This window comes from Apium graveolens, chromosome 4 (genome assembly GCF_009905375.1).
Source record: "Apium graveolens cultivar Ventura chromosome 4, ASM990537v1, whole genome shotgun sequence".
NCBI classification, from domain to species: Eukaryota; Viridiplantae; Streptophyta; class Magnoliopsida; order Apiales; family Apiaceae; genus Apium; species Apium graveolens.
In genome coordinates, this window is record NC_133650.1 from 181,459,387 (window position 1) to 181,599,767 (window position 140,381).

General features: G+C 36.5%; 3 protein-coding genes and 1 non-coding gene across 7 annotated transcripts; all 4 read left to right on the forward strand.

Annotated features, from left to right (window-relative positions):
• The first annotated feature begins 7,326 nt into the window (after positions 1 to 7,326).
• On the forward strand, positions 7,327 to 13,325 carry LOC141720461 (cytoplasmic tRNA 2-thiolation protein 2). Its single transcript, XM_074522891.1, has 7 exons — positions 7,327 to 7,736; positions 8,469 to 8,817; positions 8,900 to 8,986; positions 11,472 to 11,593; positions 11,857 to 11,935; positions 12,152 to 12,549; positions 12,942 to 13,325. Exons 1-7 carry the CDS (start codon positions 7,444 to 7,446, stop codon positions 12,988 to 12,990), a joined length of 1,377 nt encoding a protein of 458 aa, XP_074378992.1. The 5' UTR covers positions 7,327 to 7,443; the 3' UTR covers positions 12,991 to 13,325.
• A 2,405-nt stretch (positions 13,326 to 15,730) lies between these two features.
• LOC141716969 (uncharacterized) lies at positions 15,731 to 105,147 on the forward strand. 2 transcript variants are annotated; one of them, XR_012573470.1, is made up of 2 exons: positions 15,731 to 15,860; positions 104,904 to 105,147. XR_012573470.1 is itself a non-coding variant. In XM_074519108.1 (2 exons), the coding sequence occupies exon 2, from the start codon at positions 103,539 to 103,541 to the stop codon at positions 104,550 to 104,552; it is 1,014 nt and encodes a 337-aa protein (XP_074375209.1). In that variant the 5' UTR covers positions 15,731 to 15,860; positions 103,531 to 103,538; the 3' UTR covers positions 104,553 to 104,593. The 2 variants fall into 2 exon arrangements, 1 of the variants encoding a protein (XP_074375209.1); XM_074519108.1 differs by lacking the exon at positions 104,904 to 105,147 and adding an exon at positions 103,531 to 104,593.
• LOC141723037 (small nucleolar RNA R71) lies at positions 76,613 to 76,719 on the forward strand. Its single transcript, XR_012576030.1, has one exon. It is a non-coding gene; the product is annotated as a small nucleolar RNA R71 (small nucleolar RNA).
• Positions 79,685 to 96,939, forward strand: LOC141720462 (villin-3-like). 3 transcript variants are annotated; one of them, XM_074522894.1, is made up of 24 exons: positions 79,685 to 80,007; positions 80,931 to 81,067; positions 81,268 to 81,367; positions 81,462 to 81,530; positions 81,622 to 81,858; positions 81,943 to 82,120; positions 82,298 to 82,430; positions 83,260 to 83,419; positions 83,528 to 83,678; positions 83,770 to 83,882; positions 84,849 to 85,013; positions 85,548 to 85,616; positions 85,697 to 85,756; positions 85,914 to 86,051; positions 86,228 to 86,356; positions 86,934 to 87,081; positions 87,262 to 87,272; positions 87,364 to 87,504; positions 87,584 to 87,709; positions 88,583 to 88,645; positions 94,680 to 94,787; positions 95,420 to 95,675; positions 96,110 to 96,339; positions 96,419 to 96,939. In XM_074522894.1, the coding sequence occupies exons 2-24, from the start codon at positions 81,012 to 81,014 to the stop codon at positions 96,530 to 96,532; spliced, it is 2,955 nt and encodes a 984-aa protein (XP_074378995.1). In that variant the 5' UTR covers positions 79,685 to 80,007; positions 80,931 to 81,011; the 3' UTR covers positions 96,533 to 96,939. The 3 variants fall into 3 exon arrangements, with proteins under 3 accessions (XP_074378995.1, XP_074378994.1, XP_074378993.1); XM_074522893.1 differs by having other exon boundaries at positions 79,686 to 80,007; positions 80,919 to 81,067; positions 85,697 to 85,765; XM_074522892.1 differs by having other exon boundaries at positions 79,686 to 80,007; positions 85,697 to 85,765.
• Positions 105,148 to 140,381: the final 35,234 nt, after the last annotated feature.

Consider the following 140,381-nt stretch of genomic DNA (forward strand, 5'->3'; position numbering starts at 1 on the left):
AAGAACGAAAGTTAAGCGAACCGTATAACAGATCAGCGGTCATTAGCCAAGTAATTAGGAGTTAATCAAAGAGGTTAATGATGATGATGTCATCACACCAACAAGAAGAGGACAAGTGTGGGAGGATGACATGGGAAGATGACATAAGCATGACCAAAATAGAAGGAAGTGTTATTTGATTATAAACCACACAAATTTCACCATGGTTAAAAAGTAATTAATCAAAACAAAAGCAACCAACCAAGGCAAGGCAAAACAAATCACAAAAACACAATTTGACTCCCATTTTCTTCAAGAAGCTCTCGGCTTCTTTCTTAAGAAATGGGAAGTCCAAGCTCCTCCACTTGCTAATTTACAAGGTTATTATCCTAGCTTATCCTAGTCAAGTTACATACTTCCTAGGAATCTTAGCTTCAAATCCTTTCCTAGCATTTCCTATATATCATTCAAGAAGATGGTGAATAGTACTTTCTTGAATTTAATTTTTATGTTCTTGATTTCTTTGAAAGATCAAGCTTGTAGGAGGTTAGATCAAGGCTTCTTAAGGCTTCCTAGCTACTCTAATCACTCCAAGGAAGGTATAACCCCTCCAAACCCTAACTTTACTTTGAGTATTAGGTTTGGTTTTGTTTTTTATGGTTCATGAGATGCATGGTTATTGTGTATTTTGAGATTGGTTGGTTTTGTGATGTTTTTGGAATGGTAAATCTTGGTAATTAGTTAATGAACTTAAGTAAGCTTTTAGTTCATGATTGAGAAGTAGTATAAAGTGGAAACCTTGAGATGTTGGGGCTGTTGTAGTAGTATATGGATGAAGTTTGGTTGTAACAATGATTGTGGGTTGATTGTGGATTGATTTGGACTTGTACAAATTTGGTAATCGCGTAAATATAGCCGTCGTAATGTCCGATTTACCTTAGACTGCTTTTGTTCTTAACATCAGGACCCGTGAACTCACTGTTAGGTTTTAACCATTGCCATGAATAGATATTTCATGTTACGAGCTTCGTTTTGATATGTGGTACGCTTGAATCCGATGTACGGTTTAGGAGAAACGACCGTTTTAAGTAACGGCGTTTCGCAACTAAACCATTACCCCTCGCCTTACTTTGAAACCTTGGTTAAGGCCCTTAAATGACTAATTAGAGTATGAAACATTTATGTAAAGTGGATTAGGCAGTTGGTAGGGTATTCGCGAAATAATTGTCTTAAAATTCTTAATGGTTAATTTATTAAAAATGGTGGAGCCGAGGGTACTTGAGCGACTTAAGTGAATCATTAAGTGACCATAAGCGAACGTTAGAGTCTAATTGGTTAAAGCCTAGTTTCTTAAGCGACCGGGGTTTAATTCCGACTTATGTTGTTGTTCATAGGTTATCGGACCCACTCTAAGCTTAAGTCTATCCGGGAACACTCAGGTAAGTTTTCTACCCGTTATACTGTTGTTGTGATGTATATATGTATATGCATTATCTTGTGATAAGTGCATGATTATTATTAGCAAAGTCTTGCGATATATTGGAGAATGTGATATGATATTTATATGCATGCCTGTTTTGTAATCTTGATATCTAATTGTTGATTCAAAATCTTATAAGTTGCATTATACCTATGCTAGAGATAAGCAGTAGTTGCCTATACCCTTAGTATAGGGGACCCAAAGGTGAACATTTTCTAAACCGGGAGTCGATGTTCCCGAGTATATTATGTATATATTTATATATATATAGTTTTTAAAACTATTAATCGAACAAGGTTTATTCGATAACTTTATTTTAAATAATGAATATTAGTTGAATATTCATTCGAGGACTTATGACTCTGTTTATTTTATTTAATGAATATTATTAGTTGAATATTCATTCGAGGTCTTATGACTCCGTTTATTTTATTTAATGAATATTAGTTGAATATTCATTCGAGGACTTATGACTCCGTTTATTTTATTTAATAATATTATTAGTTGAATATTCATTTGAGGACTTATGACTCCATTTATTTTATTTAATGAATATTATTTTGAATATTCATTCGTGGACTTATGACTCCGTTTATTTATTAAATAATATTCTTTATTTTATTAAAGAATAATATTTCGATAATCAAACTTATTTTCAATTATTCAAATAAAGATCGTACTTTCGTATAAGTATATCTTTGGTTATTTATTATTCATTTTAAGTATGAGTTTAAAACTTCTACTTCAATTATTTTTATAAAGATCATCCTTATGGGAATATTATTTAAATAATAATATTCAGATATTTTCTAATATATCGGGACTGATTTATTTCATTAAATCAGCATTACTCCAAACATTCTTAAAAATGTTTGCGAGTCTTCAAAATGATTTTAAAAGTTGGAGCAGATCCCAAAAATCATTTTTATATTTAAGATCTTCCTTTAAAAGGGGATTTAAATATTCGCTCAAAACCTAAGGGATCCGGCTATGTGGTGTATTTTATATTCGCAACGAGGTTGCTGTTTTAGTAAATGAAATGATTACTTACCCAACGTTCGGGAAGTAATTCCATCTATTGAGTCGGCATAAGCAACATGGGCTCAGTGGGCGTCCATGAAAGTGTAAGTGGCTCAGTGGGAGTCCATCAAATGCGTAAGTGGCTGAGTGGCAGTCCAACATAAGGTCCTATTACGGCCAGGGTGATGACCAGTGGGGAATTCGTCCATCTACTAGTAGAAAAGGTTACTTATTGGTATCTTTGTCTGATCAGCAAGATATCAGGTTTATGCCAAGGTTTTCTCCTTTCCAAATTCATTGGATATTGCAACTCTGTTTATAATTTTCATAACAGAGATTTTCAAGGAGTGTATGAAATGTATATATATAGGTGTATATATATATCAGAACTTAATGAAGTATTTCGTAACTTCATTATTTATAATGATATTCAAAGATTGAGTCTATCCAAGTCTTTTCTTGTAGTCTCATCTATGTGATGAACTTTTGAAACTGATTATACCTTGAACGGTGGTAGTTCAAGTAGTATTCGGAAAAGATATAAGTATATTGGAGTGTCTTGTAACTTCATCTTTTCAACTTATATCTGGTTAATGATTATCTTATGCATGACAAAGATTTTCACAAAAACGTTGAGACAAGGTTAGATATATGAAATTACCTTGCAACGATATTTTTATACAGTTATAAACTGGAACTCTGTGTTTATTATGCGTGGAAGAGGACTTCCAAGATTTTGAAAAGTATATGTACATATATACTGAATATTTTGCGACTTGGTCGCGTTAAGATATCAAACTTGGTTCATTTCTTTTGACCAAGACTTTCATGAACACTATGAGAATGCTCATATATTGTTAATTATTATACATATTATTTTGGTGGGCTTGTTGCTCACCCTTGCTTTCTTCTTTCATCACACAACAACAGATAGACAAGATGAACTGGATCAAGCTCCCAATTCGCGAGCGGATAGGAAACGTTCCGCAGTTTCCTGTAGGCGTTGATGCCGACGTAGCTGAGGTAGGAACTACCAATAGGCTAGGATTTCAACTATTGATGAACCATACTTATGTATATTATGAATTATAATAATGGCAAAGAATATGTAAATTATTCAAAAACCCTTTTGAGGTGAAATTGTTTATAATTGTGGAATAAAATGACTTGTGTTATTTTTGGTTTTCATCTCTGAGACTATAACTTGTAGTGTGTGTGTGTATATTGTGGGGTCACAGTACGCAGCAATTGGTTGATTGTTAAGGTTAAGTATTATTAAGGGAAATGGAACTCGTGACAACCTGAATCCTCGACCCCGGATTTGGGGGTGTTACACCTCGAAAAGTCAATTACACTTATAGAGAACTCATAGATCTTGATAAGTCATTATATTTATCGAGATTTCAGTACTCAATAGAACAAACTGGATATCTCGACATGAAGCTCAAATACAATAATACTGACAAGTTAAATATTCAAGATTATCAATCAACAAATGATCTATTCACTTAGATTGGAAAGTCTACAAAAGCAGCTTGAAGATTGCAAGATCAAGGGTCAAGAATAACTGACAAAGGAAAGTCACAAGCTTACAAGATTGTGCATTTCTGATTTCGTGATGTACTTTCGTACTTGACTGACACTTGAATCTACGTTTGTCATTTTCATTTTCTGGATGGTGTAAAAGTATTTAAACTTTTATATTAAGGCAATTTGGATATCTGGATTTGAACAAATGTTTATAATATTGGAGTATGTTTTATTGCATGTGTTGGAAAAACATGTATTAAATATTAGGAAATGTATCGAAATAGGAATATATTTCAAATCTTGAAATTATTTTTAGCGACCGAATGCAGTTGCTAAAACCTACCTAAATTAATATTAAAATAACGACGTAAAGTGGTAGCTAAAAGTCTGTTGCTGGAATTTGCAACCAAATTCAGTAGCTGAAAACTGTCGCAAAAAATGCTCCATTTGCGACCATATATTAGTAGCTGAAAGGGGTCGCCTATATTAGCGACCGTAGGCGGTAGCCAAAAGAGTAGCAAGTTTTAGCGACAAAAAATAGTAGCAAAAAAATTGTTATTATTTTAGAGACCGATAGTGGTAGCCCTTATTAGTCGCAAACATTAGCTACTGATTTCCGTAGCAAACCCAGTCGTTATTTTTTGCGACAAAATCTAGTAGCTGATATCGGTCGCAGACTTTAGTGACAGAAAACGGTCTCTAAACTAGTTGCCGACTTTTGCGAGAGATATTCGTTGCTGATCCAATCGCCACCACTTCAGCATTGACATATTGGTGCTGACTTAGCTTAGCGACGGAGTCGGTCACTAAAGTATGTCGCCAATACACAGGTCGCTAAAAGGCGTTGCAGATGCACACTTTAACTACTAGTTTTTATGTGATGAATATCAGCAACGGGGAGCGGTCGCTGATAGCTTCTTGCTATAGTGTGCGGTCGCTGATACCCGGTCGCTGATGGACCTGTTTCTTGTAGTGACAAAAGCAGCTTGAAGAGTGCAAGATCATGGGTCAAGATTAACCGACAAAGGAAAGTCACATACTTACAAGATTGTGCAAAGATTTACTAAGCCTAATATAGAAAGATTCAGGAATTGCTTATAAAAGGGTTTAGTACTTCTTATTACATGTTGTGTAAACCAGTGTTGACTAATCTATAAAGTAAACACTGGTCCTTTATTTTTAAGAGTAACAAACATATCTAAATTTTCTTGTACTCTCTCAAAAAAGAAGCTGAGTTCTTTTAGTTCAAAGAAATTAGAATTTGTAGCAAGACAAACTTAATTAATATAAATTAAATGAGTTTTGAAATATTGTGTTTACTATGCTTGTTGTTTTTATTCTTCTAACATAATATCTTTACAAATTGTAAACTGCTTTGTTCACCATAACCAAATAAGATTGAAAAAGGCTTAAAAATCAAGAGAACGCATTCACCCCCTCTGTGTTGCACTTAATATCTAATACCAAACATATTTGGTTAGAGCGGGGTCCAGAGAGCGTAAGATGTACGCAGCCCTGTCTAGATCCTTAAATAGTGAAAGTGTTTCAGTGAATATCCTTAACTTAAGGCATATTATATACAATAGTGTGTAATAGTTTCGAGAAAATACCTTAGTCCGTGATTTTATTCACATGAGACTTAACGAAATGTATTTTCATCTATCTGAATATTCAAATTATTTCTGGATGACTAGTGAAACCCTAACTAGAAAGAAAAATAATGAAACCCTAACTAGAAAAAAATCGATATAATTGAACATAAAAACTAGAATTGGTTCTGACATGCGCAACACCATCCCCTGTCACATCCGAAACCTCCCTTACATATCAATAGAATTGCATGTCCTTCCCCATTGTACAATCTCAAACTTCGAGTCGCTTAGTTAAAAGGCTCATGACCAACAATTTTATAATCATTTTTGGATATATGTGCATACATTCCCTGTAATTTCATAATACATGTATAAGATGTGATTAAAGTTAAACATGTAATTTGATAATACATGTATAAAATGTGATTAAAGTTAAACATATGTTTATGAAATGAAAAATAAGTATGCCTGCCAACACAATCGTCCGAGAAAAAAGGTGACCGCTTTGTTCACTGAAAATTGATCAAGATTAATCTCCAATTTAATTCACGAAACTCTTGAAGATGCGGTGTTTGTTTGGACAGAAAAATAAAGTTCAAATAATTTTATAATTAAATATGACATGTTTTGTAACACAACATAATTACATCATCCGAAAAAATATTTATGATAAATCAACTAAATTTAAGATATCCCATAAACTAAATGTATATCTTTTTAAAATTAATGTAGACCTGGCAATTCGTTCGTGTCATATACTTTCGTGTCATGTATTTTCGTGTTTCGTGTACTTAAATGCTAAACACAAAACTGACATGTTTAGCGTTCGTGTACATTCGTGTTCGTGTATTTTCGTTTCGGCCCGTTTCGTGTCGTGTATGTCGTGTTAATTGAATATTAATATATATTAAATTTAATATTAATATTAATTAAAATATAATATTTTTAGGTAAAAAATTATAAAATATATGAAAATAGATCTCAATTCTAGACAATATAATGAAATCATATAATATTTTAAAAATAAATATGCATACATTTATTTAATTCTACATATATTTATAAAAATATTAAAATTTAATAAGAAAAATTTATTTATGTCGTATACTTCGTGTCGTGTCGTGTACTCGAAGGTTAAACACAAAATTGACACTAAATCTCGACCGTGTACTTTCGTGTCGTGTACTAAAAATGCAAACACAAACACTAAATTTTCGTGTCGTTTCGTGTCGTGTAAGTCGTGTCGTGTCTAGGGCTGAGCATTCAGGTGGTTCGGTCCAAAAACCGAAGTTTTATTTTTTTTGAAACCGAACCAACCAAATTTGTATTATGGACCGAACCAGAACCGAACCGTAATAATTCGGTCGGTTCGGTTCGGTTCTTAAGAACCGAATTTGTTTAAAAAAAATTATTCAACGACTTCGATCATTTTTAGCAATTTAATAATATTCGTAATTTATTATGTATTTTTAAGATATTATAATATATATATATATAATATGTCTAATTCGGTCGGTTCGATTCTACCCGAATTGTTTTGAAAATGAACCGAACCGAACCAAATTTAATTTTGGTTTGGACCTTTCGGACCGAACCAAACCAAAATTTAACTGTTCGGATCGGTTTTTCGATTCCAGTTCGGTACAACCCTAGTCGTGTCCAAAATTGCAAGGTTCGTGTGGAATCAATTAACAACGAAAAGGAGATTTTTAGAACTCCTTGTTAATCTATTTTACCAAGGCGAAAAACATTTGTTCAACACAGCCCAAACAACACCTTAAATACAAAACCCTAATAAAACCCCGACCCAAAATTAAATCCAACAGAAAACAGGAGCTAAAAATGGATTGCAATGGTACCGGTGGCTGCGAATCTGGTTGTTACAAAGAGGAAAATGAATCAACCAATGGTGCGTTGCCAAGTGTCACTAACAATCCCTTTTCTAACCTATGCTTAAAGTGCAAATCAAGCGAAATTATCGCCGGCGCCGTTAACGGTGGAAATAACATGAAGTTGTGTGGTGAATGCTTTCGTGGCAATTTATATGGTAAATTTAAGTTCGCTGTCACTGCTAATGCCATGATCTCGCCTTCCGATAATGTCCTTGTCGCCTTCTCCGGTGGCACTTCTTCCAGGTATCTTTTTTGTTTGATTTTATTTTTTAGAGCTATTTGTTGATTATATTACTTTTACGGATATAGAGTCTCGTTCCGATGAGAAAAAATTAAATGAGAAATGGTGATTTGTATAGCTGAAATTACCGGTGACTAGTTATCGTGGTCTCTTTATTATGTATGAGTTCACATGAGATCCGATTGATATATGTTTTTGTTAATATTTTAAATGAGGAATATATGACGTTTATCGTCTGTGTTAAAATAAGGATTGTATATGCGGTTAAAACTTGATAGAAGGATTATAATTGGCAGAGCAATTTTGAGCCAACAAAAGTTATTGTTTCATAATATTAGAAATGATACATTGATTATACAAAGTTCTTATTAGTCATGTGTTACTTTACCATCCTGACTTATGATTTAAGTTCCGAGAAAAACGTAACATGAATGTTTGAGAGATAATTTTGAGGGATATATAATTGTCGTCATTGGAAAGTTATACTTACATGATTTTGTTTGTGCGAGGTAAGGAGTAATATATTTAGAATAGCTATGTAATTTGTGGCCAATTTCAATAAGAATATTTTATTCTTATAAAACATAGAGGCTGTTTGACTTACCGTTTTGGTCTCTCAGTAAGAGGGAAAAATTCTAATTCAAATGCCACAATAATCTAAGAGAACGAAAATAGTCAACAGAAATTGCTGAAGTTGTTTAATTGATTTTTAAGCAAGTTTAAGTATATTTTAGGGTGGCTCTCCAGTTCGTGCATGAGATGCAAGTTAAATCACAGAAGAATTTTGATGCAAGTAGAGATAGATCTTTACCGGTATTTGGTGTTGGAGTTGCTTTTGTTAATGAAAGTGCCTTTCATCGATCTCCTTCCATTGAATTGGACAAAGAAATTGAAGCAATGAAACTTATCGTGGACGAACTATCTCCGCCAACAAAAGCTTTCCATGTTATTCCAATTGAAAGCATTTGCTCGTCCAATTCTAACAGTGCAAGAGACAATTTGAATGAGTTATTAAGTGTTGTTAGTGATAAAACTGGAAAAGAGGATCTGTTGATTCAGCTGCGCATGTTGTCATTGCAAAAGGTTTGGATTTATTCATTGTCTTTGTGGAAAACCGTTGAACCATGGAAGATATAGATGTATAATTATCATTGGTATCATGCAGACTGCTCTTGAAAATAGATACACCAAACTTGTTCTAGGATCATGTACGTCAAGGATTGCTTGTCACGTGATTGCATCAACAGTGAAGGTATCTCTCCATTGTTTTAAAAGGATCAGTTAATAATTAAATAAAGAGTTGTTCTTACTATTTTTTTTCTTACTATTTTTTTTTCATTTTTACTGAGTACTGTATTGTGAATTATGATTATACTACTTATAATGCAAAAGTGACCAGGATTAATTTTCTGAGGTACTGTAACAGTGTAACTTGCTTTGTTATCTCATGAAAAATAAGTCGTGTCACATTACATTACAAAGAAATAGTAAAATGGATAGTTACAGGTAGAGTTCTGTGCTGCACTAGTTTTCTGACTAGTATGTCCCGTGTGTCTTGTGACTCTAATGCTTATCTCCCTCATACATACAATCAGTTACATACTCGGATGTCATGTAAATCAAAGAAACGGAAGGAAAGCTCTTATTTGTAGGAGCAATACTTTTTTTGCTGGATACCTCATTAATGCTCATGCTTAAAGTTTACTTTTTTGTTTCGCATACTGTAATATATTCTATATAAGTTCAAGTGAACTGCGTGGAATGTGAATTTCGGGCACATATTTTATGTGATAAATTATAGAACTCATTATAGTTGTCATTATGATTGATCACCTAGCACCTGTTATATGAACTTCACATAACAACAGGGCTACTTGTAATATTAAATTAATTGCATCTGAAATCTCCTCCAAGTGTTTAAATTATAGAGTGATGATTTAATTTATAGATGTCTCTAAATGTCTATTTATTTGAGTTACATTCCATTTGGCGGGTTAGTGGATTTTCAGGAAACAGGTAACAACATTTTTATTAGTTATTGATAAATAAACTGTGTGTGCTGCCTGAAGCCCTGAAACAGCAACAGATTTCCGTAGCACTGCGTAAAAAAGCTTATAATAAAAAGCGGCATGCTTAGCAACGCCTACTCCAGGCCAGATTATATGCTTTTCTGCGCTTTTATGAAGAAAAATCAAAATTTTAAAAATAAAATAGGCTTTCATCAACTACAAGTTTTACTACCTGGTGTTTTACATTGAAACCCATGTAAGTGTCTTTTTATTTACAATTTGTAACAAATTAAGCAATATGTTTCACATCATATCCTTACTAAAGTATTTCATAATATTTTTTTCTAATTTAGAGAGACAGTTGCAATTATCAGAGATGCTGGAACTGCTAAATAGTATATTATTGTAAACATCAAGAGAGATACACTTTCACCACGTAATTAATTTACCTAGAGAAAACAGCGAACTATGACATCCCTGTTAAACTGTTTATCATAACATCAATGATGAAAATAAACCACATACACATAATCGACCATTTCTCATAAATAATAATTATAGAACTGCTCTTGTCTTCATGGTCAGATGGCTCTACTTGGGTTATTATCTCAGAATCAGGGATGTTGATCTTTAGGAAGAGCATACCAAGTTTTTAAAAGGCGGAGTCTTGCAAGCTCAAATAGGGTATAATTGTTTATTTGTTTAACATAATTATGTTCTTTATACAATATAACCACAACATAGCTCTTGTGCAATTAGCAGTGCTTTTAAGGGTATGGTTGCTTGATAGATAAAGAGGCAACTGTACCCTTTAAAGATGGACTATTTGCCCTGGCTCATGAACGAGTTATGGTGGCTATAATGTATCAAGTGCGAACTTATGTTACCCAAAGAAGTTATCATACCCATAGACTCTATATTAACTAGATAGGTTTTTTATTTTAAATTATATACAGACCTTAACAGTATTCTTGAGATAATTACCCAAGTCCAACGTGGCCATGAAGAGACATCATCACCCTATTATGTATTGATGATCTAGAATGGTAATGTTCTGATATTTTTTGTTAAAAATAAATAAATTGGTAGAGTACATGTACTCGGTTTATTATTTTCTTTGATGACAGTAGTTCATCTATGAAATGTGTTGTAAATAAAGCAAAATTTTTAAGAAAGAAAAAAGGCAGTACGAGTGAAAGAGATTGAAAGTTTTGCTCCTTTGGTTGTGGACAAAGCTTTGAGAAAATTTTATATCCAAAGATAAATCAAGGTGTAAATGTATGGTAACACGTACAGAAAGTTTTTTATTGGAAATTGCATGATGCATTTTTACATATTGAATATGGATTTACATTTACAAATGAGTACTGTCCATAAGTTTTAGAATATGTACAATTTGTGCTCTTTAAAACAATTTGATAGTCTGACGATGACCTATAAATTCACATTTCCCATGGTATAGCTTAGTAAATATGTGTTACACACCTAAGAAATATAAAATATTGTTCTCTTTTCACACCTATGATAAAAGCTACGTGTATTTTATCTCTTAAACTCAAGATGCATAAGTACTCGAAAGGACTAGGGAAAAAGATAAAATGGAGAAAACGGATGATTATAAATAAATAAAAAGGTTTCGGTTGAGTGTTAAATATTCTACCTTCATGTCAATGGCATTAATAGAAGGATATGGTGGCTAATGGTACTATTTTAATATTTTATCAACAGGGGCAGGGTTACTCTTTAGCTGCAGATATACAATATGTTGATGCCAGGTTGGAGATACCAGTGGTCTATCCTCTGCGCGATTGTACATTACAAGAGCTTAACATGCTATGTAAACTAGACAGGTCAGATAATATGAACCTCTTTTATTTGTTCGATTAAGTCAGTCATGTCTAGTTTTTCCCTTGGAGGCACTTTTCTTGTCTGAGAGGAAACATATTGGCAAGCCTTTACCCTATAACCAAATGTATATGAGAACATGAGAACTCAACTCATTATTGGATGCTATAAAATGATATGCAGATGCAGTTCAAATGTTTTTTTGAAATGAAAAGAATTTATTAACAATAATTTTTGCCAGTGGAACTAATATTTTACAGTATGTCAGTTTAAAGACTTTGGAACTTTATAATGGTTCTCGTGCTGGTATCAATGGCTTGATCTCCTCATTCGTCAAACTTCTGCAGGTAGAATGGACCCCGGGAAAATATTTGTGTGTGATATGTTTGTTCCTTACTTAATCGTCTATACTGGTATATCAACAATGTAATTTTGGTTACAATCCTTTTTTTGGAGTTTTAAAGTGAAATCATCTGCTGCAAATATTGGGATCAACCTATAAATCTCCCATATTGCTGTTTTAGTCTCCTTATTTAGCTTCTTATATGAATTCTATATTGCAGGAAGAGAATCCTTCTCGGGAATGCACAATTGTAAGGACAGCAGCAAAGCTAAGTCCATTTCATTTCAATAAGATTCCAGAAGAAGCGGATGACTGTAACTTGCAGTTGGCATCTCAACGACGCCGGAAGAAATTCAATCTGAAGTCTAATGAACTTCTTCCCCCAAAATCTTACTGTCCAATTTGCTCTAGCCCACTAGATAAGAATAGTATCTCTAGCTTCACTTTTGAGAACACACATACAAGTCATGAATCATTCGGGTCAAAATGCTGTTCCAGTTGCCAATTTCAGATACTCCCAAAGGAAACATTACAGATGGAGCATTTCTATTCTCTTTTACCACAATCCATAACTGATCGAGCTAAAGATGGTTACTGTCACAACCAGAGATCTATAAGGTATGAAATATATGTGCATCTTCTTTTTTTATTATTTATTATCCTTACAACTTAGCAATTTTTTGGAGAGAATCTGTTGAATCCAAACCTTGAACATGTACAAGGTCCTTTTTTAAGACACGCAACTTGTGATAGGACAAATTGTTTGAAAGGATGATTAGCAGCACCTTTTTGGATTTTGCAAGATTGTAAAGAAAATACATAAGTGTAGTAGCATGTGTCTAATTAATGACACACATACACACACACACACATATACACATATTTTTTTATAAAATATTTGTATCCCTGGTATTTTTTTTAGCTGTACAATCTTGTAAGATTTGCTTTGATGCAATTCTGAGTTTTCTTTTTTTTTCCCCCTCAAATCTTCTTTTCAATCATGCTTTTAGGGAGCAAATACAAGATTGCCTTCTTTCAGATAACGAAGATGGAACTTAATGCCTGAACATTGCTACCATGCCTTCTGCAAATTGCTTTGGTTTGGTTAGTAGTTTAGTCACGGGCCATTCTGAGATTCAGTCAAAATGGTTGAAGCCTAGCTGCAAGAACCTGATGAGTCGGAATACAAATTGAATTACTGAGCATAAGTGTCTATGATTGCATTAGTGCAATTGATAATTGTTGAATTAAGTTGTACGCAGAGCTACAATAAAAATTATAAATGCCATCTTTTTCATTTTGTGGGTTTTATGGATACTATTACTAGCTATTGCCAATTTGTACGCAGAGCTACAATAAAATCTGTAATCAATTAGTCATTTATATTTCTGATATCTGATTCTTCTGTATACATGGTCGAAGAAATATATAACCTATGGAACCTGTGGTTACTGTAAAAGTTCAACTTATTTTCTCCAGTTTTTGAGTAAGTTTTGATGCCAGATTTTAGTTGGCATGTATTCGATATTGTAAGAAATGATAGGATCATATTTCGCTGTTTGGTGCTTCCAGGTTCCTTTAATATTTTTCGTGTCCTTTCTGATGCCAAGGTGGGGAAATATTGGAGCATGCACAAATCTGAAGAATCAAACGAAGTCTGGGGATTGATATTACATCAAAAATACTCAATTGTCTGTACTGTTAAATTTGTTGCTTAAAGCATCCGAACTAATTGGTTGATGCTTTTAATTTTATCATCAAAAGAATGGGTTAAATATTAAATTAGTAGTGGGGCTAATATATCAATAGTTTCATTGCAATATTAAGCCGTTAATTTGACTACATGACCAGACGGAAAACATGAAGACGGAAAACATGAAACATGACGTTGACACCATCAGTTGGATCGAGTGGTAAAGCAACGGCTACCTCACTGACGTGGTTCGACGGCTCTTTTTATACATTCATATATCAATTATATCATTGTATATAAGAGTGGTTAGGGTTGTTGGAGTAAATAATTATTTAAATCCATACTACACCCATTATACTTCAATTCAATTTACACAACCCTTCTTAACAAAATGAATAATTAAAGCCCCATAGGTAAAGTATCAGTTAGTTCGTCATCTGTTTGCATTAAAAATTTGGAGCATAAGTATTGTTTGTGTGGAAGAAGAGTTAGGGTGAATATTCATTGGATTTTGAAAAATCCGGAAAGAAGATTCTTTATGTGTAAGGTACAATTAATATATTTTGTTTATAAAATTTGGTGAATTTGGAAGTTTTCAATTTTAATTTATTAACGTGTCTTTGTAGGATACTCTTGACTGCCATTTTTTTGAAAGGGGTGATGATGATTTTAGTGGAAGGGCAATGGATGTAATAACTCATTTTGGAGAATTTTTTGGAGGAAAAACTGAAACTTGTTGAAAAAAATTTGTTTATTGAAAGAAGAAGTGGAAAGTTTAGTAGAAGAACGAATTACAAACGAGACTGAAAATAATTTATTGCAGACGCAAATTTGCATGTATTTGTATATTGTTGTTGCATTGGTTGGCTTGGTGTTAATGTTAAAGTAGATGCAATGATGGCAAATTGAAGAAGATAGCTAGGTGGTTAGATGTACGGAATGAATGCATCATTTTGTGTAGTGGTAGCGGGATATAATGAATGAAATGAGGGTAAATGTATGTTGTATGCTCCTTTCCGGAATATGTATGAATGCACAATTAATTATAATCAAAGCTCTTGCAGTAGATATAAATTTCATAGCAAATATGTAATTTTATACCAAATTTGCTTACATAATTTGCAAATTACAACCAATAGCATAACCTAGCTTTCACCATAATGGCAACATTTAACCAAAATCATAATACCTCAACTATTTTACAAAACAGTACGCAAAAGTATGCCAAACTATAATAGTTACTTAATACCATAGCAAAAGTAGGTCTACCTTACTTAATATACCATAGTTAAATAGTGTTATATTACTTAAATTCTCGTAACAAAAGTAGAGATAAAATACTTAAAAGTCCACTGGATTATCTGGTATGTTAGTCCACCTAAAAACTCTCTTCTCTAGTGATAGGGCATAAGAGACCCGGGCAGGAGTCAACCTGGACTAAAGGGGTCAGGCTCAACCGACCTGCTAAGACCCCCCTCTCCCAGGCCAATCAAACATAGGAGCCCAGGCCCGGGTCTATCCTACTTCCCGGATCCGGATCCGCCTACATACCTGGATCCGGATCGGGGCCAAAACCACAGTGAGGGAGGTCTCAGCAGACACATCACATCCCACAACCCGCCAGAGAGGGGTACGTGGGCACGTGACTATGACAGCTATCAACAACCAACACCCCAGACAAGCACGGCGCGTGTTAGAGGCCGTTAGGACACTCTGGAGGTGGTCCTCCCCTGGACACGTGTAAGCAATCTGCCCAAGCCAGGCGTCCTTCGCTCCCAAGATCCAACGGCCCAGATTTAGAGGTAACTACCCCTAAACCCTACCTTGGGGCTATATATACCCCCAAGACTGAAGGGTTTAGGGGTTGGAAAATAATTTCTGTTGCACTCACACACTCTCATACACTCAAAACACACAGCAGCCATCACATATAGACACACATACACAGCAGCCTCTAAAATATATAAACATATATACCCTCATCTTCTCCAAAGCCTGTTCTTATTCTCACACCGGAGGCGCCGTGGGAGCCAAACCCCCTTCCGGTGTTTTTTTGCAGGCGCCCAACCAGCAGCTACACCTCACCCCCGCAAAGGTCCAGGAACGCCGTCGGACGGAGCCGCCCGCTCACCGGAGTTGTCATTTGGCGCTAGAAGGAGGGGCTCCATCCTTGGGTCTCGGTGCCCCTGGATTCATCTTCATCAGCAAACTCTTGAGAGAGTCCACTTTCAAACCTGTAAGAACATAAACAACCAAACCCTTTCTTGAATATGAGTTTTCATTTTAGCCACGTTTGTATGAGCTTCTTGCTTTAGGCCGTGTTTGTGTGAGCCCGCTCTTGTTTGTTAAGTTTTAGTTGTTTAGGGTTTGATAATCTTGGTAATCTCGAAGCCTGGGGTTTAATAGTCTTGGTGATTTAAAACCCAGAACTGTTTTAGCTTGCGTATTTTCTTTTGTGTTCAAGAGCCTGCTGTTCTTGTTTGGTATTATTTTTAGCAAAACCCAGAAAGTTTGCTTGCTGTTGTTCTGGAATTTTTTTGTAATATTCAAAAAAGCAACCTCAGATCCACATTTGTAGCCTCAAATCTTGGTCAGTTGTTTGTACAATTGTGGTAATGGCAAGAGCAGGAAAAAGTACAGCTGGTAGGCCCTCCGCCAGTACCCACATTCAGGATCAAGACCCCTCTCAAGTTCAAGAACCTGGGGGAGACAGGGAGACCTTCCAGGAGCAACCACTGACACAGCATACTCCAATCAGGGATGCTAGAAATGTCATAGAGCTAAATCAGTACAAGTACACCAATGTTCCAGTTGCAGAGGAGCATATGGCTAACTTAACAAGCCATGAACTTGCTGAAGCAATCAGGCTCTACAGAGATGAACAAGCCCGGGCTCAGATGGAATCTGAGCAAGATGATGAGCAAGAAGAGTCCGGGGACTCTCAGCAATCCAGGAGATCTGTCTTCGACCGAATTGGGGCTAAGGCAAAAAAGAATCAAAAAGAGCCTAATAAGAAGGAGACAGAAGCAGCCAGAAAGAAAAAGTTAGAAGAAATCAGAGAAAAGATAAGAAAAGAAGAGAAGGAAAAGATGGAGCAAAAAATTCAGAAAAGAATGCAGATGGAGGAGGAAAAGCTCCTAGCTAAAACAAAAGGAAAAAGAACTCGGAGGGACCCTACCCCCGAACTCATTTCCGATGACGAAGAGGAGGGTCAGAAAGACCTCAAGGAAATGATCTACGAGCTCCAGAGAAGAATGGAAAAAGAATCTGGGGTGGAAGTTGGGCAGACCCTCACGCCCTTCAGCCATTCCCTAGAAGCCATCCCCCGACAGAAAAATCTCAAACACTACAACTTCGATTCTTTCGATGGGCTGGGGGATCCGGAAGAGCACCTCAACTACTTCGAACAGATAGCTCAGATATACTATTACAATGACTTGACGAAATCCAGATTCTTCGCCTCGACCCTCAAAGGGGGGGCTCAAAGATGGTTTAGCAGAATCCCATCAAGAAGCGTCCACTCCTGGAAAGAATTCAGAGAAGCCTTCCTTAGAAGATTCAGAGCCAATAAAACACATGAAATGCACATGTGCCACCTGGAGACAATCCGCCAGTACGATAACGAAGCACTCTCAGCCTACATGCGGAGGTTCCAGGAAGCCATCAACAAAGTTTCGAATCTCGATGAAAGGGAGGCTCTAAGCATATTTCGAAGAAACCTGGATCCAGAACACAACGAGAGATATATTGTGGAATTGATAAACAAGGAACCCCAAAGCCTGGCCGCTGCTTATTCTATGGCAGCCCGGTTCATAAAAGAAACGGATGTTCTTCAGGCAATGAGAATGACTCGGAATGGAGGAAACAGGAACAAATCTTCTGATGACCGACCGAAAGGGGGTTACCATCAGGAGAAAAAGTTCAAACAAAGCAACCAAACCCAACAAACAAATGTTGTACAAAATACCCCAATATTCCAAAGATTGGGCCCTAAAACAGAGTCCAAAAGTGATCCCGGTCCCCCTAGGCAGTAAAGGGAGCCTAGGCAAGAGCCAGAGTGGACACAACTAAACAGGACCCGGGAAGAGATATTGAAGGAGATCAAGGGAAAGCCATTCTACTATCCTCCAAAGCCAATGCAGACTCCCCCAGAGAGCAGACCTTACAACAGACAGTGCGACTATCATGAAACCCATGGGCACAAGACTGAGAATTGTCTCTCTTTAAAATACTTCATCGAAGATCAAGTCAAGAAAGGCAACCTGAATCAATACATCTCAAGGGAGAAAAATCAGAGAGAGGAAAGGCAAAGAAAAGGTAAGAATATGGTAAATGTGGTCCTGGGAGGCTCACACTCTCCCCCTAGGAGCCCAGGCTCAGGAGATGAGGTATTCTCAATTCAATCCTACCTGGAGATGATGATCTCATTCAGCAGCAAAGATTATGAAGGGGTCAACCCAAATCACAACGAAGCCTTGGTGGTAACACTTGATATCTTTGACAACGAAGTGAGAAGGATGCTGATTGATAATGGATCTTCAGTAAACATACTCTTCAAGCATACTGTGGACTGGATGAAGCTAGGGAGCGTGCGCTCAAATAAATGCCGAGAGGACCTTCTGTATGGGTTCGGGAACAACTTGGTCCCGATCCAAGGAACTTTATACTTGCCAGTGATGTTTGGATCGGCCCCAAACCAAGTTACCCATGTGATTAAGTTCTACGTGATCAATACTCCCTCATCTTACAACGGCATAATCGGGCGCTCAGCCTTGACCAGGATCCAAGCAATCACCTCCATATCACATTTGAAAATCAAGTTCCCAACCCCAACCGGGGTAGGACAAATCAAGGGAGACTATGAGGTAGCTGAAAGATGTTATAGCCAGGCTCTGGTAATGGCTGAGACCCATCAAGACAACAAGAGAAAGGCAGTCGTGCTCCGGAAACAGCAAAGTATTAAGAAACATCGCAAACAATCAAGGGATGATGGGAGAAAAGAAGTTCAGGTCATAGAGACCCTCTCAGATCCAAAAGCAACCAAACAAGGCTCAAAAGAGCAAAAAAGCAATCAAGTCACAGAAGGGATTGGATTGGGCCTAGGCATTGACCAAGCCAACCCTACTGTGCAAGCAACCAACCCAGAAATGACTGAAGAAAGAAACAATAAAGAGATGACAACCCAGGCTCAGATTTATATGAAAACCAACACAGAGGCTCGGATCCAGAAGATGGTATCAGATACGGATCATTCCAAGATAGAGGCCGCTGTTGAAACAGAAACAATTCTGATCAGTACAAGCGACCCTTAGAAAAAGATAAAGATAGGATCCGGGCTCGAGGCTAATTTCAGAAAAGACTTGGTGTCACTACTCCAAGGGTACTCTGATATATTCGCTTGGACCCCGGAAGAAATGCCCGGGTTGGATGAATCCAGAGCGATGCATAGCTTGGACGTCAACCCAGAGAGGAAGCCAGTCAAGCAAAAGAGAAGAAATCGGAAAGGCAGAAAGCAATCGATGAAGAAATTGAGAAACTACTGAAAGCTGGAATAATATGCGAAGTCAAATACCCAGAATGGCTGGCAAATGTAGTAATGGTGAAAAAACCAAACGGAAAGTGGAGAATGTGTATCGATTACACAGACTTGAACAGTGCATGCCCCAAAGACCCCTACCCCTTGCCAAATATTGATCAATTGATCGATGCAACCTCTGGGCATGTGATGCTAAGTTTCATGGACGCCTACTCGGGGTACAACCAGATCAAGATGAATCCCAGAGACATTCTAAAGACAGCCTTCATCACCCACAGGGCGGTCTATGCCTATGTAATGCTGCCGTTCGGATTGACTAATGCGGGAACAACATATCAAAGGGCAATGAATAAAATCTTCAAGGACCAGATTGGAAGGAACCTAGAATCCTATATGGACGATATGATTGCAAAATCCACAAGCGTCCCCGGGCACATAGGAGACCTGAGAGAATGCTTCGACAACTTGAGAAAATACTCACTCAGGCTTAATCCAGAAAAATGCACATTTGGAGTAGGGGCAGGAAAATTCCTTGGATTCATGATAAGCAACCGAGGAATTAAAGCCAACCCAGAAAAGATAAAGGCAATTCAAGAGATGAAGGCTCCCAGAACACAAAAAGATGTGCAGAAGCTAGCAGGATCACTAGCAGCACTCAGAAGATTCATCTCCAAGCTAGCTGAGAGATGCCTACCCTTCTTTGACCTATTAAAAGGAGCAACCAACAAGAGAGAAGTTAATTGGAGCCCAGAATGCCAAAGCGCATTTGAAGAAATCAAAAGGTACCTTTCTCAACCCCCTGTGTTAACAAAAGCTCAACCCGGGGAACCACTATCCCTTTACCTGTCAGCAGGGGCCCTGGCAGTTGGAGCAGCCTTGATCAGGAAAGAGAATGGCAAACAACAACCAGTTTATTATGTGAGCCAAGTGCTAAAAGATGCAGAGAACCGGTACCCGAGGCTAGAAAAGTTTGCTTATGCCTTAGTCACAGCATCCAGGAAACTCAGACACTACTTCCAGGGAAGGGAGATACGAGTTGTAACAAATCAACCATTAAGGAAGATAATACACAAGCCAGATGTCTCAGGGAGGTTGGTAAATTGGTCAGTTGAGCTAAGTCAGTTCAATCTAAGTTTCATTCCTAGAACAGCAATCAAAGCCCATACTCTAGCTGATTTCATCATAGAATGCAATTTCCCAGAAGAAGAGCCCGTGCCCATGAGCATTGACCCTGAGAGAAACACAGATCAAGAAACAGAAGCCTGGGCTCTCAAAGTTGATGGTTCTTCAACAAATGAAAGATCGGGAGCTGGGCTCATTCTAAAGAGCCCAGAAGGGTTCACAATCAAAACAACAATCTCATTTGCATTCTCAGCAACAAACAACCAGGCAGAGTACGAGGCCTTGATTGCAGGATTGAAGCTAGCAAGAACACTCAGGATTCAGAATCTCAAAATCTACAGCGACTCCCAGATCGTCGTAAAGCAAACAAATGGCGAGTACGTAGCCAAGGATCCAGTTCTAGCCAAGTACTAGGCTCTGGTCCAAAGCTACCTAACCTCCATACCAAAAATCCAAGTCATCCAAATCAGCAGAGAGGAGAATTCAGAAGCTAATGCATTGTTTAAACTTGTTCAAAATTCGTCAGACCTGGATTGCTCCGTCTACTTCGAAGAATTGCAGAAACCAAGCACAGAATCTGAGGAAGTCATGGAGATAGAAAACAGTCCGAATTGGATGACTCCATTCATTAACTACTTGGAAAAGGGAGAACTCCCGGAGATAAAGGGAAGGCTCAAAGGTTAAAAGCAAAAGCTTCGAAATTCTTCATGGAAGAGGGAATACTCTATCGCCGGACCTTCTCCTCCCCAACCCTCAAGTGCATAGGCCCAGGAGAGGCACAATACTGCCTCATGGAAGTTCACGAAGGAATCTGCGGGGACCACATGTCCGCAAAAGCACTAGCTCACAAAATCATAAGGCAGGGGTACTACTGGCCTACTATCCACCAGGATTCAATAGACTTTGTGAAAAAATGCAAGGAATGCCAACTCTTCAGCAATGTGACACGGATGAGCCCAGTACTACCCTCCTCAGTCTTGTCACCAATCCCATTTGCAGTATGGGGAATTGATATCATGAGACCCTTTCCCAGAGCCAGAGGAGACCTCAGATACTTACTAGTCTCAATTGACTATATGACAAAGTGGGTAGAGGCAAAGGCAATGAGAACAATAAACCAACAAGACTGCATCAAGTTCATGGACAACATATTGATGAGGTTTGGGATCCCGAGAGTACTTGTCTCAGATAATGGTGCACAGTTCGTCGGTTCAGAATTTGAATCCTACCTTCAAGAAAGGGGCATCCGACACAAGAAGTCATCTGTAGCCTACCCTCAAGGAAATGGCCAAGTTGAGGTAACTAATCGAATACTTCTCAGGGGGATAGAGAAGAGACTCAGGGAAAGCAAAACCAAATGGCCAGAAGAATTGCCTAATGTACTCTGGGCATACAGAACAAGCCCTAGAACAAGCACATGAGAAACCCCCTTCAAGCTGGCTTATGGAACTGAAGCCATGCTACCAATTGAAGTAGGATCCCCCTCCCATCGAGCAATCAACTTTGATGAGATAGCAAATGAGGAGGGGCTCAGAATGAATATTGAGCTAATTGATGAAGTCCGAGATCAGACAGTGGCAAGAATGGAAAAATATAAGTAGAAAACAAGAGAGCACTTCAGCAAGAAGTCCCGGGTCAAAAACTTTCAAGTTGGAGACCTGGTACTTCGAGACACGGAAGCTTCAGACCCCACCAACACTGGAAAGCTAATGCCAAAGTGGGAAGGCCCATACAAAGTCAAGGAAGTTCTAAGGCCAGGGACATACAAGCTCATGAACATGGATGAGTCTGAAGTACCAAATACATGGCATGGACTCAGGCTTAGAAAGTTTTACCAGTAGAAAAAGCAACCAAAAGCAACCAGAACTTGTAGCCTATGGCAAGCAACCAATCTATGATCCTATATTTTGTATGAAAAATTTGCAGATCAATGAAAAGAAATTTCCTTTCTCAGAAAGTTATTACTTTTAAATTACCAATTATGGAAGCAAAAAACAACCCGGGTACCTTCTCATACCCGGGTTAGAACCAGAAAAAAAAACGAAAGCAACCACTATTCGCTTAGAAAAATTCTAAGTAAATGGAGCAATCACCAATCCGGGTTAGACATACCCGGATTGAAAGCAAATTTAAAAGCAAAAAACAACCCGGATTAGCATTCAAATCCGGGTTGCAAACAACCATTATGTACTTAAATTTTCCAAGTACATAAAGCAAAAAAGCAAACATCAACCCGGACACTGTCCCATACCCGGACCAAACCCGATATGAACCCAGTCCGGATTAGGGGCAATAACAAGGATCCGGATTGCTCAAAAAGGAAAAACAACAGGTAAAAGAAAAGCAAACATTTTCTACGACGGAAGAAAATTTCAAAGCAGGATCCGGATTGACATCAATCCGGAACAAATCCAAATATTACATATAGTTCAAATCAAAGTACGAAATCAAGGAATCCTAGAAATGAAATTACATGGGCTGGGCCCGAGAAGCTTTGCAAAGCTGGTCCGGATCTAGAGGAAGCTGGGGCTCGGACCATCATAGGGTTCCGGTTCCCCTTGACCCTGCTCAACCGCAGCCTTTGCAGCAAGGAACTCTTGAATAAAGCTCTCCCAGGAAGCGAAGGGGTCAGTCTTTATATGGCACTCGGCAACAATACAGGACCTGCGTACCTCGGGAACCCCGGCCTGAGCAACCTCGAAGTCATAAACATCGCTGGCCTTGAACTCGGCAATGATGGCCTCCTTGTTCAGATTCTCTTTAGCAGCAAGCTCGGCCTTGAGCCTCTCAACTTCCTGGGCCAGCCCCTCAGCCCGGGTCTCCGAATTCTTCAGTTTCTCTTTCAACCCGGCCTCCACAACCCGAAACCCCTCCCGGGCCTCCTCCAGCTCACCCCTCAAGGAATCAGAAAGCATCTTCTCAGCTTTAGTCCGGTTGTTAGCCTCCTTGAGCTCAGTGAAGGCAACATCGGAGCAGATAGATATCGCACTCCCGAGCTGAGAAACAAAAAAAAAGAGAACATTATTACAAGCAAAAAGTGGATTGGGGGGCATAATCCGGAACTATGGGCATAAAAATTCAGAAGTTACCTGCCCCCATTGACCTGTGACCCTCTTCAAGGCAGCAGTCATATTATAACCCTCAACCTCCTCGCAATCTTCCTCGGAGGGGATACTAGACATGAACCCGGCTAGGTCGATTAGAGTTTTGGTTCCTATCTTCACGGCCTCCCCATCCGGTCCCTTCCCCTCCGAGTCGCATATGACCCGGTCAGCAACAACAGTTTTTCCGCGAGGAGGCTTTCCCGGGGCGGATTTCCTCTTCTTCGAAGGAGGTTCCTCATCAGAGATTTCCTGGACATCAGGGTCCTTAGCCAGGGGAGCATTACCCGGATCAGCAACATTCCGGGGAGCAGAAGATTCGGCACCGCCTTCTATATTCGCAGATCCGGATCCGGTACCAGGCGCCCCCTTGGTTGTCTTGTATGCCAACCCCAACGAGTTAAAAGCTGCTGCATAAGCTGAAGAGGACATTATGGCCCAGGATGCAGGGTTGTAATGCGGCAAACCTGAAAAATGGAAAAGGAAAACTATAAGCACATGATTGATAAAAATACAAATATTACCAAATCCGGGAGTAAAATACTGCAGCATGCCCGGATCATGGGAAGACGATTTATGCAAATAAGCGACAAATAAAAAAGCAAAATATACGATGATCCGGATCATCAGGGAAAGCAGAGAGACCCGGATCAAATACCAAACAGTTCCCTAAAATAATCTAAAAGAAAGAGGAACGTAATCCGGATTTCTGAGTATGGACGGGAACCCGGATCACTAACAGAACAGATTAAAGAAAAACTTACAGCCAAGTTGGAACAGGAGTTTATGGTTCATAAACGTATCCCGGGTTGGCTTGAACCCGAGACTACTGCAAAATTTTCTAATTTGATCTACAGCCTCCCCCTCTAAGACCTCCGGGTTGAACTTCGTCTTAACCTCCCCAGCTGTGAAATATGGAAGATACTCCAAATCGTATCCCTTCAACATCAATATCTCCCCATTCCAATGTTTCAAAGAAGTCTGGTGCATAACCGGTTTGGACCTACCCGGGCCAAATCCGCACTCTGCTGCCCGAAATCTCAGCTCGTAAAAAGGTTTCTGGCTTGACCTAGAAAGATAGAATATCTGGTGGAGCAACTTGAAGGTTGGCATGAGCCCGGCCTTGTTGTAGCAAGCTATGAACCAAGTCATAGACTTTATTCCATTTGGGGTTATCTGCATGGGGATATCCTATAGACATACTTGCACAGGTGCTTGAGAAAAATATGGTAGCGTGGGCTCCACCCGGACCTTAAATGCTCCAGCCAGACCGGAACAAAACCATCCGCAGGACGATGGAAGATCCTCTCATACGGCTCGGGCCACCTCCAAGCGATATCGGGTGTCAATTGAAAAGCAGCCCGAATTGCCTTGTCCATATCACCCGGGTCAGCTTCAGCATAAAAATCCTTCAGCTGGTAATGATCCCGGCTGATCCCAAATGAAGCAAAAGCTGCCTCCAGTGCGCCCTGATCATAAACGCTCGGGTGGCCATCCTCGTGCCTCTCATATCTGACTCGGGTATAGTATATGCTATCTTCAAACCCGGGTGGCTTTCTAACAAAGTGATATTTAATATCGGACCAGCGGCCATCCGGGGTGAAAATAACAGAGTTTTCTGGAAGCCTCTTGAACCGGAAGCTCGTAATTGTTCCCACGGACCCGGACCCCTTTCTAACCATCTCGCCCCGGATCTGTTCTCTACCAGTCGAATCCGGATCACTCTCCTCGTCAGAAAAGTTGGGATAACAGTTGTATACTTTCCTAGCTCGCTCTTTGATCCGGACCATATACCTATTAAAATGAAGGTCAGTTAGTCTGGACCCTACAGATTTTATTTGTCTTACTAGGCGGTCCGGATCAGGTGCGTTATGTTAGTTTTACCATAACCTAATGATCCGGACCACCAATGCAAGTCCAACCCGGAAAAACATCAACGATCCAGATCATGTTAACTACAATCCACAAAAAGCAAACCACCATGGACCCGGATCTTGATGGCAAATACCCAGATCCGGATCCATAGCAACCAAAAACAGATCAAAAAACCTAAGTCATACAATCCTGCCATAAACCTCCCCCAAATCCGGATCCTACACACCCAACCCGGATCAAAATCAAAACCCTAACCCACAAACAGTGAAGCCAAGAATCAAACAGCGAAATTAGCACCTTTTACCTATACACACATATATTTCACCCAAGAACATGAAGAACAACGGTGGAAAAAACCCAGAAAAATCAAATGAAAAACCCATACAAATCAACAAAAATCGAGCCTAAAACACAGGGACACATACAGATCTACAAATAAACAAAAAACCAAGCAACAAAAAACAACCAAAAACCTCGATTTCCATTTCGAAGAAATATAACCGAATCTCAAGCATGCAAAATCAAAATTCGAAAAGCAAAATCGGAGAACAAATGGAAAAAACAAGAAAGAAGAAATCTTACAAGTCAATTGAAGATGGACGGAGAAACAAGCGACACGCGGCGGCAAGAATTAACCAAGAGCACGACACTTCGTACAAAAATGAGAGAAAATGAAGAAAAAACTAAATGACTGTTGATTTTCCTTTCGATGGTGAATAAAAAAGAAAAGAGGAAGAAAGGGGGTCGGCCTTTTATAGGCATAAATGAGGAAAACTACCCCTGCCACGTGGCAGGATCCTACTGGTTCCAGAAGCAGTTACAAAAATAAAATTAATACATATATATGTGTAATTACACACATATAAATGCAAATTAAACCCATAATGATTATGGGCCGAGTTTTTAGGAAAAAACTGCCCAAAAATTCAAATTCGTGGGAGGGAATAAACTGAAAGACGTTACAAATCCCAAACTTTTCAAATTCCACAGCCCAATACCCGGATCAATAGCAAAAATCCGGATCATTATCAACCAGGATTATTCTACTATTCTACCTTAATCCGGATTGGCATCCATTACACAAGATCCAGATTGGGGGCCAACCAGGAGCAGGAATTTTTCTAAGGCATCAACCATTCTACCTTAATCCGGATTGGCATCCATTACACAAGATCCGGATTGGGGGGCAACCAGGACCAGGAATTTTTCTGATAGAATAGTCTTAATCCGGATTGGCATCCATTACATCAGATCCGGATTGGGGGGCAACCAGGAGCAGGAATTTTTCTGAAGAAACTATTCTACCTTAATCCGGATTGGCATCCATTACATCAGATCCGGATTGGGGGGCAACCAGGAGCAGGAATTTTTCTGAAGCAACCTTTCTACCTTAATCCGGATTGGTATCCATTACATCAGATCCGGATTGGGGGGCAACCAGGAGCAGAAATTTTTCTGAAGCAACCATTCTACCTTAATCCGGATTGGTATCCATTACACCAGATCCGGATTGGGGGGCAACAGGAGCAGAAATTTTTGTTTACTAAGCCAAATATGCAACCCTACTCTACTCCCTCATCCAGAAAATCTGCATAAGGGAGTGGGGGGCAAATGATAGGGCATAAGAGACCCGGGCAGGAGTTAACCTGGACTGAAGGGGTCAGGCTCAACCGACCTGCTAAGACCCCCCTCTCCCAGGCCAATCAAACATAGGAGCCCAGGCCCGGGTCTATCCTACTTCCCGGATCCGGATCCGCCTGCATACCTGGATCCGGATCGGGGCCAAAACCACAGTGAGGGAGGTCTTAGCAGACACATAACATCCCACAACCCGCCAGGGGGGGTACGTGGGCACGTGACTATGACAGCTATCAACAACCAACACCCCAGACAAGCACGGCGCATGTCAGAGGCCGTTAGGACACTCTGGAGGTGGTCCTCCCCTGGACACGTGTAAGCAATCTGCCCAAGCCAGGCATCCTCCGCTCCCAAGATCCAACGGCCCAGATTTAGAGGTAACTACCCCTAAACTCTACCTTGGGGCTATATATACCCCTAAGACTGAAGGGTTTAGGGGTTGGAAAATAATTTCTCTTGCACTCACACACTCTCATACACTCAAAACACACAGCATCCATCACATATAGACACACATACACAGCAGCTTCTCCAAAGCCTGTTCTTATTCTCATACCGGAGGCGCCGTGGGAGCCAAACCCCCCTTCCGGTGTTGTTTTGCAGGGGCCCAACCAGCAGCTACACCTCACCCCCGCAAAGGTCCAGGAACGCCGTCGGACGGAGCCGCCCGTTCATCGGAGTTATCATCTAGTATTATGGTTGACCTCATGGGTTCCACCTGAGCTACCGGTTCTTCATTCCTTTGAATTGCTTGAGCTTGTACCACCTGAGTTACAGCTTTATTCCTTGCAACTTGAACTCCCGATGCAGAATTGCTACTCTGTTGTGTTGATACTTTGGCTCCTGCTTGTAGTGTGTTTACTGATGGTTTATTTCTTGGAGCCAAGAATGGAACAAATCTAGGTGTGGGCATGAAGATAGCTTTATAGCCAACTGGACCTCTTAAATTGTCTTCAAAGGTTTGAGATTCCTTCTTTTTTCTCCCAATTAATTCATCAGCTTCATTGACAAAGGGCATGTGCTTTCTTAGAACCCTGAAGCTCCTTGTACCACCTGCACCATCTAGTTCTTTATCATTGGCTTGGCTTTCAGTATCATGACCTTCAAAGTCATGGCCTTCACTATTATCATTCTCCTCATCTGCAAGATTTACAACCCTTTGTTTTTCAACATTTTCATGAGCATCTTCATAAAATCTAGCTTCCTTCCTACTAATTTGTAGTTTTTGTCTTTTTAATTCTTTTGGCCTTTTTTTGTTGGGAGGTCCTTCCTTTCTAGGATTAGCAGATCCAATAGCTTGTTGTTTATCATTTCCTTACTCTTGCCATTTGGTTGGGCAATCAGATTTTCAGTGATATGGCGACTTGCACAAGCTACAATGCATATATATCCTTTTACTAAACCTCTACAATACAGGTCCAGTAGTCTTCATTTGGGTAGATTGACTCATGTTGCCTCATTCTCAATCTTCCATCATCCTCGGCCTTTTTGGTCTTCCCCTAAATATTTTCGGGATATCTGGTGGTAGAAGCTCATCTGTGGACTGAATCTCTCAAAACTCTTCACCATTAACAGCCTCCGGTATATATTGATAAGAGGCCAAATACTTGGTTCTCTTATAGAAGTCCGATGTATAGTCTGCTACTTGGTGTCTCATATCATATATTGCTGCAATTGAATGCTCACATGAGATTCATGTGAGGTCATAAACTCTACAACTACAAGACTTTGCATCAAGGTCAATAGTGAATATCCTTGTCCCTTGTTTCACAACAAATTTCTTATCACCATCCCAGGAAGCATTCCAGTTTCTAGCTTCAATAACCAATAGCTTGTTGTTTATCATTTCCTTGCTCTTGCCCTATAGTTGGGCAGTCAGGTTTTCTGTGATATGGTGTGTTGGATATATTTGAGATGTCATGTTTAATATGTTTCATGTTTAGTTTTCAGATCTTAACTAACAGGAAATATCAGCTCTTACTGGAATCAGGACTTACTGGAAGTCAGGACTTAAGGATATCATGACTTAGATTATCAGAAGATAATATCAGAAGATGGATATCAGAACTTAAGTACTGGAGGACTAACAATTAAGGAAGGAAGCTGATTTACAGGAAAGAAGATCGAGACTAATACAAAAAGAAGATATGCATGGAAAGAGTTAGAGGACTAGAAGAATTATATAAGATATCTGATTGATATATTTTAGGAGACAAAATTATATTCCATATCAATTAGAAGTTATCTTGTAACTGTGTGTCTATATAAACACATACATAGGTTTACTCTATAAGAGTTACGATCATCGAGGAGATCATACATTGTAACCTAGCAGCTCTCGTGATATTTGTTCATCACTGAGAGAGAACAGTTCCATTGTAACAGAGTTTATTATATCGAATACATCTGTTTTCTGTTACTTGTGCTTTAAATCGATTTGATTATATTCTACACTGTATTCAACCCCCTTTTACAGTGTTGTGTGACCTAACAAGTGGTATCAGAGCTTATCTGTTAACACACATACAGTAAAGATCTAAAACAATCATGTCTGAAGAAGAAGAAAATCCAACCAAGCCCGCCAAAACTGAAGAAACTCCAAAGACTCAAACCCATAGTCGATATGAGACTATCAGGGTTCCCATGCTGAGACCTTCTAAGTATCCCATATGAAAAGTGAAGATGGCTATGTTTCTGGAAGCTATAGATCCAGAATACCTTGACAGAATTTATGAAGGACCGCATAAGCCAACCAAGCTCTCAGTTGTAGTTGCAGATCAGCCAGCAAAGACCATACCAAAGGAGAAAAGTGAATACACAGCTGAAGATATCTCATCTATTGCCAAGGATGCAAAGGTAAGGCATTTGCTGCATAGTGCCATTGATAATGTCATGTCAAATAGGGTAATTTAATGCAAGACTGTAAAGGAGATATGGGATGCTTTGAAGACAAGGTGTCAGGGAACTGATGCAATCAAGAAAAATAGGAGGACTATACTCACTCAAGAGTATGAGCACTTTGACTCAAAAAGTGATGAGTCATTAACTGACTTATATGACAGGTTTGTCAAACTCTTAAATGATCTGTCACTGGTGGACAAGGAATATGACATTGAAGATTCAAATTTAAAATTCCTTTTATCTCTTCCTGAAAGTTGGGATTTGAAAGCTACTATTATAAGAGACAACTATGCTCTTGATGAAACTACTCTTGATGAAATTTATGGAATGCTCAAGACTTATGAACTTGAGATGGATCAAAGAAGCAAGAGACATGGGAGAAAGTCAAGGATAGTTGCTCTTAATGTTGAGGAGGAATCCCCCAAAGTGGCTGTCTCAAAGAAAGGAAAAGGAAAGGCTCTCATCATAAAGTCTGATTCAGAAACTGAAAGTCTACCTGAAGTAGATGTTGATGAAGAGATGATGAAGCTGTGTGCTCTTATGGTGAAGGGTATCACAAAGATAGCCTACAGGAAATTCAGAAGGGGAAAGAAGTTTTCCAGGAAAGGTAGAAGTTCTGATAAGAAGGGCTTCAAAAAATCTGAAGGTAAAGGAGGAAAGTCTGACATAGGAGATTACTCAAATGTCAAATGCTACAACTATGATGAGAAAGGCCACATATCTCCTGACTTCAAGAAAGGAAAGAGTGATAAAGGCAAGGATCTTGTCACAAAGAAGAAAAGTTGGACAGACACTTCAGATTTTGAAGATGAGGATAACTATGCCTTGATGGCAAATGCTGATAGCAGTTCTGATGCTGCTAAGTTAAAGGTACCTTGAGGAACAACTTATGCCTTTTATACTGATGATATTACTGATTTGAGATTATATCTTAAAACCATGTTTATTAGCTATAGAGATCAAACTTTAACATGTGAAAGATTAACTTCTGAAAATCTTGCTTTTAAAAAGAGGAATGATTATTTAGAAAAAAAGTTAGTTATGTTCCATCACTCAGAAGGATAGAGATGATGTTTTCTATGTTAGAGATGAAGTGCTAAAAATGAATAAATCTCTAAAAACTGAGTTAGAAAAGGAGAGAGAGATTATCAGGACTTGGACTAACTCTGGCAGAACTACTCAGGATATACTAAGTAGTGGGAACTGGAAAGAGGGCTTAGGTTATGGAGATGAGAAAAGTGAAAAAGGAACCGAACAAGTTAAGCCAATTATTGTTAAACAGACTACTAAGCCAAAGGTAAATCCTGTTAAATTTGTAGCTAAAACTGTAAAGTCTGATTCTGAAAAGATGAAAGATATTGAGACATAAGTGATAGCAGAGTCAACTTCTGACAAATTAGAATAGGATAAACCAACTAAAGTTAACATAGGCTTAATGACAAAGAAGCAGCTTAAACATAAGCTGAAAGAGATTACCATTGTAAACAAGGTAAAGGTAGCTAGGAAAAATAGGAATGGAAAGGAAGGTGTGAATAAAAGCAACAATTATATGCCTGTTCCTAATGCTCCTAGAAAGAAATGCTATAACTGTGGAAACTCTAACCATCTGACTTCTTTTTGCAGGAAGAATAAGAATATAAACTCCTTACCCATCAAGTCTGAAGTTAAGAGTCAGTCTGTTAGGTTTAAACCGCAAAATCCTTGTTTTCATTGTGGTAGTATATGGCATTCCATTTATACTTTTAAGGAATATCATAGTTTGTACTATGATTATTATCAGATAAAACCTTCTTTGAAGAAAGTTGCTTTAATTCCTTCTTGTGTAAAGTATGATGCAAAGTCTGACATTATTAATACTGATATGAAAAATGTTAGCATAAACTCTAATGTTAAATCCGCTGCAAATGTTAACAAACTTAAAAAGGCCAAAGGATCCAAGCAAGTCTGGGTCCTTAAAACTAACCATTAGTGGTCTTAGTGATTGCAGGGCAACAGGAAGAACATCCTAGTTCTGGACAGTGGATGTTCAGGACATATGACTGGAAATAAAGCCCGGCTATCAGATTTTGTGGAGAAAGCTGGCCCAGGAGTTTCTTATAGAGATGACAATATTGGAAAAACTCTGGGATATGGCAAGATCAATCTTGGGAATGTCATCATTGATTCAATAGCTCTTGTCTCAGGACTTAAACACAATCTGTTGAGTATAAGTCAAATCTGTGACAACGGTTATCATGTGGATTTCTTTGAAGAACACTGTGAAGTTATAAGTAATTCTACATGCAAGGTGGTTCTGAAAGAAGACAGGCATGGTAACATTTATGAAGCCAGACTTTCAACAAATACTGATGGTTCTGCAATCTGTCTGTTGAGTAGAGCATCAATTGAAGAAAGCTGGAATTGGCATAAGAAACTCTCTCATTTAAATTTCAACAATATAAATGAACTTGTAAAGAAAGATCTTATGAGAGGACTGCCAAAAACTGTATTTGCTCCTGATGGCCTTTGTGATTCATGTCAGAAGGCAAAATAAAGAAAATCTTCTTTCAAGAGCAAAACTGAGTCATCAATTCTTGAGCCTTATCACCTACTGCATGTTGATCTATTTGGTCCAGTCAATGTCATGTCTATTGCAAAGAAGAAATATGCTATGGTTGTAGTGGATGAGTTCACAAGATACACTTGGGTGTATTTCTTGCACAAGAAGACTGAAACAACATCTACTCTAATTGATCATGTCAAACAGCTGGATAAATTGATCAAAGATTCTGTTAAAATAATAAGGAGTGATAATGGCACTGAATTCAAGAATTCAATCATGGAAGATTTCTGCAAAGATCATGCAATCAAACAAGAATTTTTTGCACCTGGAACTCCACAGCAACATGGAGTTGTAGAAAGAAAGAAAAGGACCCTCATTGAAGGTGCATGAACAATGCTTGATGAAGCAAAACTACCATCCTATTTTTGGGTTGAAGCTGTGCAGACTGCTTGTTTTACACAAAATGCTACACTTATAAACAAGCATGGAAAAACACCATATGTGATGGTGAAGAAAAAGAAGCCAAATCTGAAATACTTTCATGTATTTGGTTGCAAGTGTTTTGTTTTTAAGACTCATCCTGAGCTGCTATCAAAATTTGATCTAAATGCTGATGAATGAATTTTTGTTGGATATCCACTTTCCACAAAAGCCTTGAGAGTCTACAATTTAAGAACAAGAGTTGTCATGGAATCTATCAATGTCTCTTTTGATGATAAGAAAATTACTGGACTTGAAGATTTCGATGATCATGATCAGCTGAGATTTGAGAATGAAGATTTAAATTCCGATTCTGGAAATTCTGATGACTTAAATCCTGATCCTGTAAGACTTGATGGATTAGGTTCTGATGTCGTTGAAACTGTGGTAACAACTCCAAAGGAAAATGCACCTGTCCAAGGGGAGCAAGCTGAAGAACCTACCACATCTCAAGACTCTCGAGAAGCATCAGAACCTGTCACTGGCTCTTCAAGTTCTGATTCATCTAGTTCTGATGAGCCAAATTCTGATAATTCTGGAAGCTCTGATTCTTCACCTTCTGAAAAATCAAATTCAAATTCTGAAGTCTCAGAGAGCATAACTACAGGGAGAGTATCAGAAGATGCTGATGGAGACAGCATGGATCATGGGGGAGGATCCAGTTCTAGAGATCAACTTCCATCTGCAAGAAAGTAGACTAAAGCACACAAACCTGATTTAATCATTGGAGATCCTGAAGCAGGTGTTAGAACTAGAACTGCAACTTTAAATAAATATCTCTATCATTCCTTTCTATCTCAGACTGGACCAAAGAAAGTGGAAGAAGTTCTTCAAGATGCTGATTGGGTGCAAGCAATGCAGGAAGAGTTAAATGAATTTGAAAGAAATAAAGTCTGGACCCTAGTGCCAAGACTAAAGAACAAATCTGTTGTTGGTACAAAATGGGTGTTCAGAAACAAAACTGACAGTGATGACATAATTCCAAGGAATAAAGCAAGACTGGTTGCTAAAGGCTACTCTCAACATGAGGGTATTGATTATGATGAAACATTTGCACCATTTGCTAGATTAGAAGCCATAAGGATATTTTTGGCTTATGTTGCTCACAAGAAGTTTAAAGTATTTCAAATGGATGTGAAAAGTGCTTTTCTCAATGGAGAATTGGAAGAAGAGGTATATGTTGAACAACCTCCAGGCTTTGTAGATCCTAAATTTCCCAATCATGTCTACAGGCTTGACAAAGCACTTTATGGCCTTAAGCAAGCTCCAAGAGCATGGTATGAGACTTTAGCTCAATTTCTTCTGGAAAGTGGATTTCACAGAGGCACAATTGACAAGACTTTATTCTACCTCAACCATGGAAAGGACTTACTTTTGGTACAGATATATGTTGATGATATCATATTTGGTTCTACTAATTCCAAACTGTGTGAGAAGTTTGCAAACCTAATGCAGTCAAGATATCAAATGAGTATGATGGGAGAACTCAGCTATTTTCTGGGCCTTCAAGTCAAGCAAACTGAAGAAGGCACTTTTATCTGTCAATCCAAGGATACCAGAAATTTACTGAAGAAATTTGAAATACAAGATTGTTCAACTGCATCCACTCCCTTGGCCACTACAACCAAGTTAGATAAGGATACTGGTAAATCGGTAGATATTACTAACTACAGAGGTATGATTGACTCCTTACTCTATCTAACTGCAAGTAGACCTGATATCATGTATGATACTTGTCTTTGTACAAAATTTCAGGCTGATCCAAGAGAACCTCACTTATTAGTTGTGAAAATAATTTTCAAATACCTTAAGGGTACAGCTGATCTAGGATTGTGGTATCCTAGGGAATCAGATTTTAAGCTAATTGGTTACTCAGATGCAGATTTTGCAGGATGCAAAATAGACATGAAAAGCACTAGTGGAAGCTGCCAATTTCTTGGAGGCGGATTGGTTTCTTGGTTTAGCAAGAAATAAAAGTCAATTTCCACATCAACTGCAGAAACAGAATATATTGCTGCAGGAAGCTGTTGTGCACAGATTCTTTGAATGAAGAATCAGTTACTGGATTATGGGTTAGAATTTTCTAAAATCTCTATTTACTGTGATAATCAAAGTGCTATTTCTATGACAGGTAATCCAGTTCAACACTCAATGACAAAGCACATCAACATTAGGTACAATTTCATAAGGCAATATGTGGATGAAGGCACAGTGGAATTGCATTTTGTTCCAACAGATCAACAACCAGCATATATCTTCACAAAACCACTATGCGAAGCTACTTTTATAAGATTGGTAAATGAACTTGGAATGGTTTCAGGTTCTTTCTCTAAATCTGCCTAGTTTTTGTTCTCATGCATCAGACTTTATGATCAGTGTTTACAGATTGTATTATCTATATGTAATCTGTGCTTAATTTGAAAATTCATTAAATGCTGATTGTTATCTAATGTGGATTTATATACTCTTATAAGTGTTTTGAATGTTCTGTGACTATTCAATCCAATAAGGATAACTGTGCCAGATGCTGACCTAGTAGTCATTAATATACTAGAAATCCCATGTTTGAATTAGTTGTTTATGTGGAAACTCATTAACATAAGCAGATTCTGATATTGAGCTTAGTCAAATTTACTTTGTGTATCTTATTACTAAGTCACAAACTAGATTCTTGTTTCTTATCTGTCAAATTCCGATGTTAGTAAATCTTAAGAATGAACTAAGTGCTGATAAGCCTCACTTATCAAAAGAAAAGAAAAGAAAAGAATAAAAGTCAGGTACTCCTTTGAGATCTAGAGTAAAAATGTGGAAGGGAAGACCCAAGTGCATTGCTGGTATTAAGTAATATGCATTAGAAAAGCAAAAAAATTTCTTGGTGACTTTTCACACTCTATGATTACTGGAGAAATACTCTGATAACAGCATAAATTCTGATAAATAGTCGTGACTCACTTACACTGAGAAGCCACTGTAAAAAGGAATTTCAAAAGATACATAAAATGATCACAAACAGTTGAGGTGGATTATTGCATAAATTTGTTCTATAGTATGACTGATGACAGATTTTAAGCATTTTTATGAGTTATGCCTTATTTCTAAGATGTACTGAAGTTGATCAGACTTTAATCTTTATCTGATATTTTGCTGAATGTACACACTTTCACTCCATATGAATGATGAAAATTACTGTGGTGATTAAGTTGTTTTTGACAAACAGTTAAGTGTCATTTGCATAAATTCTGAGGACAAGTTCTGATGGAAGTTCTGATGATTAAACTCTGAAGAAAATAAGTCAGTATTTGTATGAAGAATCACAGAAAAAGATATTCACTTTTTTGAGTACAGAAGCCATGTTCTGATGACTGTTAAAATCTAATATAAGTTAAGTTCTGATATTAAATCATGATGGAATCTCTGATGCTTACGTGGCATTTTTCTTTACTTGACTTATTTGTAGCAAAATATGAAATAATTATATTTAAATCAAAATAAATTTTGGTGAGATAAAAATAGTCATAATCATTATGGGTTAGTGGTTAACGTGTATGTCTTGAAAAACTGCATGTGCACGGTAATTGTTAATTATTTTTCGTGCCCATTAACTCTTGCTTTAGATCTTTTACTGACTGTTATTATTACACATCGGTCTAGGGAGACGAGGCATCATTATTTTTACTTGTAATTGTTAAACAGTCCTCGCGTCCCTTGGTATTCTATTGGCTATTTAAACCGACTATTCATCCCAACCAAAACATTTTTTTCTCACAAACTCACTCTCTTTTTATTCTCATCAACAAAAATGGTTCGTTTCAACTTGTTCCCGAACTATGAAACTTTCAATATCGAGTTGAGTTGTGATGATTGGCAACAGGAGTGACATGTCACCGCCATTCCTAAAGAGCTCCGGAACTCAGTTCCACAAGAGGTTCACACAGACCTCTTATTCTTTTTGATGGACTAGCACCTCCATCTTGATCGTTTGGAAGAGGAAAGGAGAGAAGCTCTCCGTCAGCAAGAACGGATCATCCGTCTTGCAGTGCTCTTCGTCAACAGCAGAAGGAGCTAGTCGATAGGTTTTCTTAGACTAGGACTAAGGCTGTTGATGTTAAGAATCTTAGAATAGGACTATCTTGTAATTTTTGCATGTAATTGATAAATTTCATGAAATGTACTCATATGATATATTAATGAAATTTCCTTTAATTGCAAGATTTGGTCTTTGTTTCTCAAATTATGTGACTGTGCATGTTTTAATTGCAATTTGTTAATCTTTACTTCATCTATTTTTAACTCTATCCTGTGATGAATGTTTTGATTCAACAATGGTCAATAATAAATTTTGATGATTTGAGGAAATAATTGAAGCACGAGTTCATGCATCTGAACCTGTGATAGTTGAAGCTGAGAATGTTACTTCTCAGAAAGAGAAAGTAACTCAAAGTTCTGATACTTTGAAAAGGAAATCTGTAAATTCTGATGCTGCTGAAGCAACTCCTTCAAAGGCAAGGAGATTGAACAAAATGAAGGCTAGGAGGTATTTGGCTAAGGCTATATCAGAAGATACTGAAGAAGCTGAGGAAGGATTTTGGGAATCTCTGATCTCACAAGAACTAATTATCATTGAAGCCCTTCCAGCTCAAGCCAAAGACACTGCTAATGACACAGTTGTTACCCCTCCCGTCTCTCCTATTAAAGCTACAGATGATGCTAAAGAAAAAACTGATAATTCTGAAATAGATATTCATAATTTGAATATACCTGAAGTTCTTTATCTGGAAGCTTCATCTACATCAAAGACACCAGCTCTGGAGATAAATTCTGCTGATCAGAATTTAGATGATGTTATTCCTGAATCTCCAGTTGCTTCACACACTGTTGAGCTATCAGAACAAAATGAGTCTTCCTCAAGTTCTGATGAAAGTGTTTCTGTTGAGACTCCAGTACCTACTTTGGGCAAGGAAGAATTGGTGAAGAAATTTGTTGAAAAGGAAGCACCTATTCCTTGGGAGGATACTCACAGAAGTGTTGAGTGGACCAAGAAGTGGAATGAATCACATTTTATTCCATGTTCTAAAGTTCTGACAAAGCATATTGCAAAAGCTGATGAGTTGCTTACAAATGCTGATTTCAAGACACAACTCAAGATCACGTCTCTATCTACAAAACATCTTCAAGGTCTACATACTTCTAATCATGAAAAGGTTGATACACTCAGGGAACAAGCTGATAAGTTCAATCTACAGATCAAGCTTGACAAGAACATGTATATCAGACCTATTTCTGAAAAAGTTGTAGCCATTGAGAAAACTCAAGAGAAGCAACATGCCCAAATTGCTGAGGTTCTGGCTAATCAAGCTTCTCAGAAAGCTCAATTGGATCAAATCCAATCTTCAGTTGAACTTCTTCTTTCTCTCTTACTTCCTGATGATGCCAAAAAGGGGGAGAAGGTAGTTAAGTCCAAATGCTCACCTACTCAAGAACTAAAGAAAAAGGATGATAAAGGTGATGACCAGGGAAACTCTGAAAAGAGCAGAGGTCAAAAAAAAGTTCAAGGAAAATCTTCTATTCAGAACAAGTCAAGTTCTGATGCTGTGAATGCTCAAAGACTGAAGTCAAGTGGTGATAAGCAAAGTCTGATGTCAAGTTCTGATATTCTGATTCAGTCAGGATCTGAAGACTCTCAGAAGATTTTGCAAACTCTGAAGTTAAAGTGGAAGGAGACTATTGTTTATTACAAAGATCCTAAAATACAGACACTTGATGAGGAGATAACAAGAAGATTATTTCTGAAACACAATCCAGGAATGGATTTAGAAACTCTCAAGGAGGAAGAAGCTAGATTTGCTGCTGAGAAGACAAATTCTAAGTCTAAAACTTTTGATGCAAAGAAACCTCCAAGGCCTAAGGAAAAAGGCATTGTGATCAAGGAAAAGTCAAATTCTGAAACTTCAAAGTTCAGGACTAGATCACAGACTGTGAGTGATCCCAAAGACAAAGGGAAAGGAAAAATTTATGAACTAACCAAGTCACTGGACTTGAAAACTTCTCAAGATCTGATGAAACCAGTGTGTAAAATGGTTCAAGTAACTGATGATAATCTTGTTGAAGATGAAACTGTTCAAATTTTGAAAAGAAGAAAGATAAATGAAGATTCTAAAACAACCTCTGACACTGATCAAGTTATTTAGAATAAAGGACAGGAAGGTACAGAAGAAACAACAAATTCTGATCAAGCTGTCAAGACATCAACTACTGACAATGCTCAAGTTGATTTGTATAAAATGACAATTGCTAATAAGAAGAAGCTGTTATGGAAGAAAGCTACTCCAGTTGAACCAAAATCCAATCTCATGATTAATCAACTTGCTACATTTGAGTTAAAATCCAAGCAACCTAGAGATAGAGCTAGATTAGGTTCTGATGAAGAGAAGATTCAAACAGGAGTAGAGGTTACTCTAAGAGATCCTTTCATATTGACAGACAAACCATATGAACAAATCAAACAAAGGCACCTTGATAAGGTGTTGTCTGCTGAAGTTGTGATAGATGCTCATGATAAGGAGAATCTAAAAGAGAAATTGATCTTATTTCTCAATGATGGAAGGACTTATAGATTAGTTGATATTGATGTATTAAAGAAGTCTATCAGAGAACTTTAACATATTCACTATCTTCTGAAAGTAAAATATGATGTTACAAGAAGATGGTCAGAATACATTTTGAAGGCTATAAGAGATCTATTCAGAATCTCTGGTACAAAGACTTCTCATTACAGTCCAATGATTACTGAAGGTGATGGAAGAGAAATTCCTATGCTGAAGAATTCTGCTAAGGTGGAGGTTATTCTGAAAGGAAGATGCTTATGTTATAATGAAAACTCTTCACATCCTAAGGTTATCAGACTTGATGATGGACTTGAAAGAACATCCATTCAAGCTCTCTGAACAACCATTTATCAAATTGGTGATAGTAAAGAAGAAGAACTGATGCAGGTCAAAGCACAGTTAGCTGAAGTTCTGAAGAAAGCTGAAGATAATCTGATAAATGATTTTGTTAAGAATCATTATGGATTCAGATTGATTTAGTGATGTTGGTAAAGCTGGATGTTTTGTAAGTTGTAATCAATAGTCTTATTAAACTCTTATTGCATTTGAACTTAAATGTTTTTGACATCATCAAATCTATTAACTTGTACATTCTTGCATAATTTACAAGTTGGGGGAGATTGTTGGATATATTTGAGATGTCATGTCTGATATGTTTCATGTTTAGTTTTCAGATCTTAACTAACAGGAAATATCAGTTCTTACTGGAATCAAGACTTACTGGAAGTCAGGACTTAAGGATATCAGGACTTAGATTATCAGAAGATAATATCAGAAGATGGATATCAGAACTTAAGTACTGGAGGACTAACAGTTAAGGAAGGAAGCTGATTTACAGGAAAGAAGATCGAGACTAATACAAAAAAAGATATGCATGGAAAGAGTTAGAGGACTAGAAGAATTATATAAGATATCTGATTGATATATTTTAGGAGATATAATTATATTTCATATCAATTAGAAGTTATCTTGTAACTGTGTGTCTATATAAATACAGACATAGGTTTACTCTATAAGAGTTACGATCATCGAGGAGATCATACATTATAACCTAGTAGCTCTTGTGATATTTGTTCATCAGTGAGAGAGAACAGTTCCATTGTAACAGAGTTTATTATATCGAATACATCTGTTTTCTGTTACTTGTGCTTTAAATTGATTTGATTGTATTCTACACTGTATTCAACCCCATTCTACAGTGTTGTGTGACCTAACATGATGACTTGCATAAGTTACAATGCATCTTCCTCCTATTACTAAACCTCTGTAATACAGGTCCAGTAGTCTTCATTTGGATAAATTTACTCATGTTGCTTCCTTCCAAATTTTCCCTCCTCCTCCTCAGCCTTTTTGGTCTTCCCCTAAGTTTTTAGGGATATTTGGTGGTAGGAGCTCATATGTGGACTGAATCTCCCAAAAATTTTCACCATTAACAGCCTCCAATACATATTGATAAGAGGCCAAATACTTGGTTCTCTTATAGAAGTCTGACACATAGTCTGCTATTTGGTGCCTCCTATCATATATTGCTGCAGTTGTATGCTCACATGGGATTCCTGTGAGGTCATAAACTCTACAACTACAAGACTTTGCATCAAGGTCAACAGTGACTACCCTTGTCCCTTGTTTCACAACAAATTTCTTATCACCATCCCATGAAGCAGTCCATTTTCTAGCTTCAGTAACCAGCAAATCCAATCTCTTTTTGATCCTAAGGCAAATTAAGAGGTAATTTTTTAGCATTTCCTCTTTTTTCATCCTCATTCTTGTCATAATCTTGAAGTGTATCTCCTGTATCATGGTGAGTAAATCCATGTACCTCTATGGAAAATGATTATTCAAGCATTGAAACACTCATTCATATTATTCTCCACATGATCGGCTTTGCCGTGAGTGCATAAATATGCCTTACTCCATAATTTAGGATCAAATCTTAACATATAGTATATAAAAGATCATGAACAAATATCAATGTAAAATTCTAGGAAGACATATAGTTAAGGCAAATAGTATACCCTTTTCTGAAATTAGTATAAATATGTCAGCTGCAGAATCTATGTTCAACTATAGGTAACATTTTCTCAGAGCATTGCCAAGACCTTTTTGTTGATCACCGATGACAGTGAACCCTGCGCCATCCCCCAAGTTAAGATCTTCACTTAGATGCTCAGTAAACCAAATCCATGAATCTGTATTTTCACTTTCAACCATAACATATGTAATTGGGAATATTTGGTTGTTCCCATATCTTCCAATAACATATAGTAACTAACCCTCACATACTATTTTTAAGAAGCAACCACCCAACCCTATAATAGTTCTGCAGCCAGCCTTCCAACCTTCCTTCATAGCATGATAACACACATAGATTCTCTTGATTTTATTCGAGTCAGTCTCCTTCAACCTAGTTGTTCTAACAAGGAGTATATTTTTCGGGTTACTCTTCAGGATCTCATATGAAAAATCTCTCAATATGGAGTAATGCTCTTTAAGAGCTTCAGCTACACCATTTATAGCTCTTTTCCTTACTCTCAAGATCTTTATTATTGGCACTTGAAGCTCCAGTTTTTGCTTTATAGTCTCAGCCATATCCTTAACCTTCCACTGTGGATTTTTCCTGATCCTATGACCATACACCTGAGCAAGGTACTCCACACTAGCAAGCTTATTTGTGTATGGCTTTGTGCAGTTATACTCGGGAAATAAAGTTTGATAGTACAGTTGTCACGGTCTTTATCTTTACTACACCACATGTAAAACTTACAACCTGTCTCACATGACACTTGACATCTCTGAGCATCATTGGTAATAAACTGAATCCCCCTTCTTTCTTTAATTCTATAATCCTTAACAGTGTCCTTGAATTCTTTCATGCTAGCAAACTTCTGCCCAACTTGCCAAATGATACCCTTCTCCTGACCATATTTCAATCCTGCAGTTCTTCTTCTCCTTTTCTTAGGATTTGGAGGACCAATGTACCCGATTCTGCAATTCCCATCTTCACTGGAAGAATAGTCAGACCTCAATTCAGTTGAACCAAAATCTGACGCATCACTAACCAATACACCTGATGAGCCTATAAATTCCTGCCTGATATTCACACCCATATTCATGTCATTTAAAACTCTTCTTTCATTCTCCTTGTATGCTGCAAATTCCTCATCACTATCCCCAAAAATGTCATCATCACTAGCCTTCTCAGATTCTTCACTATCACTCTCAATTTCTACATCATAGTCTTGATAACTAAATTCATCATCATCTGACCCTCCATTCTCCACATTCCCACCCATTATTGTCTGGTGAGTTTATGACTTCATCACATGAATAATGATCAACATACAAATCAATCCTGCCAAATGGTTTGTGAACATCTACCATTTCCCTAACAATACTATCATAATACAACAGTTTTACACCATCTTCAATAGAAATCCCAATTCGAAAATAGACCATGTCGGATGGGTCATAATGATAATCTTAAGAAAAATCGTTTAAATCTCTAAAGGAGAAAATATCAATGTCGTACCCAGGAATGACATCTACTTTCCCCCCTTTGTAATGGATTTTTGGAAGATGTACCAAATCACCATGGTGGTGCACATAAATAGTTACAAATGATTCCATACTGTATCATTCAATTAACACATATATTAAACTTTAATCTAAACATATACAATCAAATCAAACGGTAAACATATATTACACATATATCCTCGATGAAATTACCTCGTATACCACACATATATATGTTATGGGGAAACACGCGCTAAAATTATACGCAAGTATACACGTTCGCAAGTCGTATAAGATATAAATCAAATTCATTCCCACAGAGACTGGTTTAGGTTAACTTCAATTTATGCACTTATGCAACAATGATATGGTTATCGTTCAATGCTAAGACAAATAAAAATTTGAGTTTTGATTAAATAAGAGATTATACTAACTAAATTTAACTAAGAGAATAAGAGGGTTGAATTACTTATACGAGACAAGCATGGGATTCTAACTTTATTAAATACTTCATTCAAGTCATTGTTCTTAACCTAAGCATACAATGGTGATGAAAACTAATCAGATAACACAAAACTAGTAAATGCCGACTTTCGTTGTACGAATACCCTACTACCAGACATCCACAAAAGAGATAGAAGCTGAATAGACACCAATTATATTGAGACCGTATATGTCTATAGAATTTGACAATATAACGGTTTAATGTGCAAGTTATCTATCGTGATTACATAGGGCAAGTAAAATGTTTAAAATTACCTATGAATCATGCATAACAAATACATGAACCTTTGCTAGCATGGCAAGTTCTAAACTCCTATATTCACTTTCGCTTCAATAGAGATTAACACGCTATCTTATAAGTTCGCGACGCTCATAACACGAATAAGCACAACCAATACTAGGATATCATACAATCACCACACACTAAGATATCAAAACAAATTAACTATTGAAATCCATAAGTAAATCCGCTAGAATCCCACGATAACGATTAGTTCATAAACGAACTCATCATCACCGTGGGTTCCGATGAAAGCATGGTATAATAAACTAATTCTTTAATAACTGAATAAATAATAAAAGTAGGTAATCAAGAGTAATAGGTTCAACAAATAAGAAAATAGGCATCCAAGATTACAGCAAAATTAAAGAATCACAAGTAAAAACAAGCTTTTCTTCTTCGTTGTATTTGTGCTCATAGGTCTTCTCGTCGTCTTCTCCTTAGTCTCCGTTATGAAAAACATCTTTAAGATGTCTTTAAATACCAGCCCAAAACAATCCAGAAGTTTAGCAGATCAAAATTCTAGTAGCAACAGGATTCTGAATAGCCGACCTGGCGCGGCCGCGCGTTGATAAACTGCAAACCGGGCATGACCTCTCTGTACTTGGGCGCGGCCGCCCTATGTCTCTGGAAAAAAATATTTTCGTAGCTTTCTTTTGATGGTATCTTCGCGCACTCGTCCGAGGCTCCTTCCCTATACTCTTCCAAGCATAAAAATATTGTAAAACCCTTTCTGCTTCCGACTATGCCCTGAAATGCAAAATACTACAAAAACACATCAAATACATAAATAACTCGAGTACAAAACACCAATTCAAGCCTTTATAAAGAGTTTTAAGTGGATATAAATACCATTTAACACACCGCCAAACTTGAATCAATGCTTTTCCTCAAGCATAAACAGACTCAAAGAACAAAAAATAAAAAATACATGAATACAACTAACATGAATGCAATGATCCCCTCAGAATAACTAAACCAATCAATGAACAACATCTCAACAAATGCAATTATTCACACAGAGATCAATCAAATTCCACAATTCAACTCATAAGCCAGAAACGTGCGTGTGTGAAATTGCTTAACAAATATACTCTCGCAACTAGATCAATAATCATGACTCACTACTCATCATGACAATTACAAGGTTATAAATAGAATAAATGCTAAACTCAAAATGACTGACAACACTTCAATTTTAGTGGAGTTATACAAGTATTTATACTTTTATTGATAACACATAAACAAACACAAATATGCTTATTTGATCGTGCAATGAGTGAGGTCCATAAAAGACTTATGTAATAATACCCATATAGCGAGCGTTAGGTTAGCGGATCCCAGACTATAAAAGACTTAGGTCATTAGGCACAAAGTCCCCTAGAACTTAATACCTCGAGTATTAAAGAGTCCACTCGTGATCAATTATGCATAACATATTTTTTTTTATTTTTTTTCTATTTTTTTCAACAATTTCTGAACGAGTGCGTTTCGCTCCATCTCGCTCAACCCTAGACTACTCATATAAATATGAGCCGGCTACTAGCCATAACAACTAGCAATGAAATCCAATGTTTTCTCCAATTTAAAAATAATCCATGATATTTTACCATTAAGAGAATATCATACATTCTAGACATAAACAAGTGATTAAACCTCAACAAACAACAAACCATGATCACGATCTAGCATGCAAGCACCTATAAGACCTAGTGAAAAATTCTTGCTTCTAGCTTGCAAATCAACTCGTTAAGACTTAACATCCCACTATACGACATCACTACACTCGCATCAATATCACAGATCAATCGGAACAGCAAACTTAAGGGATCATGATAAAATACACATGCAACTATATGCAATAAACTAACATGTAAAATAAAAAAACTACTTGACAAATATACAACTATATGAACTAAACTATTATGAATATGCAACTATAAGGACACACACACAAAAATATATTCCTTTCACTGTCCTCAGTGAAGGTAATAGCAAGGAATAAGGCATACCTGCTCGGAATCAGGATGGTCATCATCCTCCGCGGGTGGAGTGTCAGGAGGCGGGTACACAGAATCCTCACCAAAAACTGACCACTGAATGTCAACTCCCGTGGCTCTGAAAGCTGTACCCAATGCCTGGGTAAGATCCTGTGCAAACCTGCTATGAATGTCATGCATCGCATCCATCCGCCTCATCAAGCGTCTATACTGCGCTGAGCCTAAACCAGCACTGTCCTCTATATCCTGCTCCTGTTGTTGTGAAGAACCGGCCTCCCCCATCTGATGCCCCCTTGCTGCTCTGCGGGCCTGAGAAGAACCACCAGCATATGTCTGATTGGCTGGCTGGCCACCCGACAAGTGATAATATGAGTAACAGAGCCCCTTCTCATCATCCTTTTCACCGTACCACTCCTACATCACTAATATCATCAAACTGTCAATAGGGGCACTAGGTAGCTGAAGCTGCTCGTGTGCGGGTCAATGAACTTTGTTAGGTCACACACACACTGTAGAGGGGGTGAATACAGTGTATAATACACTCAAATCGAACTTTAAGAAATTAAGTAACAGGAAACAAACTTTATTGAAACAATAAACTCTGTTACAGTATGGAACTGTTACCTCTCAGTGATGAACAAATATCACGAGAGCTGCAAGGGTTACAATGAATAATCTTTTTTAATAATGATAACACTTTTAGTGTAAACCCTATGTCTGTGTTTATATACTACACAGTTACAAGATAATCGCTAATTGATATGGAATATAATTCTGCCTCCTAAAATATATCAATCAGATATCTTTTCTTCCAAGTATTCCATTCTTCATGAAATTCCTTCTTCATGCATATCTCTTCTTATGTTTATCTCGATCTTCTTTCCTTTAATCAGCTATTGTCCTTATCTGATTGTCCTTCAGCACTTAAGTTCTGATATCTATCTTCTGATGATTATCTCCTGATAATATAAGTACTGATATCCTTAAGTCATGACTTCCAGTATAAGTACTGATCAACAGTTAAGTACTGATTTATCCTGTTCACGTAAGATTCTGAAAGCTAAACATAAAACATATTAGCCATGACATTATCAAATATATCTAACAATCTCCCCCAACTTGTAAATTAACAAAATATACAAGTTTAACAGATATTTGATGATGTCAAAAACATTAAGTACAAATGCATGAGAAATAGACTAGATAACTACAACTTACAGTCCTTAAAGTTTTTACCAATTTCAACTTCTGATAACAACTCCAATCTGTATAAATATCAGAATTTAAGCAGTTGTAGATCTTCGACTTGGCTTCTTTATTTTCTGATCTCTCTGATGTCAGGAGTTGTTCTGAGATAGTTCTTCAACAAACATTTCTCAGCATATCTTAGTTCATCAATCATTCTCCTTTTAACATCTTTAAGCTCTGCAGTATCTTCACCAGTTTGAAAGATTGCAGCTCTGAGATCATTAATCTTTGCTTTTCTCAACTCCTGATCTAGTCTTATGACATAAGCTTTGTCAGACTCAAGATTGAATTCAAGTCCCTTAATACCAAGATACGTTCTGATCTGTGCAGTATTAGGCTTCATATCAACAATATCACCATTGTGATCTCTGTACTTTGGAACATATATGCTGTCAGACTTAACAGAATAAAGCCTTTTCTGTCTCTGAATCTGTTCTTTTAAGTAGTTTGCAACAGTCTCTGTTATTCTGTCATCCACTTGAAGTAAGAAAAGTACATGCTCCAATTCTTCAAAATACTTCAAAGGAATGGCATTTTGTCTTATATGATAAACCCTACCATCTGTCATGAAATACAACATGATGTATTCTTTCAAGTAGGTATGGTAAACCATCTGTACAGATTCCAGTTGATTCAATCTCTCAGGAGTTGCTCCAATACCTGGTTCACTCAAGGAAGTTGGATCATTGGTAGTGTTGTGTACTCTTCTTTCATCAGCACTTCCCAATCCAGTTTTATCTCTAGCTTCCTTTCCAGTAACTACTCTTGCTTCAAAACCACTTGTAGTAGTCTTCAAAGATTGAGTCTGTTTTGCTTTAGTGAATCCTGGTAGGAGTGTCTTTGATCTATTTTCTGATATCAAGTTAACTTGAGCTCTGTCAGAGGTTACTTGCTTCTTCTGTATATCAGAACTTACAATTTCTTGACTCTGAACAACTTGAGCCATGTCAGAGGTTGTTTTAAGAACTTTTCTTGAAGTCAGAGCAAGATCATCTTTTTCATCAGCAATTTCTTCTTCCTCAGGAGGTACATAACCCTTGATAGGTTCACCAACCTTTTATTTACCCTTGGATCTTGGATCTATCTGTGGTTGTGATCTAGCCAATGTTGCTTCAGTATGTATCCTTTCTTTGATCACAATGCCTTTAAGTTTTGGAAGTGACTTTTTACCAGAAGCTTCAGATTTAGATGTGACTTTCTCTGATTTAAGTCTGGCTTCTTCTTCCTTTAAACTTTCCAAGTCCATTCCTGGATTTTCTTGAAGAAATAACTGTCTTGACATTTCCTCATTAAGATCTAGAAGTTCATCAAAACTTATCCTTTTTACCAGCAGCAGAACTTATTCTTTTCCCAGTATCAGAACTTGTTCTGTGACTAGCTTGTCTTGATGTAAACCTTCTACCTTGACTATGACCGCTACCCATTCCAGAGTTTCCTTGGTCATCTTTTCCATCATCCTTTCCTTGCAGTGTCTTGTTGGTTTTGCATTTGGACTTAATTACCTTCTCCCCCTTTTTGGCATCAGCAGGTAGTAAAAGAGAGATAAGTAGTTCCACTGAGGTCTGGATTTCAGTAAGTTGCGATTGCTGAGAAGCTTGATTTGTCAGAATTTGATCAATCTGAGCTTGTTGTTTCTCTTGAGTTTTCTCAATATAAGCAATCCTGTCAATGGTAGGTTGAAAGAACTTTTTCTTATCAATTTTCCAAACTTGTTCCTGTTTGATAAAGTTCTCCTGAATCTTGTGTAACTCTGCATGAGTAGTTGAATGAAGACCTTGTAGATGTTTAGTACTCAATGCAGTGACTCTAAGCTGGGTTTTAAAATCATCAGAATTTCACATTTCATCAGCTTTAGTCAAGTGCTCAGCAAGATGTAAAGCATTTGGAACACATGAAACTGAGTTCCATTCCTTAGTCCACTCCTGACCTGCAGGAGTTTCACTCCAAGGCACTGGTGCATCCCTGATAACAAACTCTTTTACCAGTTCAGACTTAGGAAGAGTCGGTGGTGGAGTATGTCCTGAAGGACCTGCTTCATCAGCATCGACAGTTGGAGCAGCTTCACCAGTATCTCCAACATTTGCAGCATCAGACCTTAAAGAATCAGTATCTTCTGATAAGACAACAGTGTGAGTAGTAATGGAGGCTTCAGCATCCTCTAATTGCTGATCTGATACTAAGTTCTGATCAACAACCATATCCTGATGCTCACCTAAAATCTGATCATCAGCATCTTGATGCAGAGAAGGTATTGTTGATAACTCTGGAGTTTGAACATCATCAGTAACAGGTGTTGTGGAAGGATTATTTACTGTTGGAGCTTCTAAGAAAAGTATTTCAGGCACAACCAGGTTCTGAATATCAATTTCAGCACTTGTGCCGGGATCAACAAGAGACACAGATGGTGAGTTAGCCTTGTCAGATACAGCTTCCTGAGATGGAGTTGATGGAGAAGAAGTGACTGGAGCAAATTCCTTGTCTTGTGAGATCAGAGATTCCTGATCCCCTTCCTTAGCTGCTTCCTCCTCATCATCTGAAACTGGCCTTTGTGCCCTCTGTTTCTTATACTTCCTTGTTGATTTGGATTCCTTGGGAGTTTCAGGAACTACCATTCGTCTAAGCCTCTTGAGAAGCCTAGAACCCCCAATTTCAGAATCCTTCTGAGAAGTTGCTTTCTCAGCTTTATTCACTACAGGTTCTGAAGAAGGAATCTGTTCCTCAGAATCTGATTCATCTCTCAAAGTAATTCTCCTCCTCTTTTGAGGTGTTTGAGGAACAGTCTTTGTTCTCTTTGGCTTAGAGGATGTAGGCTTCACAGTAGGTGCTGAAGAAGAAGGTTGAGCAGTCTGTGAAGTGGAGAGATAGGATTTGAGATAAGTTCTAAGGGTAGGTTGAGTAGAATGAGTGGTAGGTGCTGAGGATGATGGTTTTTGGGTGTTTGTGGTTGGTTGGAAATCAAAGTAAACAGATCTATAAGTATCAGGATCAGCATTTACTAGGATCTGTTTTACAGACTGAGGAATCTGTAATGGTCTAACCACTTTTTTCTTTGTATCAGCATTTACCAAATCATTAAAGTATCGTTTTGTAACTCTAAAAGGTGGGGTTGAGGAACTGACTAATTGAGGCTCATCAGTACAAAAAGTATATAGAAGTTGACAGAATCTAGCAAAATAGACAATATTTCTATTCTCTGTCATCCTATCCCCAATAAAACCAATTATTCCAGTTGCAAAATCAAAATGAGTTTGATGAATAATGGCATACCCTATGTGCTGACTCAGAATTGGGATAGCATCAAAATTCGAACATTTGTTCCCAAAAGCTTTGGTGATGCAGTCAAAGAAGAAACTCCATTCTCTTCTGATATTAGCCCTTTTTAACTGCCCAAGCTTTGCCAAACTCTTTTCATATCCCAAATCAGCCATTAACTCCTGAAGTGCTGATTCCTATGGAGTTGAAAAAGTACAATTTTCTGGGAGATGTAGAGCTTTGCGTATTGTACCAGGAGTGACTACATAAGATGAATCACCCACTTCAAAAACAATACTGGGAGTGCCACGTTTACCACCATCATCAAAGTGCCCAGTCCGCCAAAACGTCAGAACTTGTTGACTCGAAAAGACTTCAGGCTGTGTTAATGCGTACCCAATCTCACTGTGTGCAAGAAGATCTTGCACAAAATGCAATTCAGATGGAGCTTCAGCATGATCAAGAATTGCAACATAGTTGTTTGGAACAAACTTGGCTCCATCAATGATTAAATCCTTTGGTGCCATGTGAAAAAAAAATAAGATTCAAGTATGCCTGCTAGGTGTTTGAGATAATATCTGTATGAAAAACCAAAGTGAGAAAGAAGAGAAGGAGAGTAAAAGTAAGGAGAGAGATAAAGTATAAAGAAAATAAAAGATTAAAGAAATCTTCTCTCTGTTGTACTTATACTCTGAACAAAAATGTTACCGTTGGACACCTGTCAGACATGCAGTAATAACGGACAGTTACTGGGCTCGAGAAAACAGGAATCATTACTTACCCAGTTGCCTAGTTTCAAGGAAAAACCGTTCCATTTATCAAGAGAAACAGTTTTAATTCAAAATTTAAACCGTTAGCACTGATTGAATTATTTTTCACTGCATCATTGAAATTCTGAAAATACATCACATGAAAATGACCAAGATAAATTAGATATGTAAGGGCTGAAAATGAATCAGAACTTAATATAAAACAAAATATATATGGTCATCAGAACATCAATCAGGATTTATCAACACAAGATGAAATAACTCAGAGACAAAATCTTGAAGTAAAAACAACTTTCATTAATATATCAAGACAATACATTTATGAAATAGAAATTACATCAATACTTATACAAGATTTTCCCTAAGCTTCTAATCCTAACATCAACAGCTTTAGTCCTAGCTAAGAAGCCTGACAAAGCTGAGGATGAAGAAGAACAGGAAGAAGACAAGATTAAGTCATCTTCCTCTTCCTATCTTCGACGAACAAGATGGCGAGTCGTATGATTCGCTCTTGCTGACGGATAGCTTCCCGCCTTTCCTCCTCCAATCGCTCCAGATGGCGATGGTAATCCATATAGAAGAATAGAAGGTGAGTCAGCACCTCCTGTGGGACAGAATCCCAGATCTCCTCAGGAATGGCTGTTACATGCCACTCCTGCTGCCACTCGGCACAACTTAGCTCCATATTGAAGGTTTGGTAGTTCAAAAACATGTTGTATCAGACCATTGTGTTTTTGACAGAAAAAGGAGGATAAGTGTGTGAGAAGAATATGATGGAAAGACTGATGTGAAGTGGTTGCTTATATAGGCAAGAAAATACTAAGAGACGCAAAGATATTTAATGCTGACAGGTAGAATTAATTCTACCTCGTCTCCCTAGACTTTGAAAAAGAATAACAGTCATTGGAAAGAGGAATCATGGTCTAGACCGCACAAGACACAAGAAATAGTGGACTGTTCAAGTACAAATACCATTAATCCTAATCATAGTGACTATTAATCTTCCACTTCAACATATTCTAGTTCGAACTGAGACTGTTATCAAATTTTATTCACAGATAAGCCAAGTAAAGGATTAGACTGAGAAATCAGAACTTAGACCTATACCAGAACTTAACAGTCATCAGAACATAATTTCTTAACTCGAAAAAGGAATGCCCATCTTAGTAAATACTCATACAAGTTCTGAGGTATGGACGTTGGAACTTAATCATCAGAACGTGTAACTTAGAACTTGTCCTCAGAATTTATGCAATAATGACACTATGACTGTTTATCTAAAATAACATAGACCACCACAGAAATTTTCATCATTCAGATGGAGTGATTAGTGTGTGCATTAAGCTAAAAACAGACAAAGAGTAAAGTCTGATTCACTTCAGTACATCTTAGAAATAAGGCATAACTAAAATTTTGCTAAAGATCTGTCATTGTCCTGAAACCTACTGATGAATGAGTTCATGCTTGAGTCCATCTTAACTGTTTTGTGCTAATTTTATGCATCTTTTGCAATTCTATTTTACAGTGGCTTCGCAGTGTAAGTGAGTCACGACTGTTTATCAGAATTTATGCTATTTTCAGAGTATTTCTCCAGTAATCATAGAGTGTGAAAAGTCACCAAGAAAATATTTTGCTTTTCTAATGCATATTTACTTAATACCAGCAATGCACTTGGGTCGTCCCTTCCACATTTTTACTCTAGATCTCAAAGAAGTACCTGATTTTATTCTTTGATCTTTTTGCTTTTTCTTTTGATAAGTGAGGTTTATCAGCACTAAGTACATTCAGCAGTTTTACTAGTATCAGAACTTAACAGATGAGTAGCATTATTCTAATTTGTAACTTAGTAATAAGATATACAAAGTAAACTTAACTAATCTCAATTATCAGAATTTGCTAGTGTCATAAGATTTCCACCGAAATAATTACTTCTTACATGGAATCATTTGTTTATTAAAGACTATTAGGTCAGTTATCTAGCACAGTTATCCTCATAGGATTGAATAGGTACTAGAACAAACATATCACTTATCAGAGTTTAGAAACATATATCAGACAACAGTCAGTACTTAAAGACATTTATCAATTAAGCACAGAACATACAATGAGATTAATTCTGTAAATACTGAGCATAAAGTCTGATAACATAGAACAAGTCTAAGCAGATTTAGAGAAAGAACCTGAAACCATTCCAAGTTCATTTACCAATCTTGTAAAAGTAGCTTCACATAATGGTTTTGTGAAGATATCTGCCAATTGTTGATCTGTGGGAACAAAATGCAATTCCACTGTACCTTCATCCACATGTTCCCTGATGAAGTGGTACCTGATGCTGATGTGCTTTGTCATTGAGTGTTGAACTGGATTACCTGTCATAGCAATAGCACTTTGATTATCACAGTAAATAGGGATTTTGAAATATGTTAACCCATAATCCAGTAACTGATTCTTCATCCAAAGAATCTGTGCACAACAGCTTCCTGCAGCAATATACTCTGCTTCTGCAGTTGATATGGAAATTGACTTTTGTTTCTTGCTGTACCAAGAAACCAATCTGCCTCCAAGAAATTGGCAGCTTCCACTTGTGCTTTTCCTGTCAATTTTGCAACCTGCAAAATCTGCATCTGAGTAACCTATTAGTTTAAAATCTGATTCTCTAGGATACCATAATCCCAGAGCAGCTGTTCATTTAAGATACTTAAAGATTCTTTTTACAGCTGTTAAGTGAGGTTCTCTTGGATCTGCTTGAAATCTTGCACAAAGACAGGTAGCATACATGATATCAGGTCTACTAGCAGTTAGATAGAGTAGAGAGCCAATCATACCTCTGTAGTTAGTAATATCTACTGATTTACCGGTATCCTTATCCAGTTTTGTCGCAGTGGCCATTGGAGTGGATGCACTTGAACAATCTTGCATTCCAAATTTCTTTAGCAAGTTTCTGGTGTACTTGGTTTGACAAATAAAAGTGCCTTCCTCATTCTGCTTGACTTGAAGGCCCAGAAAATAGCTAAGTTCCCCCATCATACTCATCTGATATCTTGACTGCATTAGTTTGGCAAACTTCTTGCAAAGTTTGTCATTTGTAGATCCAAAAATGATATCATCAACATAAATCTGGACCAGAAGTAAGTCCTTTCCATGGTTGAGGTAGAACAGTGTTTTGTCTATTGTCCCTCTGTTGAATCCACTTTCCAGAAGAAACTGAGCTAAAGTCTCATACCATGCTCTAGGAGCTTGCTTAAGTCCATAAAGTGCTTTATCAAGCCTGTAGACATAATCTGGATGTTTGGTATCTACAAAACCTGGAGGTTGTTCAACATATACCTCTTCCTCCAATTGTCCATTGAGAAAAGCACTTTTCACATCCATTTGAAAGACAGTAAACTTTTTGTGAGCAACATAAGCCAAAAATATCCTTATGGCTTCTAACCTAGCAACTGGTGCAAATGTTTCATCATAATCAGGTCCCTCCTGTTGAGAATATCCTTTTGCAACCAGCCTTGCCTTATTACTTGTAATTATGCCATCACTGTCAGTTTTGTTTCTGAATACCCACTTTGTACCAACAACAGATCTATTCTTTGGTCTTGGCACTAGGGTCCAGACTTTGTTTCTTTCAAATTCATTCAACTCTTCCTGCATTGCTTGCACCCAATCAGCATCTTGAAGAGCTTCTTCCACTTTCTTTGGCTCAGTCTGAGAGAGAAAAGAATTGTAAAGACACTCATTTGAAGTACCTGTTCTAGTTCTGACACCTGCATCAGGATTTCCAATTATCAAATCAGGTGTATGTGATTTTGTCCACTTCCTTGCAGATGGAAGGTTTTCTCTAGAACTGGAAGCTCCCCCATGATCCATGCTATCTTCATTTTCATTTTCTGATGCTCCCCCTGAAACTATGCTCTCTGAGTTGGATTCTTCAGTATTTAGATTTTCAGCACTATCAGAACTTGGCTTATCAGAACTTGACGAATCAGAACTTGAAGAGCCAGATGCATGTTCTGATGTTTCTTGAGATGTGGTAGGATCTTGAGTATGCTCCCCCTGCATAGGTGCATCTTCCTTTAACGTAGTCACCACAGTTTCAATAATATCAGAGTTTAATCCATCAGAGTTTGCAGTATCAGGACTTAGACTGTCAGGATTTTCAGTATCAGAATATGAGTCTTCATTTTCAAATCTCAGCTGATCATGGTCAATGAAATCTTTAAGACCAGTGATCTTCTTGTCATCAAAAGAGACATTGATAGATTCCATGACCACTTTTGTTCTCAAATTATAGACTCTGAAGGCTTTTGTGGAAAGTGGATATCCAACAAAGATTCCTTCATCAGCTTTTAGATCAAACTTTGATAGCTGTTCAGGATGAGTCTTGAGAACAAAACACTTGCATCCAAATACATGAAAATATTTCAGATTTGGCTTCTTTTTCTTCACCATCTCATATGGTGTTTTTCCATGCTTGTTAATGAGTGTTGCATTTTGAGTAAAACAAGCAGTCTGCACAGCTTCAGCCCAGAAATAGGTTGGAAGCTTTGCTTCTTCAAGCATTGTACGTGCAGCTTCAATGAGAGTTCTATTCTTCCTTTCAACAACTCCATTTTGCTGTGGAGTTCCAGGAGCAGAAAATTCCTGCTTTATTCCATGGCTTTTGCAGAACTCTTCCATTATCAAATTCTTGAACTCAGTGCCATTATCACTCCTTAAAATTTTCACAGAATCTTTGACCATTTTATCCAGCTGTTTGACATGATCAATCAAGATAGATGCAGTTTCACTTTTTGTGTGCAAGAAATACACCCATGTGTATCTAGTGAACTCATCCACTATGACCAACGCATACTTCTTCTTTACAATAGACATGACATTTACTGGACCAAATAGATCAACATGTATAAGATGATAAGGCTCAAGAATTGATGATTCAGTCTTGCTCTTGAATGAAGATTTCCTTTGTTTGGCTTTCTGACATGAATCACAAAGACCATCAGGAGCAAATACTGTGTTTGGAAATCCTCTCACAAGATCTTTCTTGACCAGTTCATTTATATTGTTGAAATTTAAATGAGAGAGTTTCTTATGCCAATTCCAGCTTTCTTCAATTGATGCTCTACTTAACAGACAAATTGCAGAACCATCAGTACTTGTTGAAAGCTTAGCTTCATAAATGTTACCACGTCTGTATCCTTTCAGAACAACTTTGCCTTTAGATTTACTCACAATTTCACAGTGTTCTTCAAAGAAATCAACATGATAACCTCTGTCACAGATTTGACTTATACTCAGTAGGTTGTGTTTAAGTCCTGAGACCAAAGCTACTTTTTTAATTATGACATTTCCAAGATTGATATTGCCATATCCCAATGTTTTTCCAATGTTGCCATCTCCATAAGAAACACTTGGGCCAGCTTTCTCCACAAAGTCTGATAGCAGGGCCTTATTTCCAGTCATATGTCCTGAACATCCACTGTCCAGAACTAGAATATTTTTCCTGTTGCCCTGCAATCACAAAGACCACTAATTATTAGTTTTAAGGACCCAGACTTGCTTGGATCCTTTGGCTTTATTAAGTTTGTTAACATTTGCAGCGGATTTAGCATCAGAGTTTATGTTAACATTTTTCTTATCAGAACTTACACTATCAGACTTTGAATCAGAATTTACACTAGAAGGAACAATGGAAACTTTCTTCAAAGAAGGTTTTATTTGATAATAATCATAGTACAAACTATGATATTCCTTACAAGTATAAATGGAATGCCATAAACTACCACAATGAAAACAAGGATTTTGTGGTTTGTATCTAACAGACTGACTCTTAACTCCTGATTTTGAAGGTAAGGAGTTAATATTCTTATTCTTCCTGCAAAAAGAAGCCAGATGGTTAGAACTTTGTTGGGTCCCAATTTGTTTGTAGAAGGGGGGGTTGAATACAAACAGTACCGAATAATCGAATTAAATGCGGAATAAAAAATGTGAAACAAAATTCAAGTTAAATAAAAATATTATTAAACTTGAAAGGTGTTACAATAACTGTATTGATTACAAGGTATTAATCTCAAATCAATTATCACAAATCTAGAATAAATTCGACATGAACTTTTTCTATTTTTGCAATAATTAGAATCAAATGCTAAACGCGATATGAGATTAAGTTCTAGGGATTTTGATCCGCTAGATTGTTACACAAGAACAAGATAAATAATTCTAGTGGTTTGGATTTAACATTAACAAACTAGAAATTGATCTTGAATTTCTGCAGAGAAGATGATTTTATATTTCAAGGCGGCTGCTCTTTTGTTCTTGACTTGTGTGTTGGATATTTTGAGATGCTGCTTCTCTGCTTCTATTTAATCAATCAGCTGAATAGAATTTAATTGGCATGACAATCCTATAGCTGGCAAGACTTTCGGTAGGACAATTGATTGAACTAGCAAGACAATCTGAATGAACTAGCATGACAATCAGAATGAACTAGCAAGACAATCATCCTCCTAGAGTAACTTTCGGTGAGACAATTGACAATGGCCTAGCATGACAATCGGTATGACAATCCTGATTGTCATGCTAGTTCATTTTCAATTGTCTTGCTGATTTAATGCTTGAATTTAATCCAATTAAACTTCTGAAAATTCTTAAAATTCCTAGAATTAATTCAGAATTAATTAATCAATTAATTCAATTAATAAATAAATTATTCTTCGCAGATATAATTTATTCTCTTAATTAAATTAGATGACTTAATTAATTAATAGAGAATTAATTCTAGTCTTGAGCAGCAACCATTCTTCTGCAAATCTTCTGAAAATCACTGAAAATTATGAATCAATTCCACCACTTCAACGCTGACACTCGATGTACTGTCTGGTTCATGAGTGACTAACTTCCGTGACGTTTCTTCATGTCTTGACTTTGACACTTTGATTTTCTTCAGATTAAATCCTTGTAATTTATTGATACCCTGACGAGATCTCTGTCACTTGATTAAATCCACGATCTTGATTTATATCACTGAGGCATGATCAACTTCTTGAACTTCTTCCAGTGAATTAACTCCTCAAGTCTGTAGATGAACATTGTCTCTGAATCCTTTGACAGATATTACTTTGCGAGATCTCTCTGACGGTAGATCCACTATTTACTTATTACATTCTTATTTGAGTTGAGTTGAATCCTCGAATATACAAATAGGCTATGACATATGACTTACAATCTCCCCCTATTTGTTTGTTAGACAATAACACACAAATACCTAGAGGATAACTCAACTAACAAATAAGAAAAAGATACAAAAAGAAATACAAAGTAAATAGTAGAAAAGTTTCTGGAATACATATAACATTTTCCAGCTTCCAAATAAGATGTTCCTCTAGACTGAACATATCTTCAAGTAGTTTCATCTTCTTTTGTACAACCACATTTCCTGTTGAGAAGCACATATCTCTCTTGCTTCTCCCCCTATGAGAATCAACTGATTAAAGAAGATCACCTTTGTTTTACCACCTCTCCCGTACAATAGGATCCGCAGATAAAAACCAATGGTACTCCCCTAACAGCTTCTTCCCTTACTAGGAAATCACCTTGTGTTTACCACCTCTCCCGTACAATAGGATCCGTAGTTACAAACAACAATGGTGTGGTGTAGTGTACATTTTTAGGATCTTTTTCTTTCTCCCTGCTATTTCTCCCCCTTAGTTGAGGAATCCTCCAAACTATTTCTTAAGCTTTTATCTCCCCCTTAATGAAGGAATGTATGCCGTCGTCTGAAGGAGTTCTCATATTTCACTTGGTTGGAAAAGAAATAACAAGTAGTTTCTCTTTCTACCTCACTGTGAGTGTGTGATTCTGTTTAGTGTACCTCACATGTGTTTCACTCTTCTCTCCACTCGTGTTTACACTTATTCTCACAAGTGTATCACTCCTCTCATAGCTCCATAATCCAGCTGTACCTGCAAGGAAAATCACCTTAGCCATCCTTAAAGGAGGTCACAGGTGGTGCAATGGGAGTTCACAAATCCCCATCCTTGTTAAACTCGTCAGATAAATCTGAGTCATAATCTACAAGTTGCTAGTTTCCCTTTTAGGGTTCCAGATTTGAATTCTGGGAAGGTAAACAATGATCCAACGATTTTAGCATAAAGATCAAGGTTCCCTTCTAATGTCTGTGAAGACATTTCCTTGTGACTCATCAGGTTATATCTGAATCATTGTCAACAAGTTGCCGATCTGCGCCTATGTCAGATCCACTATCCGCAGATGCATCCAGGGGATTTAAGCCTGGGGAGGTAGACACTGACCACTGACATATGGCTTTTGGATCAGTATCCTCTCCTAACACCTGTAAAGGCAATTGGTCCACTAACGAACCTTGAACAATTGAATCTGACCTTAAAATGGTCGAAACTCTTGTTTCCGTCAACTCATCCTTTATGTGTGTAACCTCTCCTTGTGCATCAAGAATTGATTATATTTGAAGTGGTGACACTACATCGGATACCTTGGCCGACAGGCAAAATTCAATAGACTCACCCTGTTGAGAGAATGAATCTAGTAACTGTTTTTGTGCCTTTTCAGCCATTACATCTTTTTGAGAAGATGTATGGGGGCTAGCAGTTGTCTCGGTTTAAATACTACTCATCTATGTATGAGACAGAGCTACTGGGTTGACTACAGAACCTTCCTTATGTGGTGCACTAAGGCACTATCTCCCTCACGCTCATTCATACTACATTTAGTGGTAAGAGAGTGTTGGTTGGTTCTGTTTTTGTGTTTGTCTTTACAGTCTGGGATAGACGTTGTGGGTTTTCAACCTCATGACTGTCAATGAAAGAAAGTCAATGGAGACTGAACCTGTATCATAGAACATATGGTAATAGAGAGAAAATGATTTACAATAGTGATTTCAAAAGATTTTACATGAAATAAGAAATCACTAATGTAGAAAGAAGTTTGATTTTGTTTTTCAATATGAATGAGTTTTTGATAAAACATTGATCACTTAGGGTAAAGTCTAAGTAATTCTCATTCATGTCAAAAGCTTACAAATATCTGCAACATAATGTTAACAAGATATCATTGACCGATACTTGTCAAGTACTTTAGATACTAATTGTTATGTTGCATAACTATGACGACTCTACTAGTTCATATAAAATTACAATTTCTGTTAGAGTGCCATACCATGTCCTTGACGATTGCTTGAGCAGTATACTAGTTCATACCAACCTGAAGTGAGATTGTGAAGAAGAAATTGCATAGTCCAATAGATCTGCAGCTGCAAAGTCCATGAACTGTGGTGCATTGACTTCCTCTTTTGACTTACCAACCAGGAGTACACTTGTACACATCTTACTAGAGTACAATTCCAAGTGTAATGTGCAGCAGGTGTCTGATATGTCGTAATATTCTCAAGTCTCGTCACTGGTGCTATATGTTAGATACTGCTTCCTGATAATAACCTAGCACAATATACAAAATTACAATGATAACATTCCCAGTTTGCAAACAGCCATATCCCTCGGATAAACCTTTGCTGTTATCTCCAAAGGTAACCAGGGGGCCAGCTTTCTCAATCCACATTTGATAGCAGGGCTCTATCTCCGGTCATATGTCTTGATGATCCACTGTCAAGAATCCACACTACCGGTTACACCTGTTTAATGCCCTGCACTTCAAATGGATTAGACCTTCTTCGGAACCCAAACTTGGTTGGGCCCGGCATACTTGTAGAACTGTCCTTTATCAGGCAAAACAACATTTTTAATTTTAATTGTCTCAACTTTCTCAATGACTGAACATTTGACCTTGTAAACAGCCTTAACAAATTTCTGTTTAAGCTTAGGCACAAATGTCTCCTTTCTAGCCTTAGAAGGACTAGCAGTCTTAGACCTATCATGCTTCTTGTTATTCACATGCTGACGAGGAGTAGTCTTATCATTAGACACATGCTTACCATTAAAATAAGCATACATCATATTAAAAGCACAAGACATACAATTAGCAACACCACATGCTTTATGAGAGTGATTAACAGCAGGCAATTTATGCATGGTAGACATGGCATTATTGTTATCCAACTCATGTGTGTCTGAGTTAGTCTCAGTTGCTTTCACAACTTTGACTGGAACTTTCGACTCACTTGACTTGGAAACAATCTTCTCATTAGCATGATCTTCAGCACGTATTTCTTCTTGAATAACAGAAGAGGTCGTATCAAATGGTTCAACAATTGATGCTTTATAGAGGGGTTCATCAACACCCTTAAGCACATGTGGTACTTCCCTCCCTTTAGCACAGACATGAGGAGGGGAGTTTATGCCTAATTCTCCAATAGCAGCATTGTAATCATATCCTATTCCAGATGTTTGATTAACAGCTTGCTTACTGTAGAACTCTTTAGCCTTCGAACAAGAATTGAAGTAGGCTCTAACCTTAGTCTCAAGACCGGTGATCTTGTCTTTGAGAATAGTTTCGAGTTTTCTATAACAGTCAACTCTATTCTCTAGAAAAGATACCTGTTCTTTTAATTTGTCTTGATTAATGTGCACAAGTCTTAATTCATTGACCTCTTTCTCAAGGTCTGTGATCTGTAAACTTAACAGTTCATTATCACGACGTGCACAATCTAAGTTACCTCTTAGATGATAAACCATTTCAGCATCAGAAAGTTTTACCTCTATTCTTGACGATGAAGCTTTTCCATCAATAGCCATAAGAGCAAGATTTCCTTCATCTTCATCTTCACTGTCAGTATCATCCCAGCTTCTTCCCTTTGCCAGATAAGCCCTTTCAGAGTTCTTTCTTACTTGCTTTGGCTTCCTACATTCTGTGGCAAAGTGTCCCAACTCATTGCAGTTATAGCATCTAATGGTGCTTCGATCAACCATCCCTGTTTTGTATCCACCACTGCTGGTGTTAGAGGATGAAGATCCACCTTTCTGGAATTTGTTGTAGTTGGACTTGTACTTAAGCTTGGGATTCCTCTTGAATCTGACATGGGAGAATCTCTTGACAATTTGGGCCATTGACTCGTCTTCCAATTGCTCCAGCTCTTCCAAGGAATAAAAATCATCACTTGATTGATTTGTAGTAGGAGGATCATATTCTGCTACTAACTCATTTTCCTCACCCTTGGAAAACTGTACCATTCTTTCTAACTGTTGAGATTGTTGTTGTTGTTGACCTTCAGCTACAAGTGCATTAGATGTGCTGACCATTCTATCCTTCCCGTAGACTTCCTTCTGTTGAATCTGCTCCAACTCATAAGTTTTTAACACTCCATAGAGCCTGTCAAAAGAAATCTCACTCAGATCTCTAGCTTCTCTAATGGCAGTGATTCTATGTTCAAGATGAGCTGGCAGTGTTAAAAGGAACTTTTTGTTGACCTCCCTGATTGAATAATACTTTCCATTGATGTTCAGGTTGTTGATCAACGCATTGTACCTCTCAAACACTTCAGTAATTCCTTCTCCTGGATTTGATTTGAAATGTTCATATTCAGAGGTTAGGATTTCCAACTTGTTCTCCCTAACTTCCTCTGTGCCTTCATTAATCACCTCAATAGTTTCCCACATGTGTTTGGAATTTTTACAGTTCATCACATGTCTGTTCATCAAGGGATCAAGGGAATCAATTAATATTAATTGAAGGCTGGCATCCAAGGAGGCTTCTTCCTTCTCAGCAGGAGTAAAATCTTCAGGCTCTTTTGGATAGGTTCTAGCTTCAGTAGTCACCACACCATCTATTATTACCTCCGGTTCAATAACTATCGGAGTTTTTATACCCTTCTTTAACAAGTTTGAATATTTGGGATTTGCAACTTGTAAGAATAATAGCATCTTCTTCTTCCACATGATATAATTCTCTTTATCAAATTGTGGAATTTTAACGGTTCCAACTTTATGTGAAGTCATTATGAATTTTTGAATAAATAAAAATTCAAGGAGTTAAAAAATCACAAAAGTCTAGGATCTTGATTTGTTCGTTAATCAGAAGGCTCTGATACCAATTGTTGGGTCCCAATTTGTTTGTAGAAGGGGGGGTTGAATACAAACAGTACCGAATAATCGAATTAAATGCGGAATAAAAAATGTGAAACAAAATTCAAGTTAAATAAAAATATTATTAAACTTGAAAGGTGTTACAACAACTGTATCGATTACAAGGTATTAATCTCAAATCAATTATCACAAATCTAGAATAAATTCGACATGAACTTTTTCTATTTTTGCAATAATTAGAATCAAATGCTAAACGCGATTTGAGATTAAGTTCTAGGGATTTTGATCCGCTAGATTGTTACACAAGAACAAGATAAATAATTCTAGTGGTTTGGATTTAACATTAACAAACTAGAAATTGATCTTGAATTTCTGCAGAGAAGATGATTTTATATTTCAAGGCGGCTGCTCTTTTGTTCTTGACTTGTGTGTTGGATATTTTGAGATGCTGCTTCTCTGCTTCTATTTAATCAATCAGCTGAATAGAATTTAATTGGCATGACAATCCTATAGCTGGCAAGACTTTCGGTAGGACAATTGATTGAACTAGCAAGACAATCTGAATGAACTAGCATGACAATCAGAATGAACTAGCAAGACAATCATCCTCCTAGAGTAACTTTCGGTGAGACAATTGACAATGGCCTAGCATGACAATCGGTATGACAATCCTGATTGTCATGCTAGTTCATTTTCAATTGTCTTGCTGATTTAATGCTTGAATTTAATCCAATTAAACTTCTGAAAATTCCTAAAATTCCTAGAATTAATTCAGAATTAATTAATCAATTAATTCAATTAATAAATAAATTATTCTTCGCAGATATAATTTATTCTCTTAATTAAATTAGATGACTTAATTAATTAATAGAGAATTAATTCTAGTCTTGAGCAGCAACCATTCTTCTGCAAATCTTCTGAAAATCACTGAAAATTATGAATCAATTCCACCACTTCAACGCTGACACTCGATGTACTGTCTGGTTCATGAGTGACTAACTTCCGTGACGTTTCTTCATGTCTTGACTTTGACACTTTGATTTTCTTCAGATTAAATCCTTGTAATTTATTGATACCCTGACGAGATCTCTGTCACTTGATTAAATCCACGATCTTGATTTATATCACTGAGGCATGATCAACTTCTTGAACTTCTTCCAGTGAATTAACTCCTCAAGTCTGTAGATGAACATTGTCTCTGAATCCTTTGACAGATATTACTTTGCGAGATCTCTCTGACGGTAGATCCACTATTTACTTATTACATTCTTATTTGAGTTGAGTTGAATCCTCGAATATACAAATAGGCTATGACATATGACTTACAAACTTCCACAGTTATGACATGTTTTCCTAGGAGCATCAGGAACAGGTTTATAATCATTGCTTTTATTCACACCTTCCTTTCCATTCCTATTTTTCCTAGGTGATTTTACCTTGTTTGCATTCTTGACATCTTTCAGCTTATGCTTAAGCTGCTTCTTTGTCATTAAGCCTATGTTCACTTCAGCTGTCTTTTCCTGTTTTAGTTTGTCTGAAGTTAATTCCTCTTTAACTTCTGATTTCTCATTTTCAGACTTTACAGTTACAAACTTAACAGGTTTAAACTTTGGCTTTTGCTTAACAACAGGCTTAATTTCTTCAGTTCCTTTATCATTCTTATCTTCTCCATAACCTAAGCCCTCTTTCCAGTTTCCACTACTTAGCAAATTTTGAGTTGTTTTGCCAGAGTTAGTCCAAGTCCTGATAATCTCTCTTTCCTTTTCTAACTCAGTTTTTAGAGATTCATTTAATTTTAGCACTTCATTCCTAACATAAAAAGCATCATCTCTATCCTTCTGAGTTTGATGGAACATGACTAACTCTTTTTCTAAGAAATCATTCCTTTTCTTAAATGCAAGATTTTCAGAAGTTAATCTTTCACATGTTAAAGTTTGATCTCTATAGCTAACAAACATGGTTTTAAGATATCTTCTCAACTCATTAATATCATCAGTATGAAAAGCATAAGTAGTCTGAGGTACCTTTGTTTCAGCAGCTTCAGAACTGCTCTCAGCACTTTCTTTATCAGCATTTGCCATCAATGCATAGTTCTCCTCACTTTCAGAGTCTGAGGTGTCTGTCCAGCTTTTCTGCTTTATGACAAGAGCCTTGCCTTTGTCACCCTTTACCTTCTTGCAGTCAGGAGATATGTGGCCTTTCTCACCACAGTTATAGCATTTAACATTGGTGTAATCTCCTCTGTCAGACTTTCCTCCTCTGCCTTCAGATCTTCTGAAATTCTTCTTATCAGAACTTATGCTTTTCCTGAAAAACTTCTTTCCCTTCCTGAACTTCCTGTATGCAATCTTTGTGATTCCTTTCACCATAAGAGCACACAGCTTCATCATCTCCTCATCAGCATCAGTCTCAGGCAAGCTTTCAGAATCTGAGTCATCATCACTCTCAGAACTTGATGACTCAGTATCAGACTTTATGAAAAGAGCTTTACCCTTGTCTTTCTTTGAGGAAGCTGCTTTGGGGAATTCTTCTTCAGCCTTAAGAGCAACTGTCCTTGACTTTCCTCCTTTCCTCTTGCTTCTTTGTTCCATCTCCAGCTCATGAGTCTTGAGCATTCCATAGATTTCGTCAAGAGTTGTTTCATCAAGATTGTAGTTGTCTCTTATTGTCGTTGCCTTCAAATCCCAGCATTCAGGAAGAGCTAACAGGAACTTAAGGTTTGAATCTTCAAGATCATACTCTTTATCAACCAATGACAAATCATTCAAAAGTTTGACAAATCTATCATATAAATCATTCAATGACTCATTAGTCTTTGAGTCAAAGTGTTCATACTCTTGAGTGAGTATTGTCTTCCTGTTCTTCTTAATTGTGTCAGTTCCCTGACACCTTGTTTCCAGAGCATCCCATATCTCCTTAGCAGTCTTGCAGATGATTACCCTGTTTGACATTACATTATCAATGGCACTATGCAGTAAGTATCGTACCTTAGCATCCTTAGTAATTGATGCTATGTCCTCAGCAGTATAATCACTCTTCTCCTTTGGTACGGTCTTTGCTGCTTCACCTGCAACTGCAACAGCGAGTTTGGTTGGTTTGTGAGGACCTTCCTTGATTCTATCAAGGTATTCTGGATCTGTTGCTTCCAGGAACATGGTCATCTTTACCTTCCATATGGGATATTCAGATGGTCTCAGTATGGGGACTCTGATGGTCTCATACCGACTCTGAATTTGTGTCTTTGGTGGTTCCTCAGTTGTGTTAGGCTTAGTTGGAGTTTCTGTGTCCGACATGACTGTGTTTGGATCTTTAACTGTATGTATGTTAACAGATAAGCTCTGATACCAATTGTTAGGTCACACACACACTGTAGAGGGGGTGAATACAGTGTATAGTACACTCAAATCGAACTTTAAGAAATTAAGTAACAGAAAACAAACTTTATTGAAACAATAAACTCTGTTACAGTATGGAACTGTTACCTCTCAGTGATGAACAAATATCACGAGAGCTGCAAGGGTTACAATGAATAATCTTTTTTAATAATGATAACACTTTTAGTGTAAACCCTATGTCTGTGTTTATATACTACACAGTTACAAGATAATCGCTAATTGATATGGAATATAATTCTGCTTCTTAAAATATATCAATCAGATATCTTTTCTTCTAAGTATTCCATTCTTCACAGAATTCCTTCTTCATGCATATCTCTTCTTATGTTTATCTCGATCTTCTTTCCTTTAATCAGCTACTGTCCTTATCTGATTGTCCTTCAGCACTTAAGTTCTGATATCTATCTTCTGATGATTATCTCCTGATAATATAAGTACTGATATCCTTAAATCCTGACTTCCAGTATAAGTACTGATCAACAGTTAAGTACTGATTTATCCTGTTCACGTAAGATTCTGAAAGCTAAACATAAAACATATTAGCCATGACATTATCAAATATATCTAACAAACTTCAACTGCCATATAGAGCTTCGTCACAATCGATTCATAGGGAATGGAACCCGTAGTGCTCCCACGCAGAAACCTCAGAATACCCTGATAAATAATGGAGCCAAGATCCACGTAATGCCCCTGCAATATGCCCCACAACAACCTTGCACGATCCATAGTAACATCATGCACATGTGAAGAAGGCATGATGTTCGCACAGATAAAAGAGTTCCATGCACGAGCGAACCTGTTCATGCAAGAGGCAGGGAAAGTGGCATACTCATTCAAGCCCTTCTTGAACTTCCAGTGAGTGTTTGGGACACACAGCGTAACAACAATCATGTCCAAGTCAAAATCCTCCCCGATCTTCATCACCCAATCCTCCTGACCCGGCTATCTCTCGGGCTGGTTAATCACCCGACGAAGAGCCTCCACAGTATAGTCCACAGTCAACCCCGAACCACTGAGTACCCGTTCTTATCCACCTTCACGTTCACGTAAAACTCATGAACAACGCTCATGGGCACAGCAGCGGGTGTCTCGAAAAAAGATACCCAACCCATCTCTAGAATCATCTCCAAAAGCTTACCATCCCTCTCTAATGGTAGAAAACCCCTCTCCTTCGCTATGGGCTTCGATAGCAGCCTCGTATACTCCGCTTCAGCCTCCGGAGTAGCAAACCTAGGCCTCACACCTCCAACACTTGAAGAATCAGTGGTGATGCTGCTAACTTGAGTCCTTTGTCTCTTGGGTGCCATTGAATTCGAGTAAGTTCAGAAAAGAGAAGTGTATAAGAGAGATTTAGGGTTTTGAGAATAGAAAAGTATGGTGGAGATGATTGTGTATAAGTGTATGTATATATAGAGATTGAGAATTACTTTTGGAATAGAAGTGAGAATTGATTATGGGAATAGTGGGAGTAATGGGGTGATTGGAATTGATTTGGAGGAGGAATTATGGTAGTGGAAGGAGGGAATTTCGGCTGGGTGTAATGTTTTGTTTTGAATTTTCAATTTCTGATTTTTTCCAGGGGGTCAGCGCGGCCGCCCCTCCAGGAAGCGCGGGCGCGCGGTATGTCTGTCAAACCAGCGCGGCCTCCCCGCTTCCCAGCGCGGGCATGCCGTGCTTCTGTACTTTCAGCGTGGCCACCCCGCCAGGTAGCGCGGGCGCGCCGTGCTTCTGTCAAAATACCCTGCTTTTTCTATTTTTCGGATTTTTTTATGTTTTCTCCTGCTTCTTTCTTCCTTCTAACTTCTTTTCTTCCTACTAATGTACAACAAGCTTGGGTTGCCTCCCATGAAGTGCTTGGTTTACGTCGCTAGCTTGACGTAGAATCCTGAGATCAAGTGGACAATAAAACGACACTAACCACCTCGCGGTTTGCCGTATTTCCTTAGTAGTGCTTCAGACGCTGTCCATTTACCTTGAACGATTGGCCTGGATCATTCTCAAAAATTTCCACCGCTCCATGTGGAAACACAGTTTTGATAACAAACGGTCCTGACCACCTCGACTTTAATTTTCCAGGAAAAAGACGGAGATGAGAGTTGAACAAAAGAACTTGTTGCCCCGGCACAAATGATTTGAGCACTAGACCCCTATTGTTCCACCTCTTGACTTTCTCCTTATACATTTTGTTGTTCTCATACGCTTGAAGTTGAAACTTGTCAAGTTCATTCAATTGAAGCATCCTTTTCTTACCAGCTGCATCTATATCCAGGTTCAATTTCTTCAGAGCCCAATACGCTTTCTGCTCTAGCTCCATAGGTGTAACACCTCCAGATCCGGGGTCGGGGATCCGGGGTCGGGGATCCGGGTCGTCACGGTCTTTCTTTCCATAAAAATCACTTAAATTAATTAAAAATAAATAACCTCGTGTTGTGACCCCACAATAACACACACCCCAACCCATTATAGTCTCAGAGATGAAATTGAAATAAGTACAAGTCCCTGAATCCACAATTTAAAAGTTATTACAACCCAAAATGATTACTTAATAAGTTTACAGTTAATTGCCATTATCTGCCACAAGTTATAATTATACATAATTGATTCCCAAAAGTAGAGTGCCTGGTCTATAGATAGATCTACCTCTACAGCTATAGCAGCTATGATATCAATGGGAAGACACGAGACGCTCCCCACGGTCTTGCGCTGGGTCTGCTTGAGTCTGGCCATCCTTCCTAACTATTGTTGTGTGATGAAGAAATGAAGCAAGAGTGAGCATTACAACTCGCAAGATAATATATAGTTTAATCAATAATGCAAGTATCTAAATAGATAACTTACTGGAAACCTTTATCAAGTGTAAGATAAATACTTACTGGATACAAGCTAAAAGGGAGATGAAGTTACCAAATACTTCACTATACTTATATCATTTTAGAAAACTACTTGAACTACCACTGCTCAAATTATAATAAGTTTTTGAAGTTCGTCACATAGATGAGACTACAAGATAAGACTTGAATGGATCCAGTCTTTGAAATATCAGTTGAAAGAATGAAGTTACGAGATAATTCATTAGTCCCGATATATATATATATATATATATATATATATATACATCTCATACACTCTTCTTCTATTAAAAGTATAAGCATAGTTGCCATTCCCAAGAATTTTGGAAAGAAGATACTTTGGCATAAACCTGATATCTTGCTGATCAGGCAAAGTTACCAAAAAGTAACCTTTTCTACTAGTAGATGGACGAATTCCCCACTGGTCATCACCCTGGTCGCATTAGGACCTATGCTGGACTGCCACTCAGCCACTTACGTATTGATGGACTTCCACTGAGCCACTTACACTTTCATGGACGCCCACTGTGCCCATATTGCTTATGCCGACTCAAATAGATGGACTTACTTCCCGAATGTTGGGTAAGTAATCAAAATGTTTTCTCAAAACAGCAACCTCGTTGCGAATATAAAATACACCACAGAGTCGGATCTCTCAGGTTTTGAGCGAGTATTTAAATCTCATTCGAAAGAAAGATCTTAAATCTAAAAATGAGTTTTGGGATCCACTCTAACTTTTAAAATCATGTTGAAGACTCGAAAATATTTTAAAGAATGTTTAGAGTAATGATGATTTAATAAAATAAATCAATCCCGATATATTAGAAAATATCTGTATATTATTATTTAAATAATATTCCCATAAGGATATACTTATACGAAAGTACGATCTTTATTTAAAAGTACGATCTTTATTTGAATAATCGAAAATAAGTTTGATTATTATTCAAACTATCGAATATACCTTATTCGATTAATAGTTATAAAAAATTATATATATATTATACTCGGGAACATCGACTCCCGGTTTAGAAAAATGTTCACCTTCGGGTCCCCTATACTAAGGGTATACGCAACTACTGCTTATCTCTAGCATAGGTAATATGCAGCTTATAAGCATTTGAATTGATAATAGAATATCAAGATTACGAAACAGGCATGCATATATATCATATCAACATGCTCCAATATATCGCAAGAATTTCTAATAACAATCATGCACTTATCACACGATAATGCATATACACATATACATCACAACAACAGTTATACGGGTAGAAACTTTCCTGAGCGACTGGGGGTGGTAAAAGGCCGGGGGTGAGTCTGGTAACCTATAAACAACATATAAGTTGGAATTAAACCACGGTCGCTTAAGAAACTACTCTTTAACCAATTAGACTCTAACGTTCGCTTTTGCGTTTAACGATTCACATAAGTCGCTCGTGCACCCTCGGCTCCACCATTTTTAATAATTTAACCGTTACGAATTTTTAGGCGACTCTTTTGTGAATACCCTACCAACTGACCTATTAACCTTACATAATTGTTTCATACTCCAATTAGTCATTTAAGGACCTTAACCAAGGTTTCAAAGTAAGGCGAGGGGAAATGGTTCGTTCGCGAAACGCCGTTACTTAAAACTGTCATTTCTCCTAAACCGTACATCGGATTAAAGCGAACCACATATCAAAACGAAGCTTACGACATAATCTAGCTAAACATGGAAAATTAACAGATTCAACAGTTAGCTCTCTGTCCCGAACACTAAGAACAAGCAGTTGTACGAAAATGGGCATTACGACGGCGATGTTTACGCGATTACCAAGTTTTAAACCACTCCAAACAACCATAATTTCACTCACAACCAACAATACAACAAACCCTCATCCAAACCTTACTACATCAGTCCCCAAACCTCAAGATTTTCCAATTCATTCAACTCCAAACATGAGCTACTAACTATACTTAAGTTTTATTAACTATAAACAAGGTTTCATCATCCAAATCACAACATATCCAATCCAAACTCTAAACACACAAGCATCATGCTTCTCATTTACTATAACAATCAAAACCATTTCTAATACTCAAAGTAAAGTTAGGGTTTGGAGGTGTTATACCTTCCTTGGAGTGATTAGAGTAGCTAGGAAGCCTTAAGAAGCCTTGAGATAGCTTAGGAATGCTTGGATCTTAAAGGAAAAACAAAGAAAACAAAGTTAGTAACTTGAAAACACTATTCATCATCTTCTTCCTTGATTAATTGAAAGAGATTGTGAAGGAATTTGGAGCTTAAACTCCTAGGGTAGCCATAACTAATCATAAGGGACCTTGGATAATTACCTTGTAATTTAACAAAGCTTGGATCTTGATTTTTGGAATTTTTCTTCTTGAAAAATGAAGAAGGCCGAGAGCAATTGTTCTTGGGAGGGGTTTTACTTTGTTAAATGTGTTTGTGGTGGAATATGGAAGTGAATGGGATATTTGGGTGATTAATTGGTTGATTAAAGTGAGTGGAGTGTGACTAAGCATGACATCACCTTGGTGACTTCATCATTTGCCACTTGTCAACACTTGGCGGGGGAAGCATCTTTTATGCTAATCCTTGCTTAATTGCTTGATTATCATCCTTGATCCTTGCACTAATCTCTCTTGCATTACTTGTCGTTTAATTGTTTTACGACTCGTTTATCGTTCGTTCTTGCTCATCGTTTGATGGATCATATCCAGGATCTAATTACTTGGGTTTCCCCGAAACCTTTCTCAATATTTTATATTCCTTTTTATGATCTTCTCTTATAATCCTTGAATATAAATCCTTTTAATCATGTTATCTTATACTCAATTCTTTCGGTATCTGGTAGATTTTTGGGAAAAATCAAAGTGTTCGAATTTGGATTCTGACGATCTTTACATACACTTATATACCATATAGAGTACTAATAAGATCTCAGAATATCAATAAAAGAACTGCTACATAGTATGGCATGAAAAGTTCTCCTATTCAGCATAATCAGCAAAATCACTATTCATAAGGTTACAAAATGTCCAAAATTTTTGGGTTATTACAATAAGAAAATGACATCCCTTACCATAAACCAGCTGAAACGGTGACATGCCTAGCGGAGTCTTGTATTCCATTCGATAAGCCCAAACAGCTTCATACAGCTTCAAAGACCAATCCTTCCTTGATGGACATACAACCTTCTCTAGAATACGCTTGATCTCTCTGTTAGATACCTCGGCTTGACCATTAGTCTGAGGATGTTAGGCTGTAGCAATGCGATGATTCACATTATATCTTTGCATTATAGCAATGAACTTGCGATTGCAGAAATGCGATCCCTCATCACTGATTATAACTCTTGGAGTCCCAAATCTTGTGAATATATGCTTTTGAAGAAAATTAAGCACTGCCCTTGCATCATTCGTCGGTAAAGCCTTAACTTCCACCCATTTCGAGACATAATCAACCGCCAACAAGATATACTGATTATTGCAAGATGAGACAAATGGCCCCATGAAGTCAATTCCCCAAACATCGAAGACCTCAACCTCGAGTAGCATATTAAGAGGCATCTCATCCCTCTTAGACATATTACCAACACGCTGGAAGCGATCACACTTCAAAACGAACTGATGCGCATCCTTAAACAATGTAGGCCAGAAGAATCCTGCTTGAAGGATACGAGCTGCTGTCTTTTCTCCACCATAGTAGCCTCCATAAACAGTCGAATGACAGTTTCGCAAGATACCCTCTGTCTTACTGTACGGAATACATCTCCTGATGATTTGGTCAGCTCCTTGCCGAAACAAAAATGTCTCATCCCACATGTACCACTTCACCTCATGAAGAAACTTCTTCCTTTGAGCAGAAGATAAGTCTGGAGGCATAATGTTGCTCACAAGGTAGTTCATAATTTATGCGAACCACGGTTCTTCCCCTTGCACCCCAAACAACTGCTCATCGGGAAAAGACTCATTTATCAATGTCTTATCCTGTGAAGTCGTACTTGAATCTTCTAACCGAGAGAGATGATCAGCGACTTGATTCTCAGTACCTTTTCTATATTTGATCTCCAACTCAAACTCTTGAAGTAGAAGAACCCACCAAATCAATCTAGGCTTCGAGTCCTTCTTCAAGACAAGATAGCAAATAGCTGCGTGATCAGTGAAAACTGTTACCTTCGTCCCAAGCAAATAAGAACAAAACTTCTCAAAACCGTAGACAATGGCTAAGAGTTCCTTCTTAGTAGTATTATAATTCAGTTGAGCACCATTGAGGGTCTTGCTAGTATAGTAGACCACATGAAATATATTGTTCTTCCTTTGCCCAAGAACTGTTCCAACTGCATAGTCACTTGCATCGCACATCATTTCAAAAGGTTCATTCCAATCAAGTGCAGTTATGACAGGTGCCGTAATCAAACTCTTCTTTAAGCTCTCAAAAGTAACTAGACATTCATCATCAAACTTGAAAGGAACATCTTTCTCTAGTAGATTGCACAACAATTTAGAAATTTTAGAGAAATCCTTGATGAACCGCCTATAGAAACCCGCATGACCAAGAAAACTGCGAATCTCCTTAACAGAAATTGGTGAAGGAAGGTTTTCAATGACCCCAACCATGGCTTTGTCCACCTCAAGACCCTTCCTAGAAACCTTGTGCCCAAGAATGATGCCCTGTTGCACCATAAAGTGACATTTTTCCCAGCTGAGAACCAGATTGGTCTCAACACACCTTTTAAGAACTGCGCCAAGATATTGCAAGCACTTATCAAAAGAATCCCCGAACACAGATTAATCATCCATGAACACCTCCACATTCTGACCAATCATGTCAGAGAAGATAGCCATCATGTATCTTTAAAATGTGGCAGGTGCACCACACAACCCAAAAGAAACTCTTCTGAAGGCAAAAGTACCAAATGGACAGGTGAAAGTAGTCTTTTCCTAATCTTCTGGAGCGATGCAAATCTGATTTTAACTCGAATAGCCATCCAGAAGATAATAATATTCATGACCAGCCAACCTGTCAAGCATCTGATCAATGAAAGGAAGAGGGAAGTGATCCTTCCTCATGGCCTTGTTCAACTTCCTGTAATCCATGCAAACTCGCCACCCCGTGACTGTTCGAGTATGAATGAGCTCATTCTTCTCATTAGCGACCACATTGATACCTTCTTTCTTCGGCACACACTGAACTGGACTCACCCAAGAACTGTCAGAAATATGATAGATGATCCCTGCATCTAGCCACTTGAGAATTTACTTCTTCATAACCTCTTTCATTATCGGATTTAGCCTTCTTTATTGCTCGACAATTGGCTTGCTTCCTTCCTCTAGCAGAATTTTATGCATGCAATAAGAAGGGCTGATTCCCTTGATATCTGTTATAGTCCATCCAATTTCCGATTTGAACTCTCTCAGAATTCTCAAGAGCTTTTTTTCATCACTCGCTAAAAGGCCAGATGCAATAATAACAGGCACAGTAGATGCATTACCTAAAAAAGCATACCTTAAGTGTTCAGGAAATGGTTTAAGCTCAAGTGTAAGAGCTTCCTCAATAGATGGCTTGAGACGCCCCTCAACATTTTTGAGTTATGACATTCCAAGAGATTCAAAAGGCATATCCAACCCTCGCTTCCAAGGAGAAGCATTCAAATACTGCAACTTCTCATCACCTTCATCATCTTCACTATCTGAATTCCCCAACAAGGCCTTTTCTAAGGCATCAGACCTTAGCATTTGATCAAGTTCTGAAGTAACCACATAATCGACCAATCCTACTTTTAAGCACTCCTCATTATCAGTAGGGAATTTTATAGCATTGAATATGTTAAAAGTCACATCCTGATCCAATACTCGCATAGTAAGCTCACCCTTCTGCACATCAATCAAGGTCCGGCCAGTATCCAGGAATGGTCTTCCTAAGATTTTGGGAATCTTTTTATCCTCCTTGAAATCAAGAATTACAAATTCAGCAGGAAAGATGAGTTTGTCTACCTTGACCAAGACATCCTCCACAATACCTCGTGGATATGTAATAGAACGATCAGCCAACTGCAAGGACATGTAAGTAGGCTTTGGATCAGGTAAATCCAACTTCTTGAAGACAGACAAAGGCATCATATTGATGCTAGCTCCCAAATGACATAAACACTTGTCGAACGACAAGTTTCCGATGGTGCAAGGAATAGTGAAGATTCCAGGATTTTTAAGCTTCGGAGGCAACTTCTGTTGCAGCACAACACTGTATTCCTCTGTAAGAGTAACGATCTCTAAGTCATCGAGCTTCACTTTCCGAGAGAGAATACCCTTCATAAACTTCGCATAGCTAGGCATCTGTTTAAGAGCTTCAGCGAAAGGTATGTTGATATGAAGTTTCTTGAACACCTCCAGAAACTTAGCAAACTGCTTATCTAACTTTTGCTTCTACAACCTCTTAGGAAGATGAGGTGAATAATAGACATGTTTCTCCCCTGTATTACCCTTAGGAGGAGTCTGTTCCACAGTTTTCTTCCTTGGTTCCACTTCTGCTTCCTTCTGCACATCTTCTTCAGCCACATCTTCAGATTCTGGAACTTGAGATTTTTCGGGGTGTGCAACCTTCCCATGCCTCAATGTAATTGTCTTAACCTGCTCTTTTGCTTCCTTCTTGCCTGGAACTTCTGTGTCACTAGGGAGTGTACCAGGTTGTCCATTTAGCAAGGCATTGGCAATCTGCCCAATTTGATTCTTCAAGGTTTTGATGAAAACTGCTTGACTCTTGCACATGAGCCTCAACTCCTCTAATTCAGATTTTTCATTAGATTGTTACAGTTGGAGTTGTTGTCTTGGTGCATATTGCGGTTTTTAAAAACCAGGAGGGTTGTATTGCTTTGCTGCATACTGCTGATAAGGCTGTTGTACCGCATTCTGAGTGTTGCTCCAGCTGAAGTTAGGATGATTGCGGTTGTTGGGATGATAGGTGGCTGGAACTGGTTGTTACGACCTATGGAAGTTGCTCACGAACTGAGCTGATTCACTAGAAATAGCACACTGCTCCGCCTCATGCGCACCAGCACAAAGCTCACAAATACTAGTGATCTGATTAACTCCATAATTGGCCAAAGAATCCACCTTCATCGTCAAAGCCTTAAGCTGAGCAGATATAACAGTAGCTGCATCTACCTTCAGAATTCCTGCTACCTTGCCTTGAGTTAGTCTCTGAGAAGGGTTCTGGTATTCATTGGCAACCATCAGTTCAATCAAATCATAAGCTTCATAGTAGATCTTAGCCCATAAGGCTCCACCTGATGCTGCATCAAGAATGGGTCTAGAAGTCACACCCAAACCATTATAAAAGCAGTTTATAATCATCCAGTCAGGCATCCCATGACGAGGACACTTTTTAAGCATCTCCTTATAACGATCCCAAGCTTCACATAAAGACTCTCCCGATTGCTGCGCAAATTGAGTAAGAGCATTTCTGATTACAGTTGTCTTCGCCATAGGGAATAATTTAGTAAGAAACTTCTGAGCAAGATCTTCCCATTTGGTGATAGAGCCTGGTGGTAGAGAATGCAACCAACACTTCCCACAGCGAGAATGGGAAAAGCCTTAGCTTTATAGCATCTTCAGACACGCTATTGAATTTGAAAGTGTCGCATATCTCGATGAAATCTCTAATATGCATGTTAGGATCTTCCGTCGGAGAACCCCCAAACTGGACTGAGTTCTGCACCATCTGAATCGTGCTAGCCTTGATTTCAAAAGTTTTGGACGCGATGGCTGGTCTGATAATGCTAGACTGAATATCATTGATCTTTGGTTGAGAGTAATTCATCAAAGCCTTTCGATTCGCTTCTGGTTCTCCCATTACAATAAGAGTTTCTTCTTCAACTTTCTCCTCTTCTACAAGAACTTCTTCTTTTACTAAAACTTCTTCCTCCGCTTTATCCAGTATTCTCTTTCGAGATTGAGAACGCGTTAGCATAAACGCTCTCTAGATTACCTGAAAAAGCAACAAGAAAATAAGTAAGTAAAATATCTGAGTCAGTGAACTTTAACGACCACTGATGTCAAGCACATAAACTAAAAATTAACACCGAGTCCCCGGCAGCGGCGCCAAAAACTTGTTAGGGCGAAAACACGCGCTAAAATAACACGCAAGTATACGCGTTCGCAAGTAGTATAAGATATAAATCAGATTCGTTCCCACAAAGACTGGTTTAGGTTAACTTCAATTTATGCACTTATGCAACAATGATATGGCTATCGTTCAATGCTAAGACAAATAACAATTTGGGTTTTGATTAACTAAGAGATTATACTAACTAAATTTAGCTAAAAGAATAAGAGGGTTGAATTACTTATACGAGACAAGCATGAGATTCTAACTTTATTAAATACTTCATTCAAGTCATTGTTCTTCACCTTAACAAGCAATGATGATGAGAACTAATCAGATAACATGAAACTAGTAAACACCAACTTTCGTTGTACGCATACCCTACTACCAGACATCCATAAAAGAGATAAAAGCTGAATAGGCACCAATTATATTGAGACCGTATATGTCTATGAAATATGACAATATAACGGTTTAATGCGCAAGTTATCTATCGTAATTATATAGGGCAAGTAAAATGGTTAAAATTACCTACGAATGATGCATAACAAATACATGAACCTATGCTAGCATGACACGTTCTAAACCCCTATATTCACTTTCGCTTCAATAGAGATTAACACGCTATCTTATAAGTTCGCGACACTTATAAGACGAACAAGCACAACCAATACTAGGATATCATACAATCACCATACACTAAGATATCAAAACAAATTAACTATTGAAATTCATAAGTAAATCCGCTAGAATCCCACGATAACGATTAGTTCATAATCGAACTCATCATCACCGTGGGTTCCGATGAAAGCATGTTATAATAAACTAAGTCTTTAATAACTGAATAAATAATCAAAGTACGTAATCAAGAGTAATAGGTTCAACAAACAAGAAAACAGGCATCCAAGATTACAACTCAATCAAAGAATCACAAGTAAAAACAAGCTTTTCTTCTTCTTCGTTGTAATTGTACTCCTAGGTCTTCTCGCCGTCTTCTCCTTAGTCTCCGTTATGAAAAACGTCTTTAAGATGTCTTTAAATACTAGCCCAAAACAATCCAGAAGTCCAGCAGATCAAAATTCTAGTAGCAACAGGATTCTGAAAAGCCGATCTGGCACGGCCGCGCGCTACCCCAGCGTTGGCGCGCTAACAAACTGTAAACCGGGCGCGACCCCTCTATACTTGGGTGCGACCTCCCTGTGTCTCTGGAAAAAAATATTTTCTTTGCTTTCTTTTGCTGGTTTCTTCGCGCAATCGTCCGAGGCACATTCCATACGCTCTTCCAAGCATACAAATATTGTAAAACCCTTCCTGCTTCCGACTATGCCCTGAAATGCAAAACACTACAAAAACACATCAAATACACAAACAACTCGAGTACAAAACACCAATTCGAGCCTTTATAAAGCGTTCTAAGTGGATATAAATGCCACTTAACAATATATCACACAAACATAAAGATAAGAGTATGTACCTCTTACTTAGTGACGATTCTTAGTTGATTAGAGCAAGCATGATCAGAGCAGTTGTTTAGGGTATCTTCAATCGACTAGAGGGGTTAGGGTTTTTTAATTCTTTAATTCTTAAGTCGATCGAGTAATTTGTAATTTATACCCGTCATATTTTTTTTATCTATGAAATTAAATTTGTTTTCTTTTCTGTGTGTCAAGCCACATATGAATCATTCAGCTGCCATGCAATATACAAGTTATTAACGTTACGTTTTTCGTCTGGTCATATAGTCAAACTAACGGTTCTGTCATCATTCAGTACTACAATGGTACGGTTGAGACCCTGTTAACTGTAATGAAATTATTGATATATTAACTCCACTTCAATGAATACTTTAATATTTAACCCTCGAAAGAATGGAGAGTTCTCCTCGTTTAAGTCGCACCAGTTTATAGTTCCTTGCAACATTGCGGAAGATGAAATAGAGGTAACACAATATTTACGAATCAGAAGATATGCTATCCCTCAGTTTAACAGTCTTTTCTCATGATATAACCGTCAAAACTTGATATAAATGGTTGTACGGGTTGCAAAATCGCGTTCTTGTAAATGAATTTTATAAAATTCGTAAAAATGTATAGTTTTTTATAGGGTAAAAATATATAATTCTTTTGTATATTTGAAATGATGGCTCATTTTTCATGAATACAGTGAAAAATGGGGTGAAATTGTAGACATGATTTGGTGTGAAGTCAAAAAATAGAGTGCACTACAATAAAAGGCAAAAAAAAAAGGTCCAAAACTTGAGCAAACAAAAAGCAAACGTGGCCGGGGCTTCCCTCGTCACATCTTTGCCTTAAAACTAACTTTTTTATCCTTTTCAAACCACCTCTCTCTCTCCATAATTCATTCTATTTCTCTCGTCTCTCTCCAGAAAAAGTCCTCTCTCTACAATATTATAGCATATACATATCCTTTTTTTAAGAAAGTATATATCGTCATCTTCTTCTGGACATATACTATTACATCACATCATCTTTGTAATAATCATAAATATATCCAACAAAAACAAAACGCCAGTTATATCGTTATCATTTCATCTCTTCATTTCCATATTTTTTCACCTCCTTCTTTTGGTTATAAATAATCTTGCTTTGTATATATTGATATAAACCACAGCGAAGCGATCTCACTGTTAAAAGGTAAATTTGATATCGTGATCGTCGTTCATTATATATGATCAATCGCAATCGCAGATCTTTATGATCATCATTTACTACTGCATACATGATCATTCTCATTTTGTTATAATTTTGAAATTATGTATTGGAATATATAATTATAAATGTGTGTTTGTTTATTGATGCTTTTGTTTTATGTTTGATGAATTTGTAGGAATTATTGAGTATATGTTGATGTTGTTATGCTGCATTTCATTTGTTGTACATTGAAAATTCGAATTCGATGGCCTTGCAACATTTGATTCGTAGATATTGTGTTTGTATTTAAAATTTTGTAGTGTGAAACTTGTCTTGTTTTATTTTGCAAGCATATCAGTAATGCAATATTCATGCTCCCTGAAATTTACTTTCGAATTTTGAAAAATATATAAAGAGTAGACAAACCTTCCACCTGTATGAAGTTTTTTCGTGTAATTTTATCAATATATATCATTCTTGTATAACCTAGGGCGATCTATAACACCATTCTTAATTTTGATAGTTTTAATCAAGTTTCGATCAACTTGTTCTTGAGTGGCATCAATACTATAGAGAATAATTTTAACTACAAGAAAGAGAGAGAGAGTTAGACTGCAGTGGTTGACATGATATATTCTTGCGTCCTCCCATAAGAGCTTCCAATGGTATCTCAAGACTATAAAATTTAATTGTGCCAACAGCAAGTGTTTGCACAAATGAGCATGAACTTGAATACAAGGACCTTGTCAATTTTTATTATGTGGAGCTTACTTTCTGAATTGAAATTAAAAGAATGTTCTTTCAACTACATTGGATCGATAAGTTTGTATTCATCTACGTATGTTTAGATTTAATGATATATATCGGTGTATATTTTTATAATTTCAACAATCGCTTCCTTAATATATCTGTAGTTACTTGTTCAGAATTTCTGCAACTTGGAAGTCTGAAAGGTTTTCTCTCCTTTTCTTTTTGGAAGTGACATCAATAAGAGCAGAATATACACAATGTCTAGCACAACAAAAGGTTTGGAACCTGCATTTCAGGGTTCAGGGCAGAAACCGTATCCTTAATTAATTGTCTAAAAAAAGCCTATGTTGATAACAATATTGTTCTTGTTATAGGTTAGCATATCTGTAAATCACTTTTTGTCAATGCAAATATGAAATATCCACTGATGTATATTGATGTTGTTATTTTAATGTAATTCCTGCATTTTCGATTCCTCTTTAATGTTGTTTTGTACTTAACTTTTACTATTAGAGGAACTGAGATTTGGAGAATTGAGAATTTTCTGCCAGTAGCATTGCCCAAATCTGATTACGGACGATTTTATTCAGGGGATTCATATATCGTCTTGCAGGTTATAATGCCCTTGATGCAGTCTTCTTATATTTTCTTGGTCTTGGAACTAATTGAAATTACACTACATGCTCCATATTCTTGTATCTTTGCAGACAAGTCCGGGTAGGGGAGGTGCTTATTTGTATGACATACACTTCTGGCTTGGAAAAGATACAAGCCAGGTACCATTTTAATTTTTATCCATTTCTTTAGAATTTTAGTCCTTTACTACTAGCTGGAAATTTGCTCACTAGATATATTAAATAATTATAGGATGAAGCTGGAACAGCAGCTATAAAGACTGTAGAGCTTGATGCAATTCTTGGTGGGCATGCAGTGCAACACAGAGAACTCCAAGGTCATGAGTCAGATAAATTTTTATCATACTTCAAACCATGTATTCTACCACTAGAAGGTGGTGTTGCATCAGGATTTAAGAAACCTGAAGAGGAAGAGTTTGAAACAAGATTATACGTCTGTAAAGGAAAACGAGCTGTTAGATTGAAGCAGGTGTGACTTGAGCAGCACATGATAAAAGTCATGCCTATGTAACCGAGTTTGTTTGGAGTATGATATGTTTATTTTCTTATCCAGGTCCCCTTTTCTCGGTCTTCATTAAATCATGATGATGTCTTCATACTGGACACACAAGATAAAATTTTTCAATTTAATGGCGCAAACTCTAATATTCAGGAAAGAGCCAAAGCATTAGAAGTGATTCAGTTTTTAAAAGAAAAGTATCACGAGGGGAAGTGTGATGTCGCAATTGTTGGTATGAGTTTGACATTAATGTTTCTCTTTTTCATTATCAAGCATAATCAGGTCTTATGATCTGAAATTTGATTATCTTAGTTTCTATTTGTTACTCTTTAACTCATTCTTTACTTTAGAATTCTGGATCTAAACCAACATTTATAACTTAAATATTTGTGCTACACTTGTACCCCAGATGATGGAAATCTAAAAGCTGAGTCAGATTCTGGTGAATTCTGGGTCATACTTGGCGGCTTCGCTCCAATTGGTAAACGAGTTCCTAGTGAAGATGATGTTATTCCTGAGAGGACAACTCCCAAGCTGTATAGGTAGTTTTGTTTTCAAGTATCAGTCAACTTTTTAATTTAATGTTAATTACTTTCTTATTATGTTGAAGGACTAAGGAGTTGGACATTAAAGTTATTATGGTTAAGATTGTAAGATATTTGTCAATATCCGGCCTCCATTAAAAATTTCATTCCACCATGAACTCTTGTATTTGTCCCATTCCCAACATATTTGACAAATTGTTGCGCAGGAATTTAGTAGAGGTTTTTAACATATGTAAAAAATTGCTTTTTTATTGTGGGCTTGTACTTTATACAAACAAGGTTGGTGTCTAGACATGGTGCCCTTATATCTTATAGGATTTCCTGGAGATGACGCACTAGGATAATGGTTTGCGGTTTGGGATACACCGTGCTTAAGGTTGGTCGGGGGTCTAGAGGTGGTCTCGGGTTGGTTTAGGCCATTTTGTGTTCGTTAATACTTTGCAGTTACAAACCTAGTTATTTTTACTATAATTGTGAGGATAGTGCTTTATTGCCCACATTCAATATGTTTTATTATGACGATTTTTTGTGCCTTCTTAGTTTATTTAGTTATTTCAAATGACATTTTGCAAATTTTAAGTTTTAAGTATTTTGTTGTCGCACAGCCGGGGTCTTCATGAATACAGTCTCTAGACTCTAGCCCTTGGAGTAGGGGTAAAGTCCACTTATGTTTTACCCTTGGTGTGATTGGTTTGGGTTGGTTTGATATAAGCCAGGCCATGTTCAGTTATTTTATTTGATTGTGTATTAATCCCTCATACATAGATTTTTTTGTTGTTGATTGTATGGTCGGAGGCATTGAATCCTCTATTCATTTTTGTTGCAGCATTGTTGGTGGTCAAGTCAATGTTGTAGCTGGTGAACTGTCCAAATCTTTTTTAGAAAATAAGAAATGCTTTCTATTAGATTGTGGTGCCGAAGTATTTGTGTGGATTGGTCGGCTAACAAAAGTAGAAGATAGAAAAGCTGCTATTAAATCTGCTGAGGTAGTTTTATAATTCGGATCGCCATTAAAATGATGCTAGAATGATTCCAAACATTAAATATTTCATTTCCATTTTTTTACTAGCAATTGTGTGTTATTATCATGACAGGACTATATCGCTAGTCAAAATAGACCAAAGTCAACATATGTAGCGCGTCTCATTCAAGGACACGAGACAAATGTATTCAAGGCCAAATTTGATTCGTGGGCTTCAAGCTCAGCACCCTCTGCTCCTGAGGAAGGTAGAGGAAAAGTAGCAGGTAGATACTCATACAATTAATTATGAAAATTATAAACAATTGTGGAACTTTAAAAATGAATTTGACCATGAAATTCTTTGAATACTTGTAGCTTTTCTTAAGAAACAAGGCGTTGCTGTAAAAGGGGCGTCAAAGAGTGCTCCAGTTAAGAGTGCTCCTGTTAATGAAGTCCCACCTTTGCTTGAAGGAGGTGGAAAAACCGAGGTTAGCTAATAAGACATTATGGTGCAGACATGCAGTTAGCACTTTAAGGGTTTATATATAGAACAAGCAATAAGATACCCGACAATGGTTTTAATACTTGTTAAGTTAAGCCTTTGGTTAAAAAGGCCTAGTAAAAAAACTTAACATGATGAGCTATCTATATGGGAATAAGTTAAAAAAAAATGATCATGTTAAAGCCAATCAGAGCTTCAAATGAGTTCTCTGTTTTAATTAAATTAAACAACTTAATGGAGGTTGGTTCATTACAGTTACATTTCAGGCAATCAGGCATGAATTTTTAGGCGATAAAAAAAATCCAGTTTCAAATGTGTTGTGCGTATCTTGAGTTCAAAAACTATATTCATTTATGGACCTCCGTAAAAGCTAGCTTATCTATCCATTAAGATTATGTAGGGAAAATGGTTGGTTTGTCTAAATAAATAATACAGATTCCATAAATGTTAATAGCACAACTACATGGAACCATGAATTTAAATATATTAATACATTTCAGCCGCTGCATAGAAATAAAGACAAAAAATTTCCGTTTATATGTTTGTGCACATCTATTTACAAAGCCTAATAACTGACAGAAGGATTTTGCACACTAAACTTAAAATATTGACTTTTTATATCTTAAAATCAGATTAACTACACACACGTCAACACCTTTGCAATTTGCTATCTTATATCTTTCATTATGGTTTAACTTATATATATAAATAATTTCTATCAAATATTTACTGAGACCTGTTAGCTATTTTTATTACCTTGTCGGGTATGTATATGTATTTTATATAGATATATAACCTCAGGTAATTTACAAAAATTCCACCCTTTTTTAATATTACAAAACATAATAACCTCAGGTAATTTTCCTCAGGTTGACCTCATGGGCTCTTTTCTCATATATATTATTCACATGTCAAAAAAGAATGTTACAAGCGTGAATCATTAAATTTTCAGGTGTGGCACATTAATGGAAGTGCTAAAAATCCGGTGCTAGAAGAAGACATTGGCAAATTTTATAGTGGAGATTGCTACATAGTTCTTTACATTTATCATAATCACCATCACGACAAAAGAGAAGATTATTACTTATGCTACTGGATTGGGAAGGATAGTGTCGAGGTAATTTGTTTTGTCCATTGTTTTCAGTTGCAATTAATATAGTTAAAAATCAGGAAAGATATGGAATGCATAAAGAAAGCACAATATTAAAAGACAATTCCTAGGTGGATGTACGCATGTGTCTATTATGTAAGGAATCAAGGACTATCTATGGCATTCTCACCCTCGTACTTTTGTTTTGGTCAATATTGATCACTGTTTAAATGAGGAGATACGAGGTTATAGTTTGATGTGTTCTTGCACCACAATATACTAACACAGACCGGTTAGAATTAGCATATTCTCTATCATTATTTTTATTATAGTAATTTAATTCATATTAAGCAACCTTATGGTTTCCGAATTAAATATTACACGACATAACAAATACTTATAAAGTAATCAGCACTTGGCATTTTGCTTTTAGCCGTACTTTTACCATGCTAGTGTCGTTTCTTAGATCTTTTTTTCTAGGTATTCAACTATATTCTCTATAGTGATTAGGTTATATAAATATATAATTTTAGTAAAGACGTTAATATTCTGAAAGTTCAGGAAGACCAAAAGAATGCAGCTCAATTAATTGGCACAATGTCCAAATCATTGAAGGGACGGCCTGTGCAGGTAGTTTGTCTACTACTATGATGAGCCGCTATTATGATGAGCATAATGAAAAGAAAAGTATGTAATTAATTCTTTCGCAGGGTCGTATATATCAAGGGAAAGAACCGCCGCAGTTCATTTCCATCTTTCAACATATAGTGGTACTTAAGGTACATTGATAAGATCTTGATATTAATATATTAAACTTTAATGTGATGATGCTTATGTCCAGATTATTGTATGATTGTATTATTACAACGTTTTAGTCACTTTCTAACTCTCACTAAGACTTCATTTACGTAATTTCATATTTCCTAGGGAGGAATAAGTCCTGGCTACAAAAGTTATATTGCAGAGAAAGGTCTGAATGATGAAACTTACAGTGTTGATTGTGTTGCACTGCTTCAAATATTGGGAACCGCTGTGCATCAGAATAAAATTGTGCAAGTTGACGCAGTATGTTTTTATAAATGAATTTCTTAAGTCACTTGGTTTTGTTTAATGGCAGTGTCCCTAAAACTCTGTATTTTATGTTTACTCTGTCATATCTAACAAGACTATATTTACATAATTGCATGATATTTATCTAGGACACTCAAGTGTTTTTTGTATGTGTGATTTTCTTAACTCAGGTGGCCACCTCCCTGAACACTAATCATTGTTTTATTCTGCAATCTGGATCTACTATGTCCGTTTGGAAAGGAAGTCATAGTACCGTAGAGCAGCAACAGCTAGCCATCAAAGTTGCAAACTTTTTGAAGGTATACCCATAGGAATGATTATAACCTGGTTATGACATGTACTTAGAACATGATTTATTTATCCCTATGAACATGATTTCTGATGTAACTAGTTATATTCTACGGTATATACATTTTCAAAAAGCAAGTTTAGACTTGCAATACTATGATGACAAACTGGCAAAAAACTAGAATTCAAGTAAAAACTAGGTAATAGCTCTGATTAATCAAATTGTTTTTTTATCCTTCGGGGTAAGTGTCGGGTTTTTGGAAACTTCAAAAATTATGTAGGTATTACTTAATGTCAATTCTATGAGTTGTAAAAATATATTATCACCATGGTGGGCCACTTGACAGTAATGTGTGAAGTGAAACATGGAAGCTTTTTAAAAATGTATCAATATTAGTTTTGAATATATTTGTGTAGTTTATAGCTTAATCATCCTTCAATCTATTTTGCTTGTAAACCTGCTGATTGAAATCTGAGATACTTTGCAACTAGAATAGAAGAAAGTATTAAGCTTTGCAGATTTGTGATAATAAAATTGTTTTCAAAGGCCAAAAAAAGTTATATTATTTCCTTTTTTTCTACATTTAGCATGGTGCAGATGTGAAACACGCTAAAGAAGGAACTGAAAACTCATCTTTTTGGTCTGCTCTCGGAGGAAGACTAAGTTACAACAATGAAAAAGTGTCTTTGGAAAACAGCCGGGATCCCCACTTATTCACATTCTCAGTTAATGAAGGTGGTTTTTTCTTTTACAGTTAACTTATCTGAGAAAATAACTTTTATTCATTTATTGCATGGATTTTCAGAACACCAATTTTAACTTTTTTACATATCTGAAAGCTTGATTTTTATACAAAGCTAATACCCCTTTAACTACTTTTTAACTGACTATTCCTGCTGCCATGGACTTTCCCAGGAAAAATTGAGGTAAGAGTTATTTGTCTGATTGCACTCCATGATATATAAGTTAAACTCTCTCGTGTCGGCATTTATTGTTTCTATGTACTATATTCGACAGGTCCAGGAAGTCTACAATTTTTCTCAAGATGACTTGTTGACGGAGGATGTTATGATACTCGATTCACATGCTGAGGTGTTTGTCTGGGTTGGTCAGCATGCGGATTCAACAGAAAAACAGAACTCGCTTCAAAACGGTCAGGTATTACTTGATTGATTTAAGCTTTGCAGAGAGTTGCTCTTTAATCTGTACTTGCATAAGTCATCAAAGCTCATTGCAGAAATACATTGATATGGCTGTATCTCTGGATGAGTTGTCCCCACATGTGCCATTGTACAAAGTCACTGAAGGAAATGAACCATGCTTCTTCACAACGCTCTTTTCATGGGATCCTTCTAAAGCTAATGTATGTCTTGCAAATTAGACACTTTTGTTTTTCATTCTTGTGAATTGATTGCTTGTGTATAGTTAAATCTTTATTTCTAATAATAATGATGAGCTTGAAAACGATTATAAGGGAACCAATGCTAACTTATTTCAAATCACAGACAAAAAAATAAAGAAAAAAAATGAAAAATGACTTGAAGTTGATGGAATTGCGTTGTTTGTGGCTTCAGCCTTGCGACCCATATATTTTGAGAGCTTAAATAGACTAAGTTCACTTAATCAATCAATCTTAAGTTCCAATCTCCTTATTAGGCAAATGAGCAGTGACTAAGCTTAAGTTGTCTGTTGAGGAAATTATCCATGTAGCTAGTGCACTGGTGTACGTGAGCACAATGTTAAACAATTTTGCATTTAACTCTGACTAACTGATTGAAATAAAATCCCCCCCCCTAATTCATTTTAAGTAATCCTAGCTCCGTTTTGCAGTATGTGTTAAATTATAAGGAAATAATGGGGAAAGGGAAGTAGAAATTGGATTTGAACAATTTTCATTGACGATGTTTTAGCCGTATATGTTGTTGAGGTTTTCAAAACAGGTTCTTCCTTCAGCAAAAGAGAACTTTTGCCTCAATTTTACTGTATCAGAAGCTCTCTTTTTAAATGTCCTATCTCTTCATCGATAGCATCATGAAATGCAATTGATCATGTTGCCATATAGCAAGTCAATTAAGAAAGGTTCTTTGCATACAGTAAATATACTTTTAATGTTTTTGAATTTCATTGTGATTTTTTATGTTATTATATTATGCTAGATGCATATCTCTTTTATAGTGATTCTTATCTATCTTGTATTATCTTGCCTTCCTTTATCCCCTGGATGCAAAAAAAAAAGACTCATGGAAATTCATTCCAAAAGAAAGCTATGCTACTCTTTGGGACTAGTCATGTTGCAGAGGTAAACACATAACTAAACCTCCATAAAATATGCATGGGATATGTTTTAATTTATGGAATTTCAGAAGCAGGTGATCACTATCTATCATTTTGTAATATGTCCTCTTTAATAATCTAGTATAGTGTATCATTGCAAGTCCGATCTATAGTATAGTGTATCATTGCAAGTCCTTAAATTACTTATTAGGCAGAAGCATAGTTTGATTGGTATGTCCTGGTATGCCCTATAGTACCAAACTAGTTTACTAAGTACCAAACTAGTTTACTAAGCCGCGCTTTGCAACGGCCTTCTAAGATAATGTTCCGTTTTTTTTTGTATTTCTTAGCTGATCTTGGTCATTGTTGGTCATTCTGAAATTATGAATAATAAATAAATATAATAAATAAAAAAATTTAAAAAGTCATTCTCTCACTAAACATGTTTACACCAATAAGTCGCTCTCATTATTCACAAATCTAATATCATAAAATTATATTATTTATTAGTCACTAACTAGGAAGCACCGACACTCCAAAAAGGCTGTCGTATGTGTGTCGGACACGGCCGTGTGTCGGATATAGCTGACACGGCGACTCGGCACCGACACGGCTGAGATGGCGTGTCGACAAAAAAAGGGGACCGACACGCGACCGACCCGGGTTCAACATGGCCCCCCGACTCGGTCCATTTAAAAAAACCCAAAATCATCTTAAAATCCCTAATTTCATGTCTCTCTGCCTTTTATAACATCCCTCTTTATCTTTCATCACAGATGCCTATATATTTACAATCAGATATATACATACATCTATATATATATGTAATACATATATCTCTATAGATCTCTCTTGTTGTTTGAAGGAAAACTGTTCTTTTTACACAAGATGATCATTTCAATATATTTGAATGAAAATGTAGAATAGATCTTACAGTAGTTTATCACTTATTATTAGTAGTTTATCACTTATTATTATTATGAAAGAAACTCTATTATTATTATGAATGAAGTTGTTCAATATTTGACATGTACAAATCTCATATTTTTTATATTTTTATTACTTTGTTTGCCGTGTCCCGTATCCATGACACGTTGATAATCGACGAATCCTCGTGTGTAGTGTCTCTTGTCGCCGTATCAGTGTCGGTGCTTCCTAGATCACTAATGAATGTAATATTTTTTTTCTATTTAATAGTATAAAAATTTGAGAAAATTACATAAACAGATTGAAACGATATGAGAGGTGCCACCTCATTGCCCCCGTCTTCTACTTTACATAAGTAATATAATGATATAATGATTATAAAAAATATTGAGAAAACATATTTATAGATACTTGTCTTTCGTCTTTGTAATATTTCATTGGCTAAAAATTATAGGAAAATATAATATAGTAAGTTATTTTTAGAAAAAAAAGGAGAAACGGTTATATATAAAGAAATTTAGGAGGATATCGAGATGGTAAGTTGATTTCAAGAGAAAGAATGAGTTTAGGAGAATATTATGATGGTAATTTGATTTCATAAATCTTAATGGAAGATCTTGTAGAAATTTTAGGAGAAAATTAAAAATGAAGATAAATATTTATAGATACTTGCCTTTGTAATATTTCATACGCTAAAAATTAAAAGATTTCTTTTTTAGAAAAATATAACATAGTAAGTTGATTCTAGGAGATTGAGAAAAATGGTATTGAAAAAGAAATTTAGGATAATATAAACATGGTAAGTTTATTTAAAGAGATAGTAGAAGTTTTAAGAGAATATTATGATAGTGGGTTGATTTCAAAAATCTTAATGGAAAATATTGTAAAACTTTTAGGAGAATATTATGAAAGATGATAATATATTTAGCAGAATGTAAGGTAATTGTTGTTTTTGATATTTATTAACTCAAAAAATTCAGAAAACTAGAAAAATAGAATGAGACTATTTTAGAGGCGCCACCAAAACGCCCTTGTTTTCTCCTTTATATAATTACTAGTCGATAAAGTCGCGCTGCGCAGTGAGCCTAAAAAGTATTTTTTTTAAGATTTCATATAACGATTATTTAAGAAAAATATGAACCATAATAAAAAATAATTATTATTTATAATTATTTCTCATTATGTATCATGCTTTGTTAGGCCGACACATGTTATAATATACATAATAAAACAAAAATGATACCAATTTATATTACGTCTTCTTAAGTCGATAATAATCTCTTATTTGGGCTTTAGTGCAAAAATTATTTATCTAGTCCAGAAATGCTTGTTCCTGATCGATCGGCTTATGAAGCCAAGTTAATTATGATGTTTTGTTAGGCTGGCGCCTATTGAAATAGAAAAAGACAAATTTTAATATGAACTAATATTATAGTGAAGATAAAAAGTTAGTTTGAGCCGCTCTCCCCTCAAACACAATACTAATAAAAATTAGTATGATTTAGATAAAAGATAGTTTGAGCTGCTCTTCCGTCAAACACAATACTAATAAAAAATTATTAAAATTTAGATAAAAATTTAGTTGGATCCGCCTTCCCGTCAAACACAATACTAATAAAAAATTATTATAATTTATACAAAATTAGTTTGATCCGCTCTCCCGTCAAACACAATACTAATAGAAAATTAGTATAATTTAGATAAATTTAGTTTGAGCTGATTTAGATAAAATTTACTTTGAATTGTCGTCCCGTCAAATACAATACTAATAAAAAATATTTTAATTTAGATATTGAAATAATAAACTTATGCGAACCCTTAAAAATTAAGAGTATTGTGCCGAATATCTTTATATACACTGGAGAGCCGACGGTCTACAAAATTAAAAAAAAGCATTATGGTAAACAATATTAAAGATTTGTACATGGATGGTCTATCGACCCCTTTTAACTCCCACAACCATGGGTCCTTTCTGGATGAGAATTGTTTAAATATCATACATCTTCGAAGAATCTTCATTTATATATATTTGTTATTTATTGTTTTCCTATTTCGAATATGTTAATAGCAACTTATTTTTCATTTCTATTTCGAATAAGTTAAAATAAGTTTTAATTATTATAAGTCTTTTCCATTTCGAATATGTTCGTAGCAATTTATGTTTCTTTTATAATTTGAATAAGTTAAAATAAGTTTTTATTATTATAGGTCTTTCCTTACCTATTTAGGACCTAAAGTAGGAAATCTGATTATGAATATTTATTTCCTAATTATAATTAAATTTCGAGAAAGTGAAATTTCGTAGTTGACTTTTTGACTCAGTTGATTAAAATTTACTATAACAATAACATCGAAAACTTATCGATGGTTCAGCAAAGACAAATCTCCAACCAGAAAATGCATAAACATAATGAGCCTGACCAAAAAAAACATAACAAAATCTTTCGGTCTTTGTCTCATATACTTACTGACGACAGTTAAAATATCAAGAAAAAAGAACTCCTAAAAAGATAAAGAAAAAAACATCAATACTAATATAAAAGAGTGTGACACAGTGTAATATCTTAAATTGTAAATATTCGACGTGAAGAACTTATATGTATTTATAATATATTTGAAGAGTTTACTTTGTTTGGTTTTTCTATTTCGAATTTAAAATCTCTTACCAATTCTGAAGTATTTAAAATTGAATATACCAAAAGTGTGATATTACTAATACAGTTTAAATCCTGCATGAAAACATCAAGCTGAAAATATCAAAATTTATAGTCTGATATTGGTCTAATAAAATTTGAAAGAATTCTTAAAAGTTTGGAGGAAAAAAATTGAATGTCAGTGTTTCACACAGCAACGACTCAAAATTTGCAACATGACTCATTTGTTGTGTTATAAGAAAATTAGTCGGACTCTTTTAATACGTTCCATGGCCTTGTATACAAACCATCAAAAGACATGCATGTAAAGCTTCAAAAAAAGACATGCATGTAGGCGCTACAAAAATAAAAAGGATTAGTCACATTGGCTTGTGGATCTATGCGTAACCTTTTTTATATATTTCAAATATGTTGAATAATTTATTCGTAGGTCTCCTCTATAAATTCAAATTCTTCTTGACTATAAATATAAATTATATTTTAAACTCGAATCATTCTTTTTTATAAATTCGGACACTTATTTTACTTTTAGTATGTTCTTTTATCCAACCTAAATTTTTTTTTATTTTGTTTTTAAAAAAAATAGGGGTTAAAGAAGAAAATTTTGTTTTTTATATTTAAAAGAGTGGAGGTCTAGGAAAAAAGATAAATACGAATCGAGCTAAATAATATTTAAAAATATAAACGAAAAAATATTAACGAAAATTTGTGTATAACACAGGATTGAAGCTAGTATGGACTAAAACTAAGGACCAAAAGACTCTTGTACATAGTCAATAGATTGCCCAAACTTTAATACTAATAATAAATTATTTTAATAGTAGAATAAAGTACTAATCTGCCAAGTTTTTGCGCTTTTGCCTTTTCTTTCGAGTAATTTTCGGGGGATATTTTTTGAGTTGGTATTCTCGTCATAAGAAAAGAAAGCACATATTGATATTTTACGTTAATATAAACCAAACTATTCTAGCTTAAAAAATATAGTAAAAAGAGCATCATAACTTATTGCATATCCTTGTTTACAGTATATTCTAGCTTAAAAAATATAGTAAAATATAGCCATCTGATTGATCTCGTATGTACTTATCATAGTGATTTAAGAAACTAAATAATAATTTTTGGCTTATTTACATATCTTTTCCATTTCAACTCAATAAGATTTAATTAAATTTTTTTGTTCAAATGCTAATGATTAATAAGTTAGAGGTTATGAGATTTCTTTGTAATAATAGCAACAACTTAACCATGAATATAATAACATTTTTAGAATATATTTTATATTATTTTTTTATTGTAACATATAAATTAGTATTATTAAATTATTCTAATATATGTTTCAATTCTAGATATCATCATTTTTGTACATCTCATACAAAAAAATATAAAAAAAATACCAAGTGGACAAAATAAGTACATTTTGAATATAGTTTTTAATCATAAATTGTAATAATGCATTTTTAAATAATTTAATTTATAGACATCCCAAATATATTTAGACAAATAAATACAATTAAATGAACTAACCTTCAAAATTATAATTTTGTTTACAACCGTACACATTAGGAAGTGTAAATAAATGTCTCATTATCTATTTTTTTTAAACTTATCAAAAAATTATGTATAAGAAATATACAGAAAAACACCAATGTCTTAATTATATAGATAGCAAAATACACAACATACTTTGTATTGTAAAAATTTTGTAGAGTTAATTTCATTATTTTCTTTTAAATACAATTATTGAATTATTGATATCGAAAGCTTTAAAATTTAATCAAATAAAATTTATATATTTAATTAACAAATTGCATGTACTAGTACACTTGATGGTTGGCATTGAATAAAGTGTCACTATTTGAGAACTTAATGGTTGGCATTGAATAAGTGTTAATGATTTGAGAAAGAAATGTGATCAGACTTTATGATAGGGTCATAACTGATACTTGCTCCGTCCCAATTTATCTGTCCAGTTTGACTTTTACACATAATTTAAGGTGCATTGACCGCATAGTTCGTTGATTATTTTTCAAATTTTCTTTTTGTGAATAAAAATATAAGATTTGAATATTTATTCACAAAAAAAAAATTTGAAAGATAATTGACGGAGCTATGCGGTCAATGTACCTTAAACTACGTGCAAAAGTCAAACTGGACAGATAAATTGGGACGGAGGGAGTATTATTATACTAATCCAATATATATAAACTATAATGGAAACACAAGTGAAACATGCATTTGATTGTTTATATCCTAAAACTTTTCCCCATTAAGGAAAAAACAAAGTTCTATGTTGGGAGGGCATAATGTTCCCTACCCACATACAACTTTCTTTTCTTCTTAACCGGGAAAGGTTTTAGACACAAATAAAAATATTATGCCCTCTCAACATAATATTTTTATGTGCGCTTCAATGCTTATGATCTTGCCAGAAGTAAGAGATAATAAGAAATTTGATTCCTCTTATTATTTCAAAATTAGGATAAATCAAATGAGACAAATGAAGGAGGACAAACTCAAAGAGCTTCCGCAATGGCCGCTTTGAATTCTGCATTTAGTTCATCTTCTGGGACAAGTCATGCTACCGAGGTAAACACTAAACTAAATCTCCATTAAATGCACATAATATACTTTAAGAACTCAATCTATGGAATTTCAGAAGCAGCAGATCATTATCATTTTTTTATATGCGGCTTTTTCTAGCAGTTCCTGATCAAGTATATTTATATCATTCTAAATTTTCATACATAACGGTTGGTACAGAACAAGTTCAATTAATTTGAGGAAGTAATGTGATTCAACTCTGTCACAGTCATAATTGATATCATCAATAATTTAATATAGGGTTTGTCTAGTGTGTGCCCATGCTAAGCACTATAAGTTTAGAGTGTTTTGATTGGTGTAGTTGTTGTGAATGTAGGGGTCCATCATTATTAAAAAGTGTTGGTCAATCAAAACAAGCCAAAATTATAGAAGTTTGTGCTTATTGTGTGCCCAGAGAAAAACTGTTTAATATATTTCCAATATATAGAAAATAACAGAAACAAGGATACTACACTGGGGAATATGCATTACTTGTTTATATCTTAAAACATTTTCCCGGTAAAGAAGAAAGCATTATACTGGTGCGCTGTTGTTTTTATGCCGCCTTATTGCTAATGTTCTTGCACGAAGTAATGAGATAACTTAATGTTTGATCACCCATATTATTGCAAAATTAGGATAAATCAAAGGTTACGAATGGAGGAGGACATACTCAAAGAGCTGCAGCTTTGGCTGCTTTGAACTCTGCATTTAGTTCATCACTTGGGCCTAAACGCGGTGCTTCTCTAAAGCCAGTATTAGTTAGTTCAGGATCACAAAGAGCAGCTGCAGTAGCTGCCTTGTCTTCTGTTCTTTCTGGTGAGAAGAAGGATTCGCCTCCACTTTCTTCATTCCGATCCGGTAGAAGTACGCCCACAGAACCAGTGTTCTCCGGTACTCAAAACTTTATTTCATCTGTACTTTCCTAGAAAGTAGAAGAAAGATAGAAAACTGTTAAAATTACTTAACATGATAATGGAAAGCTTTGTATCAACGAATAACCTAGCAAGAAAAACATCCACAAGCAGTTGGTGTGTTATCTTAAACGTAGTAGTACAAAAATTAAACAAATAATTAGTGGGTTATTATGAATTGTACTAGCTTAACTTTTATTACACTGAAGTTTCACAACTGTGGGAACTAATGGTGGGAGACAGTCAAGCTTTTAATTATGATTAGTTACTAGTTCCCGTACCTATATGACCTAATTTACCAATCCTGAAAAGGAACCATCGGCAGAAAAACATTTGTGGCTAATATACAGATGAGGCTAGGCAAATATTCTATGTTTATTAATGTTTCTTCATCCTGTCATTTATGTACTGTAGAAAAGAGTGAGAACTTACCTGAGGTTGAAGATTCTGTGGGAACTTCTAAAGTTGAGGAGACTGAGGTTGTTCAGCCTGCAGCAGAGAGTAATGAGGAGACGGAACCGAAAGCAGAAGCAGAGCAGGATGAGGATGGTACTGGAAGTGAAAGTGAAAGTACATTTAGTTATGACCAGCTGAAATCAAAATCTGATAACCCAGTCACTGGAATCGATTTCAAACGAAGAGAGGTTGGTTATTCAGAGAAATATGCAACTCAAGCTCTGATGTTTTCTCTTCCTCTTTCTGATTATCTCTTTCTACTTTCAGGCTTATCTCTCTGATGAGGAATTTCAAACTATATTTGGGATGTCGAAAGAAGCATTCTCAAAGTTCCCAAGGTGGAAGCAAGACATTTTAAAGAAAAAACATGATCTCTTCTAGCATTGATATCAGCTTCTCTTCCTATAATTTTTAGTGCACATTGCCTTAATTACTGCTGTTACAAGGAAAGTGTTGCAATGGTGGCCCGATTACGTCTGGTTGCCTGTGATGAATATGTCTACGTTTATTGCCAATTTCATGCCTGTTTAGAGTGTTGCCCCCAACCTGTTATGGTTGTGCGTTTGGTGTGATAGTAGGTTTTAGGTATAAGATTGGACATGCCAGTTCTTTATTGAGAAGTATCCAGGTACTTCAGATTTTATATATTTCATTTATTATTTATGTATTATTTTTCATCAAAAAGAAGATGATAAATATTGGCTCGCAAAAGGATGTGTATACATGTAATTACATTTGTAACCAGTTCAAGAATCAGAAGTAATAATAATTGTAGATTGTATCTGAGATGTTTGGTTTGAAAGAACTATTTTCTGAATATTCTGTTTGTAAAAGGTATGAAATTTATAAATGTAATAATTTTATACTACATTCTAATTTATTTTCTTGTAATGATATTGTACTAGGAGTAACTCTTAGAATGGACACATATATAGTCAGCAACAAATAATATAAAGTCAACTAAAAAGAATTTTTCAAGGGTCGTTATAACCAAAACACAATGACCAATAATGTTTGTTTCAGACTATAATTGCATAATCTTCCATCTCAAATTTCACATTAGATAATTGTAGCAAACAAGCATAACTAATCCTAATATTGTGATTTTCCTAATGTTGTGATTTAAGTAGGTCGAGTAGCAAGGAAGCAGTAAGGCATCTTCCGAGAATCCGCGAGCACGCATCTCATCTATGAGGACACCTGCAACAACGACTCTCATCCTGTCTAAGGACGCCAACCTATAATCTTATTCTTTCTGAAATCGGATGACAGTCCCACAGATTTTTACTGTTTTTAAGATGATTTCAAGCAGATTTCAGAAACAACTAAATGGCGTGTGAACAAATTAATATTTACTCATATCATTCATGCCTCTACTTGCTCTTAACAAATGACTGCAAACCTTGACTTGCTAACCCAAAAATTCCTTGTTCAACAAAACATACTACTACTACTACTACTATTTCAGAAAGTTAGGAGTTGACAATGCATAACACTGAACCATAATATATATAACCCTTCCTGACAAACTCCATGTATGATGGTGCTGTATGTTTCAACATCGGGATTCAAACCTTCACTAAAATTGAATGGACAAGAGAAAATAGGGATGAAATAATAAGATGTTATCAACAACTTGAAAATATGATAATAACATTTAGAAATAATAAACTAAGAATTCAAGGACTTAAAAGAATAATTTTATCAAGTAATATAACTGAATAATAATACAGTTTGAAAAATGTCATTAGAGAAATCAAGTGAAACACAAGATGTATATTATCAAATGGATGAATACGAAGAAGGAACATCACAAACTCTAAGTTTTAAACCAGATATATATAATCAAATCCAAAGTGAAACAGAAGAACTAACAATAAAAAAGATATTCAAAACATCATATTTTGAAAGAAATAAAGAAGTTAGATATATAGTTCAAAAACATGAAAATATAATAGACATAGATACAATAAATGGAAAAGCGAAAATAAATTTAATAACAGATGGTTTGATAAAAAGAGAACTATCTAAATTAAAACAAAAAGAAGCAAATAAACTAAAAAATATTTATTTTGGAGCAATAGAATTTACAATAAAAGCATATTTTCAGAAAAATATTGATACTCCTATACAAATATATGTACTAGACGATAGAATAATAGGAAATATACAAGATTCATTAATAGCAGTGGTAAAAGGAAACTTAATATATCAGAAATTAAAATTTATAATACAACCTGATTTTAGCATATCATTAAGAGATGAAAATAAAGAAAGATCTTTAACATTATATTATAAATTAGATGGAATAAAAATGCAAAAGGGAAGTAAAGTAATTAGTATAGAAACTAAAATAGTATATGCTATGACTGGAAACCATCATGTAAAGAAACAAACGGAATTAGGAATAATAGTACCAAAATTATATAATGATATATTAGAAAAAATTGAACATAAAGAAGAATCTCAAATAACAATCCCAGAAGAATTTACAATAGACTTTAGTAATAGACAAATAATTCCAACACAAAGAATTAAACCAATATTAGAAGGATCTAGATTAAGTTTTAGAAGAGAACACAACCCTATAAAATTAGTTAGATCAATGAGTATGACCAGTAGAAAATTAGATTTAATAAAATTACCGTGTTACGAATCAGATAAATTACGAATAAAAACAATAATATTTAATGGAATATTTGCCAAAGAAGTCATAACAGAAATAAATAGCGGAGCAACAAAAAGTCAAATACATATAACTGAAGTTGACTCAAACAAATGTGAGGAAATAGAACCTCAAATAATAACTGAACCAAATAGTTCGAGAGAAACAATAATAACAAAAGGTATAAAATTAAGATTAAAAATTTTAGACTTAGAATATAATATAAGCCTAGGAGTAATAGAAAATGACGTTAGTTATCAACTATTATTAGGAATGGATTTCTTAAATGAAATAAAATATAATATAACCAATGAAGGAATAGAAATAAATGATCAGAATAAATTAAGATTTATAGACAGAATATGAACCCTGAAAAGGAAATAAATGAAAAGAAAGATGAAATAGAAACTATTAATAGGATAATAAAAGAAACATTAATTATGTCTCAAGAAAAAGAACTACAATACTTAAAAGAAAAAGAAAAACTAGAGGAAGAAGTAAAGGAATTAGAGAAAATAAAAGGTAAGAAAAGAAAAATATGGATAATTAAAGGAGAATGGAGAAACGAGTCTATAAATATGAATAATACTGAAAACCAAATAAAAGATATTTGGAACGAAATATTTATAAAGGAAAGTTTAAACGCTATATTAAAAAAGATGGAAGAAAATCAAGAAATTAGTAGAAAGATAATTAAGGAAGAAATAACAGCATTATGGAATATATCAGAAATCCCAATCTTTAAACAAATATTAGATAAGTTAACTATTATACAAAATAGTTTAGAACAAAATAAAGAAAAGAAAATAATTAAAGACGAAACAGAAGAATCAGAACTAGTACCTATAACAGTAATAGGAAGAACTAAAGAACCTATATTAATGGATATAAGCAAATCAAAACCGAAAATAACTATAGGGGTTAAAAGAACAATAAATGGTTTAGCAGAGCTTCATAAATCAGGAAAATTCTAGGAAAATGTCTATAACAGAACATAGTGCTATAACATTTCTTAAAAAACATGGAAAAGAGTTACTGGAAAAAGAAAGACAAAAATATGAACCTATAAAACAAGAAATAAGAGAAGATGAACTAAAAGAATTAAGAAAAGAAAATGCTAAATTAAAAACTAAAACTAATATAGAATGGTTAAATAAATATAAATTTTATAAAAAAAATATAAAACCCAAAAGAAAGAATTAAAAGAAACAAAGTTAGAAGTAATAAATGTATTAAAAGAAATAGATAATTTAAAAAATGAGATTAATCAATTAAAAATAGAATTAAAAGAAAAGGAAATTATTAAGTCTGACGATAGTAATTCAGAAACGAACAAAGAACAAGATGAGAGCAGTAATACAAGTAAATCAGATAGTAATCTAGGAGAAGAAGGATTAAATTACTTAGAGGAATCAGATAATGAGGAAAAGGAAATAGTAATAAAAGAAAATAAAGAAATATTAGAAGCCCTCGGAAAAACCGTAAATGCAATAATAACAAATGAAGAGAAAAGCGATGAAAGTGATATTGAAGAAAGAGAAACTTCACATAAACAAACAAATTATGAAACCGAATCAGATAACGATGCATACCCAGAAGAAGAAATAGAAGATCATATAATAACTAAAAATAATATTAAAATGCCAGGAAATATACCTATAGGACAACAAAATGAAGTACAAGATTTCATAGGATCAATACACCAAGGAATAAATATAAATGGATATTTTCTAGATTTAGATAATGTCTACGACGATCAAGAAATAAGTAGAAGAATAAAAGACTGGAATTTAGGGATGTATATAGCCTTAATGAATTCAAAAAATATAGAAGATCTAGATTATGTTTTTGAACTAATATCAAAAACAATTATAGGAAAAGCAGCATTTTGGTTAGAAAATATTATTTATGAATTAAAGGGACAAGTAAGAACGTATGCTAGAAGCTGGAAAGATACGTTAAACGCATTTGATATATTATTAAAAAGAGAATTTCTAGGAGAAAGATGGTTTGTAGCTCAAGAAAATATAACAGTAGAAAGAAAATTAGAAATAACAATGTATCTAAATAATATGAAATGTTGTAGGATTAGTAAATTACCAGAATATACTATAAGTTTTACTAAATTCTTTTATGAAGCTAAGTTTTTACCTAATGAAAGCTTAGTATATCAACAACTGTATTATGATCATCTACCTTCACCTTATAATACCGAAATAACTAAAGAATATAATAATCTAGAACCTAAAGAAAATACATTAGGAGAAAGAATTAGATTATTAAGAGCATATTTAACTCGAAAATGTGAAGAATATAGAATTCAACAGAAAATTAAAAAGGATAAAAAACAAGGGTTAAGAGAAATCTGTAATTTTACGGAGAAAAAATTAATATTTGGATGTGATAATCAAGATTATAAAACTAGAAAGAAGTATAGGAAATATAGGAAACTAGATTATAATAATCAAAATGAATATTATAGAAAACAAAATAAAACCTATAGACCTTATAAACCATTTAATCGAAGATTTAAAAGAAGAAAATTTAAAAAATATAGAAATACTCCTGAAAATAGAAAGAGATTTAGATATAAGAGAAAGTTTAGAAAAAGAAATAAAACAAAAATAGCAGATTGTAAATGTTGGAATTGTAATGAAAAGGGACATTATGCAAATAAGTGTCCTAAATTACAGCAAAAAGGAGTAAAATACATAGATACCACCGAATTAATAATGAAACTATAATATATAAGAGAAGATAACAATAACTGGTATGATGAAGAAGTATTCTATATAAGTGAAACAGAACCAGAAGAAATAAATTACATAAATGAAAATGATAGTAATAATGAAAGTTTAACTACTGAATAGAATAAAATGGTAGCTATATATATTGAAGCACAGGTAGAATATAAACCTACGAAATATATAAAACAAAAGATATTTATAGATAGCGGAGCAGATATTTGTTTAGCTAAAGAAGAAGTATTTACTCAACACAAATGGAAACGTACAAAAAATAGAATAATAGTAACAGGATTCAATAACCATAAAAAAGAGATAGATATAATAGCAGAAAATGTAAGATTTATATTAGGAAAAATAAGGTTTAGGTTACCTATAATATACCAAGAAAATAATATGAAACAACAAATGTTACTAGGAAATAACTTTTTAGATTCTTTTAAAACTCAAATAATAAAACAAGATAGGATAAGTTTGCTAACACCTTGCGAAAAATGGATAGTATTAAAAAGAATAATACCTGTAAAATCAATAGAAATAAGTAATATTAAAACAGAAAGAAAAATGAATTTAGAACTATTAAACAAAAATATTTAAAGGCCTTAGAAATAAATTTTGGAGAACATCCAATGAAGTTATGGGAAAAAGAAAAAATATATGCTGAAATAAAACTAATAAACCCTAATGATATAATTAGAAACAGACCAATAAGATATAGCCCAACAGATCAAAAGGAGTTAGGAGTTCAAATAAAAGAATTATTAAACTTAGGACTAATACAAGAAAGTAAAAGTCCGCATAGTAGTCCAGCGTTTTTAGTAAGAAATCATAATGAAGTAAAAAGAGGAAAAGCTAGAATGGTAATAGATTATCGAGAACTAAATAAAAAGACTATATTTGATGGATATTTTTTACCATATAAAAGAAATTTAATCAACCAAACGAGTAATAAAAAAATAGTTTAGTAAATTTGATTGTAAAAGTGGATACTGGAAAATAAAATTAACTAAGGAATCTAGATGTTTAACAGCATTTAGCGTTCCACAAGGACATTATGAATGGATAGTACTACCATTTGGATTAAGAACAGCTCCACAAATATTCCAAAGAAGAATGGATAAAATATTTAGAGAAATGAATGATTTTATTCTAGTATATATAGATGATATATTAATATTTAGTGATAATTTAACAGATCATTCAAAACATCTAGATATATTTATTCAGACTATTAGAAAACATGGAATATTATTATCAGAAAAGAAATCAGAAATATTTAAACACAAAATAGAATATTTAGGATATATTATAGACTCTGAAGGAATTCAATTACAAGAACATATATCAACAAAAATAAAGAATTTTAAAGAAATTTTAGAAAATAAAAAAGAAGTACAACAATTCTTAGGAATAGTAAATTACGCTTCAGATTATATAAAAGATTTACCAAAATTAAGAAAACCACTACAAGATTTAATAAAGAAAAATAAAACTTTTGAGTGGAAGGAAGATCATACAAATGCAATAAGAGCATTAAAAACAAAGGTAGAAAATTTACCTAAACTACGATTACCCAAAGATAGTGATCAGTTAGAACTATTTACAGATGCTAGTGATATAGGATGGGGAGCAGTATTAGTAGCTTTTGAAAAAGATGATATTGATAAAGAAAACCCTTTAATATGTGGATATGCAGCTGGAACGTGGAAACCCAATGAAAAGAATTATCATATTAATGAAAAGGAACTATTAGCTGTAAAATTAGGAATTAAAAGATTTCATTATCATTTACTACCTGCAAAATTTGTTGTAAGAACAGATAATACTCAAGTAAGATCATTTATATTCAATAAAATTGACCCTTTACCAGAATTAAATAAAAGAAGAAATTGGCAAGCATTTTTTAGTTGTTATGATTTTATTATTAAAAATATATCAGGTACTAAAAATATTCTTGCAGACTATCTTAGCAGGGAAAATGGAAAGTATTAGCAGTATTATGATACAGGTGGGAGAAGTAATTCAGAAGATAAAGGAAAAGAATGACCAGATAAACTTTATTAACGAAGAAATCAGCCAACTTACTACTACTTTAGAAGGAAAACTCAGAATATTAAACAACCTTCAAAAAACCCCAGAAACCTTTGTATCAAGATTAGCCAATACTCCTACTATCAAAACAATAACCATACCAGATAATACTATCAACGCCATTACCCTAAAAGATCGTGTAACCTTTACCAAAGAATATACCGAGTCCTTTGAAAAGATACAAAAGTACTATGATTATAAAACCAATACTACAATCCTGAGAAATGGGAAATTTGGAAAATACCCAAGGTATATCTGTAGGGAAAACGCAGATTCAACTGTAGTAAAAAACCTATTACTCTTAGGATTTATTGACAAAATAATGGTAGATGAAACCTTATCAAGTATAGCACAACTACCATCAACTATAACACAAAGCCTTCAATCTTACATGAATTCATACGGACCAGGAGGAATTTATGGTATACAGGTTTTTGATGCCTGTACTGACTTAACAGGAAAACCCATATTACTCTGTCAAATATTTAAGTATGGCAGGAATACTACTATAGAAGGTGAAAATACTAGCCTAAAGACGGACATGGCATGTACAATAGAGCAATTTGGCGACTGGTTGTGTAACAAGAGAGCAATCGGCATAGCAACATTGAAGTCTAAACTTGAAGATATGATACGAGGAGGAAAGGCATGTGTCATTGGCACAAGTAAAGGTGGATTAGCAGAAGAAATACTAACTATTTATTATAATAATGATATAATTAGCAGGGATACTACAGCTTTGAACGAAATGCATGCAAGATTATCAGATTTAAAGCACAATCATGCTCAGAAGACAAAGGAAATTTATCAGAATTTATTATCAGGCCAAAGACGGAGACCAGTGGCAACTCTAAAGAATATAGCAACAAAAGAAGAAGGATGTTCTGATCCCTTTGCATAGATATTTGTTAGGCCCTGAAAGGGTGACCTAACCATATAATACAATGTAATACTATTTGATGAAAGTTAAGCCCAATAAAATTTGGTGACCTAACAATGTAATAATAACGATGAATTGATAGGCCCAATGAGAATTGGTGACCTATGGATATTACAAATGATATTTCGGCCCAATGAGAATTGGTGACTGAAAGCATATTACAAATGATATTTCGGCCCAATAAGAATTGGTGACTGAAAGCATATTACAAATGATATTTCGGCCCAATGAGAATTGGTGACTGAAAACATATTACAAATGACACTACGGCCCAAATTATATTGGTGACTGTAAAAAATCAATAATTTTCAGGAAAAAGAAAAAGACAGCAGCAACAAAGAAGAAAGGTTACTAGAAGAAAAAGACAACAGCAGAAAAGACAAGGACATTTGCCAGAAATTTTATCTCTAAAGTCAAAAAGAAGGTGGAATGGCAGACAAATCACAGAAAGTGGATTCAGCTTTTGAAAAAGAGGAAAGAAAAAGAACGGAGGAAATTAAAAGGGAATCTTAGAAATAGAAATTAGTAGAATCAACAGAGATTGGAAAACTCTATAAAAGCCATCTTGTAAATCATTAAGAGATATCGAAAGTTTTCATTAATAGAAATGGCTGTTTATAAATTTTCTCTGAGTAGCTAAACCCTTTACTCTACAATCTCTATACAAAAAAATATTGTGAGATCGAAGTTAATATTATACTATGTCTATGTTTAGTAATTGTTAAGACAGATATAATATTTTATTAAGTGTTCTAGAGGATATCCCAAGGCGATCCCAAGGTCAGGCTATATCCCGAAGCAAGGAAGCGAGAAGGGAAGGAGAGCCAAGACAGGTTGACAGCCATAGGTGATCTAGGATACTTATAAGGTATTATTCTGAATTTATGATTGCTAAATTATGATATTAGTAGAATGTTTATGGAATAGATCACAATATGAGTATTGTTATGAGGTTGTAGACATTTAAATGAAATATGTTGATTTTTGGATTTAATCATGAATATAATATTCTTTTATAATTGTTTATTATATATCTGTGTGCCTTCCCTCTTTAGGATTATCAGATATAAAAAACGATCCCCTGCGAATCTGAATCTGTGGCTTTGTCTACTTTCTGCCTCTTACAATAAGGACTTTAACAATCTGGAGCTATTCCAGTGCTCCTCATGGTATTCAGCACCCTTAACGCCCTGTCCATTCTGCGTGTTAAACAATTTCCATCCATTAGTGTATTGTAGGTGACTACATTAGGAAATACATCTTTTTGAGTCATTGCATGTTTTGCATCATCTATCATCCCCATTTTCTGCAGTATGCATCAACCAATATGTTAAAGGTGTGCACATCTGCAGAGATTTTCATGAAATCCATCTCAATTAACAATCGTTCGATCCAAGTGGCAAACACCTTGGATTAATGTGCTATAGGTTATAACATTTGGACATATGGCTTTGCGGGTCATTTCAGACACAAGACCTAAAGCATAGTTACAGATTTGTCTTGAGAAAGAAGGCCCTTATTAAGAATGTTGTAGGTCACAATACAAGACCACGTTTCATGATTCCGCCCAACAACGCAAAGGCATAATCAAGTGTATAATTCAAGTGACAACAACATTTGATGACTGTGTTAAAGGTTAATATGTCAACTGGAATGCTTAAAAGCCGCAATTCTCTAAACATGGAGATAGAAACAGAGTGCTCCTTCATCGGAACAAGGGAGGCCGACAATTGATTGAAGTTAATAACAGGACGCAGAGGTTTCAGGCACATGAAAAGAGTATCGTCGAGCTAATTGAAACCACTACTAACTAATATAAATGAAAAAAAACACCATATGTTGTGATAGGGTATAAGAGACCAGCTAGGATCCAACCTGGATCTAAAAGATACCAGGCTCGACTGAACTACCAAGACCCCCCTCTCCCAGGCCCGGGTCTATCCTGTTGACCGGATCCGGATCGACCTGCATACCCGGATCCGGATCCACCTGCATACCCGGATCCGGATCTCAGCAACCATAAGGGGGGTCTCAGCAAACACATCACATCCCACAACCCACTAAGGAGGGGTACGTTGGCACGTGACTATGACAACTATCAACAACCAACACCCCAGACAAGCACGACGCGTGTCAGAGGCCGTTAGGACACTCTGGAGGTGGTCCTCCCCTGGACACGTGTAAGCAATCCGCCCAAGCCAGGCGTCCTCCGCTCCCAAGATCCAACGGCCCAGATTTAGAGGTATGTTAGATATATTTGATAATGTCATGGCTAATATGTTTTATGTTTAGCTTTCAGATCTTACTGAACAGGATAAATCAGTACTTAACTGTTGATCAGTACTTATACTGGAAGTCAGGACTTAAGGATATCAGTACGTATATTATCAGGAGATAATCATCAGAAGATAGATATCAGAACTTAAGTGCTGAAGGATAATCAGATAAGGACAGTAGCTGATTAAAGGAAAGAAGATTGAGATAAACATAAGAAGAGATATGCATGAAGAAGGAATTCCGTGAAGAATGGAATACTTGGAAGAAAAGATATCTGATTGATATATTTTAGGAAGCAGAATTATATTCCATATCAATTAGCGATTATCTTGTAACTGTGTAGTATATAAACACAGACATAGGGTTTACACTATAAGTGTTATCATTATTAGAGAAGATTATTCATTGTAACCCTAGCAGCTCTCGTGATATTTGTTCATCACTGAGAGGTAACAGTTCCATACTGTCAGAGTTTATTGTTTCAATAAAGCTTGTTTTCTGTTACTTAAGTTCTTAAAGTTCGATTTGAGTGTACTATACACTGTATTCACCCCCTCTACAGTGTGTGTGTGACCTAACAATTGGTATCAGAGCCTATCTGTTAACATACATACAGTTAAAGATCCAAACACAATCATGTCGGACACAGAAACTCCAACTAAGTCTACCAAAACTGAGGAACCACCAAAGACACAAATTCAGAGTCGGTATGAGACCATCAGAGTTCCTATACTGAGACCATCTGAATATCCCATATGGAAGGTAAGGATGACCATGTTCCTGGAAGCAACAGATCCAGAATACCTTGATAGAATCAAGGAAGGCCCTCACAAACCAACCAAGCTCGCTGTTGCAGTTGCAGGTGAAGCAGCAAAGACCGTACCAAAGGAGAAGAGTGATTATACTGCTGAAGACATAGCATCAATTGCTAAGGATGCTAAGGTACGACACTTACTGCATAGTGCCATTGATAATGTAATGTCAAACAGGGTAATCAACTGCAAGACTGCTAAGGAGATATGGGATGCTCTGGAAATAAGGTGTCAGGGAACTGACACAATTAAGAAGAACGGGAAGACAATACTCACTCAAGAGTATGAACACTTTGACTCAAAGGCTAATGAGTCATTGAATGATTTATATGATAGATTTGTCAAACTTTTGAATTATTTGTCATTGGTTGATAAAGAGTATGATCTTGAAGATTCAAACCTTAAGTTCCTGTTAGCTCTTCCTGAATGCTGGGATTTGAAGGCAACGACAATAAGAGACAACTACAATCTTGATGAAACAACTCTTGACGAAATCTATGGAATGCTCAAGACTCATGAGCTGGAGATGGAACAAAGAAGCAAGAGGAAAGGAGGAAAGTCAAGGACAGTTGCTCTTAAGGCTGAAGAAGAATTCCCCAAAGCAACTTCCTCAAAGAAAGACAAGGGTAAAGCTCTTTTCATAAAGTCTGATACTGAGTCATCAAGTTCTGAGAGTAATGATGACTCAGATTCTGAAAGCTTGCCTGAGACTGATGCTGATGAGGAGATGATGAAGTTGTGTGCTCTTATGGTGAAAGGAATCACAAAAATTGTATACAGGAAGTTCAGGAAGGGAAAGAAGTTTTCCAGGAAAGGCATAAGTTCTGATAAGAAGAATTTCAGAAGATCTGAAGGCAGAGGAGGAAAATCTGACAGAGGAGATTACACCAATGTTAAATGCTATAACTGTGGTGAGAAAGGTCACATATCTCCTGACTGCAAGAAGGTAAAGGGTGACAAAGGCAAGGCTCTTGTCACAAAGTAGAAAAGCTGGACAGACACCTCAGACTCTGAAAGTGAGGAGAACTATGTATTGATGGCAAATGCTGATAAAGAAAGTGCTGAGAGCAGTTCTGAAGCTGCTGAAACAAAGGTACCTCAGACTACTTATGCTTTTCATACTGATGATATTAATGAGTTGAGAAGATATCTTAAAACCATGTTTGTTAGCTATAGAGATCAAACTTTAACATGTGAAAGATTAACTTCTGAAAATCTTGCATTTAAGAAAAGGAATGATTTCTTAGAAAAAGAGTTAGTCATGTTCCATCAAACTCAGAAGGATAGAGATGATGCTTTTTATGTTAGGAATGAAGTGCTAAAATTAAATGAATCTCTAAAAACTGAGTTAGGAAAGGAAAGAGAGATTATCAGGACTTGGACTAACTCTGGCAAAACAACTCAAAATTTGCTAAGTAGTGGAAACTGGAAAGAGGGCTTAGGTTATGGAGAAGATAAGAAAGATAAAGGAACTGAAGAAATTAAGGCTGTTGATAAGCAAAAGCCAAAGTTAAAACCTGTTAAGTTTGTAACTGTAAAGTCTGAAAATGAAAAATCAGAAGTTACAAAGGAATCAACTTCTGACAAACTAAAACAGGAAAAGACAGCTGAAGTGAACATAGGCTTAATGACGAAGAAGCAGCTTAAGCATAAGATGAAAGATGTCAAGAATGCAAACAAGGTAAAATCACCTAGGAAAAATAGGAATGGAAAGGAAGGTGTGAATAAAAGCAACGATTATAAACCTGTTCCTGATGCTCCTAGGAAAACATGTCATAACTGTGGAAGTTCTAACCATCTGGCTTCTTTTTGCAGGAAGAATAAGAATATTAACTCCTTACCTTCAAAATCAGGAGTTAAGAGTCAGTCTATTAGATACAAACCACAAAATCCTTGTTTTCATTGTGGTAGTTTATGGCATTCCATTTATACTTGTAAGGAATATCATAGTTTGTACTATGATTATTATCAAATAAAACCTTCTTTGAAGAAAGTTTCCATTGTTCCTTCTAGTGTAAATTCTGATTCAAATTCTGATAGTGTAAGTTCTGATAAGAAAAATGTTAACATAAACTCTGATGCTAAATCCGTTGCAAATGTTAACAAACTTAATAAGGCCAAAGGATCCAAGCAAGTCTGGGTCCTTAAAACTAATAATTAGTGGTCTTTGTGATTGCAGGGCAACAGGAAAAATATTCTAGTTCTGGACAGTGGATGTTCAGGACATATGACTTGAAATAAGGCCCTGCTATCAGACTTTGTGGAGAAAGCTGGCCCAAGTGTTTCTTATGGAGATGGCAACATTGGAAAAACATTGGGATATGGCAATATCAATCTTGGAAATGTCATAATTAAACAAGAAGCTCTGGTCTCAGGACTTAAACACAACCTACTGAGTATAAGTCAAATCTGTGACAGAGGTTATCATGTTGATTTCTTTGAAGAACACTGTGAAATTGTGAGTAAATCTAAAGGCAAAGTTGTTCTGAAAGGATACAGGCGTGGTAACATTTATGAAGCTAAGCTTTCAACAAGTACTGATGGTTCTGCAATCTGTCTAATGAGTAGAGCATCAATTGAAGAAAGCTGGAATTGGCATAAGAAACTCTCTCATTTAAATATCAACAATATAAATGAACTGGTCAAGAAAGATCTTGTGAGAGGATTGCCAAACACAGTATTTGCTCCTGATGGTCTTTGTGATTCATGTCAGAAAGCCAAACAAAGAAAATCTTCATTCAAGAGCAAGACTGAATCATCAATTCTTGAGCCTTATCATCTAATACATGTTGATCTATTTGGTCCAGTAAATGTCATGTCTATTGCAAAGAAGAAGTATGCGTTGGTCATAGTGGATGAGTTCACCAGATACACATGGGTGTATTTCTTGCACACAAAAAGTGAAACTGTATCTATCTTGATTGATCATGTCAAACAGCTGAATAAAATGGTCAAAGATTCTGTGAAAATTTTAAGGAGTGATAATGGCACTGAGTTCAAGAATTTGATAATGGAAGAGTTCTGTAAAAGCCATGGAATAAAGCAGAAATTTTTTGCTCCTGGAACTCCACAACAAAATGGAGTTGTTGAAAGGAAGAATAGAACTCTCATTGAAGCTGCACGTACAATGCTTGAAGAAGCAAAACTTCCAACCTATTTCTGGGCTGAAGCTGTGCAGACTGCTTGTTTTACTCAAAATGCAACACTCATTAACAAGCATGGAAAAACACCATATGAGATGGTGAAGAAAAAGAAGCCAAATCTGAAATATTTTCATGTATTTGGATGCAAGTGTTTTGTTCTCAAGACTCATCCTGAACAGCTATCAAAGTTTGATCTAAAAGCTGATGAAGGAATCTTTGTTGGATATCCACTTTCCACAAAAGCCTTCAGAGTCTATAATTTGAGAACACAAGTGGTCATGGAATCTATCAATGTCTCTTTTGATGACAAGAAGATTACTAGTCTTGAAGATTTCATTGACCATGATCAGCTGAGATTTGAAAATGAAGACTCAAATTCTGATACTGAAAATCCTGACAGTCTAAGTCCTGATACTATAAACTCTGATGGATTAAACTCTGATGTTATTGAAACTGTGGTGACTACGTCAAAGGAAGATGCACCTATGCAGGGGGAGCATAATCAAGATCCTACCAGATCTCAAGAAACATCAGAACATGCATCTGGCTCTTCAAGTTCTAATTCGTCAAGTTCTGATAAGCCAAGTTATCATGTATGCTACCTGTCTTTGTGCAAGATTTCAAGCAGATCCAAGAGAACCTCACTTAACAGCTGTAAAAAGAATCTTTAAGTATCTTAAAGGAACAGCTGCTCTGGGATTATGGTATCCTAGAGAATCAAATTTTAAACTAATAGGTTACTCAGATGCAGATTTTGCAGGGTGCAAAATTGACAGGAAAAGCACAAGTGGAAGCTGCCAATTTCTTGGAGGCAGATTGGTTTCTTGGTACAGCAAGAAACAAAAGTCAATTTCCACATCAACTGCAGAAGCAGAGTATATTGCTGCAGGAAGCTGTTGTGCACAGATTCTTTGGATGAAGAATCAGTTACTGGATTATGGGTTAACATATTTCAAAATCCCTATTTACTGTGATAATCAAAGTGCTATTGCTATGACAGGTAATCCAGTTCAACACTCTATGACAAAGCACATCAGCATCAGGTACCACTTCATCAGGGAACATGTGGATGAAGGTACAGTGGAATTGCATTTTGTTCCCACAGATCAACAACTGGCAGATATCTTCACAAAACCACTGTGTGAAGCTACTTTTACAAGATTGGTAAATGAACTTGGAATGGTTTCAGGTTCTTTCTTTAAATCTGCTTAGACTTGTTCTGTGTTATCAGACTTTATGCTCAGTATTTACAGAATTAATCTCATTGTATATTCTGTGCTTAATTGATAAATGTCTTTAAGTACTGACTGTTGTCTGATATATGTTTCTAAACTCTGATAAGTGATATGTCTGTTCTAGTACCTATTCAATCCTATGAGGATAACTGTGCTAGATACTGACCTAGTTGTCTTCAATAAACAAATGATTCCATGTAAGAAGTAATTATTTCAGTGGAAATCTTATGACACTAGCAAATTCTGATAATTGAGCTTAGTTAAGTTTACTTTGTATATCTTATTACTAAGTCACAAATTAGAATAATGCTACTCATCTGTTAAGTTCTGATACTAGTAAAACTGCTGAATGTACTAAGTGCTGATAAACCTCACTTATCAAAAGAAAAAGCAAAAAGATCAAAAGATAAAATCAGGTACTCCTTTGAGATCTAGAGTAAAAATGTGGAAGGGACGACCCAAGTGCATTGCTGGTATTAAGTAAATATGCATTAGAAAAGCAAAATATTTTCTTGGTGACTTTTCACACTCTATGATTACTGGAGAAATACTCTGATAATAGCATAAATTCTGATAAACAGTCGTGACTCACTTACACTGAGAAGCCACTGTAAAATAGAATTTCAAAAGATGCATAAAATTAGCATAAAACAGTTGAGGTGGACTCAAGCATAAACTCATTCATCAGTAGGTTTCAGTACAATGACAGCTCTTTAGCAAAATTTTAGTTATGCCTTATTTCTAAGATGTACCGAAGTGAATCAGACTTTACTCTTTGTCTGTTATTTAGCTTAATGCACACACTAATCACTCCATCTGAATGATGAAAATTTCTGTGGTGGTCTATGTTATTTTAGATAAACAGTCATTGTGTCATTATTGCACAAATTCTGAGGACAAGTTCTAGTTACATGTTCTAATGATTAAGTTCTGAAGTCTATAACTCAGAACTTGTATGAGTATTTACTAAGATGGGCATTCCTTTTTCAAGTTAAGAAATTATGTTCTGATGACTGTTAAGTTCTGGTATAGGTCTAAGTTCTGATTTCTCAGTCTAATCCTTTACTTGGCTTATCTGTGAATAAAATTTAATAACAGTCTCAGTTAATAATTGAATATGTTGAAGTGGAAGATTAATAGTCACTATGATTAGGATTAATGGTATTCGTACTTGAACAGTCCACTGTTTCTTGTGTCTTGTGCGGTTTAAACCATGATTCCTCTTTCCAATGACTGTTATTCTTTTTCAAAGTCTAGGGAGATGAGGTAGAATTAATTCTACCTGTCAGCATTCAATTTCTTTGCGTCTCCTGGCATTCTCTTGTCTATATAAGCAACCACTTCACATCAGTCTTTCCATCACATTCTTCTCACACACTTATCCTCCTTTTTTCTTTCAAAAACACAATGGTCAGATACAACATGTTTTTGAACTACCAAACCTTCAATATGGAGCTAAGTTGTGCCGAGTGGCAGCAGGAATGGCATGTCACAGCCATTCCTGAGGAGATATGGGACTCTATCCCACAGGAGGTACTGACACGCCTCCTGTTCTTCTATATGGACTACCATCGCCATCTGGAGCGATTGGAGGAGGAAAGGCCGGAAGCTCTCCGCCAACAAGAGCGAATCATCAGACTCTCCATTCTGTTTGTCGAGAGTAGTGTTAGGTCACACTTTCACTGTAGAGGGGGTGAATACAGTGTTTATTACAATCAAATCAAACTTCAAGAACTTATGTAACAGAAAACAAACTTTATTTAAACAATAAACTCTGTTACAATCTGGAACTGTTATCTCTCAGTGATGAACAAAATATCACGAGAGCTGCTAGAGTTATAATAAATAATATTCTCGATAATGATAACACTTTTAGTGTAAACCCTATGTCTGTGTTTATATACTACACAGTTACAAGATATTCGCTAATTGATATGGAATATAATTCTGCTTCCTAAAATATATCAATCAGATATCTTCTATTCCAAGTATTCCATTCTTCACGGAATTCCTTCTTCATACATATCTCTTCTTATGTTTATCTTGATCTTCTTAACTTTAATCAGCTACTGTCCTTATCTGATCGTCCTTCAGCACTTAAGTTCTGATATCTATCTCCTGATAACATAAGTACTGATATCCCTTAAGTTCTGACTTCCAGTATAAGTACTGATCAGTTAAGTACTGATTTGTTCTGTTCAAATAAGATCTGAAATCTAAACATAAAACATATTAGCCATGACATTATCAAATATATCTAACAATCTCCCCCAACTTGTAAATTAACAAAATATACAAGTTTAACAGATATTTGATGATGTCAAAAACATTAAGTACAAATGCATGAGAAATAGACAAGATAACTACAACTTACAGTCCTTAAAGTTTTTACCAATTCAACTTCTGATAACAACTTCAATCTGTATAAATATCAGAATTTAAGCAGTTGTAGATCTTCGACTTGGCTTCATCATTTTCTGATCTCTCTGATGTCAGGAGTTGTTCTGAGATAATTCTTCAACAAACATTTCTCAGCATATCTGAGTTCATCAATCATTCTCCGTTTGACATCTTTAAGCTCTGCAGTATCTTCACCAGTTTGAAATATTGCAGCTCTGAGATCATTAATCTTTGCTTTTCTCAACTCCCGATCTAGTCTTATGACATAAGCATTATTAGACTCTAGATTGAATTCAAGCCCCTTAATACCAAGATATGTTCTGATCTGTGCAGTATTAGGCTTCATATCAACAATATCACCATTGTGATTTCTGTACTTTGGAACATATCTGCTGTAAGACTTAACAGAATAAAGTCTTTTCTGTCTCTGAATCTGTTCCTTTAAGTAGTTTGCAGCAGTCTCTGTTATTCTGTCATCCACTTGAAGTAAGAATAATACATGCTCCAATTCTTCAAAATACTTCAATGGAATGGCATTTTGTCTTATATGATAAACCCTACCATCTGTCATGAAATACAACATGATGTATTCTTTCAAGTAGGTATGGTAAACCATCTGTACAGATTCTAGTTGATTCAATCTCTCAGGAGTTGCTCCAATACCTGGTTCACTCAAGGAAGTTGGATCATCGGTAGTGTTATGTACTCTTCTTTCATCAGCACTTCCCAATCCAGTTTTATCTCTAGCTTCCTTTCCAGTAACTACTCTTGCTTCAAAACCACTTGAAGTAGTCTTCAAAGATTGAGTCTGTTTTGCTTTAGTGAATCCTGGTAGGAGTGTTTTAGATTTATTTTCTGATATCAAGTTAACTTGAGCACTGTCAGAGGTTACTTGCTTCTTCTGAATATCAGAACTTACAATTTCTTGACTCTGAACAACTTGAGCCATGTCAGAGGTTGTTTTAAGAACTTTTCTTGAAGTCAGAGCAAGATTATCTTTTCCATCAGTAATTTCTTCTTCCTCAGGAGGTACATAAGGCTTGATAGGTTCACCAACCTTTTCTTTACCCTTGGATCTTGGATCTATCTGTGGTTGTGATCTAGCCAAAGTTTCTTCAGTATGTATCCTTTCTTTGATCACAATGCCTTTAGGTTTTGGAAGTAACTTTTTACCAGAAGCTTCAGATTTAGATGTGACTTTCTCTGATTTAAGTCTGGCTTCTTCTTCCTTTAAACTTTCCAAGTCCATCCCTGGATTTTCTTGAAGAAATAACTGTCTTGACATTTCCTCATCAAGATCTAGAAGTTCATCAGAACTTATCCTTTTACCAGCAGCAGAACTTATTCTTTTCCCAGTATCAGAACTTGTTCTATGACTAGCTTGTCTTGATGTAAACCTTCTACCTTGACTATGACCACCACCCATTCCAGAGTTTCCTTGGTCATCTTTTCCATCATCCTTTCCTTGCAGTGACTTGTTGGTTTTGCATTTGGACTTAATTACCTTCTCCCCCTTTTTGGCATCAGCAGGTAATAAAAGAGAGATAAGTAGTTCCACTGAGGTCTGGATTTCAGTAAGTTGCGATTGCTGAGAAGCTTGATTTGTCAGAATTTGATCAATCTGAGCTTGTTGCTTCTCTTGAGTTTTCTCAATATAAGCAACCCTGTCAATGGTAGGTTGGAAGAACTGTTTCTTATCAAGTTTCCAAACTTGTTCCTGTTTAATAAAGTTCTCCTGAATCTTGTGTAGCTCTGCATGAGTGTTGGAATGAAGACCTTGTAGATGTTTAGTACTCAATGCAGTGACTCTAAGCTGGATTTTAAAATCATCAGAATGTAACATTTCATCAGCTTTAGTCAAGTGCTCAGCAAGATGTAAAGCATTTGGAACACATGAAACTGAGTTCCATTCCTTAGTCCACTCCTGACCTGCAGGAGTTTCACTCCAAGGTACTGGTGCATCCCTGATAACAAACTCCTTTAGCAGTTCAGACTTAGGAGGAGTATGTCCTGAAAGACCTGCTTCATCAGCATCTACAGTTGTAGCAGCTTCACCAGTATCTCCAACATTTGCAGCATCAGAACTTAAAGAATCAGTATCTTCTGATAAGACAACTGTATGAGTAGCAATGGAGGCTTCAACATCCTCTAATTGCTGATCTGATACTAAGTTCTGATCAACAGCCATATCCTGATGCTCACCTAAAATCTGATCATCATCTTGATGCAGAGAAGGTGTTAGTAATAACTCAGGAGTTTGAACAGCATCAGTAACAGGTGTTGTGGAAGGATTATTTGTTGTTGGAGCTTCTAAGAAAAGTATTTCAGGCACAACCAAGTTCTGAATATCAATTTCAGCACTTGGGCCTGGATCAACAAGAGATATAGAAGGTGAATTAGCCTTGTCAGATACAGGTTCCTGAGATGGAGTTGATGGAGAAGAAGTGACTGGAGCAAATTCCTTGTCTTGTGAGATCAGAGATTCCTGATCCCCTTCCTTAGCTGCTTCCTCCTCATCATCTGAAACTGGCCTCTGTGCCCTCTGTTTCTTGTACTTCCTTGTTGAATTGGATTCCTTGGGAGTTGCAGGAACCGTCATACGTCTAAGCCTCTTGAGAAGCCTAGAACCCCCAATTGCAGAATCCTTCTGAGAAGTTGCCTTCTTAGCTTCATCTATCATAGGTTCTGAAGAGGGAGTCTGATCCTCAGAATCTGATTCATCTCTCAAAGTAATCCTCCTCTTCTTCTGAGATGTATGAGGAACAGTCTTTGTTCTCTTTGGCTTAGAGGATGTAGGCTTCACAGTAGGTGCTGAAGAAGAAGGTTGAGCAGTCTGTGAAGTGGAGAGATAGGATTTGAGATAAGTTCTGAGGGTAGGTTGAGTAGAATGAGAGGTAGGGACTGAGGTTGATGGATTTTGGTTATGGTGAGTTGGTTGAACATTTGAGTAAACAGATTTGTAAGTAGCAGGATCAGCATTTACCAGAATCTGTTTCACAGACTGAGGAATCTGTAATTGTCTCACCATTGATTTCTTTGTGTCAGCATTTATCAGGTCGTTAAAGTACCTTTTTGCAACCTTAAAAGGTGGGGTTTGAGTGCTGACTAACTGGGGTTCAGCAGTACAATACGTATAAATAAGTTGACAGAATCTAGCAAAATAAACAACATCTCGATCCTCTGTCATCCTATCCCCAATAAAACCAATTATTCCAGTTGCAAAATCAAAATGAGTTTGATGGATAATAGCATACCCGATGTGCTGACTCAGAATTGGGATGGCATCAAAATTTGAACACTTGTTGCCAAAAGCCTTGGTGATGCAATCGAAGAAGAAACTCCATTCTCTTCTGATATTAGCCCGTTTCAACTGTCCAAGTTTCGTCAGACTCTTTTCATATCCCAAATCAGTCATTAACCCCCGAAGTTCTGATTCCTCTGGTATAGAGAAGGTACAATCTTCTGGAAGATGTAATGCTCTTCGTACTGTACCAGGAGTGACTACATAGGAAGAATCACCCACTTGGAAGATAATACTGGGAGTTCCTCGTTTACCACCATCATCATAAACTCCAGTCCTCCAGAACCGCAGAACTTGTTGACTTGAAAATAATTCAGGCTGAGTTAAGGCGTACCCAACCTCACTATGTGCAAGAAGATCTTGCACAAAATGCAATTCAGATGGAGCTTCAGCATGATCAAGAATTGCAGCATAGTTGTTTGGAACAAACTTTGCTCCATCAATGATTAAATCCTTTGGTGCCATGTGAAAAAATATTGAAATTCAAGTATGCCTGTTAGGTGTGTGAGATAATGTCTGTATGAAAAACCAACGTGAGAAAGAATGAGAAAGAGAGTAAAAGTAAGAAGAGAGATAAAGTATAAAGAAAGTAAAAGATTAAAGAAATCTTCTCTCTGTTGTTCTTATACTCGAAGAAAAATGTTACCGTTGGACACCTGTCAGACATGCAGTAATAACGGATAGTTACTGGGCTCGAGAAAACAGGAATGATTACTTATCCAGTTGCCTTGATTCAAGGAAAAACCATTTCAGTTATCAAGAGACACAGGTTTAATTCAAAATTGAAACCGTTAGCACTGATTGAATTGTTTTTCACTGCAACATTAATATTCTGAAAATGAATCATGTTAAAAATGACCGAGATAATTTCGATGAATAAGTGCTGACAAAGAATCAGAACTTAAATAAAGACAAAATTTAAATGGTCATCAGAATATCAAGCAGGATTTAACAACACAGATAAAATAACTCAGAGACAAAATCTTGAAGTAAAAACAGTTTTCATTAATATATCAAGTCAATACATATAGGAAATAGAAATTACATCAATACAAGATTTTCCCTAAGCTTCTAATCCTAACGTCAACAGCTTTAGTCCTAGCTAAGAAGCCTGACAAAGCTGAGGATGAAGAAGAACAGGAAGAAGATGAGATTAAGTCATCCTCCTCTTCCTATCTTCGACAAACAAGATAGCGAGTCGAATGATTCGCTCTTGCTGACGGATAGTTTCCCGCCTTTCCTCCTCCAGGCGCTCCAGATGGCGATGGTAATCCATCTCGAAGAATAGAAGGTGAGCCAGCACCTCCTGTGGGACAGAGTCCCAGATCTCCTCAGGAATGGCTGTTATATGCCACTCCTGCTGCCACTCGGCACAACTGAGCTCCATTGTGAAGGTTTGTGTGTTCAAAAACATGTTGTATCGAACCATTGTGTTTTTGACAGAAGAAGGAGGATAAGTATGTGAGAAGAATGTGATGGAAAGACTGATGTGAAGTGGTTGCATATATAGGCAAGAGAATGCCAAGAGACACAAAGATATTGAATGCAGACATGTAGAATTAATTCTACCTCGTCTCCCTAGACCTTGAAAAAGAATAACAGTCATTGGAAAGAGAATGTGCACATGTAACAAGAGTGAACTGTTCAAGGACGAGTGCCATTATGTTTTAACCATAGACTATTAATCTTCCACTTCAACATTTCGAAATTAATCTGAGACTGTTACCAAATTTTACTCACAGATAAGTCAAGTAAAGGGTTAGACTGAAAAATCAGAACTTAGACCTATACCAGAACTTAACAGTCATCAGAACATAATGTCTTAACTCGAACAAGGAATATCTATCTTAGTAAATACTCATACAAGTTCTTAGTTATGAACGTCAGAACTTAATCATCAGAACGTGTAACTAGAACTTGTCCTCAGAATTTTTGCAGAAGTGACACAATGACTGTTTATCTAAAATAACATAGACCACCACAGAAATTTCATCATTCATATGGAGTGATGTGTGTGTGCATTAAGCTAAATAACAGACAAAGAGTAAAGTCTGATCTACTTCAGTACATCTTAGAAATAAGTCATAATTAAAATTTTGCTAAAGAGCTGTCATTATCCTGAAACCTACTGATAAATGAGTTCATGCATGAGTTCACCTCTACTGTTTTTGTGCTAATTTTATGCATCTTTTGAAATTCTATTTTACAGAGGCTTCTCAGTGTAAGTGAGTCACGACTGTTTATCAGAATTTATGCTATTATCAGAGTATTTCTCCAGTAATCATAGAGTGTGAAAAGTCACCAAGAAAATATTTTGCTTTTCTAATGCATATTTACTTAATACCAGCAATGCACTTGGGTCGTCCCTTTCACATTTTTACTCTAGATCTCAAAGGAGTACCTGATATTATTCTTTGATTATTGTTCTTCTTCTTTTGATAAGTGAGGTTTATCAGCACTTAGTACATTCAGCAGTTTTACTAGAATCAGAACTTAAACAGATGAGTAGCATTATTCTAATTTGTGACTTAGTAATAAGATATACAAAGTAAACTTAACTAAGCTCAGTTATCAGAATTTGCTTGTGTCATAAGATTTCCACAGAAATAATTACTTCTTTCATGGGATCATTTGTTTATTGAAGACTAGTAGGTCAGTATCTAGCACAGTTATCCTCATAGGATTGAATAGTTACTGAAACAGACATATCACTTATCAGAGTTGAGAAACATATATCAGACAACAGTCAGTACTTAAAGACATTTATTAATTAATGCACAGAATATACAAAGAGATTAATTCTGTAAATACTGATCATAAGGTCTGATAACATAGAACAAGTTTAAGCAGATTTAGAGAAAGAACCTGAAATCATTCCAAGTTCATTTACCAATTTTGAAAAGGTAGCTTCACACAGTGGTTTTGTGAAGATATCTGCTACTTGTTGATCTGTGGGAACAAAATGCAATTCCACTGTACCTTCATCCACATGTTCCCTGATGAAATGGTACCTGATGCTGATGTGCTTTGTCATAGAGTGTTGAACTGGATTACCTGTCATAGCAATAGCACTTTGATTATCACAGTAAATAGGGATTTTGAAATACGTTAACCCATAATCTAGTAACTGATTCTTCATCCAGAGAATCTGTGCACAGCAGCTTCCTGCAGCAATATACTCTGCTTCTGCAGTTGATGTGGAAATTGACTTTTGTTTCTTGCTATACCAAGAAACCAACCTGCCTCCAAGAAATTGGCAGCTACCACTTGTGCTTTTCCTGTCAATTTTGCAACCTGCAAAATCTGCATCTGAGTAACCTATTAATTTAAAATCTGATTCTCTAGGATACCATAATCCTAGATCAGCTGTTCCTTTAAGATACTTAAAGATTCTTTTTACAGCTGTTAAGTGAGGTTCTCTTGGATCTGCTTGAAATCTTGCACAAAGACAGGTAGCAAACATGATATCTGGTCTACTAGCAGTTAGATAGAGAAGTGAGCCAATCATACCTCTGTAATCAGTAATATCTACTGAATTACCAGTATCCTTATCCAGTTTTGTTGCAGTGGCCATGGGAGTGGATGCACTTGAACAGTCTTGCATTCCAAATTTTTTCAGCAAGTTTCTGGTGTACTTAGATTGACAAATAAAAGTTCCTTCTTCGCTCTGCTTGACTTGAAGGCCCAGAAAATAACTAAGTTCTCCCATCATACTCATCTGATATCTTGACTGCATTAGGTTGGCAAACTTTTTGCAAAGTTTGTCATTTGGAGACCCAAAAATAATATCATCAACATAAATCTGGATCAAAAGTAAGTCCTTGCCATGGTTGAGATAGAACAATGTTTTGTCAATAGTTCCTCTGTTGAATCCACTTTCCAGAAGAAACTGAGCTAAAGTCTCATACCATGCTCTAGGAGCTTGCTTAAGTCCATAAAGTGCTTTATCAAGCCTGTAGACATAATCTGGATGTTTGGAATCTACAAAGCCTGGAGGTTGTTCAACATATACTTCCTCTTCCAATTCTCCATTGAGAAAAGCACTTTTCACATCCATTTGAAAGACAGTAAACTTTTTGTGAGCAGCATAAGCCATGAATATCCTTATGGCTTCTAACCTAGCAACTGGAGCAAATGTTTCATCATAGTCAATTCCCTCCTGTTGAGAATATCCTTTTGCAACCAGCCTTGCCTTGTTCCTTACAATTATGCCATCACTGTCAGTTTTGTTTCTGAATACCCACTTTGTACCAACAACCGATCTATTCTTGGGTCTTGGCACTAAGGTCCAGACTTTGTTTCTTTCAAATTCATTCAACTCTTCCTGCATTGCTTGCACCCAATCAGCATCTTGAAGAGCTTCTTCCACTTTCTTTGGCTCAGACTGAGAGAGAAAAGAATTGTAAAGACATTCATTCGAAGTACCTGTTCTAGTTCTGACACCTGCCTCAGGATTTCCAATTATTAAATCAGGTGTATGTGATTTTGTCCACTTCCTTGCAGATGGAAGATTTTCTCTAGAACTGGATGCTCCCCCATGATTCATGCTGTCTTCGGTTTCATTTTCTGATGCTCCCCCTGAAACTATGCTCTCTGAGTTGGATCCTTCAGTATTTAGATTTTCAGTATTGTCAGTACTTGGCTTATCAGAACTTGACGAATCAAAATTTGAAGAGCCAGATGTATGTTCTGATGCTTCTTGAGATGTGATAATATCTTGAGTATGCTCCCCCTGCATTGGTGCATCTTCCTTTGACGTAGTCACCACAGTTTCAATAACATCAGAGTTTAATCCATCAGAATTTACAGTATCAGGACTTAGACTGTCAGGACTTGAGGTATCAGAATATGAATCTTCATTTTCAAATCTCAGCTTATCATGATCAATGCAATCTTCAAGTCCAGTGATCTTCTTGTCATCAAAAGAGACATTGATAGATTCCATGACCACTTTTGTTCTCAAATTATAGACTCTGAAGGCTTTTGTAGAAAGTGGATATCCTACAAAGATTCCCTCATCAGCTTTTAGATCAAACTTGGATAGCTGTTCAGGATGAGTCTTGAGAACAAAACACTTACATCCAAATACATGAAAGTATTTGAGATTTGGCTTTTTGTTCTTCACCATCTCATATGGTGTTTTTCCATGCTTGTTAATGAGTGTTGCATTTTGAGTAAAACAAGCAGTCTGCACAGCTTCAGCCCAGAAATAGGTTGGAAGCTTTGCTTCTTCAAGCATTGTTCGTGCAGCTTCAATTAGAGTTCTATTCTTCCTTTCAACAACTCCATTTTGCTGTGGAGTTCCAGGAGCAGAAAATTCCTGCTTTATTCCATGATTTTTGCAGAACTCTTCCATTATCAAATTCTTGAATTCAGTGCCATTATCACTCCTCAAAATTTTCACAGAATCTTTGATCAATTTATCCAGATGTTTGACATGATCAATCAGGATAGATGCAGTTTCACTTTTTGTGTGCAAGAAATACACCCATGTGTATCTGGTGAACTCATCTACTATGACCAACGCATATTTCTTCTTTGCAATAGACATGACATTCACTGGACCAAATAGATCAACATGAAGTAGATAATAAGGCTCAAGAATTGATGATTCAGTCTTGCTCTTGAACGAAGATTTTCTTTGTTTAGCCTTCTGACATGAGTCACAAAGACCATCAGGAACAAACACTGATTTTGGCAGTCCTCTCACAAGATCTTTCTTGATCAGTTCATTTATCTTGTTGAAGTTTAAATGAGAGAGTTTCTTGTGCCAATTCCAGCTTTCTTCAGTTGAGGCTCTACTCACTAAACAGATTGCAGAACCATCAGAACTTGTTGAAAGCTTAGCTTCATAAATGTTACCACGCCTGAATCCCTTCAGAACAATTTTTCCTTTAGATTTACTAACTATTTCACAATGTTCTGCAAAGAAATCAACATGATAACCTCTGTCACAGATTTGACTTATACTCAGTAAGTTGTGTTTAAGTCCTGAGACCAGAGCTACATTTTTAATAATGACATTCCCAAGATTGATATTGCCATATCCCAAAGTTTTTCCAATGTTGCCATCTCCATAAGAAACACTTGGGCCAGCTTTCTCCACAAAGTCTGATAGCAGGGCCTTATTTCCAGTCATATGTCCTGAACATCCACTGTCCAGAACTAAAATATTTTTCCTGTTACCCTGCAATCAAAAAGACCACTAATTATTAGTTTTAAGGACCCAGACTTGCTTGGATCCTTTGGCCTTTTTAGGTTTGTTAACATTTGCAGCGGATTTAACATCAGATTTTATGTTAACAGTTTTCTTATCAGAACTTATACTAGAAGGAACAACAGAAACTTTCTTTAAAGAAGGTTTTATTTGATAATAATCATAGTACAAACTATGATATTCCTTACAAGTATAAATGGAATGCCATAAACTACCACAATGAAAACAAGGATTTTGTGGTTTGTATCTAACAGACTGACTCTTAACTCCTGACTTTGTAGATAAGGAGTTAATATTCTTATTCTTTCTGCAAAAAGAAGCCAGATGATTAGAACTTCCACAGTTATGACATGCTTTCCTAGGAGCATCAGGAACAGATTTATAGTTATTGCTTTTATTCACACCTTCCTTTCCATTCCTATTTTTCCTAGGTGATTTTACCTTGTTTGCATTCTTAACATCTTTCAGCTTATGCTTAAGCTGCTTCTTTGTCATTAAGCCTATGTTAACTTCAGCTGTCTTTTCCTGTTTTAGTTTGTTAGAAGCTAATTCCTTTTTTAACTTCTGATTTCTCATTTTCGGATTTTTCAGTTACAAACTTAACAGGTTTTAACTTCGACTTTTGCTTATCAACAGGCTTAATTTCTACAGTTCCTTTTTTATTTTCTCCATAGCCTAAGCCCTCTTTCCAGTTTCCACTGCTTAGCAAATTTTGAGTTGTTTTGCCAGAGTTAGTCCAAGTTCTGATAATCTCTCTCTCCTTTTCTAACTCAGTTTTTAGAGATTCATTCATTTTTAGCACTTCATCCCTAACATAAAAAGCATCATCTCTATCCTGTTGAGTTTGATGAAACATGACTAACTCTTTTTCTAAGAAATCATTTCTTTTCCTAAAAGCAAGATTTTCAGAAGTTAATCTTTCACATGTTAAAGTTTGATCTCTATAACTAACAAACATGGTTTTAAGATATCTTCTCAACTCATTAATATCATCAGTATGAAAAGCATAAGTAGTCTGAGGTACCTTTGTTTCAGCAGCTTCAGAACTGCTCTCAGAACTTGATTTATCAGCATTTGTCATCAATGCATAGTTCTCCTCACTTTCAGAGTCTGAGGTGTCTGTCCAGCTTTTCTGCTTTGTGACAAGAGCTTTGCCTTTGTCATTCTTGGTCTTCTTGCAATCAGGAGATATGTGGCCTTTCTCACCACAATTATAACATTTAACATTAGCGTAATCTCCTCTGTCAGACTTTCCTCCTCTTCCTTCAGATCTTCTGAAATTCTTCTTATCAGAACTTATGCCTTTCCTGGAAAACTTCTTTCCCTTCCTGAACTTCCTGTATGCAATCTTTGTGATTCCTTTCACCATAAGAGCACACAGCTTCATCATCTCCTCATCAGCATCAGTTTCAGGCAAGCTTTCAGAATCTGAGTCATCATCACTCTCAGAACTTGATGACTCAGTATCAGATTTTATGATAAGAGCTTTACCCTTATCTTTCTTTGAGGAAGGTGGTTTGGGGGATTCCTCTTCAACCTTGAGAGCAACTGTCCTTGACTTTCCTCCTTTCCTCTTGCTTCTTTGTTCCATCTCAAGTTCATGAGTCTTGAGCATTCCATAGATTTCATCAAGAGTTGTTTCATCAAGATTGTAGTTGTCTCTTATTGTTGTTGCCTTCAAATCCCAACATTCAGGAAGAGCTAACAGGAATTTGAGGTTTGTATCTTCAAGATCATACTCCTTATTTACTAATGACAAGTCATTCAAGAGTTTGACAAATCTATCATATACATCAGTCAATGACTCATTAGTCCTAGAGTCAAAGTGTTCATACTCTTGAGTGAGTATTGTCTTCCTGTTCTTCTTAACTGTTTCAGTTCCTTGACACCTTGTCTCCAGTGCATCCCATATCTCCTTAGCAGTCTTGCAGTTGATTACCCTGTTTGACATTACATTATCAATGGCACTATGCAATAAGTGACGTACCTTTGCATCCTTAGCAATAGATGCTATATCTTCAGCAGTGTAATCATTCTTTTCCTTTGGTACGGTCATTGCTGCTTCACCTGCAACTACAACAGCGAGCTTGGTAGGTTTGTGAGGCCCTTCCTTGATTCTATCAAGGTATTCTGGATCTGTTGCTTCCAGAAACATGGTCATCCTTACCTTCCATATGGGATATTCAGATGGTCTCAATATGGGAACTCTGATAGTCTCATATCGACTCTGAGTTGATGTCTTTGATGATTCCTCAGTTTTGGTAGGCTTAGTTGGAGTTTCTGTATCAGACATGATTGTGTTTGGATCTTTAACTGTATGTGTGTTAACAGATAGCTCTGATACCACTTGTTAGGTCACACTTTCACTGTAGAGGGGGTGAATACAGTGTTTATTACAATCAAATCAAACTTCAAGAACTTATGTAACAGAAAACAAACTTTATTTAAACAATAAACTCTGTTACAATCTGGAACTGTTATCTCTCAGTGATGAACAAAATATCACGAGAGCTGCTAGAGTTATAATAAATAATATTCTCGATAATGATAACACTTTTAGTGTAAACCCTATGTCTGTGTTTATATACTACACAGTTACAAGATATTCGCTAATTGATATGGAATATAATTCTGCTTCCTAAAATATATCAATCAGATATCTTCTATTCCAAGTATTCCATTCTTCACGGAATTCCTTCTTCATGCATATCTCTTCTTATGTTTATCTTGATCTTCTTAACTTTAATCAGCTACTGTCCTTATCTGATCGTCCTTCAGCACTTAAGTTCTGATATCTATCTCCTGATAACATAAGTACTGATATCCCTTAAGTTCTGACTTCCAGTATAAGTACTGATCAGTTAAGTACTGATTTGTTCTGTTCAAATAAGATCTGAAATCTAAACATAAAACATATTAGCCATGACATTATCAAATATATCTAACAAGTAGGAAGAAGAAGATGACTTAATCTCGTCTTCTTCCTGTTTTTCTTCATCATCAGCTTTGTCAGGCATCTTAGCTAGGACTAAGGCTGTTGATGTTAGGATTAGAAGCTTAGGGAAAATCTTGTATAAGTATTGATGTAATTTCCATTTCATAAATGTATTGTCTTGATATATTAATGAAAATTGTTTTTACTTCAAGATTTTGTCTCTGAGTTATTTTATCTTGTGTTGATAAATCCTGATTGATATTCTGATGACCATATAACTTTTGTTTTATATTAAGTTCTGATTCATTTTCAGCACTTACATATCTAATTTATCTTGGTCATTTTCATGTGATGTATTTTCAGAATTTCAATGATGCAGTGAAAAATAATTCAATCAGTGCTAACGGTTTAAATTTTGAATTAAAACTGTTTCTCTTGATAAATGGAACGGTTTTTCCTTGAAACTAGGCAACTGGGTAAGTAATGATTCCTGTTTTCTCGAGCCCAGTAACTGTCCGTTATTACTGCATGTCTGACAGGTGTCCAACGGTAACATTTTTGTTCAGAGTATAAGTACAACAGAGAGAAGATTTCTTTAATCTTTTATTTTCTTTATATTTTATCTCTCTCCTTACTTTTACTCTCTTTCTCCTTCTTTCTCACATTGGTTTTTCATACAGACATTATCTCAAACACCTAACAGGCATACTTGAATCTCAATATTTTTTCACATGGCACCAAAGGATTTAATCATTGATGGAGCTAAGTTTGTTCTAAACAACTATGCTGCAATTCTTGATCATGCTGAAGCTCCATCTGAATTGCATTTTGTGCAAGATCTTCTTGCACACAGTGAGATTGGGTACGCATTAACACAGCCTGAAGTCTTTTCGAGTCAACAAGTTCTGACATTTTGGCGGACTGGGCACTTTGATGATGGTGGTAAACATGGCACTCCCATTATTGTTTTTGAAGTGGGTGATTCATCTTATATAGTCACTCCTGGTACAATACGCAAAGCTCTACATCTCCCAGAAAATTGTACTTTTTCAACTCCAGAGGAATCAGCACTTCAGGAGTTAATGGCTGAATTGGGATATGAAAAGAGTCTGACGAAACTTGGACAGTTGAAACGGGCTAATATCAGAAGAGAATGGAGTTTCTTCTTTGACTGCATCACCAAAGCTTTTGGGAACAAATGTTCGAATTTTGATGCTATCCCAATTCTGAGTCAGCACATAGGGTATGCTATTATTCATCAAACTCATTTTGATTTTGCAACTGGAATAATTAGTTTTATTGGGGATAGGATGACAGAGAATAGAAATATTGTCTATTTTGCTAGATTCTGTCAACTTCTATATACTTTTTGTACTGATGAACCTCAATTAGTCAGTTCCTCAACCCCACCTTTTAGAGTTGCAAAATGATATTTTAATGATCTGGTAAATGCTGATACTAAGAAAAAAGTGGTTAGACCATTACAGATTCCTCAGTCTGTAAAACAGATCCTAGTAAATGTTGATCCTGATACTTATAGATCTGTTTACTTTGATTTCCAACCAACCACAAACACCCAAAAATCATCATCCTCAGTACCTACCTCTCATTCTACTCAACCTACCCTCAGAACATATCTCAAATCCTATCTCTCCACTTCACAGACTGCTCAACCTTCATCTTCAGCACCTACTGTAAAGCCTTCATCTTCCAAGCCAAAGAGGACAGAGAATGTTCCTCAAACACCTCAAAAGAGAAGGAGGATTGTATTGAGAGATGAATCTGATTCTGAGGAACAGGTTTCTTCTCGAGAACCTGTTGTTTCTGAAGCTGAGAAAGAGGTTTCTCAGAAGGATTCTGAAATTGGGGGTTCTAGGCTTCTCAAGAGGCTTAGACGAATGATAGTTCCTGAAACTCCCAAGGAATCCACATCAACAAGGAAGTACAAGAAACAGAGGGCACAACGGCCAGTTTCAGATGATGAAGAGGAAGCAGCTAAGGAAGGGGATCAGGAATCTCTGATCTCACAAGACAAGGAATTTGCTCCAGTCACTTCTTCTCCATTAACTCCATCTCAGGAAGCTGTATCTAACAAGGCTAACTCACCATCTGTGTCTCTTGTTGATCCAGGCACAAGTGCTGATATTGAGGTTCAACACTTGGTTGTGTCTGAAGTATTTCTTTTAGAAGCTCCAACAGCAAATAATCCTTCCACAACACCTGTTACTGATGCTGTTCAAACTCCAGAGTTATCAACAACACCTTCTCTGCATCAAGATGCTGATGATCAGACTTTAGGTGAGCATCAGGATATGGCTGTTGATCAGAACTTAGTATCAGATCAACAATTAGAGGATGCTGAAGCCTCCATTGCTACTCACACTGTTGTCTTATCCGAAGATACTGATTCTTTAAGTTCTGATGCTGCAAATGCTGGAGATACTGGTGAAGTTGCTCCAAGTGTAGATGCTGATGAAGCAGGTCCTTCAGGACATACTCCTCAACCGACTCTTCCTAAGTCTGAACTGGTAAAGGAGTTTGTTATCAGGGATGCACCAGTACCTTGGAGTGAAACTCCTGCAGGTCAGGAGTGGACTAAGGAATGGAACTCAGTTTCATGTGTTCCAAATGCATTACATCTTGCTGAGCACTTGACTAAAGCTGATGAAATGTTAAATTCTGATGATTTTAAAACCCAGCTTAGAGTCACTACATTGAGTACTAAACATCTACAAGGTCTTCATTCAACTACTCATGCAGAGCTACACAAGATTCAGGAGAACTTTATCAAACAAGAACAAGTTTGGAAAATTGATAAGAAAAAGTTCTTTCAACCTACCATTGACAGGATTGCTTATATTGAGAAAACTCAAGAGAAACAACAAGCTCAGATTGATGACATTATGACAAATCAAACTTCTCAGCAATCTCAACTTACTGAAATCCAATCCTCAGTGGAATTACTTATCTCTCTTTTACTACCTGCTGATGCCAAAAAGGGGGAGAAGGTAATTAAGTCCAAATGCAAAACTAACAAGACACTGCAAGGAAAGGATGATGGAAATGATGATCAAGGATACTCTGGAATGGGTAGCGGTCATAGTCAAGGTAGAAGGTTTACATCAAGACAAGCTAGTCACAGGACAAGTTCTGATACTGGGAAAAGAATAAGTTCTGCTGCTGGTAAAAGGATAAGTTCTGATGAACTTCTAGATCTTAATGAAGAAATGTCAAGACAGTTATTTCTTCAAGAAAATCCAGGAATGGACTTGGAAAGTTTAAAGGAAGAAGAAGCCAGACTTAAATCAGAGAAAGTCATATCTAAATCTGAAGCTTCTGGTAAAAAGTCACTTCCAAAACTTAAAGGCATTGTGATCAAAGAAAGGACACATACTGAAGCAACATTGGCTAGATCACAACCACAGATAGATCCAAGATCCAAGGGTAAAGAAAAGGTTGGTGAACCTATCAAGGTTTATGTACTTCCTGAGGAAGAAGAAATTGCTGATGAAAAAGATGATCTTGCTCTGACTTCAAGAAAAGTTCTTAAAACAACCTCTGACATGGCTCAAGTTGTTCAGAGTCAAGAAATTGTAAATTCTGATATTCAGAAGAAGCAATTAACCTCTGACAGAGCTCAAGTTAACTTGATATCAGAAAATAGATCAAAGACACTCCTACCAGGATTCACTAAAGCAAAACAGACTCAATCTTTGAAGACTACTGCAAGTGGTTTTGAAGCAAGAGTAGTTACTGGAAAGGAAGCTAGAGATAAAACTGGATTGGAAAGTGTTGATGAAAGAAGAGTACACAACACTACCAATGATCCAACTTCCTTGAGTGAACCAGGTATTGGAGCAACTCCTGAGAGATTGAATCAACTGGAATCTGTACAGATGGTTTACCATACCTACTTGAAAGAATATATCATGTTGTATTTCATGACAGATGGTAGGGTTTATCATATAAGACAAAATGCCATTCCATTGAAGTATTTTGAAGAATTGGAGCATGTACTTTTCTTACTTCAAGTGGATGACAGAATAACAGGGACTGCTGCAAACTACTTAAAAGAACAGATTCAGAGACAGAAAAGGCTTTATTCTGTTAAGTCTGACAGCATATATGTTCCAAAGTACAGAGATCACAATGGTGATATTGTTGATATGAAGCCTAATACTGCACTGATCAGAACGTATCTTGGTATTAAGGGACTTGAATTCAATCTAGAGTCTAACAAAGCTTATGTCATAAGACTAGATCAGGAGTTGAGAAAAGCAAAGATCAATGATCTCAGAGCTGCAATCTTTCAAACTGGTGAAGATACTGCAGAGCTTAAAGATGTTATAAGGAGAATGATTGATGAACTAAGATATGCTGAGAAATGTTTGTTGAAGAACTATCTCAGAACAACTCCTGACATCAGAGAGATCAGAAAATAAAGAAGCCAAGTCGAAGATCTACAACTGCTTAAATTCTGATATTTATACAGACTGAAGTTGTTATCAGAAGTTGAAATTGGTAAAAACTTTAAGGACTGTAAGTTGTAGTTATCTAGTCTAATTCTCATGCATTTGTACTTAATATTTTTGACATCATCAAATATCTGTTAAACTTGTATATTATGTTAATTTACAAGTTGGGGGAGATTGTTAGATATATTTGATAATGTCATGGCTAATATATTTTATGTTTAGCTTTCAGATCTTACTGAACAGGATAAATCAGTACTTAACTGTTGATCAGTACTTATACTGGAAGTCAGGACTTAAGGATATCAGTACGTATGTTATCAGGAGATAATCATCAGAAGATAGATATCAGAACTTAAGTGCTGAAGGATAATCAGATAAGGATAGTAGCTGATTAAAGGAAAGAAGATTGAGATAAACATAAAAGAGATATGCATGAAGAAGGAATTCCGTGAAGAATGGAATACTTGGAAGAAAAGATATCTGATTGATATATTTTAGGAAGCAGAATTATATTCCATATCAATTAGCGATTATCTTGTAACTGTGTTGTATATAAACACAGACATAGGGTTTACACTATAAGTGTTATCATTATTAGAGAAGATTATTCATTGTAACCCTAACAGCTCTCGTGATATTTGTTCATCACTGAGAGGTAACAATTCCATACTGTAACAGAGTTTATTGTTTCAATAAAGCTTGTTTTTTGTTACTTAAGTTCTTAAAGTTCGATTTGAGTGTACTATACACTGTATTCACCCCCTCTACAGTGTGTGTGTGACCTAACAAGGTAACTACCCCTAAACCCTACCTTGGGTCTATATATACCCTCAAGACTGAAGGGTTTAGGGGTGGGAAAATATTTTTAATCTTACACTCACACACTCTCATATACTCAAAAACATACAGTAGCCGTCACATATAAACACACACACAGCAGCCTCTAAATCACATAAACATATATCCCTTCATCTTCTCCAAAGCCTGTTCTCATTCTCACACCGGAGGCGCCGTGGGAGCCAAACCCCCCTTCCGGTGTTGTTTTGCAGGCGCCCAACCAACAACTACACCTCACCCCCGCACAGAAGATCCAGGAACGCCGTCGGACGGAGCCGCCCGCTCACCGGAGTTATCATTTGGCGCTAGAAGGAGGGGGCTCCATCCTTGGGTCTCGGTGCCCCTGGATTCATCTTCATCAGCAAACTCTTGAGAGAGTCCACTTTCAAACCTGTAAGAACATAAACAACCAAACCCTTTCTTGAATATGAGTTTTCATTTTAGCCACGTTTGTATGAGCTTCTTGCTTTAGGCCGTGTTTGTGTGAGCCCGCTCTTATTTGTTAAGTTTTAGTTGTTTAGGGTTTGATAATCTTGGTAATCTCGAAGCCTGGGGTTTAATAGTCTTGGTGATTTAAAACCCAGAACTGTTTTAACTTGTATATTTTCTTTTGTGTTCAAGAGCCTGCTGTTCTTGTTTGGTATTATTATTAGCAAAACCCAGAAAGTTTGCTTGCTGTTATTCTGGAAAATTTTTGTAACATTCAAAAAAGCAACCTCAGATCCACATTTGTAGCCTCAAATCTTGGTCAGTTGTTTGTACAATTGTGGTAATGGCAAAAGCAGGAAAAAGTACAGCTGGTAGGCCCTCCGCCAGTACCCACATTCAGGATCAAGGCCCCTCTCAAGTTCAAGAACCTGGGGGAGGCAGGGAGACCTTCCAGGAGCAACCACTGACACAGCATACTCCAATCAGGGATGCTAGAAATGTCATAGAGCTAAATCAGTACAAGTACACCAATGTTCCAGTTGCAGAGGAGTATATGGCTAACTTAACAAGCCATAAACTTGCTGAAGCAATCAGGCTCTACAGAGATGAACAAGCCCGGGCTCAGATGGAATTTGAACAAGATGATGAGCAAGAAGAGTCCGGGGACTCTCAGCAATCCAGGAGATCTGTCTTCGACCGAATTGGGGCTAAGGCAAAAAAGAATCAAAAAGAGCCTAATAAGAAGGAGACAGAAACAGCCAGAAAGAAAAAGTTAGAAGAAATCAGAGAAAAGATAAGAAAAGAAGAGGAGGAAAAGCTTGAGCAAAAAATTCAGAAAAGAATGCAGATGGAGGAGGAGAGGCTCCTAGCTAAAACAAAAGGAAAAAGAACTCGGAGGGACCCTACCCCCGAACTCATTTTCGACGACGAAGAGGAGGGTCAGAAAGACCTCAAGGAAATGATCTACGAGCTCCAGAGAAAAATGGAGAAAGAATCCAGGGTGGAAGTTGGGGAGACCTTAACGCCCTTCAGCCACTCCCTAGAAGCCATCCCCCGACAGAAAAATCTCAAACACTATAACTTCAATTCTTTCGATGGGCTGGGGGATCCGGAAGAGCACCTCAACTACTTCGAACAGATAGCTCAGATATATTATTACAATGACTTGACGAAATCCAGATTCTTCGCCTCGACCCTCAAAGGGGGGGCTCAAAGATGGTTCAGCAGAATCCCATCAAGAAGCATCCACTCCTGGAAAGAATTCAGAGAAGCCTTCCTTAGAAGATTCAGAGCCAATAAAACACATGAAATGCACATGTGCCACCTGGAGACAATCCGCCAGTATGATAACGAAGCACTCTCAGCCTACATGCGGAGGTTCTAGGAAGCCATCAACAAAGTTTCGAATCTCGATGAAAGGGAGGCTCTAAGCATATTTCGAAGAAACCTGGATCCAGAACACAACGAGAGATATATTATGGAATTGATAAACAAGGAACCCCAAAGCCTGGCCGCTGCTTATTCTATGGCAGCCCGGTTCATAAAAGAAACGGATGTTCTTCAGGCAATGAGAATGACTCGGAATGGAGGAAACAGGAACAAATCTTCTGATGACCGACCGAAAGGGGGTTACCATCAGGAGAAAAAGTTCAAACAAAGCAACCAAACCCAGCAAACAAATATTGTACAAAATACCCCAATATTCCAAAGATTGGGCCCTAAAACAGAGTCCAAAAGTGATCCCGGTCCCCCTAGGCAGCAAAGGGAGCCTAGGCAAGAGCCAGAGTGGACATAACTAAACAGGACCCGGAAAGAGATATTGAAGGAGATCAAGGGGAAGCCATTCTACTATCCTCCAAAGCCAATGCAGACTCCCCCAGAGAGCAGGCCTTACAACAGGCAATGCGACTATCATGAAACCCATGGGCACAAGACTGAGAATTGTCTCTCTCTAAAATACTTCATTGAAGATCAAGTCAAGAAAGGCAACCTGAATCAATACATCTCAAGGGAGAAAAATCAGATAGAGGAAAGGAAAAGAAAAGGTAAGAATGTGGTAAATGTGGTCCTGGGAGGCTCACACTCTCCCCCTAGGAGCCCGGGCTCAGGAGATGAGGTATTCTCAATTTAGTCCTACCCGGAGATGATGATCTCATTCAGCAGCAAGGATTATGAAGGGGTCAACCCAAATCACAACGAAGCCTTGGTGGTAACACTTGATATCTTTGACAACGAAGTGAGAAGGATGCTGATTGATAATGGATCTTCAGTAAACATACTCTTCAAGCATACTGTGGACCGGATGAAGCTAGGGAGCGTGCACTCAAATGAATGCCGAGAGGACCCTCTGTATGGGTTCGGGAACAACTTGGTCCCGATCCAAGGAACTTTGTACTTGCCAGTGATATTTGGATCGGCCCCAAACCAAGTTACCCATGTGATTAAGTTCTACGTGATCAATACTCCCTCATCTTACAACGGCATAATCGGGCGCTCAGCCTTGACCAGGATCCAAGCAATAACCTCCATATCATATTTGAAAATCAAGTTCCCAACCCCAACCGGGGTAGGAGAAATCAAGGGAGACTATGAGGTAGCTGAAAGATGTTATAGCCAGGCTCTGGTAATGGCTGAGACCCATCAAGATAACAAGAGAAAGGCTGTCGTGCTCCGAAAACAGCAAAGTATTAAGAAACATCGCCAACAATCAAGGGATGATGGGAGAAAAGAAGTTCAGGTCATAGAGACCCTCTCAGATCCAAAAGCGACCAAACAAGGCTCAGAAGAGCAAAAAAGCAACCAAGTCACAGAAGGGATTGAATTGGGCCTAGGCATTGACCAAACCAACCCTACTGTGCAAGCAACCAACCCAGAAATGACTGAAGAAAGAAACAATAAAGAGATGACAGCCCAGGCTCAGATTTATATGAAAAAGAACACAGAGGCTCGGATCCAAAAGATGACATCAGATACGGATCAATCCAAGATAGAGGCCGCTGTTGAAACAGAAACAATTCTGATCAGCATAAGCGATCCTTCAAAAAAGATAAAGATAGGATCCGAGCTCGAGGCTAATTTCAGAAAAGACCTGGTGTCACTACTCCAAGGGTACTCTGATATATTCGCTTGGACCCCGAATGAAATGCCCGGGTTGGATGAATCCATAACAATGCATAGCTTGGACGTCAACCCAGAGAGGAAGCCAGTCAAGCAAAAGAGAAGAAATTTTGCCCCGGAAAGGCAGAAAGCAATCGATGAAGAAATTGAGAAACTACTGAAAGCTGGAATAATATGCGAAGTCAAGTACCCAGAATGGCTGGCAAATATAGTGATGGTGAAAAAACCAAACGGAAAGTGGAGAATGTGTATCGATTACACAGACTTGAACAGTGCATGCCCCAAAGACCCCTACCCCTTGCCAAATATTGATCAATTGATCGATACAACCTCTGGGCATGTGATGCTAAGTTTCATGGACGCCTACTCGGGGTACAACCAGATCAAGATGAATCCCAGAGACATTCTAAAGACAGCCTTCATCACCCACAGGGCGGTCTATGCCTATGTAATGCTGCCGTTCGGATTGACTAATGCGGGAACAACATATCAAAGGGCAATGAACAAAATCTTCAAGGACCAGATTGGAAGGAACCTGGAATCCTATATGGACGACATGATTGCAAAATCCACAAGCATCCCCGGGCACATAGGAGACCTGAGAGAATGCTTCGAAAACTTGAGAAAATACTCTCTCAGACTCAATCCAGAAAAATGTACATTCGGAGTAGGGGCAGGAAAATTTCTCGGATTCATGATAAGCAACCGAGGGATTGAGGCCAACTCAGAAAAGATAAAGGCAATCCAAGAGATGAAGGCCCCCAGAACACAGAAAGATGTGCAGAAGCTAGCAGGATCACTAGCAGCACTCAGAAGATTCATCTCCAAGCAAGCTGAAAGATGCCTACCCTTTTTTGACCTGTTAAAAGGAGCAACCAATAAGAAAGAAGTTAATTGGAGCCCGGAATGCCAAAGCGCATTTGAAGAAATCAAAAGGTACCTTTCTCAACCCCCTGTGTTAATAAAAGCTCAACCCGGGGAACCCCTATCCCTTTACCTGTCAGCAGGGGCCCTGGCAGTTGGAGCAGCCTTGATCAGGGAAGAGAATGGCAAACAGCAACCAGTTTATTATGTGAGCCAAGTGCTAAAAGATGCAGAGACCCGGTACCCGAGGCTAGAAAAGTTTGCTTTTGCCTTAGTCACAGCATCCAGGAAACTCAGACACTACTTCCAGGGAAGGAAGATACAAGTTGTAACAAATCAACCATTAAGGAAGATAATACACAAGCCAGATGTCTCAGGGAGGTTGGTAAATTGGGCAGTTGAGCTAAGTCAGTTCAACCTAAGTTTCATTCCTAGAACAACAATCAAAGCCCAGGCTCTGGCTGATTTCATCATAGAATGCAATTTCCCAGAAGAAGAGCCCGTGCCCATGTGCATTGACCCTGAGAGAAACACAGATCAAGAAACAGAAGCCTGGGCTCTCAAAGTTGATGGTTCTTCAACCAATGAAAGATCGGGAGCCGGGCTCATCCTAAAGAGCCCAGAAGGGTTCACAATCCAAACAGCGATCTCCTTTGCATTCTCAGCAACAAACAACCAAGCAGAGTACGAGGCCTTGATTGCAGGGTTGAAGCTAGCAAGAACACTCAGGATCCGGAATCTCAAAATCTACAGCGACTCCCAGATCGTCGTAAAGCAAACAACTGGCGAGTACATAGCCAAGGATCCAGTTCTAGCCAAGTACCAGGCTCTGGTCCAAAGCTACCTCACCTTGATACCAAGGATACAAGTCATCCAAATCTGCAGAGAGGAAAATTCAGAAGCCGATACACTATCTAAGCTTGTTCAAAATTCATCAGACCTGGATTGTTCCGTCTACTTCGAAGAATTGCAGAAACCAAGCACAGATTCTGAGGAAGTCATGGAAATAGACAACAGTCCAAATTGGATGACCCCATTCATTAACTACTTGGAGAAGGGAGAGCTCCCGGAGGATAAAGGGAAGGCGCAAAGGTTAAAGGCAAAAGCTTCAAAATTCTTCATGGAAGAGGGAATACTCTATCGCCGGACCCTCTCCTCCCCAATCCTCAAGTGCATAGGCCCAGGAGAGGCACAGTACTGCCTTATGGAAGTTCACGAAGGAATCTGCGGGGACCACATGTCCGCAAAAGCACTAGCTCATAAAATCATAAGGCAGGGGTACTACTGGCCTACTATCCATCAGGATTCAATAGACTTTGTGAAAAAATGCAAGGAATGCCAACTCTTCAGCAATGTGACACGGATGAGCCCAATCCTACCTTCTTCAGTCTTGTCACCAATCCCATTTGCCGTATGGGGCATTGATATCATGGGACCCTTTCCCAGGCCCAGAGGAGACCTCAGATACTTACTAGTCTCAATTGATTATATGACAAAATGGGTGGAGGCAAAGGCAATGAGAACAATAAACCAACAAGACTGCATCAAGTTCATGGACAACATATTGATGAGGTTTGGGATCCCAAGGGTACTGGTCTCAAATAATGGTCCACAGTTCGTTGGTTCAGAATTCGAATCCTACCTTCAAGAAAGGGGCATCCGGCACAAGAAGTCATCAGTAGCCTACCCTCAAGGAAACGGCCAAGTTGAAGTAACAAACCGAATACTTCTCAGGGGGATAGAGAAGAGACTCAGGGAAAGCAAAACCAAATGGCCAGAAGAATTGCCTAATGTACTTTGGGCATACAGAACAAGCCCCAGAACAAGCACAGGAGAAACCCCCTTCAAGCTGGCTTATGGAACTGAAGCCATGCTACCAATTGAAGTAGGATCCCCCTCCCATCGAGCAATCAACTTTGATGAGATAGCAAATGAGGAGGGGCTCAGAACGAATATTGAGCTAATTGATGAAGTCCGAGACCAGGCAGTGGCAAGAATGGAAAAATATAAGCAGAAAACAAGAGAGCACTTCAGCAAGAAGTCCCGGGTCAAAAACTTTCAAGTTGAAGACCTGGTACTTCGAGACACGGAAGCTTCAGACCCCACCAACACTGGAAAGCTAATGCCAAAGTGGGAAGGCCCATACAAAGTCAAGGAAGTTCTAAGGCCAGGGACATACAAGCTCATGAACATGGATGAGTCTGAAGTACCAAATACATGGCATGGACTCAGGCTCAGAAAGTTTTACCAGTAGTAAAAGCAACCAAAAGCAACCAGAACTTGTAGCCTATGGCAAGCAACCAATCTATGATCCTATATTTTGTATGAAAAAATTTGCAAATCAATGAAAAGAAATTTCCTTTCTCAGAAAGTTATTACTTTTAAATTACCAGTTATGGAAGCAAAAAACAACCCGGGTACCTTCTCATACCCGGGTTAGAAGCAAAAAAACGAAAGCAACCACTATTCGCTTAGAAAAATTCTAAGTAAATGGAGCAATCACCAATCCGGGTTAGACATACCCGGATTGAAAGCAAATTTAAAAGCAAAAAACAACCCGGATTAGCATTCAAATCCGGGTTGCAAACAACCATTATGTACTTAAATTTTCCAAGTACATAAAGCAAAAAAGCAAAAATCAACCCGGGTTCAACATACCCAGATTAAAAGCAAAAAAAAAAAAGCAAAAAACAACTCGGATTAGCATTCAAATCCGGGATGCAAACAAACATTATGTACTTAAATTTTCCAAGTACATAAAGCAAAAAAGCAAACATCAATCCGGGTTCAACATACCCGGATTGAAAGCAAAATTAAAAGCAAGTACATAAAGTAAAAAAGTAAACATCAACCCGGACACTGTCCCATACCCGGACCAAACCCGATATGAACCCAGTCCAGCTTAGGGGCAATAACAAGGATCCGGATTGCTCAAAAAGGAAAAACAACAGATAAAAGAAAAGCAAACATTTTCTACGACGGAAGAAAATTTCAAAGCAGGATCCGGATTGACATCAATCCGGAACAAATCCAAATATTACATATCGTTCAAATCAAAGTACGAAATCAAGAAATCCTAGAAATGAAATTACATGGGCTGGGCCCGAGAAGCTTTGCAAAGCTGGTCCGGATCTAGAGGAAGCTGGGGCTCGGACCATCATAGGGTTCCGGTTCCCCTTGACCCTGCTCAACCGCAACCTTTGCAGCAAGGAACTCTTGAATAAAGCTCTCCCAGGAAGCAAAGGGGTCAATCTTTATATGGCGCTCGGCAACAACCCAGGACCTGCGTACCTCAGGAACCCCGTCCTGAGCAACCTCGAAGTCATAAACATCGCTAGCCTTAAACTCAGCAATGATGGCCTCCTTGTTCAGATTCTCTTTAGCAGCAAGCTCGGCCTTGAGCCTCTCAACTTCTTGGGCCAACCCCTCAGCCCGGGTTTCGGAGTCCTTCAACTTCTCATTCAACCCGGCCTCCACCACCCGGAACCCCTCCCGGGCCTCCTCCAGCTCACCCCTCAGGGAATCAGAAAGCATCTTCTCAGCCTTAGTCCGGTTGTTAGCCTCCTTGAGCTCAGTGAAAACAACATCGGAGCAAATGGACATTGCACTCCCAAGCTGAAAAACAAAAAAAAAAAAGAAAAAAAAACACAAATCTATGAGCAAAGCACAAGGTAGATTAAGGGGGCATAATCCGGAACTAAGAGCATAAAAAATCAGAAATTACCTGCCCCCATTGACCTGTGACCCT

Coding starts and splice junctions, on each gene's coding strand:
- LOC141720461 (XM_074522891.1), top strand. CDS start 7,444: ATGGATTGCAATGGTACCGGTGGCTGCGAATCTGGTTGTTACAAAGAG. Junction 8,987..11,471: donor TGATTGCATCAACAGTGAAG/GTATCTCTCCAT, acceptor TTTTATCAACAG/GGGCAGGGTTACTCTTTAGC. Junction 11,594..11,856: donor ATGCTATGTAAACTAGACAG/GTCAGATAATAT, acceptor ACAGTATGTCAG/TTTAAAGACTTTGGAACTTT.
- LOC141720462 (XM_074522893.1), top strand. CDS start 81,012: ATGTCTAGCACAACAAAAGGTTTGGAACCTGCATTTCAGGGTTCAGGG. Junction 85,766..85,913: donor AACATATAGTGGTACTTAAG/GTACATTGATAA, acceptor CATATTTCCTAG/GGAGGAATAAGTCCTGGCTA. Junction 87,505..87,583: donor ACTCGCTTCAAAACGGTCAG/GTATTACTTGAT, acceptor AGCTCATTGCAG/AAATACATTGATATGGCTGT.
- LOC141716969 (XM_074519108.1), top strand. CDS start 103,539: ATGGAAAGTATTAGCAGTATTATGATACAGGTGGGAGAAGTAATTCAG.